Genomic DNA, 144,179 nt, shown 5'->3' on the forward strand with positions numbered 1-144,179 from the left:
TGCATGGGACAGTGGATAACAGCTGACCATACGGTTGGTGCAGTAGAGGAGTGAGTTTGCGTCGCAGCTGTTAAAGGTGTATTTTAAATCCAAGGTCATTAAAATGGAAGCGGGGCGCGCCAAGAAAAAATTCCTTTGATAACCGGCGGCAGAGTAGTGGCATGGCTATAATTAGATGTTCGGTGCTATTTCCGCATGGCGCCGTCCCCTTGCATGGGCAGGAAATACGATCAGTTTGTTCTAAAGTGCTACCGCTCTCTCTGGAGATCTACGTGCGGAGCCAGTTAATAGCGGTGTTGACTGTTTGCAAATTGCTTGCTTCGCAAAAGCTATCGCGCACCTCCCTCCTCCGCCCCCCCCCCCCCCCCCCCCCACACACACAGTAAAACGGGATCTTCACTATTTCCAATATCGAATGCTATCATAAATGTGTCAGAACCAACAGGGATTAGGTACCACATTTATATCCCGGACAGTAACAAAATATCTTAACACTTTCCTACGATAGTGCTCTTCCGATGAGAGGAATATATGTTTTTTAAATTGTTATTGGAATATAGCGTACATACTAGCTAGATAGTTATACAGTAACCTATTACATAAGTGGTACATATATTTACAATTTGTGTCGAGGCATACAGATTATACAACAGGAGATAACAGATGGCAATAACATCATGGTAACTGGCAACAGTAGTTCTTTTAGATCACTCACTCACACACACACACACACACACACACACACACACACACACACACACACAACACACACACACACACACACACACACAGACAGAGAGAGAGAGAGAGAGAGAGAGAGAGAGAGAAGGGGCAAACATTACTAGAAATACACGGATTTCTCCTGAAGTCGGTACAAAATTTTCCATTTAGACCGTGGGTTTCGAAGGTAAACATCAAACATTACATACACATGGCATGTCATCTGACATTCCACGAAATTGTAAGTTCGACAAGTGCGGTTAAACGTGAACATTATGCTCATTGTGTCCTTCGATTTTGACGGCACAATGCACCATCAGTTCTTGCCAGAACGTTGAACCATCAATAACGTGTAGTATTAGGGGGACCGAAGAGTACTGTATCTTTTTTCCATTAAATTAAAAAATATAACTTGTTAACAAGTTTTCATTTTCAAGCGAAGCTGTAATAACCGTTGTTATCAACAACCTTTTGCCCTATGGAGTGCAAGTTTTCAATGCCTAATCGATAAAAATCAATAGGTTTTTGAGCAAAACATCCGGCGACGGCATTGTGGACATAAACAATTTCAAATTTTTTGCTACTTAGAAAGTGTTGTAGCGCTCGGGGTAATTGGAAATCAGGTGGCGCAATATCGAGCGAGAATGGTGGGAGAGCCAACACCTCCCACCGCGCTTGATTAATTTTTTCCAGGGTCCGTCTTGCGCAGTACGGTCTTCATTTCTGTGTTGCAGACTAACGCCTTTTCTGTTGAAAATCGCTGGACACTTTTCAACTGAAGAGTGATTTACTCGGCTCAGCTGTTCACAATGAAGACCGCCATTCACTGCTCGTCCAGGTTTCATTACTTCAAAATGAACGTTCCCATGAGTACTCCACCAAACGCACAAAAGCGCCTCCTATTGTGTGTAGACCTGGCTTAGCTGTACTTCGTGGCTATTCATTCTGACTGAGCCACTACCTTTCGCTTTTTGCATTCTTTTTAGATGACCCATTTTTCATCTCCAGTGATGAAGCGACCGGTACTGTGCTACTGAAGCAATACGTTGCATGTGGTGGATCTGTTAACTTACTTTGTCTCTATCAATCTGCCGCAAATGTTACTGGATGGTCAAACAAGGTTGGTTAAGAGTGTCTTACAGTTCGTCGATTGTCTGAGACGGATTTGCTTCCACTGCCGCCCTTAGCGTGTCAGTGAAGTTGGTCTTCCTGATCGACGCGAATCTAACAGATCAAAGTTACCAGATCTGAACTTATTACGGTCGTCTAATGCAGTTGGATAAACATAAATGTTTTTGGTAGCAACTGTTGCGTTACCACCGTTGCGAAGTACAATAGGATGCCGGATATGTACCTCTCCTGGTATTTGGCAGGGCATTTCACGATAAAAAGCTAAAAAAAACGATTTAATTATTTATAAGTGAACAAGTCACTGTAAACTTAAAATGTTTAGGCGCGACTTTGAAGTACAGAATGAGCCGATATATGACCAACGAATATCGCCATGGCAGAGACTACATTACTTTGATGCTCCTGTAATACTTATAAGTTCAACTTTCGGAAAACAATGTGGGATAAAAGTGGAAATTTGTGCTGAAAAAATTCATGCCTTTTTCATCACTATTGCACATCTGCTGACACTTCATTGCTTGTTCGTAACTTTATGGCCAAAATCAATAATGTAACGGTGTCCTAGCTTCATATTAGCTACAAGACAATGTCGCATCTCACTTTTTCTTATCCCAAAAATAAAGGAGCTCTAAAAGCACCAACGTTTCACAAGCACAGATGAGGTAAAACTCATCACAGAGAGCTAAAAGCTATCCGAAAGATCGAGTTCCAGAAGTATATCGGGGAACTGGAAAAAGCGCTGGGATACGGTATACCATCTACCGAGTACTGTTTTGTAGAGGATAACACTGATGTAAACGGATAAATAAAATTATTATTAAAAAATTCCTATTATTTTCGAACAATCCTGGTATATGCTTATTTAGCATTATTTAGTCGTTGTGTTGTGCTTTCATATTTAAAATTCTTAATTCGGTATGTATCATACATTCCCTATGCATGAACACGATTTCCGATGCACATTGTTTTTATCTTTCACCAAAGTTTCAAGTGTTTGGTTCAAGGCTCTTTTGTGGGACTGACACACTGGTTTCACAACGTGTGTGTCCGCACAAAGGGTGCGCACTTGGGCGCCCGCCATTAGCTCGGTGACAATTTCAGACAATGAGGTTACCCGAAAATGAGGCAAACTGGAGATTAAAAGAGAAAGATTCAACCTTTGCCGATCATCCTTTAACAGATAACGACTCATGTGATATGCGATGTGAAGTTTCACGTTCTCTTAAGAAAACCAGTAAGATGGCCCGACTGGAAATACTGGAAATCAACAAACGTATGACACAGAATGCCGGCTTAGTATTGAACGATAAAACTCAACTTCCTTATTCCCCTGTGCTAAATTAAGTTTTAGTTACAAATACTAGATTGAAATTGTAAATTCAACTTTACTTTTCTATCAGTAGTTAAAAGTCTCCACGTAGTAAACTGTTTCCCTTTTTAGTTAATGGAACTATTTTCCCATGACACTCCGTATCTCATCATTTTTGTATATTCTGCGTAAATAATATGTGCGCGTAAGTCGCACGTCATTTTATCTTCGTTTGCGACATTCAATTGTCACCTCTATAGAAGTCGAGAGCCGGTTCGTGACTTAATAAATATAATTTTGCAAAAACATTAGCAAGACTTGCCTATTATGATATTCTGGCAAACACCGACCGATGATTCAGTTAAGGAATATTTGAGTTTAACAGCTCTGAGACAACAGTAGTGTTTGTTTACATTTTGGTCTTTTATTTTACCAGTGTTTCCGGATCGATATGAACTCTTTGAGCCATTTCAACACCAGTGGCTAACTTTTGCGTAAATTCTAAAAGCACTTCGATTTCCTTTTCCTAGTTACATTTTTTCATTTATTTACGACTGGAATCAAGGCATTCTATAAAGATTCCTGTAACACTGAATCAGGCTTTTACGTTTTGCAAATGACTGACTTGATTGTGCAGTGTCGTACATATCTAAATTGGTGTCGTACACAGGTAGTTTTGCCATATATTAGAGTGTGCCAAGTAGAATATTAACACACATTAATTTATTTTCACAAAGCCCCTCAACCCTGTCAGTATCACGCGGCTGCCAGTGCAGTTTACTCGCAGCATGTAAGATGCGGGTTGTTGAACCAGAGCAGGCAGGGTGAGTAGGGAAGAGCCACACAGCCACCGGCTAGAGGTCACAGAGTACCGCTTGACCTGCTTCAAGGCTAACGTTGAAGGAACTTTCCAGGCATTAGCGAGTCCTTAGAATGCTCACATCATACTTAAAGAGCGAAGTACCATGTCATCCGAAAAATACGAAAGGGTCTTCCCCTAATTAAGAGAGATTTCCTTAGTTCAGTATTGATTACGGTTATTGGGATTATTCGTCGGTTGTATGCTCTACGAAAGTCGGGCTGAGTTAGAGGTGAGAGCAGATGATAGCGTTAGAAAACTGCCGACCAAGGATGAGAATCTATAGAAGTGGGTAAACGATGAGATGTGCTGACTAGCTGCTGAATTCCTACGCGATGGTCTCTACGGCTTTGGACTGTGAATAGTGAATCCTAATTATTTCGTACGGCAGCTGGGACAAACTGCGATTCAACGCCTTTTTCTTCGGACGGTACAATCTGTACGCCTGAACAGCTCTGTGCGAAGTTCTATTCGATACATTTTATATATTGTACGCATGTACATCTTCAATACTCGGTAAACTGATCCCAAGAGAGCAAACGCTCTTCCTTGTATCTTCAGACTTCCTGCTAGTAGTCGGGTCGTCATTATAAATAATCACTCCCTCTCATATTCGTCTGATATCCGACAGGGTACGAACTATCTGCTTTTCAAGTCCCTTATGTTAATAACGGGGCATTTCAACGTTCGTCCACTGGACAGTGGACCACGGCAGGCAAAACCTTATGCACTTTCAGTTGAGCACAAGAATAACGCCCCCAGGATATGACAGCAATTTGATTTCTTAAATTTTTGTTAGACAGTAAAACTTCGACATAACTGTAAAGAGACCGGAGTCCATTACATTTCCTGTGTCAGACACACCATTACCCTCATAACTGTCAGAGCTGTATTTACGAGGATTATTCGGAAAGTATGTTCAGATCGGTCACGAAATGGAAACTACTGTGAAAACTAAAAATGTTTTATTTGCAACAGCTAGCTACACCTTCGTTCAAATGGCTCTGAGCACTATGGGACTTAACTTCTGAGGTCATCAGTCTCCTAGAACTTACAACTACTGAAACCTAACTAACCTGAGGACATCACATACATCCATGCCCGAGGCAGGATTCGAACCTGCGACCGTTGCAGCAGTGCGGTTCCGGACTGAAGCGAGTAGAACGGCTCGGCCACAGCGGCCGGCTAGCTACACCTTCCAGCTGTCTCTCTTTATAGTCTGCGCACCGCTTAGACATTTGTCGTAGCGCTGAACCAACATTCCAATATCCTCGTCATAGAAGACAGCCGCCTGTGCTTTCCGCCATTTATCTATGCTGGTGTACTGCTCTTAGTCCGTGCCATAATGTCGTCTTCATAACCAGCGGTTCATGCGAATAGAGATGAAACTCAGGGGGAACCAATTACGGCCTGTATTGTGGGTGATCAAACAGTTCCCATCAAAAATGCTATAGAAGCATCTTCGTTGCCCGTGCAGAACGCAGCCGAGAATTATCATAAACAAAGAAACGCATGGCAGTTATGTTACGTGCTACGTGTGCGCTCGTAACGGAAAAGAGACACGTGGCGCGAAGGACGGACACACTAGGGACGCAGCCCAACACATTTGTGCGAAGCTTCAACGTATTTTCACTGTGGTTTCTATTTTGCGCCTAATCCGACCTTACTTTCTGAATAGCCCTCGTGGAAATTCAGGTAGACGGAGGAGGAGCGATTTTTCTATCGTCACAAGCGCTAATGGCAGCGGCCAAGTGAGAGGCAGTGAGTACTGCGTTTCAACGCGGCGCTGTCATTACGTGGTGCGTGACTGCAGCGGCGGAAGGAATCTGCGTGCGCCGCGGAGAGCGCGAGGGAAAACAGCGGAGGGTGCGGCCGTAATTCCACGCCAGAGGCAACCTGTTGGCGGCGACAGAGGGGGCGGTGGAGCCCGCGGTCGATGCGGCTGGAGGCGGGCACGTGCCGCCCCCGCCCCCGCCCCCGCCCCCGCCCCCGCTCCACGTGTCACGCACAGCTCCCTGCACCCCGGGGGCGGCGCGCGCTTACAATCGGTACGCACGCTGGTTTACATCACGACCACTAGCTGCTCGACATCCTCTGCTAGCTAAGCTCTTGAAGGAGTTGAAGTCTTCAGCGACATTAACGGAAATGAAAATGTTACCCCATATGTTTCCAACTTTGTGCGAATGTTCGCCACACAACGTAAATTAAATCATTAAACTCGCACTCCATTCGGAACTGTCGTCCATAATCACCATTATCATATGAAGTATGACCCCCACAGGCACGTACACAAACGTCTGTTCATCGTGGCGTAGTATCAACAGCTCCCAAATGTCATCATCTTGAGGAATTGCTTGCCATGCCTCATCGTGTACGGAAATAGAGGGGATCGGGTCGGAACGACCCGCTTAACGTTTGCACCAATATTAGAGGTCTCGGTGATGAAAAACGCTTTTACAAAATTTAGAAACCGTTAATTCAGACTTTTTTGTAATAAAATTTGCAAATGAATTTTGTTTGTTATGTCAATAAAGTAAATAACCACGGGGCGGAACGGACTCCTTTTTACTTTCTTCGATGACACGTCTTACAAGTAAGCTAGCCTTCATCGTCCTCGCCCTCTATGTCTGCACACGAGATATGAGCTCACTGTTTGCACCACTACCTTAAACTTAAATCGTGATGGCGATCCAGAAATCTAAGGACCCAATTTCTCCAGCCATTTTTGTTTCATTGTGGAATGGTTGTTGGCAACTGTTCCGTTCTGCAAGGTGATACGTTCATCTGCTCAGTTCCTTCGTAGTCATACCGAGACATCTCTTTTGCAGACAATTAAGTTATCTCACAAGTTCTATCTCTTGCTAGTCACTGAAAGCACACCGATATTCTGTCAGTTGTTGAACGGCAATTGTCCTTTTCCTCTGTTACGTATCGGCTTGAAGTTGTCAAAGGCTCCACAAATTGTTTCGATGCTTTTTCGTGGATCATCGTTTTATTAATTACCGATTCAACAGCTTTTCCCGCGTTTTTTGTGGACCAATTTCGTCTCTCCGTTTTCTGTACACAATGACGTACCATCTGCAAACGAGAAAGGCAAACCGTGCGGTAGAATTCGTCAAATGAAAAATAAAAGGCGATCGGGGAGGAACGAACTGTACCAGTAGACCATTCCGCCACAACGCCTATCTATTGAGAAAATATTCAGTAACCACCATAAACATCTTTGCCAACTGCATTGTACGCAAAGATAGCTAAGAACATGGGGATTTAGGTGGATTAAGCGTTGAGTGTGAAGAAAAAAAAAAAATTAGAGACTTCCTTTAGTTGAAAGTAGCCCTGGAAAGTTGTAACAGCGAATTCTCTCACTTTCATAGGCAGACTGCGCAGCTCGCGCGCGACTACAGATAAACCTTACTAAACTGTAACAGACATTGCTTCGCTACACGACAGTCTGAGCGCCCCCCAGCGCCTCTACACGAAATTAGACGACAGAGACCGTTCCGCGCCGCTCTCCCCTAAGCGTCAACCCATCGCATTTATCGGACGTGACGTATAGCTGACGAATCAGGGGATGGGCAAGCCAGCAGGGATCCGCACACTTTGCTCAAGGTGTTGGTGTTGTAAACTCTGCTGTGTTGTCTGCCTGCTGAAATATATGCCATTTGGTACCGTTGTATCGGTTATAACACATTGGCCCCTGGCGAGATGTAGCGATGTGCGGTGTGTGTCACGCCTTTCCGTCGGCTAGCGTATTGCATCGTTTTTGCACAGTGGTCGTGAATTACGGCGCGCCGGTTCAATTCGAGGCAGCGTCTCCATTTCTGTTTGGTAGCAGCGTGGCCTTGTACGGTAGCGTTGCTTTTCCTGGCCTATGACTGCTGAAAGCTGCGAGACAGACTCCACTACCCCTGAGGAAGACTTCGGTCGTGTCCACCAATGCCAGCGATCCTGAGTGCAGCATTACGGATCACGGTAATTTGTATTTTGAGGAGAAGCGTCTCCATTGCTCAGAACGGTTATTAATTGTCGTTTTTATTCAGTATTATTTAACTGTGACCTCCGTTACAGTTAACGAGTGTAACTTCGTGGCTTACGAAGCAGTCACTCACGTGGAATGTTGGATTATATTTCGTGCTTGTATTTTCAAAAATGTTGTTGTACGAACTCTAACGCTGAATAAATTAATGGCCTTCCTCGAAAAGGAATTTGCGTTTTTTATCGGAAAGAAAAACCTAAATGTTTCCCGTAACAGTTTCAGCGCTTATTCATAAACGGGACCACAACCGCGCGTGAGCTTCTGCGCGGGGAATATCAAGGTGTGCAAACAGAGTTTCGGGGTGTGTGCCCGACGCTGAAGAGAGCTGACAGCACCCCTCACGTGTACTGCCTGGCTGTCACCATCAGCCACACTGTCACGGATTTTAGAGTAAAAGTGTTACACCCGTTACCCGTTCTGTTGCAATAAGGAATAGCGCCCCATACCATGTTTCCAGGAGCTCTAGAATGGCTGCTTGCTGTAGCCTTTCATGAGGCGCCTACGGACACGTTGGCGGCGATTTGAGAACCACAAAGAGAAGCAGCACTGACCGTTGAACACCGCAGAATGCAACTAAGTGTCCCCGGTGATTCTAGCTGTATATCACTGAAATGTCTCGTCCACGGTATGGTGTCAGCGGGGAACGGCATACGGCAACTCGACATGTCGATCCGGCTTTCAGCAATCTGCTGCGAATGGTTCGTGATGACCCTGAGCCTGTAACCTCTGCACACATTTTAACTGTTGTCAACTTTCTGTCTGAGGTAGTCGAATAATCCTACGATTTTCTCGTACAGCCTTTCTGGAAGGATCTCCGCCTGTTGTTTTTGCCATAATCTTGCCCCGAAGCTGTTCTGTCACCGCTCGTTCTACAGCCAATGCACGAGAACCAATTGTCTGTACGCGATTTGTCGGTGTGGTACTGCTACGCCCTCTGGAAAGTTTCAGTAGTGTTAGAAGGACTCGATAGCCGTCACGTACTCACACCATCCTTCACAGGCAGGAATACTTATTTTTGCTGTGCTGAAAATGAGTTCGCATAAGCTTGAAATTTAATTAATTCAACACACTGGCACGCAGCTACTGGAGGAGTAGTTAGGAAGCATTCGGTCAAGGCGTTCACTCTCGTGACCCCGCTGCCCGTAACTGCCTTTTTACACGGTACTGTCGCTTTTTCCGTATTTAATATACACTACTGACCATTAAAATTGGTACACGAAGAAGAAATGCAGATGATAAACGGGTATTCATTGGACAAGTATATTATACTAGAACTGACATGGGATTACATTTTCACGCAAGTTGGCTGCATAGATCCTGAGAAATCAAGTACCCAGAACAACCACCTCTGGCCGTAATAACGGCCTTGATACGCCAGGGCATTGAGTCAAACAGAGCTTGGATGGCGTGTGCAGGTACAGCTGCCCATGCAGCTTCAACACGATACCACAGTTCATCGAGAATAGTGACTGGCGTATTGTGATGAGCCAGTTGCTCGGCCACCATTGACCAGACGTTTTCAGTTGGTGAGAGATCTGGTGAATGTGTTGGCCAGGGCAGCACTCGAACATTTTCTGTATCCAGAAAGGCCCGTACAGGACCTGCAACACGCGGTCGTGCATTATCCTGCTGAAATGTAGGGTTTCGCAGGGATCAAATTAAGGGTAGAGCCACGGGTCGTAACACATCTGAAATGTAACGTCCACTGTTCAATGTGCCGTCAATGCAAACAGGAGACCGCGACGTGTAACCAATGGCAACCCCTACCATCACGCCGAGTGATACGCCAGTACGGCGATGACGAATACACGCTTCCAATGTGCGTTCACGGCGATGTCGCCAAACACGGATGCGGCCATCATGATGCTGTAAACAGAACCTGGATTCATCCGAAAAAAATGACGTTTTGCCATTTGTGCACCCAGGTTCGTCGTTGAGTACACCATCGCAGACGCTCCTGTCTGTGATGCAGCGTCAAGAGTAACTGCAGCCGTGGTCTTCGAGCTGATAGTCCATGCTGCTGTAAACGTCGTCGAACTGTTCGTGCAGACGGTTGTTGTCTTGCAAACGTCCCCATCTGTTGACTCAGGGATCGAGACGTGGCTGCACGATCCGTTACAGCCATGCGGATAAGACGCCTGTCATCTCGACTGCTAGTGATACGAGGCCGTTGGTATCCAGCACGGCGTTCCCTATTACCCTCCTGAACCCACCGATTCCACATTCTGCTAATAGTCATTGGATCTCGACCAAGGCGAGCAGCAATGTCGCGATACGATAAACCACAATCGCGATAGGCTACAATCCGACCTTTATCAAAGTCGTAAACGTGATGGTACGCATTTCTCCTCCTTACACGAGGCGTCACAACAACGTTTCACCACGCAACGCAAATCAACTGCTGTTTGTGTATGAGAAATCGGTTGGAAACTTTCCTCATGTCAGCACGTTGTGAATGCTCTGAAAACCTAATCATTTGCAAATCACAGCATCTTCTTCCTGTCGGTTAAATTTCGCGTCTGTAGCACGTCATCTTCGTGGTGTAGCAATTTTAATGGCCAGTAGTGTAGTTGGCGTTCAGTTTTGGCCGGTGGAGCTGCGGCACGGAGGCTGACGAGGCACGGAAGCGACTCGAGCGAGTACTGTACACAGTCTACCGGCAGCGCACGCAAGCAGACGGAACGTCAGCTAGCGCCCTGGTAGTGAGCGGCAAGTGGCCGGCAGAGAGGAGAGGCGCCGTATTTACGGAGGCAGCCGCACACCGCCACCGACACTCGCAGCCGTCTGCAAATAGCCGGCCTGGCCTCCCACTACACAGGCGGGCCGCGGTCGGTCCGCTACTCTCAACACGCCCGCTGTCCACTCGGCCCTCGCCAAACCAAGAATCAATACCAACATATATATATATATATATATTATATATCCACTGCGGCACCCTTCCGATTTAGAAGTGGGTGTTGTACGGACCACTCTCTACATCTGCATCTACATCGATACTCTGCAAGTCACATTTAAGTGCCTGGCAGAGGGTTCATCGAACCACCTTCACAATTCCCTATTATTCCAACGTCGTATATCGCGCAGAAAGAACGAACATATGTATCTTTCCGTACGGGCTCTGATTTCCCTTATTTTACCGTGGTGATCGTTTCTTCCTATGTAGGTCGATGTCAACAACATATTTTCGCATTGGGAGGAGAAAGTTGGTGATTGGAATTTCGTGAGAAGATTCCGTCGGAACGAGAAACGCCTTTCTTTTAATGACGTCCATCCCAAATCCTGTATCATTTCTGTGACACTCTCTCCCATATTTCGCAATAATACAAAACGTGCTGGCTTCCTTTGAACTTTTTGGATGTACTCCGTCAGTCCTATCTGGTAAGCATCCCACACCGTGCAGCAGTATTCTAAAAGAGGACGGACAAGCGTAGTGTAGGCAATCTCCTTAGTATGTCTGTTATATTTTCTGAGTGTCCTGCCAATAAAACGCCGTCTTTCGTCAGCCTTCACCACAACATTATCTATGTGTTCCTTCTAATTTAAATTGTTGGTAATCGTAATTCCTAAGTATTTAGTTGAATTTACGTCTTTTAGATTAGACTGATTTATCGTGTAACCGAAGTTTAACGAGTTCCTTTTCGCACTCGTGTGGATGACCTCACACTTTTCGTTATTCAGGGTCAACTGCCACTTTTCGCACCACTCAGATACCTTTTATAAATAGTTTTGCAGTTTGTTTTGATCTTCTGATGACTTTATTAGTCGATAAACGACAGCGTCATCTGCAAACAACCGAAGACGGCTGCTCGCACTTTGGTGTGGCTTACCCCTACATGAACACACGCTTTCCATGTACTGTGTCATCTGCCGTACGCGGTACTTCTGCAGAGCATTACAATTGATGTTTGGATAGCGTACATGGCGTCCCGATGAATAATTGCAACCATTTTCTTATCCCAAACGATTGCACGTTGCTAGTGAGTTTACTGCAGCGTCACTGCAGAAGTTTTCTGTACTGTGTTTCACTTGTCTTGAGCGGCATTTTCTGTTTACACATCTGACCCAAACTTGGGTGTCTCATGAGAACTCTCTGTTCTGCAGTTCGGCAAATGAACAATGAAAATGACGTTACGAGAAACCACCCTCCTAACAAAAAAAATCTAACTACAGTAACAAAATTCAGTAACTTGCAATGATAATAGCATCGGTTCACTAACTAAACAAAAAATTCATAGTAGAAGTCCTTGTCTAATTCCCTGTGGTAAATACTACTGAGAACAAACAAAACGACGTGTCATGCAAAGATCTGAAAGTATCGGCATTTATTTTCTCCATAAAACGCATATAAACATTTTCAACAATATTGCGAAGTCGAAGCTCCGCGTTGTGCCCCAGATGGGCCAATCGGAATCGACCCACCGCCGTTCATGTCGATGCTGGTCCGGGGTAACCACAGGCGCCGGCACGAAGGCGAACAACTCGAGAGCAGGGAAGGCTGTGAGACGTCGTCAGCCAGCAGCCCGCTGACAGGGGCGGCCTCTGCAAGGAGAGAATGTGGGCTCCGCCCCTGCCAGCCTCGCCGCACAGCACCAGACCCCGCCTAGGGAGAGCCCTACGATAGCAGTGGCGTGTGACCCGTATCAGCTGCTTGCGTCAACCTTCTATACAGCAAAGGACTTTGATTGTTTGCATGTCCCCCGTAGCTTGCGACACCTTCTTGCAATTCCAAAGTTAAGAATTGTCAGTCTTCTTTATGGTAATAAGAACTATTAACGCGATTTCCTTGAATTGTCGTTTAGCTATCCGAGGACGCAGCATCCTTTAGGCACCCTATAATCGACGAGTGGCCAGGACCCCAGACATGCTGTATGGAGGGGCACGTTGTCGGCTATCTCGACCTTGGAGCCGCTACCCCTCAATATAGTAGCTTCTAAATCTGGAGCCGGGACGGAAGTGGCCGAGCGGTTCTAGGCGCTGCAGTCTGGAACCGCATGTCCGCTACGGTCGCAGGTTCGAATCCTGCCTCGGGCATGGATGTGTATGATGTCCTTAGGTTAGTTAGGTTTAAGTAGTTCTAAGTTCTAGGGGACTGATGACCTCAGAAGTTATGTCCCATAGTGCTCAGAGCCATTTGAACCTAAATCTGGAATCCCGACGCTGAGTGCAGCCCGTCCCACTTGCGGTATCGGACTGCACGCGGTCGGCACGAATGCCGCCGCACCCCGACCACCCACTCAGGAGTGGACGCCCTGCGCCACACGCGGCCACTGGCTCTCACCACCACGCCCGTGGCACAAAGACACCCCGGCGCCGGCGCCGCCACCCTGCTCCTTTCACCATCCTGGAGGAATCAGATTCGGACCACGGCAAACGATAGCCCTGATACGGCCATTAATGAAGAGTCGCGAGAACCCCCTTAGGAAGCTCCAAAAACCATCCTTCGCAGCAGGTACTATGACTATTCTTCAGACCCCTTCTGTGTTTATGGCGCAGAGATCACGCACACAACAGGTTTTAAACAGAGGTGCTTACAGTCATTTTTCCCATGCTCTATCGGAGATGGAACGAAAAGAATACCCGACAGAAGGCAAAATAAACAGCATTCTCCACCAATCGTGCAGCAGTTAGCCGCAGAGTTAGACATAGACACAATTTTTTTTCTTTTTGCCTTAGTGTCGACATGAGAACTCATTCTTACATCAGCATCTGAAGTTTATATTTCATTATTAGTGTCTTCGTTTCGTATCGTATTTGTGTGTGTGTGGTGTGGGTGGGGGTGGGGGGGGGGGGGGGAAGAAACATTTCGTCAAAAAGTTTCTGGATATAAAAATTATCTATGTTAGACATGTTCTGTTGCAATAAGAACAAAGATAACAAGCGAGGTGATCAAGTTACTTTGAAGGACACGCTTACAAAACCGAGCTTAACGAGCACGAGAAGTGTGTTCCTTTTGTAGAAAGCACGTGACGTTAGGTTAACAAGAGTGGTGGTTCAACTACGTTCAAGGATATGGCAATGAGACGAGCTAATAACGGTTTTCTAGTGACAACTAGCTACCCGTAAGTTCGAAGAGACGGGGGTTAGATTCAAAATTGATAACTGACATGAACACACAACTGTAAGGAAAAAAAAATATTACAGTTAATAACACAACAAAACTATTTTGAATTCAATCAAGAACACTTCATACGAGAAGGTGTTTTACTCACGGGCTCACCTATTTCAGGAACAACACTAGCGTAGATTTCCATTGATCTTACAGAAAAATTAGTATGTGAAGACGTAATAGCAAAGAGTAGCTGCATAATTATCTACCGCTACACTTAAATGGGTGACATAAGAGGCATGGTAGATGAAACAAAAACAAAATACAACTACACATAGACATAAATAATATACAAGAAGAACAAGAAAACACACTCGACTTTGTAGACATAACCATAAGAAAAGGCAGTCACAATCGCACGTTTGACATATACAAAAAACTCACAAGAAGTGACACTATATTAAATGCAACCTCAAACCTCCCGCAAAATCGGAAACAGGCTGCAACCACACATATGTTAGCCAGTCTGAAAATGGATCCCCATAAACACATTTGATTACCAAAAACATCTGGCCATTATAACAAACAGCATTAAAAATGGACACAAAACACTTGTAGACAAACTAAACAGAAAAATGAAGACATAAATAATGAAAAAACTAACCAAACCACATCAACACATACAACTTACCCACCCACATAGGATGGCACACAGTGACTTACAGTGAGAAATTCGCACATAAAATAGGTAACATTTTTTTTAAAAAAAAGGAGCCATTAACACTGCTTACAAAACAAAGAACAAATACACATCCCAAAACGGAAATCAAAACTAGACAGATACCAACAATCTTGTATCATCAGCTCAGTTGCAAAGACTGTGAAAAAAGATACATGGGTGACCGGCGGGACATTTGACACAAGATATAAAGAACACATCGGACCATGTAAATACAGTAAAAGCCATTCAACACCTACAGATCGTCTTAAACAGGAGTACCACACACCAAGCACTACTGAAAAAGATATGAATCTCATAAGAATCAGTGAGGACACACAAGTATTCCCCCGTACTCCCTTTCCAAGAAAACGTCCATATAAAAAGTATTAACACAAAATAAACAGTTGTTCAATGACCAAATAAATATTGGAAACCAGATATTGTATAAAATAATTGAAGAAATCACTTTTCCATCCTTCACCCTCTTTCTCTAACTCCCCCCCCCCCCCCCCCCCCCATTTCATTTCACTTCTTGCCTCTCACCTTTTTCCATCAACTCACTCTCCATCACACCATTATGCACTTACTCTCTACTCATCTTTGCTTCCCTCACGCGCCCTCCCTCTCTACATGTTGTTGTTGTTGTGGTCTTCAGTACTGAGACTGGTTTGATGCAGCTCTCCATGCTATTCTATCCTGTGCAAGCTTCTTCATCTCCCAGTAGTTACTGCAACCTACATCCTTCTGAATCTGCTTAGTGTATTCATCTCTTGGTCTCCCCCTACGATTTTTACCCTCCACGCTGCCCTCCAATACTAAATTGGTGATCCCTTGATGCCTCAGAACATGTCCTACCAACCGATCCCTTCTTCTGGTCAAGTTGTGCCACAAACTGCTCTTCTCCCCAATCCTATTCAATACTTCCTCATTAGTTATGTGATCTACCCATCTAATCTTCAGCATTCTTCTGTAGCACCACATTTCGAAAGCTTCTATTCTCTTCTTGTCTAAACTATTTACCGTCCATGTTTCACTTCCATACATGGCTACACTCCATATAAATACTTTCAGAAATGACTTCCTCACACTTAAATCTATACTCGAAGTTAACAAATTTCTCTTCTTCAGAAACGCTTTCCTTGCCATTGCCAGTCTACATTTTACATCCTCTCTACTTCGACCATCATCAGTTATTTTGCTCCCCAAATAGCAAAACTCCTTTACTACTTTAAGTGTCTCATTTCCTAATCTAATACCCTCAACATCACCCGATTTAATTTCACTACATTCCATTATCCTCGTTTTGCCTTTGTTGATGTTCATCTTATATCCTCCCTTCAAGAGACCATCCATTCCGTTCAACTGCTCTTCCAAGTCCTTTGCTGTCTCTGACAGAATTACAATGTCATCGGCGAACCTCAAAGTTTTTATTTCTTCTCCATGGATTTTAATACCTACTCCAAATTTTTCTTTTGTTTCCTTTACTGCTTGCTCAATATACAGATTGAATAACATCGGCGAGAGGCTACAACCCTGTCTTACTCCCTTCCCAACCACTGCTTCCCTTTCATACCCCTCGACTCTTATAACTGCCACCTGGTTTCTGTACAAATTGTAAATAGCCTTTCGCTCCCTGTATTTTACCCCTGCCACCTTCAGAATTTGAAAGAGAGTATTCCAGTCAACATTGTCAAAAGCTTTCTCTAAGTCTACAAATGCTAGAAATGTAGGTTTGCCTTTCCTTAATCTTTCTTCTAAGATAAGTCGTAAGGTCAGTATTGCCTCACGTGTTCCAGTATTTCTACGGAATCCAAACTGATCTTCCCCGAGGTCGGCTTCTACTAGTTTTTCCATTCGTCTGTAAAGAATTCGTGTTAGTATTTTGCAGCTGTGGCTTATTAAACTGATGGTTCGGTAATTCTCACATCTGTCAACACCTGCTTTCTTTGGGATTGGAATTATTATATTCTTCTTGAAGTCTGAGGGTATTTCGCCTGTTTCATACATCTTGCTCACCAGATGGTAGAGTTTTGTCAGGACTGGCTCTCCCAAGGCCGTCAGTAGTTCCAATGGAATGTTGTCTACTCCCGGGGGCCTTGTTTCGACTCAGGTCTTTCAGTGCTCTGTCAAACTCTTCACGCAGTATCGTATCTCCCATTTCATCTTCATCTACATCCTCTTCCATTTCCATAATATTGTCCTCGAGTACATCGCCCTTGTATAGACCCTCTATATACTCCTTCCACCTTTCTGCTTTCCCTTCTTTGCTTAGAACTGGGTTTCCATCAGAGCTCTTGATGTTCATACAAGTGGTTCTCTTATCTCCAAAGGTCTCTTTAATTTTCCTGTAGGCAGTATCTATCTTACCCTTAGTGAGATAAGCCTCTACATCCTTACATTTGTCCTCTAGCCATCCCTGCTTAGCCATTTTGCACTTCCTGTCGATCTCATTTTTGAGACGTTTGTATTCCTTTTTGCCTGCTTCATTTACTGCATTTTTATATTTTCTCCTTTCATCAATTAAATTCAATATTTCTTCTGTTACCCAAGGATTTCTACTAGCCCTCGTCTTTTTACCTACTTGATCCTCTGCTGCCTTCACTACTTCATCCCTCAAAGCTACCCATTCTTCTTCTACTGTATTTCTTTCCCCCATTCCTGTCAATTGTTCCCTTATGCTCTCCCTGAAACTCTGTACAACCTCTGGTTCTTTCAGTTTATCCAGGTCCCATCTCCTTAAATTACCACCTTTTTGCAGTTTCTTCAGTTTTAATCTACAGGTCATAACCAATAGATTGTGGTCAGAGTCCGCATCTGCCCCTGGAAATGTCTTACAATTTAAAACCTGGTTCCTAAGTCTCTGTCTTACCATTATATAATCTATCTGATACCTTTTAGTATCTCCAGGGTTCTTCCATGTATACAACCTTCTATCATGATTCTTAAACCAAGTGTTAGCTATGATTAAGTTGTGCTCTGTGCAAAATTCTACCAGGCGGCTTCCTCTTTCATTTCTTAGCCCCAATCCATATTCACCTACTACATTTCCTTCTCTCCCTTTTCCTACACTCGAATTCCAGTCACCCATGACTATTAAATTTTCGTCTCCCTTCACTATCTGAATAATTTCTTTTATTTCATCATACATTTCTTCAATTTCTTCGTCATCTGCAGAGCTAGTTGGCATATAAACTTGTACTACTGTAGTAGGTGTGGGCTTCGTGTCTATCTTGGCCACAATAATGCGTTCACTATGCTGTTTGTAGTAGCTTACCCGCATTCCTATTTTCCTATTCATTATTAAACCTACTCCTGCATTACCCCTATTTGACTTTGTGTTTATAACCCTGTAGTCACCTGACCAGAAGTCTTGTTCCTCCTGCCACCGAACTTCACTAATTCCCACTATATCTAACTTTAACCTATCCATTTCCCTTTTCAAATTTTCTAACCTACCTGCCCGATTAAGGGACCTGACATTCCACGCTCCGATCCGTAGAACGCCAGTTTTCTTTCTCCTGATAACGACATCCTCTTGAGTAGTCCCCGCCCGGAGATCCGAATGGGGGACTATTTTACCTCCGGAATATTTTACCCAAGAGGACGCCATCATCATTTAATCATACAGTAAAGCTGCATGCCCTCGGGAAAAATTACGGCCGTAGTTTCCCCTTGCTTTCAGCCGTTCGCAGTATCAGCACAGCAAGGCCGTTTTGGTTATTGTTACAAGGCCAGATCAGTCAATCATCCAGACTGTTGCCCTTGCAACTACTGAAAAGGCTGCTGCCCCTCTTCAGGAACCACACGTTTGTCTGGCCTCTCAACAGATACCCCTCCGTTGTGGTTGTACCTACGGTACGGCTATCTGTATCGCTGAGGCACACAAGCCTCCCCACCAACGGCAAGGTCCATGGTTCATGGGGAGGCCTCTCTACATAGAGAGAGAAAAATATAGATCTAAGAAAAACTTATGGCAATGTTGGCAACAATATAAACATGATGCACACTTAGAAGTATACATATAAGCAGTTAACAGTGTTGTACGAGATTGTGCTGTGTTAGAAATCAAACTGCATAGTTCTGAAGAGCAGCCTAAAGTTAGACCACAATTATCAGTGCCTAACGAAGAAAGGAACGAAAAATGTGAAAGGAGACGGCATTTCGTGATGTAGGAAAAAAAAAATTACAGTAAGTAAAAATCAAAAATTTGCTAACGAACATTTTTTTCGATATACAAGACAAACTACATTGTAAATATATTTACGGGCCACTAATGATACTTTACTTCAATAAAGCAAAACACGTCTACTGAGAAAAACATTTCCCTGTAGTTGTAACGACAAACAAAATTACCATCAAAAATTTTCTATTAGTTTCACGTCTCTAATTCTGGCAATGTTTTGCGTATCTACACGGGTCCGGTATGTTAATTTATAGATTTGACAATATTCTTGTCGCCACGTACCGGAATCTGATCACGAAAATTTATAAAACCAAGGAAAAATGAAAAGTCCTTTAATATACTCCAACAGTTCTGTGGAGAACTACTGGCGCATCTGCTCGGCAGTACCACTTCGTCTCCTCATCCCCATATGTAGTCACCCGCTCACGATTAAATTCTGATTTCATTTATTATTGATTGATTAAATTTCAGTTCTGCGCTCAGGCGCCTTCCCTGTCACTACAACCCTCTGTTACCATAAGGGACGAGAGAGCGCAAATCTTACTATATTTGTTTGGCCTGCATTCGTTTTTCAAGGTTGTGTGTTTTCTTCTGAAGCAGAGATGGGAAATCAATCCACTATGTGACTCCAAAAAAGACCTTCAGACCTGCCTGCACACTATTATACTAGCCGTCATCACTGTTATGCTGCCACGATACGGCCGTAACTAAGAGCCCTTTCGCCTCACCCTGGCGCGCTAATCTGTATTACTTCTCTTTGCTATCTCCTTTTTTTTTCTGCCAAAGCTATCTGCTTTTCAAGATTTGCCTTTCATGTGTTATGTTAGACTAGTACTTTAATGACGTGTTACTATTTTGTGACCCAAGGAAATGTGTTCCGTTAGTCAGTGACGCTCAGAACCCCGGCTTCAATGTGAGCTGACCAAGCAGAGTGGACAGCGACGACGCGAGGCAACTGCGCGCTGTTGGGTCTGGGGGCTGCCTACGAGCCAGACAGCCTGTTTCCGCCGTGGCCTGGAATTCGCGCCCCGCCTCTGACCTGCTTTTTTTTTTTTTTAACTGCAGGGGAGGGCAGGCGCCCCCAACAGGTGGCGGCAACAGGTGTCCCGCCGCAGAAGCCGACACAACTTGTTGAAACCGGAGGTTTCACTCCGCTTACTCGTCTGGTGTTCGCCAGATCGACATTGTCCGAAACGAGAAACATAGATTGACAATCAAATACAGGCTTTGTCGGGCTAATATTTCACTGTAAGAAATTTCAGTCTACCATGTGAGAGTCACCGAAATTTACTACTGCTCGATATGAGGGACGCAGACAAACACAGAAATTAAAGGGGGAAGAATGGGTTATCGGTTCTCATTGTTAGCATCGGAAAGAAACGATAACTATTACAAAAAAATTAGTAGCAGGTTGTGAATTAACCAGCTATTCTCCGTCTTCTAGCTGCACTAAGTACCTCGAATCCTACGAGATGTATTATCGAAGTGAGTACGCGGAGGACGGTATGCTAAAGTGTTGAATCTTTTCGACGTGCTTTACTAATTGAGAATATTTCAGAGGGGATATTCAGCTGTGGCACTTGCCTCAGGACCAGGACAACCTCATAGGCCAATCCCGACCCGTAGCTTGGACAATACAGCTTTAGCCAAAAATTTTACAGTGCAACAGGCTTCCCTTGTATATCTGCATGTTCAACAGCAACATCAACAAGTTGTTGGGCACGTAACGGAATGTAACCCAGTGCCCGCTGACCAGCTTGAAACACTAGAGGTATATGCTTTTTATTTTAGTGATAGAACCATCACCAACGCACTAAGTTGTAAACGTACAACAGGACCACTGGAGACTAGATGTACAAACAATAACAATATAATTACGTCGTTTATTTGAAGACTAGCTTTCTCGCCTCGAAATGCATCGTGCATTTCAATAAAAAGCTTGATTTTGTGACTGTAGGCCTTTTCGGTCTGTATTTTACCAGTATAACTCTCAGCTAGAATACAGACCAAAAACGCTAAACACTAGATTTTCCTGAACTTTCTGTAAGAAGACAACGATCATTCCTTCGAAGACTTACATTTACCGTCTCCCAAACTGATTAATGTTATTACATTTATCAGCTACAAAAAAACTGCTCGTAAGCCGAACTCTCACACAACGTAAAAACGCGCGTGGACGAGAAGCTGGTGACGTCACAGCGTGGAATTCGACCCCACGTACCACAGCACTGCGGAAAGTGAAATAAAGAAGGAGTCCTGTCAGATTTCTGTGTCGTGGAGGGGAATGTGGCCAATAAGATGCGACGTCGCTTTACGTCTCAAGCATAAGGGCCGCCATATTGTATGGCGCTAAACATACATTTGTTGGGTTTTCTTTGTCATAGAGTAAGTGGTACGAATATAAGCCGTTTCAAACCATGAGCAAACTGGGCGTCTCTCGAAAGCACATCGTTTTAGCTACGATTTGTTATAATAAAATGACAGGAATCTACATTTCGGTTTGTAAAGGCTTCATCTAGTATATTTTTTTATGTGTTTTAAGTTACGCGCTACGAAAGTATACCGTTTCAGTGATACGGTTCAATGATTTCTGAAAATCGCGTCATTGTGGTACAGTTTGCATATTATATATATATTTCGTATACATAGTCTTTTCATGGTGTATGCCCTATACCGAGGCATAGTTGCAATGCTGAAGCTGTAGCACAGTTGACAGCATCGTGAGGTTTCGACGCATGTGCAGTAAGGTAACAGGATCCCGACCACCTCCTTCCTCATTTTTTCACCTTTTGTTCCCTAAAAGATTCTGGGTCTTTCCTTTTCAAATATTACCTCAAAAGTAGATGTTATTTACTGTAAATAATGTATTTGGTGTAATTTTTTTATGAACGCCAACGACTTAAATGTTTCCCCATTGGCCACAAATCTGAACATGACCGCCTGTCTATGAAAATAAACTTAAATTACAGAATGGAAGTTTATACTATTATGAAACTGTATATACACTTATCTCTGGGTTCCCGGAGTGGCTCACATTTGTACACTATGTTATCAAAACTATCCGCATCTACATCTACATCCATACTCCGCAAGCCACCTGACGGTGTGAGGCGGAGGGTACCTTGAGTACCTCTATCGGTTCTCCCTTCTATTCCAGTCTCGTATTGTTCGTGGAAAAAAGGATTGTCGGTATGCCTCTGTGTGGGCTGTAATCTCTCTGATTTTATCATCATGGTCTCTTCGCGAGATATACGTAGGAGGGAGCAATATACTGCTTGACTCCTCGGTGAAGGTATGTTCTCGAAACTTCAACAAAAGCCCGTACCGAGCTACTGAGCGTCTCCCCTGCAGAGTCTTCCACTGGAGTTTATCTATCATCTCCGTCACGCTTTCGCGATTACTAAATGATCCTGTAACGAAGCGCTCTGCTCTCCGTTGGATCTTCTCGATCTCTTCTATCAACCCTATCTGGTACGGATCCCACACTGCTGAGCAGTATTCAAGCAGTAGGCGAACAACCGTACTGTAACCTACTTCCTTTGCTTTCGTATTGCATTTCCTTAGGATTCTTCCAATGAATCTCAGTCTGGCATGTGCTTTACCGACGATCAACTTTATATGACCATTCCATTTTAAATCGCTCCTAATGCCTACTCCCAGATAATTTACGGAATTAACTGCTTCCAGTTGCTGACCTGCTATTTTGTAGCTAAATGATAAATGATCTTTCTTTCTATGTATTCGCAGCACATTACACTTGTATACATTGAGATTCAATTGCCATTCCCTGCACCATGCATCAAGTCGCTGCAGATCCTCTTGCATTTCAGTACAGTTTTCCACCGTCACAACCTCTCGATATACCACAGCATCATCCGCATAAAGCATCAGTGAACTTCCGATGTCATCCACAAGGTCATTCTGAATAGCAACGGTCCTACGACACTCCCCTGTGGCACACCTGAATCACTCTTACTTCGGAAGACCTCTCCATTGAGAATGACGTGCTACGTTCTGTTATCTAGGAAGTCTTCAATCCAATCACACAATTGTCCGTATGCTCTTACTTTGTTCATTAAACGACTGTGGGGAACTGTATCGAACTCCTTGCGGAAGTCAAGAAACACGGCATCTACCTGGGAACCCGTGTCTGTGGCCCTCTGAGTCTCGTGGACGAATAGCGCGAGCTGGGTTTCACACGGCCGTCTTTTTCGAAACACATGCTGATTCCTACAGAGTAGATTTCTAGTTTCCAGAAAAGTCATTATACTCTAACATAATACGTGTTCCAAAATTCTACAACTGATCGACGTTAGAGATATAGGTCTATAGTTCTGCACATCTGTTCGACGTCCCTTCTTGAAAACGGGGATGACCTGTGCCCTTTTCGAATCCTTTGGAACGCTACGCTCTTCTAGAGACCTACGGTACACCGCTGCAAGAAGGGGGGCAAGTTCTTTCGCGTACTCTATTTAAAATCGGACTGGTATCCCATCAGGTCCAGCGGCCTTTCCTCTTTTGAGCGATTTTAATTGTTTCTCTATCCCTCTGTCGTCTATTTCGATATCTACCATTTTGTCATCTGTGCGACAATCTAGAGAAGGAACTACAGTGCAGTCTTCCTCTGTGAAACAGCTTTGGAAAAAGACATTTAGTATTTCGGCCTTTAGTCTGTCATCCTCTGTTTCAGTACCATTCTGGTCACAGAGAGTCTGGACATTTTGTTTTGAGCCACCTACTGCTTTGACGTAAGACCATAATTTTTTAGGATTTTCTGCCAAGTCAGTACATAGAACTTTACTTTCGAATTCATTGAACGCCTCTCGCATAGCCGTCCTCACACTACATTTGGCGTCGCGTAATTTTTGTTTGTCTGCAAGGCTTTGGCTATGTTTATGTTTGCTGTGAAGTTCCCTTTGCTTCCGCAGCAGTTTCCTAACTCGGTTGTTGTGCCACGGTGGCTCTTTTCCATCTCTTACAATCTTGCTTGGCACATACTCGTCTAACGCATATTGTACGATGGTTTTGAACTTTATCCACTAATCCTCAACACTATCTGTACTTGAGACAAAACTTTTGTGTTGAGCTGTCAAGTACTCTGAAATCTGCTTTTTGTCACTTTTGCTAAACAGAAAAATCTTCCTACCTTTTTTAATATTTCTATTTACGGCTGAAATCATCGATGCAGTAACCGCTTTATGATCGCTGATTCCCTGTTCTGCGTTAACTGTTTCAAATAGTTCGGGTCTGTTTGTCACCAGGAGGTCTAATAAGTTATCGCCACGAGTTGGTTCTCTGTTTAACTGCTCAAGATAGTTTGCAGATAAAGCACTTAAAAAAATTTCACTGGATTCTTTGTCCCTGCCACCCGTTATGAACGTTTTGAGTCTCCCAGTCTATATCCGGCAAATTAAAATCTCCACCCAGAACTATAACATGGTTGGGAAATCTACTCCTAATATTTTCAAAATTATCCTTCAGGTGCTCAGCCACAACAGCTGCTGAGCCAGGGGGCCTATAGAGACATCCAATTACCATGTCTGAGCCTGCTTTAACGATGACCTTCACCCAAATTATTTCACATTTCGGATCTCCGTCAATTTCCTTCGATACTATAGCACTTCTTATCACTATAAACACGCCTCCCCCTTCACTGTCCAGCCTGTCTCTGCGGTATACATTCCAATCTGAGTTTAGAATTTCATTACTGTTTACGTCTGGTTTCAGCCAACTTTCTGTCCCTAGTACTATGTGGGCATTGTGACCATTTATTAATGAGAGCAGTTCTGGGACCTTTCTATAGACGCTCCTGCAGTTTACTATTAGCACATTAATATTGTTATTCCCTGTTGCATTTTGCCTATTCCTACCTTGCCGCTTCTAAGGAGGCCTCTTGTCGGGCCTAGAGAGGGAATTCTCTAGCCTAAAAAACACACATGTGCACTCCACACGTACTCCGCTACACTTGTAGCCGCTTCCTGCGTGTAGTGCACGCCTGACCTAGTCAGGCGGACCCTACATTTCTCCACCCGATAGCGGAGGTCGAGAAATTTGCACCCTAGATCTCCGGAGAATCGTCTGAGCCTCTGGTTTAAGCCTTCTAATCGGCTCCAAACCAGAGGACCGCGATCGGTTCTGGGAACGATACTACAAATAGTTAGCTCAGATTCCACCCCGCGAGCGAGGCTTTCCGCCTTCACCAATTCCGCCAACCGCCTGTACGAACTGAGGATGACCTCTGAACCCAGACGGCAGGAGTCATCGGTGCCGACATGAGCAACAATTTGCAGTCGGGTGCACCCAGTGCTCTCTATCGCCGCCGGCAGGGCCTCCTCCACATCTCGGATGAGACCCCCCGGCAAGCAGACAGAGTGAACCCTGGCTTTCTTCCCCGACCTTTCCGCTATTTCCCTAAGGGGCTCCATCACCCGCCTAACGTTGGAGCTCCCAATAACTAATAAAACCCTCCCCCCGTGTGCCTGCTCGAACCTTGCCGAAGGAGCGGCCACATGACCACTCACAGGCAGAGCGGGCGATGCCACACTGACCCTCCGCCTCGTGCGCCGCGAACGCCGCTCAACCCGCCACTCCCCTTGGGGAGAGGGTGGCCCAACCGCGCCCGGTACACGCGAAGATGTCTCTGAGAGCAAGGACAGTGGGTGAAGCATGTAACACCTGGGGTGTACCATGCGACGCACCAGATTCCCCACTGCCGCTACACTCCGAGGCGCCGGCCGGTGTGGCCGTGCGGTTAAAGGCGCTTCAGTCTGGAACCGCGTGACCGCTACGGTCGCAGGTTCGAATCCTGCCTCGGGCATGGATGTGTGTGATGTCCTTAGGTTAGGTAGGTTTAAGTAGTTCTAAGTTCTAGGGGACTGATGACCACAGATGTTAAGTCCCATAGTGCTCAGAGCCAAATCACACTCCGAGGCAGCAGCATCCTATCCATTCTGAGAAATCAATTTACTGTAGAGAGTTAATCAACTTTTAACTAGACTGCTAATTCACTAAATGCGGCTGATAGTTGACTAAACTGTGGTTGCTAGACACTTCTTGTAGAAAACAATGAAAATAACACTACCTGTCTCTGGACTGTATTGAAAACAAACACTAGCACTACTGGCACTACAGCTGACTAAAGGGACTCTCTCTGACTGTATTCAAAACAAGCACGAAATCTATGGAACACTATTAGTAGCACTCGACAATTAAAGGTTCCTAAAAGCAAAAACACACGGAAGAAGTGACAAGTAAGAAAAATAGATAATACTTAAATTAACGTAGCTCGCTACACAGCGGACGTGACGCAGACGGCAGTTACGACCACCTAAAACATACGTTTTTCATATTAGGTGCATTTTGCTGGCACCTACTGCCAGGTACTCCATATCAGCGACCTTATTAGTCATGAGACATCGTAAGAGAGCAGAATGGTGCGTTCCGCGGAACTCACGAACTTCGAACGTGGTCAGGTGATTGGGTGTCACTTGTGTCATATGTCTGTACGCGAAAGCGAAACGACGCCTCGCTTGGTGTAAGGAACGTAAACATTGGACGATTGAACAGTGGAAAAACATAGTGTGGAGTGACGAATGACGGCACACAAAGAGGCGATCCGATGGCAGGGTGTGGGTATGGCGAATGCCCGGTGAGCGTCATCTGCCAGTGTGTGCAGTGCCAACAGTAAAATTCGGTGGCGTTGATGTTATGGTGTGGTCGTATTTTTCCTGGAGGGGGCTTGCAGCCCTTGTTGTTTTGCGTGGCACTATCACAGCACAGGCCTACATTGATGTTTTAAGCACCTTCTTGCTTCCCACTGTTGAAGAGCAGTTTGGGGATGGAGATTGCATCTTTCAACACGATCGAGCACCTGTTCATTATCCAGGGCGTGTGGCGGAATGGTTACCCGTCAGTGCGTCCCTGTAATGGACTGGCCTGCACAGAGTCCTGACCTGAAACCTATGTAACACCTTTGGGGTGTTTTGGAACTCCGACTTCGTGCCAGGCCTCGCCGACCGACATGAATATCTCTCCTGAGTGCAGTACTCCGTGAAGAATGGGCTGCCATTCCCCAATAAATCTTGGAGCACATGATTGAACGTATAATGCGAGGGTGGAAGCTGTCATTAAGGCTGAGGGTGGGCCAACAACGTACTGAATTCCACCATTACCGATGGAGGGTGCCACGAACTTATGAGTCATTTTCAGCCAGGTGTCCGGATACTTTTGATCGCATAGTGTATCTTGTCGGTAAATATATTTTTCTATTTTGGTGAGAAGCTACGAAAAAATGAGATTAGGAAACGAATCTCGATGCTGAAATCTAAGTGTCTGTTGGTAATCAATGGAATATCGGGAACATGGATATTATGCATGTCAAACTCACGTTACTCACAGTATCTTAACTATATTCATTTTAAAATCGAAAATGAGATGAAAATTCAAATGAGTTAACGTATAACTTCTACCAGTATGTATCTCATTTCGTTATGCAGTTTTCCTCTACCAGCAGTTCACTGTTCAAGCCATCACCGAGTCCAGAATCCTCTTCGGCACCACCTGCGTTCTTCTTCGACTGCCCATAACAGAGTTGAGGCAGATATTTTACGAGTGTTTATTTTCGTAAAGAACTTTTGTGGTCTGCGAGCCAAGTAAAGCCGACGGCGGCCGCTCGGGAGTGCTGAGGGTACAGGCGACGTTGAGCAGCTCGGCCCTGTCGTGGGGTCGGACGCCCCGTCCACGTTGAAATCCACCTGAACGGCAGCTGCCTCGTCACGTGTCTGGACGGCTTTAGGTTACCTCGACCACTGTGGAGTCAGGAAAGGCATCCGGCCACGGGATTTAAAATAAATTAGACGAGATAAGGGGAAGGGGAACGAACAGTTTATTAATTATGAAGTAACGAAACTGGACTGCATCGCTCGCTCCACCCGCAGGAATGTCACCCGAGTACATTGCATCACTTTTGTTTCCACAAAATTTTCACTTTTGGGCGACGGTTAATGTTTCGTTTATCTTTGGAAAAAACAGCTTTTAAACGATGTCTTCCCGTAACTACTATAAAAGTAAGAAAACAATATGTGAATACCACCATGTTTTTTCCTGGGCTTACGTTACTGTGCTGAGACGAAGGGATTGCGGCGCGGCACATTTCTTCCTACCGCCCTGCCAATATCTAGCAATGTTCATTTGTCTAGCTAAAAGCTGTAGTACAAAATATTAGACCACTACTGTCTATTGCAGGTCGCAACATACATAGAATTGTTCGGTAAACGGGATGTGGCTAGCTACTGAAATAAAAGTTTTAACTTGGCAATGTAAATTTTCAGGTGTATTTTTACTATAAAGATCACAGTTAACACTGCCAAGTCCGTACTAAGTGTCTACACAATGTAAAGTTCCCACGCACACCACAATCACACACGTAGCCAGTTTATGGTATTTACACCCGTTACCGGAGTTAATAGAGTTCACTGGATCGTTTAGTTATGAAAATGCTGGCTCAAATGTTGTGCACTCTGCTCTACACGTAATACCTGTTCCAGTCTTAGATCGCACAACACGCCACCCGGTTTTAACCAACAGTCAAAAGCAATAATTTTGATATTCCTTCCGAAATTCCACACGACTTCCACTATACCGTTCACTTAAATACACTTTGTACTACTTCGAGTGCTCTTAATTAGCATTTTTCCGCGATTTTACAGTACTTTCGTCGGAGCTGCTTTAAATGAGATCTTACTAGTTCGAACCCTCAGCCCCGACTAACTTAGAACACACCAAAGGCTTTGTTCCCAGCATAGATTGGAGCGAGCCTGCATTTTTCTGATTGGCTGATATCACAAACAGCGAATCAGGTTGCTGTATTATCCCGCGCTAACCCGCGATTTACTTCAATGACCAATCATAGTAAAACATTTCTTTCTATGGCAATTGCTAAATAAATAAATTTAGAAAAGTATCAAATATAAAATTACTCCTTCCGAAATTACCGATTAATTTGTGTTCTACTCACGATTTATTAGTACCATAAACTGACGGCACATTTAATTATAGCAAGTCCCCTGTATAGTTTGACTGGTACTTCGTGAATAAACAAAACAATGTTCATTTACTTCTGTTCTTCTTCACTCATACAACACTCACACTGCTAATTACTACACATATAAAACTATTATAATTATGCAAATACATTAAATATTAATCAAAACATAACTTTACAACATTGTTTTGACTACGACTGCTAGCACTGTCCGTCAACTGCTGACCTCTGCCGCCTACTAGTACAACTACGTGCAGCTCTGTAACTCAGGTCCATGTCAGCTGGTGACATCTGCCGATGACTCGTGCCTATAACGATATCGTCCCAACAAGTGAGAGGAGCGATGCGAAGGCGCTACGCCTCAGGATGTGTGACAGAAAATGATGGGAGTACTCGGGTGCAGCTCGGTCTACACACACCGTCAGCTGAGTGCGCACGCTGGTTGCCAGGCGTTCCCCTGTGGGCTGTGTGGAGGCAGTAAGCAGGTGACCCGCGCGCTGCAGCTTCGGTCAGAGCTGGGCGCAGCCACACCACTACTTGCTGTCATCTACTGCCAAGCACTGCACTCGGAAACAAGAGAAGGGTAGGGTAGGGTAGGGTACTTAGCGGCCTCCAAGTTGTAGTTCGCGTGACTTACGAGTACACTGGAACTATCAGCGGAGTGTCGATCACGGAACCTGACATTTAACTGTCACACAGGAACGTCGATGTGTTGTACACTGTGAGGTCCTTTCCGCTACAGCCGTCAAACAATGGCGGGTCCTCGTTCTGACTGAGCATCTCGGATTCGTCTTCTGTTGTTGTTGTTGTTGTTGTTGTCGTCTTCAGTCCTGAGACTGGTTTGATGCAGCCCTCCATGCTAATCTATCCTGTGCAAGCTTCTTCATCTCCCAGTACCTACTGCAACCTACATCCTTCTCAATCTGCTTAGTCTATTCATCTCTTGGTCTCCCTCTACGATTTTTACCCGCCACGCTGCCCTCCAGTACTAAATCTGTGATCCCTTGATGCCTCAGAACATCTCCTACCAATCGATCCCTTCTTCTGGTCAAGTTGTGCCACAAACTTCTGTTCTCCCCAATCCTATTCAATACTTCCTCATTAGTTACGTGATCTATCCACCTAATCTTCAACATTCTTCTGTAGCACCACATTTCGAAAGCTTCTATTCTCTTCTTGTCTAAACTATTTATCACCCACGTTTCACTTCCATACATGGTTACAGTCCATACAAATGCTTTCACAAATGAATTCTTGACACTTAAATCTATACTCGATGTTAACAAATTTCCCTTCTTCAGAAACGCTTTCCTTGTCATTGCCAGTCTACATTTTATATCCTCTCTACTTCGACCATCATCAGTTATTTTGCTCCCCAAATAGCAAAACTCCTTTCCTACTTTAAGTGTCTCATTTCCTAATCTAATTCCCTCAGCATCACCCGACTTAATTCGACTACATTCCATTATCCTCGTTTTGCTTTTGTTGATGTTCATAACCCTCCTTTCAAGACAGTGTCCATTCCGTTCAACTGCTCTTGCAAGTCCTTTGCTGTCTCTGACAGAATTACAATGTCATCGGCGAACCTCAACGTTTTTATTTCTTCTCCATGGATTTTAATACCTACTCCGAATTTTTCTTTTGTTTCCTTTACTGCTTGCTCAATATACAGATCGAGTAACATCGGGGAGAGGCTACAACCCTGTCTCACTCCCTTCCCAACCACTGCTTCCCTTTCATGCCCCTCGACTCTTATAACTGCCATCTGGTTTCTGTACAAATTATAAATAGATTATAAATAGATTCGTCTTCTAGCGAATCAAATTATTGCACAGCAGATATCGCAGTTGGTGCATAGCGCCCTATTTTCCCCTCGCTACAAAGACTAGCACTACCAAAAGAGTTCCTGTCCGACATCAATATCTCGGGTTAAATTCAGTTTCTCCCGTACCTGATAGCTCCGGGTCCGGTTGCCAACTTGTCACGTGTCTTCGACTAGCACCTTTACCGTACAAATGTCTGCGTCTCTGCCTCGAGCCAACAAGCAACCCTGGGACGGGTCTCTCGAACCTGCAGCGACAACGACCTACCGGAAGGTGCACGTAGCTTCACTGCCAGGCAAGGCGCGTATTTGACGCACTGTGTTACAGCTGTACCGATGTTGCAATCCTCTAAGTCCTAGCACATTCAACATCTACTATCAAGAGTTCTTAGTGAGTCGTGAAAGACTGGAGCAGCAGTGAACCCTAGAGTAACACGCACTCCTATACAGGGTGTTACAAAAAGGTACGGCCAAACTTTCAGGAAACATTCCTCACACACAAATAAAGAAAAGATGTTATGTGGACCTGTGTCCGGAAACACTTACTTTCCATGTTAGAGCTCATTTTATTACTTCTCTTCAAATCACATTAATCATGAAATGGAAACACACAGCAACAGAACGTACCAGCGTGACTTCAAACACTTTGTTACAGGAATTGTTCAAAATGTCCTCCGTTAGCGAGGATACATGCATCCACCCTCCGTCGCATGTAATCCCTGATGCGCTGATGCAGTCCTGGAGAATGGCGTATTGTATCACAGCCGTCCACAATACGAGCACGAAGAGTCTCTACATTTGGTGCCGGGGTTGCGTAGATAAGAGCTTTCAAATGCCCCCATAAATGAAAGTCAAGAGGGTTGAGGTCAGGAGAGCGTGGAGGCCATGGAATTGGTCCGCCTCTACCAATCCATCGGTCACCGAATCTGTTGTTGAGAAGCGTACGAACACTTCGACTGAAATGTGCAGGAGCTCCATCGTGCATGAACCACATGTTGTGTCGTACTTGTAGAGGCACGTGTTCTAGCAGCACAGGTAGAGTATCCCGTATGAAATCATGATAACGTGCTCCATTGAGCGTAGGTGGACGAAACTAAAATGAGCTCTAACATGGAAATTAAGCGTTTCCGGACACATGTCCACATAACATCTTTTCTTTATTTGTGTGTGAGGAATGTTTCGTGAAAGTTTGGCCGTACCTTTTTGTAACACCCTGTATAGCGCGTGTTAATGTCTAGACATGGGTCGCATTTTTCCAGAATCCTTCGAACAATTGCATTAACGTTTCGTACTACTGATTTTACATGTCTCATTCAGTGCTCCTTCGCAGTTTTATCTCGAAATATTCTACACTGATCAGCGAGGACATTATGACCACCGACCTACTATCGTTGTAAATCCGTGGAAGCCACAGCAGCCTCACCTGGTGACGGATGATTGTCAGTGTGACACGCGCACGACGCATGTAGGGCCGGTGAGCGTGCTGCCCGTGTGTGGAATGGCGAAGGCGCGCGATCTGTCTGAATTTGACCGAGGACAGATTGCGATGGCTCCGAACGAGCATTTCCAGAACTGCACGACTTGTCGGGTGTTGGAGGAATGCGGTGGAGAGTGTGTTCAACACGCGAGGCAACCACGGTGAAACCACGTCGAGACGTCGTGGGCTAGGGCGGCCGCCCCTCAATACAGGTGTCAGACGTCGTCGGCTGGTCAGACAGCTTAAAATAGGACAGGCGGCGAATTGGGGGAACTAACATTAGAGTATAATGCTGGAAAGGGTACAAATGTGTCAGAACACACAGTGCACGGAACACTCCTTACGATGGGCCTCTCCAGCCGACTAACCATGCATGTGCCAATATTAACACGACATCGCAACTACGACTGAAATGGGCACGTGACCATCGGCACTGCATGTTCCAGCTGTGGTAGAGAGCGTTGTATGGTCTGACGAATCCCGATACCTTCAACATCAGGCCGACGGGACGGCGCGGATCCGTCGTCTTCCAGTGGAACCGCTCCTTGACAGCTGTACTGCGGGACGGAGACAATCTGGCGGCGGCTCCTTTATGCTCTGGAGAACATTCACGTGGGCGTGCAGGGGTTCAGCGCAGCTCGTGCAAGGCACCATTACGGCCAAGTAGTATCGTACATTGGTTGCAGACCACCTACACCCCTCCATGACGATCATGTTTCCCGACGGCAGTGGCATTTTTCAACAAGATAAGGCGCCGTGTCACACGGCCAATAGCGTCATCGAGTGGTTCGAGGAACACCGTGGCGAGTTACAATTGACGTGCTGGCCCCCCAGCTCATCACATTTGAATCCAATCGCACACATCTGGGTATGATTAAACGTGACGTCAGGGCTACACCTCCCCTCCCCGAAATTTACGGTAATTAAATGACTGGTGTGTGCAGGCGAGGTGCCATCTACCTCCAGCAACCCACCGAGGGTCCGCAGCTCGTGGTCGTGCGGTAGCGTTCTCGCTTCCCGCGCCCGGGTTCGATTCCCGGCGGGGTCAGGGATTTTCTCTGCCTCGTGATGACTGGGTGTTGTGTGATGTCCTTAGGTTAGTTAGGTTTAAGTAGTTCTAAGTTCTGGGGGACTGATGACCATAGATGTTAAGTCCCATAGTGCTCAGAGCCATTTGATTTTGACCCACCGAGGCCTCATTGCTAGCAAGCCGTAACGCGCTGCCGCTGTTACTCGTCCCACAGGCGGACACAGCGGCTATGTCCACCTCAACAGCTCAGTGGTCAGTGAGGCGGAATGCTGAGCAAAAGGGCCCGGGTTCGATTCCCGGCTAGGTCGGAGATTTTCTCCGCTCAGGGACTGGGTGTTGTGTCGTCTTCATCATCATGATATCATCCCCATCGGCGCGCAAGTCGCCGAAGTGGCGTCAACTACAGAGGCTTGCACCTACCCGACGGGAGGTCATCGCCACACGGCATTTCATTTCATACCGGCTATTAGGCAGCTGGTCATGATGTTCTGGCTGATCGCTGTACATGGGATGCGGCAGAATTTTGCGTTCTTTCGCTGTTACGCATACTGACTCGCATTTTTCTATTTTCAAAAAAGCTGCTGCTTTAGAGCACGCTCAGTAGCAATGCTGTTAGAGTTCTTCGGGATATACTTACTACCTACCGACAACAGCACTTACCTGTATACACAGCCAGTGGCAAATTGACGCAAATACTCCTCGTATCTGAGCAATTATGTAAGATAAATGCTGAAAAAAAATATCATCACCTTCATGACTTGTCTCGTTTCTATTTTCTTCAAAGGAACTTCTTCCTGAGTACGCATTTGACAACAGAAGATCAGTACAACCATCTGTGAAATGGAAGTGAAACTAAACGTGCCTTCTCATTGCAGTTCATTAGTGTACGTTGTGTCCTTAATGGTAAGCTGGACAATGCGGCCTGTGTACAGTGCTCTGTCTGTCAACTTGTCTGTGAAGGTCGTACACGCCTGGAGCAAGGGCAAGCGAGAAGGGTTGTCAGCGCGGGGAGCTGGACGCCGAGGTGGCGCACGCTGCAGCCGTGTCACGCAGTCGTGAACGTGAGACAAAATGTTGCATACCCACTCGCAGGTGTCGCCGACAAATGATACATACCAATTGTAGCTCGCACATACACCGAGGAGAATGAACAAAACTACGCGTTGCGTTTATTGAGGCAACTACGCTGTCTCATAGAAGAGTGAAGCAACCAGAAGACATGGTTCGATGTCTGTGTAACTTCGTAAACGCAAATGATTAGAGTAGAGATTCTCTGTGACACATAGAAAAGCCACCAGACTGCATTACAGTTCCAAGAGGTATGGACGTGGTTGGGAAGTGGGAAGCCACTGAGACAACAAAATCAAGTACACTACAACTGTAATTTATTAACAAAATGATCAAACATTTTACACATATGGCTGGGTGTCGACAAGACGTTCTAGTGCGGTTGAAACGATGACACTGGTAGCAACCCGTCGGGTTCGGAATGTACGACCGGATGCTGGTAATTTCACAACCTGCTTTGATCTTTGACAGAAGCACCAAAGGTGGGGAAAAGGGTGCCGGTGGGCACTAAGGAGGAATCTACCTTTTTCATTACACAATGAACGGCAATGACACCCTGATCAGAGGGTAAGATTGGATTTCGGCCTCATTTATACCGTCGAGCAGCCTGGTGTTAACTATACCAAGGGAAGAATTCAAAGTTCTGTGAGCCTCGACACGAACAGGGTAGCCGTGGAGAAGTGAGGCAGCAAGCAGTTCTTGTGCTCGAGAATCAGAAGTAGTCTCCAAAAGCCCAGTGTCATTCTGTAAACGAGAGGAGGATTTCACAGGGCCTCCAATTGTTGAATAATAAACGGATTTACCGTGGCGAAGCACTGACCGTCTTCAGTACGTGAGACTACGAGGAACTGTGGTACACCGGCAAGGGTCTTCAAATCATTAGCCTCATTACGTTTACGTTTTTTAGACGTTGATTGGGAAGATGATTGACTCATTGCAACAAAATCCCCCACGATTGCAAGCGTCTCCGATGGCGCGCTCCTTCTAACTGGGGGCCCCCTTCACATGGGGGCGCACCCGCCTTAGCTGATTGTTCACACCTCACCTCACAACTTTCCAACATCTGACAGAGGGACCAATCGGCAATTTGGGAAGGTTACAGCTGAGGCGATCACCAGGGGGTACGTCCGAACCCTACCTGTACGTACGAATCCTACCTGTCGTCCCGGGGCTGGGAATTACGCATTACCCAGTCACCTGTTACGCATCAGACGCAAGGAGCCAACCTTCAGAAGTGCACGTGGAGGAAGAAGAGAAAAGAGGGTCCTCAGAAGCCGAAGAGAAGGAACGACAGGAGAAGGGAAACAAAGAAAGGAAAAGGAAGGGAAAAACAAAGGTGAGAAACTTCTTGGCAGATTAAAACTGTGTGCCGGACCTTTGCCTTACGCGGGCAAGTGCTCTACCACCTGAGATTCCCGAAGCACGACTCACGCGGAGTCCTCACAGCTTTACTTCTGCCAGTATCTCGTCTCCTACCTTCCAAACTTTACAGAAGCTCTCCTCATTCTGGAAACATCCCCTAGGCTGTGGCTAAGCCATGTCTCCGCAATATCCTTTCTTTCAGGAGTGCTAGTTCTGCAAGGTTCGCAGGAGAGCTCCTGTAAAGTTTTGAAGGTAGGAGACGAGGTACTGGCAGAAGTAGAGCTGTGAGGACGGGGCGTGAGTCGTGCTTGGGTAGCTCAGTTGGTAGAGCACTTGCCCGCGAAAGGCAAAGGTCCCGAGTTCGAGTCTCTGTGCGGCACACAGTTTTAATCTGCCAGGAAGTTTCATATCAGCGCACACTCCGCTGCAGAGTGAAATTCTCATTCTGGAACATAGGTGAGACTGTTCTTACGTACCGGTCGTGGTGGCCGAGCGGTTCTAGGTACTTCAGTCTGGAACCGCGCGACCGCTACGGTCGCAGGTTCGAATCCTGCCTCGGGCATGGCTGTGTGTGATGTCCTTAGGTTAGTTAGGTTTAAGTAGTTCTGAGTTCTAGGGGACTGATGACCTCAGATGTTAAGTCCCATAGTGCTGAGAGCCATTTTTTTTTTGTTTTTTGTTCTTACGTCAGCGACAGACAATGGAGAACATTCCAAATACTGTCCTAGACATGTTCTCCAAGGGAGGGGAAAAAAGAACAGCAAGAGCATAGACATGCAGCACGGAAGGGGAAAAAACGCTGCAAAGGTTGGGGCCCCATGGTAGCCAAGCACGAACCAGACAGAGACTGGCGAGACCCCTGGGGGGACATTACGAGACATTCCGCCTACGGTGCGTCAGCGTACAGTCACATTTGCTGTCGGAGGGATGGCCTAGTGGCGGCGCAAGCGACTGTAACTTCGGCGCTCTGTAGCGTCGTGGGATTAGGTCTCCAGACGCATATGTCTACCCTCTGTTTCTCAGGACGCCCTCTACAGCCCCTCGATGTTTGTCGCAATGTTTCTGGGTCACTGTGTACATATAATTGTTTTTCCCTCGCTACATTTGCGAGTGGAAGAGGAGAGGGAATGAGTATCAGTAGTGCAGGCTACTTTCCGCCACGCACTGTGTGGTAGCTTATCCAGTAGGAAGGTGTACTTCTGAATGTAGCGAGTGAAGTGAGAGCAGCCGGCACGGGAGTGAGCAGAGGCGGGCGGTGTGGTTGCAGGCGATGGCGGCGGCGGCGCTGCGGCTGGCGGTGTGCGCGCTGTGGGCGGCGGCGGGGGCGGACGGGCTGGCGCTGACGCTGCTGGAGGCGGTGTCGCGGCTGTACCGGCAGGGCCCGTCGGCCGCCACCGGCTACGTGGAGTGGCACGCGCCCGACCGGCCGGACGCGCTGCTGCTGCCCGAGTACGACTTCGTGGTGGTGGGCGGCGGCACCGCGGGCTCCGTCGTCGCCGCCAGGCTCTCGGAGGTCCCCGGCTGGACGGTGAGCGCCGGCGCTACCCTGCAGCCGCGGCCGCGGCACGAGCTTTACTTCTCAGCCTAGAGGTGTTTTCCACCCAAGTCTATTTGAGGCGGCGCGGTTCCTTCCGTCCCTTTACGATGGACCTGCACCTACCTGTTAACATTGTCTCAGCAGATCATCTGTAGGGAAGCCGAGCGAAACCTACTGTACTTCGACAAGAACCAGGCTGCAATTTAAGTCATTAATCTACGTTTCGGGAGAAAGTTTTCACACGAAATGAAAGACTGGAAATTTTGTGCTTAATTAATATATTCTGAAACTTAGGTGAACAATCGTCACTGCCAAGCCCGTGCTAGTCTTAACACAGTCACTCACAATCTCTTTCATTTGCGTTAGCAAGTTTATGGTGTTGCATTTCCCGAAAACGTAATAGCTACAAAAATTCGGATTGTTTTTGATTGAGAATGCTCGACAAATATGAAGTCTGTCGGTACCTAATGCAGTCACAGTTTTTAGCCACCGATCTGCTCAATACGCCACGCGTAATATATGCCTTTTCTCGTCACAAAATTCACTTAAAAATTCCGAAATTTCTACAAGCCCATCGGAATAATTATGCCGTCACTTTTCAACATATTTGATGTATGAAACACTGGTATATCCGGCAACTTATCATTTTCATCGGAACTACTACTGCACACGTCCGAACTGTTTCATGGCTAGGCTCCGACTCCTCTCTAGAATACTCCAAGTCTTCTCTACCTGCAGAGAAAGGCGCGCGAAGAATATTGCTCTACCACTGGTCAGTTTACTCGACAGCCAATAGCAAAACAACATTCTCCCGCGTCAGTCCGCGCTTTTCATCAACAACCAATCGCAAAATAGTAAACCTAACGACTGCACTTTTCACCAACGTAATTATCTAATATGCTGAAGTTTTGTTTATGCATGAAGTTATTTACTATTGTTATTTATACCTGAATTAACTTTCCCTTTACCATAAACTTACTTTACAAATCTATTCTACAAAAATCCCCTTTGTCCACATCCATACTTCTTCGAAATGTTCCCACACTCAATTCCACTACATAACTCGTTAAACAATTATCTTCATATTAACCTTAAACCACACTCACACATCATTCATAGTGCTAAAACAACATTTTACATACACAAAAAGAAATAATAACACTTTATGAAAATATTAGAACGGTTCATGAAAAACATTCTATTACTTTAGTGCACTCTAGTGGGAACAATCGAAACTAAATCACTGTCCCCTATACAATACTGTCCTCTATCGGCTGATACATAAACTACGTGCGCGTCCAGTCTCGCGTCACCATCTGTCACTATCCAGCTCTGAGACACATCTCCCACTTAACCGCCTCCAAGGCAGGATCGGTATAAGGCGCTACGCCTCATATTCTCAACAAGCGATCTGTCTAGTGCGATTGTATAATACGTGTACGGTAATGTAGGGCTGGCAGTTATGGTTCTAACAACCAGTTTTCAGTTACATCGGTTCTTTTAATCTCAAATTTAACCCGACTGTTAAAACTGAAATGACGGATTTTCGGTTTTGTACTCCTATTTTTCCTGTAATAAATATAGAAATCAAGTAAAGACTGAAAAATTTTGACACACTGAGTTTCAAGACACACAGAATCAAAATATTAAATTAAATAAACAAATTAAGGAAACTTCTTTTCCACATATCGCTGCTTTCCTCGAAAAGTGATGAATACCTGAATACTACAAAAAACGACCAGTATTCTTCTATTGATGCTAATTTTTTGAAACCGTGCTCAAAAATCATACTGCAATTGTGGATCGTAATACTATTTGGACATTACGAATAGTCAGTGCTGAGCAGTGAACACAGAAATTGAAGAATTGTTTCTCGTGTTAATTTGTCCGCTTTCAAGGGCTGCATTTACTGTTACTAATAATTTTCTTCCTCTTTTGGTATTTCACTGAAATAGTAGACAAATCTTTAATCTCCTACTTTATTGCTACATCACTTAGTATGAACATTTCCAGACTATGGTTGGTGCCTTTCTGCAATACAACAGATGTTCGGCGACGACAGCGAGAAAGTTCCGCACACAACAGCTAGAGGCAAGTCTTGCTCGGGGCCTACGATAAATATGGGCCCCGCAACCAGTGTATGACGTCACACTAGCTGCAGTGTCACGCACTGTGACGTGCGAGTCTCCGCCTGTCTTTCTCGCGGGCCTCGGTCTTGCACATTGCACGTTCCCGAGTACCTTAAGCCATAGAACACGTCAACAGGGCCTTTACTGTCTCAGCAATATTGTATCAATTCTTATTCCATGTCTGTGTTGCTCGTTTCTCTCGTCATTGTTATTGAGATAGCACTGATGGCTTTTCGCATTTTCTATAGTAACGCAACATTTCAGACCAATGCAAATTTTACAAATAAAAATTATTCTTTTTTAAAAAAAGATTTACAAACGAAAAATTTACCATTAGTACTATTTTACAAATAAAAATTATTCTTTTTTTTAAAAAAAGGTTTATTTACAAACGAAAAAATTTATCACTAGTACTATTGCCTAATCATAGCGTTCTTACTACGTGTAAGTACGCTGTTTGGGTTTTTATATTGGTATGTGAACAGGGCATAGCATTGCGCAGTTGGAGGTGAGCCGCCAGCAGTGGTGGATGTGGGGGGAGAGATTGCAGAATTTTGAGAGCGGACGATCTGGACATGTGTCCACCAGAGACGGTAAATTTCTTGACTGGATGTCATGAACTGATATATATACATATATATATGACTTTTGAATATTAAAGTAAATACATTGTTTGTTCTCTATCAAAATCTTTCATTTGCTAACTATGCCTATCAGTAGTTAGTGCCTTCAGTAGTTTGAATCTTTTATGTAGCTGGCAGTAGTGCCGCTCGCTGTATTGCAGTAGTTCGAGTAACGAAGATTTTAGGGAGGTAAGTGATTCATGAAAGGTATAGGTTACTGTTAGTCAGGGCCATTTATTGTAGCGATTTTTGAACGTCAGATTGCGTTGCGCTAAAACTATTGTGTGTCAGTTTAGTGTTGATCAGAATAGGTAAAGAGCGAAATGTCTGAGTACGTTCAGTTTTGCTCTAAGGGGACGTTTCATCGGTCACTAATAAAAACAAAAAATGACCTGTTACAATCGACACAAAACAACTACCGAAAAATACGGGTTCTTCAGAACTAGAACACCGTTATCGGTATCGAACGGTCGGTTTTTTCCGTCCCTACTTTCAAAATTCTCCTGTCGTATTGCGCTTAGGGTTGGAAACTCCTTAATTAACTATGCACAAGCACTACTTGTGCAGGGTGAGTCAGTAACTATTGCCACCAAGAACAACCCCAGAAGTATGATGCTAGCTGAGAAGATTGTGGGAGAAATGTTGCATGGGACAAGGGAGGCCATAATGTGACGCTGGTTTTTTGTTGCTAGGTGGGGTCGCCTCAGAGACATGAAGGTCAAATTTGCTTTTTTAAGTGGGACGCTATAGTTTGGTACTTATTTCCTGATAGCGGCAGCCGTGAAATGATTGGCAAGTCCTGCAACAAGATCTAAGATTGTTGCAGAACGTCACAGGGCTCTTGTGGAGATAGTGGGAAGCAATAGGATAAACCGAATGTGGGTCCCTGGCCACTCAGGGATCGGTGGCAATGAACAAGCCGACAGATTGGCCAGGATGCTGACAAAGACTCCATTCACTGCACCGGAAGGTGTCCTGACAATCACAAAGGGTACGATCAGACTAGACCTACGGAACTGGCTCACAAGGAAGCGCGTAGAATACTGGACCGAGGTCTACAAACAAAACCTCGGTAAGGTAATGATGCCAAAGCCGTGTTTTAAAAGAAGCCCTGTTCGAGGTGCATTGAAGTTCTAAGGCCTCCAATTTTTTTTTCTCCGGACTGGAAAGCGATAGAAACATGCGAATTGTTTTAAAATGAGGCCGCGTTCATTGTCAATACGTCCCAGAGATGGGAGCACCGTACGGCAGATGGAATTTTACCGCCAGCGGTAATCCTGGGCTTGAACAGACAAGAAATTAAACTCACGGTTGGACTGACGACCCGCGCGGTAGCGTTCTCGCTTCCCACGCCCGGGTTCGATTCCCGGCGGGGTCAGGGATTTTCTCTGCCTCGTGATGGCTGGGTGTTGTGTGATGTCCTTAGGTTAGTTAGGTTTAAGTAGTTCTAAGTTCTAGGGCACTGATGACCGTAGATGTTAAGTCCCATAGTGCTCAGAGCCATTTGAACCATTTTTTGGACTGATGACCGGCCATGGGAATTTCAAAAAACATCCACACACAATGGGTATAACGGAAGAAGACCCTAAATGTAGGATCTGTGATGAGAGAGAAGAAACTGCGTCACACCTAATCTTCGAATGCACGGCAATGGAGAGCAAGAGAGAGAATTTTTGGGGCAACTACACCAGAAGAAATTGTGTCCAACGAAGAACTGGTCCAGGGACTCCTTGCACTATTTAACGGTATCGGTTGGCTTTACCAGATATACCAGGGAGCGATACCGCACAATAAATACGGTTTCGGTGCGGGCAGTGGCGGGTTAGACCGAAGCTGTTTTAGCTTCCCTACTAAAATCAAATCAAAAGACATAGCATCGCATTGTGAATGGTTTCAGGACAACTGTACGTATGCTATTAAGTATTTCAGCGCGTCCTCGTGAAATATGACGATAGAAACTCGCGATAAGCCGACCGAAACGCCCTCACTGTCAGCTGCAGTGATACTGTGCTCGACTAGTAGAGGTGAAGGTGGGTAAATGGGCCCCCACTTTGTTTTTTTATATAACACCTTTTATTTTTAGTATAAGCACCTGAAGTTAACATAAAGCATTTCTCTAGTATGTCCTGCAAATAGTTACGACATGTTTTGGCTCAACTTTATGATAGTTAAAACAAAATTTTATTTTTCCTGATAGTCTGCATTTTGTTGCGTCAAGAATTTGTGCTGGTAATATGGGCCCCAAGGTAGTTTGAAATAAAAAGAATCAAAAATTTGAAAAAAATAATTTTATTTAATTTTTGTGTATAATGAAAGAAAGATTCACTCTGAACATTGTTAATTAGTCTACTTGTGGGATGATTTTCACAGCTTACGCCTAGTCTATTCACAATAGTCACACACATGAGCATCTTTTTACACGTTACAAGTGATCCTCTTTGAGCTGCAGATAATGCACCAACTTGCTTTTTCCCCTCAGGCCGATGACACAAGAAATTTTTCTTTGAACGACACTAAGACCTGACTCGTCTGCCGGCTGGGGTGGTCGAGCGGTTCTAGGCGCTACAGTCTGGAACCGCGCGACCGCTACGGTCGCAGGTTCGAATCCTGCCTCGGGAATGGATGTGTGTGATGTCCTTAGGTTAGTTAGGTTTAAGTAGTTCTAAGTTCTAGGGGACTGATGACCTCAGATGTTAAGTCCCATAGTGCTCAGAGCCATTTTTTGATTCGTCTACATTAAAAACTCTGTCTGCAGGATATTTGTAGTTACTGAACGCAGCTTCAAGGAAACTGAAGTAATTGTCGACAGCTTGTTTATTAAACTCATTAGCACGTGAAATCGAAGTTGCGGATGGCTTCAAAATAGACAGAATATTTTTGTGCCGTGACATAAAATGGTCAAACCAAGTTCGACCAGATGGATGAGGGATTTAATTTCTTGTGCAAAGCTGGTAGGCCATGCGCCTGACGTCATTTCTGGTATGGCTGTAGAATTTGGATTCCATAATGAGAGGATATTTAACCAGTTCGTCCTAAAGTCCCTGTGGTAAAACCGGTGGACGGCCCAGTTTAATATTAACTATTTCTTCGACCGGTTTATCGATTTGTGAAAGCCTTTGGAGCGTAGAACGAGGGACAGAGTACACTTTAACCGCTTTTTTCAACCCCATTTTTTTCTCTTTAATAGCTACAATAGCATTTGACATATTTGCTTTGTCCCACGATTGCCGTTTCGATTTTTTTGGTGGTACAAGATGTCTTCGAGGCATCTGAAACATAAAGAGTAGCAATATTTGTAAATGGTCCCATAAAATCTGATTGATTTTACGGGGCCCATAATACCAGCAGCAAAAAGGGCCCATATATCCACCCTCGCCACCTTGGGAAAAACGATTTTGCCTACGGTTAGTTTGGTTCGCAACCGACGTTAATTAATGTGAAACGGCATCCCAACAACAAGCCAAATACGTACCTTACCTTAGTTTTAGTAATAAGATGTTAGAAATTTGAGTTTTACTCAAACACTAACCTTTCAAACTTTTGATGACAGCGCAAAAATTCACAGCACAACTACTCACAAAGCTTGACAGCTACTACGTCTGCACATTCTACAGTGAAGTTTGGCAACTAGTTCTGGTAGCTCATGTGGTCTCCGCTAGAATTCATGGCCTGTACTTCCAAATATGTAGGGGCCCATTTTTCCACCTTTGGCTCTACTGTTGCCGCCGGTCTCTACTGGACCCCAGCGTGTGTCTGTGTGCCCGCGGCAGGTGCTGCTGCTGGAGGCCGGCATGGACGAGTCTGTGCTGACGGACATCCCCATCTTCGTGGGCTACTTCCAGCTGACCAACTACAACTGGGGCTACCGCGTGCAGCCGCAGCATGGCGCCTGCCTCGCCATGAGAGACCGCCGCTGCGAGTGGCCGCGCGGCAAGGCGCTGGGCGGCACCTCCGTCATCAACTACATGATCTACACCAGGGGCCACCCCGGCGACTACGACTCGTGGCGCGACATGGGCAACCCCGGCTGGGGCTACCGCGACGTGCTGCCCTACTTCAAGAAGTCCGAGAACGCCCGCCGGCTGCGCACCAAGGTGGGACCACCTACACTGCCCTTCCAAACAGTTCTCACACTTTTTACCAGAGGAAAAATGATCCTAACGGAGCACCAAAACGTGCGACTGTGTTCGTGTTTGTTTAAAAGAAAAGTGCTGTACGAGCTGCCGAATTCTATCTCCCGCAGCAACTTTAAAAATATCCCAAAAATTTTGCTTTGCCAACATATTCGCGCTTTTTTTAACACGCAACTCACCTCAAACTCCCCCACGTTCGTCTAACTGTAACTCACTCACACCCACTAGTCCATCGCTGTAAGTCGCTCATACCCGTCCACCTAGCTGTCCTTTCTCACTCACTCACTCAGCCCAACTCATTGTCATTATCCCCATGTGTGTCTTTGTCATAGTCCCGTGTGTGACACACCCACGGTGCCCTTCCTTCTGTCCTACTACTACAGCCAGCCTCCTCTCGCCGCCACTGCCTCCCTCTTGCTTTCTCTTACTGCTACTCTCTCACACCTTCCTTCGTACTGCTGTTGTCTCTTCTCACCGTCACTATCTCTCTATTCCTCGTTGCCACTGTCACCTGTTCAGTCTTTCATTATCACTGGCTCTCACCCACTTCCAATTTCTCCTTCTCGTAATTTCTCTCCCAGTGTCACTATTCCTTCTCTCTTTTCGTAGCACTGTTCTGTCACTGTCATCTGTGTTCCACTGCCACTCTGTTCCTCTGTTTCTCTCATAGTGCCATTGTGTTCTTCACTCTTTCTGTAACGCAGCTACTGTCTAGCATCTTCCAGTATTTATTACTTTTCCATCCCTTTGCCAGTGCCACTGTGTTCTTCCCTCTCAGCATAATAAGGCGCGAATACGTTTGCTGCCAAAATTTGTGGGAAAAATTTTAAGCTGAGGAAGCTAGAATAAGATAGCCAGTACCCTACTTTACAGACAGAGTCTTTTACATAATCAGGAACATATCTGCCTTTTTGTGGTCGTATAGGAGAGTTTTTCCGCTCGTTCCCTTCTTTTCGCTGCTGCAGGTCGGCATGTAAGTATATGAAAAGTAATGTATTTGTAGATAGTTTACTTGTGTGAAACTGAAGTAACGCAAAACTAATTTAACACAACAGACCAGATTTTACGTGCAAAACAAAATTTACATGAGGTCGAGCACCCCAACATGGGGTTCTCATATGATAATGGAAACACTTTACTGCATGTTTCTCCGTGCTGTGACGCTTTGTTAACTATGTTTCCGCCTCACACAGTATTTCACGCGCGTATTTTACGTGTACAAGTAGCGTAAAGTCTACCTCTTGGAAACGGATTAAGTTATGAAGAATATTTTCAAGGTTGTTAGAGATTGGGATTTTAGGTACGTATCTTCAAAATTTCAGCCATTTGCTGTGCATAGCCATCTTGGAACCCTCGGCTGCGTTTTGTTCCGTTGGTGACGGCGGAAAATGTAGTAAAAAGAAACTTTCTGAGAAGTTTTTCGAGGTATGGCCCGTGACGTAATGGTGCTCCATAAGTCGCATCAAGCCCACTGTATACCGCATAAAATGTTAAAAGAATCGAGTGATTTGCTCCATTTGCGTAAGTGTGTAATATACTTTATCGTGTAGGATAACGACAGTAACACGATCTTTCTGTTTGGTATAACAATGGTCTCTAGTCCAGGGGCTATCCTAAACACTTGACCGTAGCTTTCAATCTCCAACAGAACGCGAGGTATGAGCATCGGAAAATCTTGTTTTTATGCGCGGCGTTTTGGAACATATGTCGCTTGCATACCGATTCCTGGCGTATAAGTGGCGTCAGCGGAGTAATTACGTTCGAGCTTGAACTAACAACTGTAAACAAAAGATGCGCATTCGACCAGGCAAGCGTGAGCACACAGTGTTATAGTCGCCGTGTCACGGACCGCGACGCGGCAGCGCACTGAACACTTGTCGATGCGCGCGCAGGACGCGGGCTTCCACGGCGAGGACGGCCCGCTGGACGTGGAGACGCCGACGTTCCGCACGCCGCTGGTGGAGGCCTTCCTGGACGCGGCGGCCGAGGCGGGCTACCCGTCGCGCCGCGACTACAACGGCGCGCGCCACGACGTCTTCGGCTACGTGCAGTCCAACACGCGGCGCGGGTCGCGCTGCTCCGCCAACAAGGCGTTCGTGCGGCCGGCCGCGCAGCGCCCCAACCTGCACGTCGCGCTGCACGCGCACGTCGCCGGCGTCGACGTGGAGGCCGGCCGCGCCGCCGCCGTGCGCTTCCTGCGCGGGGGCCGCATGCTGCGCGTGCGCGCCAGGAAGGAGGTAACGCTCAACTCTGCTCTGCAGCTCCTCGTCCCTCACAGACGCTCCAGTCGCTTCCTGCCTCGAGTTCGACTGCCGAGCGCACATCCTCGGCGTGAGGCTTTGCTCTTTCGTGTCCTCCTCGCCCATACTTTCTTGGGACGGCCTCCGAATACACTTCCTACTGAATCGTAACAGAGGGAGTTTTTTTTAAAGTAGTTGTCGCTTCTCCTATGTGTCTATACCATCTATTGCGTTTGTGTGTAAATTTCTTGGTGATTAGTGTTCCTTCCATCCTACAGATTTCACAACCACGGATAGCAACAGTAAAACTCTGATAACGAGATTTCGACGAACTTACTAGGGTAAGAAGAAAAGACCAAGGTATATTCGCAGAGGCCGGCCGCTGTAGTCCAGCGGTTCTAGGCGCTTCAGTCGGGAACCACGCGGCTGCTACGGTCGCAGGTTCGAATCCTGCCTCGGGCATGGATGTGTGTGATGTCCTTAGGTTAGTTAGGTTTAAGTAGTTCTAAGGGTAGTGGACTCATGACCTCAAATGTTAAGTCCCATAGTCCTTAGAGCCATTTGAACCATTTCTATATTCGCAGATATCGCAAAACAACTATAACCGAATCAAGTTTAACAGAAGTTTAACTTATCAACGGTGCTTTGTATGTCCATCTACGTACAGGATGGTTGAAGGACTTTGGCTGTTAAGTATAAAATGTGAAATCAAAACCACCTTCAGCCGTCTATATTCCCAGTTTCGTTTTACTTATGCGACCAATTTCGGCGTTTCACTACGCTACCTACACGCCCCCTGACTCAAATCTACGAAGAATCCAACCTCATGTGCCATCGAAATAGGGCCAGCATTCAGTAACTGTTACACGGAGATTTCTTTCTTAACAACGCGATCCCCTCGTTCATCAATTGGTGAGTGCAGATTCCTTCATGAACAAAGGGGTACCGTTGTTAACGAACAAGTCTACGGATACCAGTTTCTAAATGCTGACCCCTATTCCGAATGCACACGAGGTTGCATTCCTGCTGTACATCGGTCAGGGAGCCTGAAGATGGCGTAGCGAAACTCCGAAACTGGTCGTATAAATAAAACAAAATTAGAAATATATACGGCTGAAGGCGTTCCTGATTTGACATTTTATTAACGGTGGTGGTCCCTTCCTGCACCATTTGTTTAAAATTGGGATACGGGGCCCTGAAATATCTGATCTGCACAAGACCATTCCCGATCACATAGTTTTAGTTCGGCGAGTTACTGCAAGGCCATGCCAATACTACACTTGAAGGGCCAAATAAACTAGTGCAGGCATCCGTATTCAAATACAGAGATATGCAAACAGGCGGAGTACGCCGCTGCGGTCGCAACGCCTATATACTGCTGCTACAATGTCAAGTTATCAAGATTTAAGTGAGTTTGAACATGGTGCTATAGTCGGCGCACGAGCGACGGGACATACCATCTCCGAGGTAGTGATGAAGTGGGGATTTTCCCGTACGTCCATTTCACGACTGTACCGTGTACCGGTAAAACATCAACCCGCCGACATCGCTCCGGCCGGAAAATGGTCCTGCATGAACGGGACCAACGACAACTGAAGAGAATCGTTCAACGTGACAGAAGTGCAACCCTTCCGCCTATTGCAGCAGATTTCAACGCTGCGTCATTAACAAGTGTCAGCGTGCGAACCATTCAACAAAACATCATCGATATGGGCTTTCGGAGACGAGGGCCCACTCATGCACCCTTGATGAATGCACGAAACAAAGCTTTACGCCTCGCCTGGACCCGTCAGCACCGACATTGGACTGTTGATGACTGGAAACATGTTGCCTGGTCGGACGAGTCTCGTTTCAAATTGTATCGAGCGTATGGACATGTGCGGGTATGGAGTCAACCTCATGAATCCATGGACCGTGCCTGTCAGCAGGGGACTGTTCAAGCTGCCGGAGGCTCTGTAATAGTGTGGGGCGCGTGCAGTTGGAGTGATATGGGAGCCCTGATACGTTTAGATACGACTGTGACAGGTGACATGTACTTAAGCTGACTGACTGATCAGTTGGTTCCATTCATGTACGTTGCGCATTCCGACGGACTTGAACAATTCCAGCAGGACAATGCGACACCCCACACGTCCATAATTGCTACAGAGTGGCTCCAGGAACCGTCTTCTGAGTTTAAATACTTCTGCTGGCCATCAAACTTCCCAGACATGAACATTATTTAGCATACCTGGGATGCCCTGCAACGTGCTGTTCATAAAAAATCTCCACCCGCTCGTACTCTTAAGGATTTATGGACAGCCGTGAAGGATTCATGGTGTCAGTTCCCTTCAGCACTACTTCAGACATAGTCGAGTGGAAGCTACGTCGTGCTGCGGCACTTCTGCGTGCTCGCTGCGACCCTGCACGATATTAGGCAGGTGTACCAGTTTCTTTGACTCTTCAGTGCATAATAACAGAATACTTAACCGGCAAGGAGCTACTCTTTTGTATTACTTCTCTACATAATCAAGGATCAGATTTTAGGTGTTTATTATGCCGGAAATGGTTGACTAATTTCCTCTGCTTCAAATTCTATCACCTGACGCGGCAGCCAGTCTGTGAGAGCATCTTCAAGTTCTTTGGCAGCATGAGGCTACGGGGCGTAGCTGAACTGCTTAGTCGACGAGTAGCTCACAACAGTGCAAGCAGAGCAATGGCAACAATAAACAAAGCAAATGTTGTATCTACAACAGCAATTGCCGAAGTTGACATTTGCATTTCCGCAAGATGAAGCAGTAGAATGTGTGGTGTCGTACACGGTCGTTGTACGGACAATGTTAATGAGGAGTACAATGATGGTACGTGCTTAAGAAGTGAAAGTTATACTGAAACAGATGTCGAGCCATGTAGTTCATCACACTTGTCGGACAGCGAGCCACAAATCCCGTCTCCAGTGAAACGTATTAAACGACAATCGTGCAAGGATCGACTACTAAATATAACATAGAAGATCATCTGCAGCATAATAAAAAAAATTATGAAGAGATTTCGAATAAGCACGCAGCGATATGATCGTAGCGCATAAGAAAAACTGCAGATATTCAAGTGAGGACAAGGCGTTTGCGCGCGCTTCAAGGAGGCTCCATACAATTTGCAGGATGTGCGTGATAGCGACCTACTACGTTATGCACATGAAATTGTCCGCGGCATAGATTACAGTGATTTCAAGCGAAGCAGTGGATGATTGCATAACTTCAAGCTGTGCTACAGAACTGGAAGACGGAAAGTACCGAAATTCCAAACAAAGCTGAAACTTGAAGATGCACAGCGAACGGCAGACTCGGCCCGAAAATTTATAGATGAGATAAACTTATCCCATCGTTGAGTAAGGAATTTGTTGTCAACTCCGACCAATCGGTTTTTGAAGAGGAAGTGGATACAAAAGGAACCCTGGAATTTAGAGGTACCAATAGAGGTGTATTAAGGTCAGATAACATCAATCCCTAACACAGTCGTATACAATTATGCCGACTGTTAATCTAGATGGTAAATTGGCTGGAAGGTTATTTATTGTGCTGCGAGAATTTAGAGGTGCTCTGCCCCCCTACGATTCTTTCTCGTGCACGTGATCTTGCAAGGCCAATAGGGAATATTTACGTCACAGGAAGCAAAAGCGGGGAAAATGGGCGTAAGAGAACTACAGCCATGGTATAAGCACCGCTTTTGACTAATAGCTGGGCGAGGTAACTTGCTTTTCCTTGATTTCTGGTCGTTGTATAAGAATCATACTCTTTTAGAGCAAACGATCCCTGCTGGAAAGTTTGTGACATTGCTGTTCATACTACCTGGAACCACTTGACACATTTAGCCTCTAGATGTTCGTTTTTTCCCGTGCCTATAAAACATATTATCGGACTATCCGCAGGTACGACTTGGAAGATACCCGTTTATACTGTCTGGCATTTGGTTGCACGCCATCACATTCCATCAGCTCTCCTCATTACGTTACACCGATAGGATTCTGTATGCGTTCTCTGACAGTGGACACATAGCTGAAACCCCTGGCACGGTTTGTAACTCCCAGGGAGTTCGCTTTCGATTTTGATGGTGATCAGTTTGGCGCGTCATTTTTCATTCGTTGTTCATGGTGCAAGTTAATGGTTGTTTTGAACATTTCTTAAATGTCAACGATGTCCATTTTGTGAAGTGTAGTACATTCGTCCTACAGAAGGTTAATGTCTGCACCTGCCGGACACTCATTTTCTGTCGCCCTCCTGAGGCGCCTGCTGAGTCATTAACAGCTGATGTTTTTCCTGTCATAGTCGTTAAGACAACACTTTCAAATGATCCTTACTAAAGACTAAACTTGCGACCTCGCACTCAAGAGGTCCCTTGTTAGTGTAAAAGTAGAGGGAGTTTCAAATGTGAGGCAGCTTGCTGCGACTCTAGGGGTCTTTGAGGGGGAGGAGCGGCGACGCATTACCTAATGCTGATTGGCGCTAAGCATCTCCAAATATACATCCGTCACTTTGTAAGAGGTCGGAAATATGTATTGTAATACACTGGACGCAAAATAAAAATGTATCAAGCAAATGTTATGTAGCTACAAGGGGGACATTTATCACGATTGCCATTCTTGAACACCATTATGTCTCTTTTAAATAGCACCCTATATTCTTTATTCGGCAAGCCACTTCCTCTGCACGAGAGCTGTTCAGTACCTGTCACTACGTATCATTCACGCAATCATGGCGTTATTAAACACGTGGAACAAAACTGATTATGGAATCTTCACGGGTTATCAGCCGAGTGACATCGTCTTCTAGTCGCAAAGTTTCAATGGATTGCGTATACATCATCTTCAGGCCTTCCATCTGCATGTGCACTTTAGCGTACCTCAAAATATGCTAAAATACACTCTTAACACTTCGTAAGACAGAGCGCAATTTATTACGGAGCCATCAAACGCGCCCTCTGTGTTAACGCACGTCACTGTGGTGCAAAGAGCGGTCTCACTGTTGTCTATAAGTATTCGTTACGTACTCTTAATTCCTGTACTACATTTTAAGTAGAGGTCCTGCATTCAAATTAATCAATTAAAATTTTGACGATGCGTAATATACGGCTTTCGTTGTGAAACCCAAGCGAAATTAATTAAGCTTTTTTTTACCAAATAGTTCTAAAAGTTGTCTTTGTAACGTCGGGGCGAAGGCATTCACTACCATTATTCCCCGAACGCTAGTTTAAGGTGAAATTCGTATTCCTTTGCCACCTGACAAAAACAGGCCAGTATCTTGTTCAGCTGAAACGTTCTTTACTAATTTGATTTGATGGAAGTGGGATTACTATTCAGATATTTCGTCTCGTTGGGTGCACGCCAGGACATCATGCACGTCCTAATTAACGTGACTTCCTCTGCAACGCATTACTCACAATTCCTTAAGCGACAATAAGGTAGCTCACACAAGCAAAGTTTATATCGTAATAGAAAACAACAACCAACGGAAATCCAAAGTTCGATCGAAATTGTAAAGGGCGGCACACGACAAAACATTAACGCCGTCCACAAGAAAAATAAATTTTTGTAAATAGATAATTTAGTCGTTAATGTTCCAGCGAAGAGTTTTTTTTTTATTTTGGCACTACAGCTTGCATTTCTTTGTCACACCCTGTCCAACGCAGAACAAAGGTGACCTTCCCGTCTAGCAGACAGAAAGAAATCCAGTGGCACTAGGTCCACGTCGTGTGAGGCTGTGCCATCAGTCCACGACATTTGGCCAGTTTCCTGACACGTTTTGTATTTAGCATGCGGCCTTGTGTTGTAATGTTTATTCACGTCTTTAGCCTGCAGAAGTGTTGAACGACAGACAATATCGTTCTTTGGCACCGGTCGCCCCACATTCAAGAGATGATACGAAACAGAAAAAAAACTCTTCAATTTCATAAGAATTCTGTGTAAAATGTAAATATTGCGGATTCTTTCGACATGGAAATCCTGTGTGGCTCCATTTTCATGGCTTCTCTTTTGTTCTAAGTATCTAAATTTGACGGTACAGTTTAATCACACGTAACATTCCAGCAGAGCACACAGGACGATACCGTCAAACTTTGCATAAAGCAGCAAATGTGTTCTTCCAGATGTGAATCGTCCGCCTGGTCGAAAGCCGTGAAACAAAGTCTTCTTTTCAACAACCGCCCCCCCCCCCCCTCCCCTCAGTAGTTCCATTCGCATTAACCAAGTCCCTTTACCTTCTTTTTTTGTTGCATGACCTCTCTCACGCGGAGATTCAACGTCGTTCCGAATTCACCAGCAATCGACGCGTTGCCATCGATTACGCCGGTTGGCACAGTACCTGCACGTGGCTACTTTGAGGTAATCTGTTTCAGTGGATTCACAGACCGGCAACAGCTTACAGTCAGTCGCTGCAGCTGGATTATCCCCGCATTCGAAGGGCTTTGCCATCATTTGACAATAGCTCAGTGTGTTGTACGGTCATCGTCGAATGTGGCTTACCTGAAACCAAAGGAAACAGTATGTTAGATACAGCTTCAGTGGTGAACGGTCAGTCTTATCTACAACATGTACCGCACTAGTGCTTACTGCTAAGGAGCAACTGTGGACTGTTGATTACTTTGCAGCGTACGGGGGTTTATTGTGCAATTATCGATATGTTGAAAAAATATCTATTGGTAGTCTTAGTCGACCATGAGTTGCTATCTGACTTAAGTTGGCTCTGTTTAAACGTGCGGTTATGCCCCCAGAATCATTTGCATCGAAATTACCATTACACTCTAATTATTAAACAAAAATATGGTGATTGCTAGCTACGAAATCAATAATGCGGTGATTAGCATATGATACCAAATTAGGATTTATTCAGAAAACAGGATGAGCAATATTTCTAGCCTAAGATGACAATACAATACACTCGCTAACCTAACTAGCCTATCATTGGCACAATGCATTCTCTTTTCCTAACTACTTAAGTCAACACTGAATCCGCAAGTGACTATTGCAGTTCTGCGTGAACGGACACAGACTCAGAGAGCGCCAGTCAAAGAGCTAGCGGAATATGAACTTATTTAGAATTACAGTGCCCTACTTTGTCTGATGATTGCTAATATCACCGTAAGTCTCCGTGATGATTACGACGGTCGGCCCAGCCAACATCGTGATGCCGTCTTTTCCGTGAGCGAGCTTGGCTTTAGTCTCCAACGTGGACGTGGTTTGCGCCCGTAAATTCCTGTACGTAAGTGTTCAATTCCGGAGTCCGTGACTAGTCAATACTCAAGTTACTTGCACATATGCCAAGAGTAGTTGGTCGACTCAAGTGCGCGGCAGCAAAGGTACACTTCAGATTGCATATGACCACCACAAGTTAGTACAAATCTGTTTCTCTCCTCAGAGGAACAGATAATGCTACGTGTGTGGAGTCGTATGTTCTAAACTATTCAGACTTGGAGAGTAACCACTGGACTCAATGCCGGTAACTTCTCCAACCTACTTCTCTCCACGCTCTCCAGGCAGGGCAGCCAGACACCGCGACTGCTCTCCTCCACAGCCGACCCCGGAGTCCTCCAGAGATTTTGCAAACCTGGCCGTTCTTCGCCGCATGGATCCGTGCGCGTTTGTACCCAACAATGACACACAATTCTCCCGCGGTTACTGTTGCCGCCAAACTTTTAACACGTATCTCTACGCGCTCTGCGCCAATCCCGTCACAGTCTTCCGTAAATTTTCCACTGTGGCGCGATATTGTCTTTCTCTCTTTCGCATATAGCTCCTTCTCGCTTCTTGTTGTGATGGCCCAGCCTCTCCGAACGTCTTTGGTGGTCTGCAGTGCCAGCCGACAAAGGGGTCCGGCCGCGGCCATCCCGTTAGTTCGACATGACACAAACACCTTCCTTAGGGGTTCCGGCCGTGTTCCAGCCTCTGGGCCCGTCCCGTTAGTCTGACATGACACACACAACTTCCTTTTCTGTGTCCATTCTCTCCTACCGGTGGCCCTATTATCAATTATTATTTGGTGTATTAGTACTGATTTAGCATTATGTAAGGTGCAAAATCTGCTACCTTACAACTTTAAGACCATTCTGTTTTATTTTCGCAAAACGCGTTATCTGTAGATTAAATCAAATAAAAAAAACTTTGTCGACAACCGTAACTTGTTTGTTTTAGAGATGGAACTTTACGTCGTCATCGCTTACTGGTTTCTGGTCAGATGTTTGAGTGCAACGAAATCAAGATTCCCTATAAATTACACAATGGGTTTTTGACCGAATTTTCATAGGCAAAGGATGAGTGGAAAATGGACAAAATAGTATCAAATTGAGCAGTATGGTGTCTGCTTTACATTAATCAAGATAATTAAGAAAAACTTGATTAGCGATTTCAGGAAAATTTGAAATATACTGACGGAAAAAAACCGCATAACCAAGAAGGACTTGTGCGTCGTAAACGGAAGTTGGTAAGCGTGTTTCTACATCTGAAAGACTGTGTCTACTCTATTCTGCGCCAGACGCTTAAGAGAGTGGCACTAGCACAGCACCACTGCGAGGATGAAAGTCAGGTTTGCTTCAAGTATACCCTGTAACGGCCGAGAGCGTTTGTTACCTATGAGACTGGATATGCTGAGTTGATGCTAGTCAAGAATGCTTTTAAGGCTACGAAGACGCCATTATCAGCACCTCACTAGTTTGAACGAGGTCGTGTAACAGGACTACGAGAAGCGGCTGTTCGTTCTCTGGTGTTGCACAAAGACTTGGCAAGAATGTAGCAGCCGTACACGACTTCTGGCACCGCTGGGCACGAAAATGTACGGTGGCAAGAAGACCGGGCTCCGGACGCCCATGTGGCACTACAGAGACGGAAGGCTGTCTGCTTCGGCCTATGGATTTGACGCGTCGTACTGCATCTGCAACAGCAGTTCGAGCACCACAGTGGCTCAAAGACTTGTTACAAATCAGTTATTTCAAGGACAGCTCAGTGCCAGACGCCCTCTAGCGTGGATTCACTGACCCCACACCGCCGCCATTTGCCACTTCGGTGATGTCACGCACAGAGTTCACTGGAGCGCAGGGAGGAGATCTGCTGTGTTTTCTGATGAAAGCTGGTTCTGCCTCGGTCCAGTGATGGCCATGTGTTGGTTAGTAGAAATACAGCTGAGGACCTGCAACCAACCTGTCTGTGTGCCAGACACCCTGGACTTCACCTGGAGCTATGGTCTGGGGTGCGATTCCGTATAACAGAAGAAGCACTCTCGTGAATATCCCATGCACCGTGACTGCAAATTTGTCCGTCAGTCTCATGGTTCGACCTATTGTGCTGCCATTCATGAACAAATTTCAGGGTTTTCTTTTCCATCAGGATAATGGTCGTCCGCATATCGCTGCTGTAACCCAACATGCTCTTCAGAGTGTCGGCGTGTTGCCTTGGCCTGCTCGATCACCAGATCTGCCTCGAATCGAGCACATACGGGACAACACCTGTCAACAACTCTAGCATCATCCACAAACAGCATTAACCGTCCCTGTATTGACCGACCGAGTGCAACAGGCGTGGAAGGCCATCCCACAAACTGACATCCGGCGCCCGTACAACACAATGCGTGCATGCTTGCATTGAATATTCTAGCGTCTACATCAGTTATTAATATACCAGCATTTCACATCTGCAATGACTTACCTCGCGCTTACAAATGGAAAGAACTGCCTGTGAACTGCAATGTCCAAAATGTGTGCGTGAGTTCTTAAGAGACCAAACTACAGAGGTCATCGGTCCCTAGACTTACACACTACTTAAACCAACTTAAACTAACCTATGCTAAGAACAGACACTTCCATGCCCGAGGGAGGACTCTAACATCCGGCGGGGGAAGCCGTCCAGACCATGACAAGACGCCTTAGACCGCGCGGCTGAACTGCATGTTAATCACTTAAATATATTACCTGGACAAACGTATTCCCGAAATTTCATTACTCTATATTAACTATTTTTTGGTGCTGCAATTTTTTTCTGTCGGTGTATTTCACGAACAACTGCTCCTACATATGCAAATGAAGTGTCGAGAAGTTCGTCTGTTCAAGGTCTAGCTGCTTCCCGCGTAAAAAAAAAATTCCATTGGTGTAATGTTTTAACTGACACAATGGCTTCCTTCGGACCACGTAATGAAGTCAGTACATTTCGAGGGAAGACGCTAGGAAGCAAATAACGTGGCAAGAAGTACATCTTTCAGGTGTAGGTGTTTTGCGTACAAAAAGGTGCATTGGTGCGACATTTCACTTTTAAAATCGCTTCCCTCGAATAAAGTACCAAATTTAGTGGATTTCAAGAACAGCTTTATGACCAAAACTTCAAACTAAATTAAAAATTGAAAAAAAAAGTTGAATGGTTTGTGAAAATGTCAAATGTGTGTGAAATCTTATGGGACTTAACTGCTAAGGTCACCAGTCCCTAAGCTTACACACCACTTAACCTAAATTATCCTAAGGACAAACACACACACACACACACACACACACACACACACACACACACACACCCGAGGGAGGACTCGAACCTCCACCGGGACAGGCCGCACAGTCCATGTCTGCAGCGCCCTAGACCGCTCGGCTAATCCCGCACGGCAAATGTTTTGTGAAATAATTTGTCCACAAGTATGAAATGAAAGATATCAGAGAAACATTTGATGCGCCATTGGAAGGTGCTCGAAACCATCTGCAGTAATTGAGATGTCGACTGAGAATGCGCATTTTCTTTCCTGATACTTTAATGATTTTGTACTGAAAAAATGTTTAAGACCGGAGATTTGTCGAAACTTCGGGGATAGATGATGGAAGTGTGTGTAGGGCACAGGACAGCCATCTGTACGGTCTACGTACTCCACCAGAGAAATATCCTCTAGCACTCTTTAGAATTTTAAGTTAAGCACTGATATTTAAGTTATCAATCAGCGCCTCGTTTGCTGTACATGATATCGAATATCGTTCAAAGGAGCGTTGAATCTTTCTCTAACATGTTTTATTTCTTACTTTTCGGCAAATCATTTTGCAAAACTGCATTTTTCAAAAAAATGGCTCTGAGCACTATGGGACTTAACATCTGAGGTCATCAGTCCCCTAGAACTTAGAACTACTTAAACCTAACTAACCTAAGGACATCAAACACATCCATGCTCGAGGCAGGATTCGAACCTGCGACTGCAGCGGTCGCGCGGTTCCAGACTGAAGCACCTTTAACCGCACGACCACACCGGCCGGTTGCATTTTTTTTTCAACTTTTCCTGTCTATTACGTTATTTCTATTGACACTGCAGCAACTGCTGTCATTGGACCCAGTTATTAAGAAGAAAACTGAAGTGAAAACGTGAAGTATGAAATATACATTATCAGTCCACAATCATCCATCAAACTCACAACTTCCGAAATGAAGTTCGGTGTGAATATACAGCAAATGCTGCAACTAAGCGTAGTGTCAGCCGCCACATTGGCTTCTATCTTTGTACAGGTAGAAGTTACAGCCAAAAGTCGGTGCTGGTGAGGACAACATATCTTTCCGTTTTTCTGGTCATGCACATACAAATATGACTTGGCGTCCGTTTTAAAGTGTGAACAATGTACATACCATATTCGCGTGGCACTTTTAACTGTGTAGGATTTCACACTCTCCCTTCAATTCATCCACAACAGCATAAGTTCAACACAACACGGTACACTCTCTCATCACAGTTCGAGCAGAATTGGGTTCGGCATAACATTTCATTTCATGTGTATCGACGAGGAAATTCATTTTCAGAATTTTAAGTTTTGCATTTCAAGTTTTAAGTTTGTTGTTTGGTTATGTTCACTTAGTAAAAAAAAGGCATACATAGTAAAGCCATTATTTGTAAAAGTTCATTATGATCACTGTCTACTACCAGGAATTTGTTTCCTTTATTAACAAGAGACTAAGAACAAGTTGTTTCCCTTTTTCGGACATTTTCGGTCTGCTGAAGCACTTTAGCTCCAAGTGTTCGAAGACAGCGAGTTAATATACGCACCCTGATGCTGACAGCGGATCAAAGCCTGCGATTACCCCGTGAGGTCATTGATTTTCTTGTTGTGTCAACGAGGCGAAGTGGACGCCGGAAATTAAAGCGCACTGCGCCATTCGGGAGCGTGACGGAAGTTCATTTAAATTCGCAGAGGAGGTAAAAAGTGAATGGAGTAAATAGGAGGAGGGAGGTAACTGTTAAGCGTTCTATCTCAAAGTTCCGCCCTTATAGGTACTGTCTGAAAGGAACACTGATATAGACTGTTGAAACAATAATGCAGCCGCGACAGTCTGGCAAGGAAGACTTCTATACGGGAGGAATCATAATTATGACTTACGCTCTCCTGTATGTATGAGTAACTATTTTCGGTAAAGGAAACAGCCCACTCTCAAGACAGTGCTGCTATTAACAATAATCCATTTCTAGTACAGAAACGCACCCTCTTTTCTGCTGAATTATTACTGATGTTAACCATGTGCTAGTGTGTTCGGCGGTGCGCATCACATCTGACAATCTCTAGTGCGGTTTCTGTAAGTCGGCAGTACCCAGTCCGGCCAACTTTTCTATCGCTGTTCGACCGTTCGTCCGTCCGTCCTTGTCTCCTTGGCGGGGTGTGGTGGTATGCAAAGGTCATCAAATACATACTACACTCGCAAGAATATTGTAGCGTCAAACCGATCTCCAACCAGGGAAAATATCTCCAAGTACTGTCTCGATCTAGTAAACATGCAGTCCATATCCCCTACCATACCATACCATACCAAATCATCCCCTTTACATCTGCGAACCGAAGTCACTCTCTCAGAACTGATGTGCAATAGAGGGTCGTTTACCCCTACGCAAACGCCTTACTATTTCCGCTTTCTTGCTCGCATTTCTACAGATATCTTGTAACCTGTGCGTGACACAGTACTCGTTAAAGCCTGTACTACGGTAAGTGAGCGGGGTTCACCTTATGAGACAGGATTTTCGTATAGATATCGACCGCGTGTACCTGAATGGTGGCAAATCAGACTTACACCCACTCTGTAATAACAATGGTCCGTCAAGCAAGTTCGAAATGCAATTACACGTCAGGATGGACCAAAAGCAACACTGAAGATGCTGTCCATTTGATAATAATACGGTCGCCAGCCTAATTAGGCATTAACTGAGTTACTTCCCTGTACAAGTTGGTAGATATTCATGCAAAACAACAAGTAGTAACACTGCATAATATAGTAGAATTTTAGAACCAGAAAATCTATTGAACTGACAGTTTCACGTTCTGTACTGATATGGAAAAACCATGAATACATAACACTACACTATAATGTATACTACAAAACTTTATACTGTCTATTTATCTGATTAAAATCGGGCATAGGTTACCCTAGAAATTGCACTTTCGTGCCACACACAAAATGTAAATTTTAATAAAGATAAAACACTGATAAATTTTGACTTTTATATTGACTAACTTTTGCTGGTCAAACCAATTTAAAACACTTCAGAATTCAAATGAATGAGGGGGGGATCCCGAAACTGCTATGATCGCTGTATTAAAAAAAATGATTACTGAATTTATTATGCGTTCAAGATTTCCAGTATATAAGTTACTACTCTTTTTCCTCTTATTTACTGCTCATTTAAATACCTTTATATCTGTCTCGAAATAATTAAACTTCATTACTGTATCAATATGAAAGTTATCTTTGAACTTCGTTAGACCGTTGTTATTCATTTACTGGTTCACTAACAAAACATTTCTTTAAACACCATTCTAACATAGCTAGGTCTGCAAATAATTATTATTAACACAAAATTTTATTTTTGATTTCGGGACACTCGGATTGCACAATATTTGGAAAGGATCCTGTCTAGGTTAGTTGTGAGGATAATTAAATGATGGGAAAGTTCTGGTAAAATTTAGGTTATTATTGCACAGTTCACTCTCTGATCCATACGAATAAAGTACTAAAAGTTTCAACCTGTTAGTATAGATGCGGCGGTTGTCGGGCGGCGAGATGGCGAGGCACAGAGCACACATACAACAACCACAGCTAAGGCTCTTGCCATATCGGCACTTTAAATCTTCTTAGCGTCGCAGTACTTTTCCATTTAGAGCCTATGGAATTTTGCCATGTTGCGTGGCCGTTGGAACGGCATACCCGAGGCTCAGTGAAGCTACGTCTTCCAGAAGAGCCTCCTCGCTCCAGAAGGTGTTGCTCAGACCAGTGCCAAACTGCAACTACTACTACTGCTGAGCCCGTTGTGCCGTGTAGTGCCCGCGCGCATTTTCCCGCGCTCGCCTGCCATCCACCTTTTACCGCTCCCTTACAGACAGGCCGGGTATTCACCCGAGGTTTTGCATTCTACATATCCTAACACATTGCCTACGTATGGACCAGACGCACAGTTAGGATTTTAAACATCTAACAACGGTTTCAACATTTGTTACATTTCAATTCTATCACAATCTTGCTTGACATTTGACATAAACATTAATATTCACATTTAAACTCATTTACAGTTTTCTTAACATAATGGCATGAAACAAAAAAATTGAAATCAGAACATCAATTACACAAGTTTATCGAAAAATCACATGGAAAAAAAATTACTTATATGTACAATAGCACAGCGTCGTCGTTGTTACAATCTCCAGACTCGTCTATTATAAGAATAACCATATTTTCTCCATAATATTATACAATTTTCGCCGTACTTCTCGGTATCAGGCACACAGCAGTAGCCCCCCGATCGCTAACACGACACAATGCATAAGATGTAGACTGGAAATTATTTCACCACAAACCCCAAACTTTAGCGAGGTGCAGCGTGCTGTAAACCATTGAATAACTAGAAACAAATACAGTAAAATGATATTTGCACTCTCGAATACCGAAGTCGGTGACGTAACAGATTCCAGATGATCAATATTGTTTACAAACCAACTAGGGTCTTCCCCACGTCTAGAGAACAGGCAAACGTGTGTCCAGCACACCACAATCGATATCCCCTCAACTAAATAAAATCACCAAATGTGCAGAAGCAATCGACCGAACAACTTACATTGGAGGGAATAACGCCCCACCACAAGCGCACCATCTTCTCAAAGTTACACTTGATAACGAAAGCCGCCCAGCACATACTATTCGGTCGTCTAGAAGATGGTAAAGTTAACACTCCAAGAGGCATCTGCATTAGGAAGACTGCTACCACTAACGTGGGAACGCGAATCAATACCACCACGGACTTTTCATACCCGGACTCATTCCGGAAAACCAGTCGTATATATCTTTATCATTATACTTAAAATTAAATCTTACAATCGACGTCGCAACTGATCGGTATTGCCGGCCGTTGTGGCCGAGCGGTTCTAGGCGCCTCAGTCCGGAACCGCGCGACTGCTACGGTCGCAGGTTCGAATCCTGCCTCGGGCATGGATGTGTGTGATGTCTTTAGGTTGGTTAGGTTTAAGTAGTTCTAAGTTCTAGGGGACTGATGACTTCAGATGTTAAGTCCCATAGTGGTCAGAGCCATTTGAACCATTTTTGAACGGTATTCGAGAATGAGCGAAGTATCGGAAATACACCCTCTTGTTGGCTGTGGCTCTGGAAATCGCTGTACCTTCCTTACAACTAGACATACTCTTTCTTTCGCTATTACAGTACTCCAAGTCAAATCCATACACTCCCTACAACAGCACACAGACATTTCCTTTACACAAACACATATACTTTATAAACCTGATGCTCAAATGCGAACATATCACACACCCAGCACTAATACTAAGTATAACATTGCCTCGTCAATAACTGTATGCATACCATACCAAATAATACAGATCGAAAATCAACCATATCTGTGCGTGTCTCTTAAGTTGTTCTTTCGAGTCCTACCACTGAGCCCTTGACGTAATCTAGCGGATGTTAAAGAAAAAATCCCCATCCCAACAACTACTCCATGTTACTCTCACAATCAGTCATGGTTCTACAGGTGCGCCCAAGTATCCATGTTAAAACCTATAAGCGCTTTACGAATCGAGGTACGACATTACCTCTGAATTAGGCGGTGTTTTCTGGAAAAACCGTCACACTGTATTAAGAGCCAACGATGCAACCTCGCGATAAACTCAATGAACTTTGAAAGTCATTGAGCTAAGGAACGTGGTATGCAATCGCTATTTGCAGCTCCATCACACCGCACGCAACTACATATTTTATTAGTTATAGCAACGCATTCTGTCTCGAGACCATACCAGGTGTTCCGCGATATATTCGCTGAGTTATAGGCGATGACAGACAGTAGTAGTACATGGTGTGCTGATTGAGGTCCTAAGAAGAAAAATATACACCGACTTCTCAGATCTCTAGCCGTACGCTAGATTTTAGAAATTACATCCATTCAAACACATACTTGCATAGGCTCACACCCACAAGTGAATCATATTTCACGCACTCTCGTATCTGTAAACGAGTCAAAAAAATGGTTCAAATGGCTCTGAGCACTATGGGACTTAACATCTGTGGTCATAAGTCCCCTAGAACTTAGAACTGCTTACACCTAACTAACTTAAGGACCTCACACACATCCATGCCCGAGGCAGGATTCGAACCTGCGACCGTAGCGGTCGCGCGCTTCCAGACTGTAGCGCCTAGAACCTATCGGCCACTCCGGGAGGCAGACAGTGCCTTAACACACATACGGAACACGTAGCTGTATACGAGTAGAACGCAGGCTATGTCACGTGACTTATGCATCTACAATGACTGGTGCCTCAATAGACATACAGTATAATCCTGCCTCAATGGGAAGAAATCGACTGCCCCCTTATTCGCTTCGTTTAAATGTCTACGTTTTCCCGGACTCCTCCTGTTACAGCATACCTGGTCCCATATTCAAATTGCTTGGCGCGAACCAAAAGGTAAAGTCTTTGACCAAATTCCGCTCTATATTCGGTCAATATACAGGGTGTTACAAAAAGTTACGGCCAAACTTTCAGGAAACATTCCTCATACACAAAGAAAAGATGTTATGTCGACATGTGTCCGGAAACGCTTAATTTCCATGTTAGAGCTCATTTTAATTTCGTCAGTATGTACTGTACTTCCTCGATTCACCGCCAGTTGGCCCAATTGAAGGAAGGTAATGTTGACTTCGGTGCTTGTGTTGACATGCGACTCATTGCTCTACAGAACTAGCATCAAGCACATCAGTACGTAACATCAACAGGTTAGTGTTAATCACGAACGTGGTTTTGCAGTCAGTGCAATGTTTACAAATGCGGAGTTGGCAGATGCCCATTTGATGTATGGATTAGTACGGGGCAATAGCCGTGGCGCGGTACGTTTGTATCGAGACAGATTTCCAGAACGAAGGTGTCCAGACAGGGAGACGTTCGAAGCAATTGATCGGCGTCTTAGGGAGCACGGAACATTCCAGCCTATGACTCGCGACTGCGGAAGACCTAGAACGACAAGGACACCTGCAATGGACGAGGCAATTCTTCGTGCAGTTGACGATAACCCTAATGTCAGCGTCAGAGAAGTTGTTGCTGTACAAGATAACGTCGACCACGTCACTGTATGGGGAGTGCTACGGGTTGTTTCCGTACCATGTACAGCGTGTGCAGGCACTATCAGCAGCTGATTGGCCTCCACGGGTACACTTCTGCGAATGGTTCATCCAACAACGTGTCAATCCTCATTTCAGTGCAAATGTTCTCTTTACAGATGAGGCTTCATTACAACGTGATCAAATTGTAAATTTTCACATTTAACATGTGTGGGCTGACGAGAATCCGCACGCAGTTGTGCAATCCTGTCATCAACACAGATTTTCTGTGAACGTTATGGCAGGCATTGTTGGTGATGTCTCGATTGGGCCCCATGTTCTTCCACCTACGCTCAATGGAGCACGTTATCATGATTTCATACGGGATACTCTACCTGTGCTGCTAGAACATGTGCCTTTACAAGTACGACACACATGTGGTTCATGCACGATGGAGCTCTCGCACATTTCAGTCGAAGTGTTCGTACGCTTCTCGATAACAGATTCGGTGACCGATGGATTGGTAGAGGCGGACCAATTCCATGGCCTCCACGCTCTCCTGACCTCAACCCTCTTGACTTTCATTTATGGGGGCATTTGAAAGCTCTTGTCTACGCAACCACGGTACCAAATGTAGAGACTCTTCGTGCTCGTATTGTGGACGGCTGTGATACAATACGCCATTTTCTAGGGCTGCATCAGCGCATCAGGGATTCCATGCGACGGAGGGTGGATGCATGCATCCTCGCTAACGGAGGACGTTTTGAACATTTCCTGTAACAAAGTGTTTGAAGTCACGCTGGTACATTCTGTTGCTGTGTGTCTCCATTTCATGATTAATGTGATTTGAAGAGAAGTAATAAAATGAGCTCTAACATGGAAAGTAAGTGTTTCCGGACACATGTCCACATAACATATTTTCTTTCTTAGTGTGTGAGGAATGTTTCCTGAAAGTTTGGCCGTAACTTTTTGGAACACCCTGTATATCTACTCCCTCGTCACTTTTCGGAATCCTTTCGATTTGAGGTCAGATCTATACATGCGATCATGACATAACATCTCATTGTGTGTTCTAAAATAGATTGTGAATGCAGCACCGATGCCACCGCCTAGCCCAAATGCACTGATCGGGACGTGTAGTATATATAGCACTGCACTCGACTGTACCCAGTGACCTCCACATTCGGAGAGGATTTGCTCTGCTTTGTGTATGTCTGTGTATGTGCGCGCCTCGTGGCTCCTTTGTTAGCGCGGCGGCTGAGCATCCGTAGCGCACATCTGGGACGCCCACACCCGCAGGTGATCCTGTCGGCGGGCGCGCTCAACACGCCGCAGCTGCTGATGCTGTCCGGCATCGGTCCCGCGGAGCACCTGCGCTCGCTCGGCATCCCCGTGGTGGTGGACGCGCCCGGCGTGGGCGAGAACCTGCAGGAGCACGTCACCTACCTGGGGCTCACCTTCCTCGTCAACGACAGCGTCGCCTTCGTGGAGAGCCGCATGCAGCAGCCGGCCGTCATCCTGCAGTACCTCTTCAACGGCACCGGCCCGCTCACCGTGCCCGGCGGCGTCGAGGCCGTCGGCTACGTCCACACGCCGCTCCACGACGACCCGTGAGTACACCGCCGTCCCGAGTCTGCACGCGTCTCTTATCTTACCACGCCGCGTGGCCACGTCTCAGCCAGCCTATTTCTCTGGAGATTGAACTACTCCTAAGTAGATATCGGCACACTTTCCACGAGCACCGAACTTCTTAAACCCAGCTTGTTTGCACGTTCGTGAGTTCACGAACGTAGTAAACAGCAGAATTCAGGTTCATGCTGGGTAGTGTGTCTTGACTTCCAAAAACCTTTCAATACAATTCGACGCCATCGCCTAGTAATATAATTATCTGTCTGTTCAATTTTCCAGCATGAGAGTAAAGGAAGACTTTCCACCAAACAAAACAGCATGCCATTCTCAGCTGAGTGTGTATTGTGTGTATTGTATGTTAACCGGGGGCCTAGAAACAACGGAGAGGCTCCATCCTCGCCGCAGCCGCAGTGGTCCACAACCCCACAACCACTACCACAGTCCACACTTCACCCCACCAGCGTTATTGTGCTGTTCGGCCCACGGTGGACACCCCCCCCCCCCTCCCTCTCCCTCAGGGAACGTCTCACACCAGACGAGTGTAACCCTTATGACTGCGTGGTAGAGTAATGGTGGTGTACGCGTACGAGGAGATCTTGTTTGCGCAGCATTCGCCGACATAGTGTAGCTGAGGCGGAGTAAGGGGAACCAGCCCACATTCGCCGAGGCAGATTGAAGACCGACTAAAACTCATCCACAGACTGGCCGGCACACCGGACCTCGACACAAGTCCGCCGGGCGGATTCGTGCCGGGGACTCTGGCTCTGAGCACTTTGCGAATTAACATCTGTGGTCATCAGTCCCCTAGAACTTAGAACTACTTATACCTAACTAACCTAAGGACAGCACACACATCCATGCCCGAGGCAGGATTCGAACCTGCGACCGTAGCGGTCGCGCGGTTCCGGACTGTAGCACCTAGAACTGCTCGGCCACTCCAGCCGGCAGTGCGCCCTGTTATATGAACAGACGGAGCAAACAGAAACTCAGAGGAAGACAAGGGCATACATGTTTCCTCCATGAAGTGTTCCGCGCCGAACTAACCGTTCTCTAGCGTATGCTGAAATAAATCACTTTAAGCTAGCCGTTTATGGCCGCAACCAGCGCATAACATTATCAATTCTTATTTGCTTACCACCACGGGTCTTGAACTTTCGTCCATCATCTGCTGCCTTATTGTTCGTAACTCTAAGATAAATCACGTCTATACGCTGCAAAAAAAAAAAAAAAAAAAAAAAAAAAAAAAAAAAAAAAAAAAAAAAAAAAAAAAAGAGCACCCTAACTTGATTTATTGTAGCAGTCTGTCTGCTTTTGCAGATGTAGCTGGGTATATTATCCGGTGCTGCAATTTCAGGGTAACGATACTGAAGTCACAAATGTCCCAGTTAAAGTGCAACTCACCACTGAAGGCGAGGAAGTAGCGCAGAGCGCTGTAAGGACCCACTGTTTTAGTTGTAATACAATATCAAACAAAAAAATTAACTCATCCTTTTAAGGGGATCCGAACGTCAACAGGTAGAATTTTCACTCCATACACTGAAAACCCATTACTGATCTCTAAAACACATAACATTGTAGTTTTATGTCAACTCTGCATGACATGAAGTAAAACAGTATGTAGAAATTATATTCTTCTATGATAGTTTTATATTCTTCTATGATACTTTAATTATTACAACAATTTGCCAACAAGATCAATTTTGAATGCGCATTAATTTTTCGCTACTATTACCTGAGGCATAATTGTCTAATATCAAACTGACAGGCTTCTCTCAACATCCATAGAAATGTTTTATGCCTCCCATCTTATACTCTGGAGTGTAACTGTGGAAATAATTTGTGTCATTTAATCACTATATGACGCACGATGTCCCACATCAAGGTGCCGAAAGCAAAGTGCATTAAGAATTCATCTTTTACACAAAAAATAATAAAACTATGACCCATAAGTAATTTTTACTACACCTTCACCTAATGTTATGCAATGTTGACATAAAACGGCAACGACCTACGTCTTACACATCAAAAGTAATGTGTTCTCAAAGCTGTTGTTGCAGTCTTCACTCCGGACGATGATTCAGTGCCGCTACTCTATCCGGAGCGCAAGCCTGTTTATCATTTTCAAAGAATGGGGTGAAAACGCTATCTATTGACGATCACGCCCCTCAATTACAGATTAGAGATGTATGTATAACTGGATCAGAATCTGAGCCACGTATGTCTGAAAAGGGTGTACATGTGAAACCAAGAAGTGTTTACTAAATGTGAGCTTCACTGGCTAAGGCTCGGGAACACTGAAAATTATTTGTAATCTTATTGTTGGGCTACGGCATGGCTTTAAAGGACGGTAGACAAAGCGTCCTTGTAACACCAGCCGCGCCGCTTCATATTGATCTGTGGTCTGACTATGTTTTACGTCAGATTTAAACACAAAGAGGCACCAGATGATGGAAAGAAGTCCGGAACGCTTGGAGCGACTCTCATATAATAAAAACAAATAATACACAAAAATATCATTACACGACTGCCTGCGGCTGAAAACACAGAATCAAAATAGTTCACAGTGTTTCTGAAACACCTGCAATTTATTTGTGAGGAAATTAGTACTGTAATCTCAGCTCAAGTGTTCGCCCCGATAGCTGAGTGGTGAGCGTGACGGATTGCCGTCCTACGCGCCCGGCTTCGATTCCCGGCTGGGTCGCGGATTTTCTCCTCTCAGGGACTGGGTGTCGTGTTGTTTTCATCATCATTTCATCCCCATCCGGCGCGCAGGTCGCCCAATATGTGGCGTCGAATGTAATAAGACCTGCACCAAGGCGGCCGGATCTGCCCCGCAAGGGGCCTCCCGGCCAAACGCTCACTTCCATTTCCATCTCAGCTCAAGTGCAGTGTATTATTGTTTCTGGTTGTAATTGGCAACCCGTCATAAATTTCTAATGGAGCCCCCGGCTGGAGGCTATCACCAGTACCTCCTATAGAGAGGTGGTGCTGCTATCACCCATTACGTATGACGTAAGGAACATAGGTCTTAGTCACCGATAATGGCTGTTTGCACCAACAAGACACATCACAGTACGTCCTGCAATTAAATTATTTATTGTGAAAAAAATTGAAGCCGTGTTTTGCGATATCAGTACAAACTACACCGAAGCGCCAAACAAACTTGTAGAGGCATGCGTATTCAAATTCAGAGATATTTAAACAGACAGAATACTGCGCTGCGGTCGGCAACGCCTATGTAAGACAAGTGTCTGGCGCAGTTGTGAGATCGGTTACTGCTGTTACAATGGCAGGTTATCGAGATTTAAGTGAGTCTGAACGCGGTGTTATAGTCTGTTCACGAGCGATGGAACATCTCCGAGGTAGCGATGAAGTGGGGATTTTCCCGTATGACCATTTCATGAGTGTACTGTGAATATCGGGAATCCGATAAAACATATCCCACATCGCTGCGGCCGGAAAAAGATACTGCAAGAACGGGACCAACGACGACTGAAGAGAATCGTTCAAAGTGAAAGAAGTGAAATTCTTCCGCAAATTGCTGCAGATTTCAATGCTGGGCCATCAACAAGTGACAGCGTGCGAGCCATTCAGCGAAACATCATCAATAGGGGCTTTCGGAGCCGAAGGCCCACTCGTGTACCCTTGATGACTGCACGACACAAAGCTTTACGCCCCGCCTGGGCCTGTCAACACCGACATCGGACTGTTGATGGTTGGAAACTTGCTGTCTGGTCGGACAAGTCTCGTTTCAAATTGTATCGAGCGGATGGACGTGTACGGGTGTGGAGACAACCTCATGAATTCATGATCTCTTCATGTCAGCAGGGGACTGTTCAAGCTCTGTAATGGTGTGAGAGATGTGCAGTTGGAATCATATGGGACCCCTGATACGTCTAGATACGACTGTGACACGTGACACGTATGTAAGCATCCTATCTGATTACCTGCATACGGTCATGTCCATTGTGCATTCAGACGGACTTGGGCAATTCCATCAGGACAATGCGACAACCCATACGTCCAGAATTGCTACAGAGTAGCTCCAGGGACACTCTTCTTAGTTTAAAACGTCCGCTTGAGCATATCTGGGATGCCTTCCAACGTGCTGTTCAGAAGAGATCTCCACGCCCTCGTACTCTTACGGATTTATGGACAGCCCAGCAGGATCCATGGTGTCAGTTCCCTCCATCAATAGTTCAGACATTAGTCGAGTCCATGTCACATCGTGTTGCGCGTGCTCGCGGTCGGGCTACACGATATTGGGCAGGTGTACCAGTTTCTTTGGCTCTTCAGTGTATTTAATTCTTAGCTTCTATCCAACAACTCACGTACGTGATGGTACGCGAGAACTTTGATCACTTCCGACTATTGAAGCTTTTTGTGCCCCTTTAAACATCGATTACACTGAGCAGCAGTGCTTTGGGAGTGCACACGCTCCTGTGTGATTGGCTGTCGTGAACATTTACGTGCATCGTACGGCCAAAACGATCCGAGACTGATTTCATTCCCGCCGTACAAGCGACATCAGCGCAGTAACAGGGTGTGCACAGATTTTCGGAGGATCAAATTCGTGTCGTTTTCGTGAGTTTTTCATTAACTCCTTAGTTATATTCATGACCTCTCGAAATGTGTGTGCTACAATGACAAAAAATTTTCTTATGAACCTGAGAGCTGGTTGAAATGAAAGCTGAATGTAATTATTCTTGCATCGCTCGAACTGTATTCGAGCATGAATAATGTAATTATGTATGACTGGTAGTATACTATCCGTCAGATGCTGTGAAACATTGAACTCTCACGTCACATCAATTAAAATACAGACTGTTAACATAGTAATGTCGTGAAAACTTACAATTTTCCTTCAGACAGTATAACAATTCTAAGGGTACTAAATTTGTGACAAATGTTAAACTTCACAATATAAGATTCAGTATTTAAGTCTCTCGGCTAAACTTCAGATTTCAACATCTAAAACTTCAGCTGCTACTTTTGCCTTTTCCATAATCTTTTTGTTAATTTTTAAGCTCTTTTATTATTTGAACCGTTCTTTTAAGATTGTCCCCTTCATTTTCATCAGATTTCTTCTCTTTTAAGGCTTCTACTATTTTTGATGTAGCATTCCTCACAGCTAATATCGTTGCATTTGTAATGTCCACATTCAGTAGCACCTCACTAGTAAATAAACCACCTAACGATTGTATTGCATTGTAAACACTTCGTCCTGCTATAATTTTATCTTCTTCTAACTTATCAACTAAGACTTACTTATTAACAGAAAAGCCTCTTTCTACTGCAGTATTTCCATGAAACATGCATATCAGTTTCCGTACGAACTTGATGAACTCATTGGTCGCACTTTGCAGTCAATTCATCAGCATGTGATCAAGTTTGTTGTTCTTCTTAGGATTGAATCATTTCAGTTGTTTTTCAGAATATTCACCAGATATAAGGTACGTCAACTATTGATGGAGTCATGTGGTTCTTTGACACAAATTTTTCCATTGCAATTGTCACTTCAGAATTTCTCAAAATGTAGCTCTTCGTAACTTCGGATGATAAACATCAGCCACCTTTGACTGTGTTTAATTCCACAGAGACGCTTCTCAGCAATTCTTAGATACAGCTTTTGCAAATACCTGTGCACTCATATCCGAAAAAGAGGACACGCTTTTCCGTGTAGTTCTTGCTAGCAGCCGTACTGATTTATCAATGTTGCTCGCCATGTGTGTAGCTTACTATTAACTGGCGCTGACTGCGTTGTTGTCTGCTTTGTCACAGAACTGTGCTGTTGGTATCTGTTTTGTTGCGCTATTTCCCTTGATTTCTTAATTTTACATTTCACTACAAATAGTGATCTCAGTTTCGCTACTACAAAATATTTTATTGACGATTACATCCATTGCGCGCAGTGCTGCTTTCGTGGAAACTCGAAGAGAAAGTTTGTGTTGCCTGCACCACGTGCTTACAATACATGGAGCCGGAGTGTGTCGTCCCTTCACAGCACTCTTCCCCCCCCCCCCCTCCCCACCCCCTTCCGCCACACATACACACACACACTACGCACTGCACCTCTTCCTGCTGCCGTCGCTCTACCAGCCACCCCGTCCCCCCACCAGATGGCAAGTAATAGTCTGCGAGTAGTACACTATTGGCCATTAAAATTGCTACACCACGAAGATGACGTGCTAAGCGAAATTTAACCGACAGGAAGAAGATTCTGTGCAATGCAAATGATTAGCTTTCCAGAGCATTCACACAAGGTTGGCGCCGGTGGCGACACCTACAACGCGCTGACACGAGGAAAGTTTCCAACCGATTTCTCATACACAGACAGCAGTTGACCGGCGTTGCCTGGTGAAACGTTGTTGTGATGCCTCGTGTAAGGAGAAGAAATGCGTACCATCACGTTTCCGACTTTGATAAAGGTCGGATTGTAGCCTATCTCGATTGCTGTTTATCGTATCGCGACATTGCTGCTCGCGTTCGTCGAGATCCATTGACTGTTAGCAAAATATGGAATCGGTGGGTTCAGGAGGGTAATACGGAATGCCGTGCTGGATCCCAACGGCCTCGTATCAGTAGCAGTCGAGATGACGAGCATCTTATCCGCATGGCTGTAACGGATCGTGCAGCCACGTCTCGATCCATGAGTCAAGAGATGGGGACGTTTGCAAGATAACAACCATCTGCACAGACAGTTCGACGACGTTTGCAGCAGCACGGACTATCAGCTCAGAGACCGTGGCTGCGGTTACCCTTGACGCTGCATCACAGACAGAGTGCCTGCGATGGTGTACTCGACGACGAACCTGGGTGCACGAATGGCAAAACGTCATTTTCTCGGATGAATCCAGGTTCTGTTTGCAGCATCATGATGTTCGCATCCGTGTTTGGCGACATCGCCGTAAACGCACATTGGAAGCGAGTATTAGTCATCGCCGTACTGGCGTATCACCCGGCGTGATGGTATGGGGTGCCAATGGTTACACGTCTCGGTCACCTCTTGCTCGCATTGACGGCACTTTCAACAGTGGACGGTACATTTCAGATGTGTTACGACCCGTGGCACTACCCTTCATTCGATCCCTGCGAAACCCTACATTTCAGCAGGATAATGCACGACCGCATGTTGCAGGTCCTGTACGGGCCTTTCTGGATACAGAAAATGTTCGACTGCTGCCCTCCCCAGCCCATTCTCCAGATCTCTCACCAATTGAAAACGTCTGGTCAATGGTGGCTAAGCAACTGGCTCGTCACAATACGCCAGTCACTACTCCTCATGAACTGCGGGATCGTGTTGAAGCTGCATGGGCAGCTGTACCTGTACACGCCATCCAAGCTGTGTTTGACTCAATGCCCAGGTGTATCAAGGCCGTTATTACGGCCAGAAGTGGTTGTTCTGGGTACTGATTTCTCAGGATCTATGTACCCAAATTGCGTGAAAATGTGATCACATGTCATTTCTAGTGTAATATATTTGTCCAATGAACACCCGTTTATTTTCTGCATTGCTTCTTGGTGTAGCAATTTTAACGGCCAGTAGCGTACTATCGTTCGCGTCATGTAAGAAGGCGGCCCAATTTTCGGCTGTTCTGCGCATCCCCCTTCACTAGTCACTGACAGCCAATAACATTCATTCTCTTTCCGAGCAGCTAGCGGCGAGTTACAGCTAGACAGTGAGAATCTGGTTCACACATGCTGCTCTGTTGCCGTACTTAACAACAACCGGATTACTTATTCAACTGTCAATTTTTCCCCCTTTTTTTCTTGCAGCAGTATAGCGGTGAATGTATATCTATAATTGTTTGAGTGCAATCAAGAAAAAGTCACGTGACGGCAATAAATGTGAAGTGCTTCACAAGCAGGCAAGGCGGATTATTTACCGCATTTATAAGTTTTTCAAGCGTGAATTTGAAAGCAGGTCTCCTACGGCAAACATTTGAAAACACAAGAACGGACTCCAGAATCATGTGGTGTCGCGAAGAGAACTGCGAAGAAAATTGTAAACTAAAGTGTCAGAGCTGTAGGAACTCTATAACCGTTGGTTTTGTGTCGCCTGACAAAAATCGAAATCTCATGCAACCTGCAACACAAATGGTTGGTTTTAACAACGATGTTTTGAAGTGCTCCATGAGAATGATGAATGCCCAAAATCATAAAAACGTGTTACAGTTATGCAGGCTTCAAGGGTTAAGAACTTCGTCAATGTAAAGAATTTTGAAAGACGGGATGGGAACTGTGCATGCGCCACAGCGCAGAGCGACCAAACAGTCCACGGCAACATTTGAAGTCCACGCTGCTGGACTGCGTTGCTGCGGACAACAGTCGGGCTCGTTTGCCTGCGGTACATTGTACTATACGTTCAAATCTACGAGGGGAATAATAAACACTAAAAGCAATTTCGATCAGTCGTCATGAGAGAAATATTCATTCACGTCTTGACGACGTTGCGTCCACTGCTCCACAGATTTACTCTGCGTGACGTCGGGAGGCGAGAACAGCTGACACAGCTCTGTGAAGACGTGAAGTAAATTTTTCCTCAAAATGACAATTGTCTAACGACAAGGTCATTGTAACTGCTTGCAATAATTACCATTTATTGCAATTTGAATTGCATTATAAATAAAAATTTAATACACAACAAAATTAACTTCAAGCAAAACCCGAAATCATTATATTTGCTTGACAAATGCTTCAACTCAATACAATTTTTCAAAATGTGTAGTGTGAGTGTGTGTGTGTGTGTGTGTGTGTGTGTGTGTGTGTGTGTGTGACTAAAGTGTAATCAGTGCGTGTAAAAAAGAATTAGTGGTAGGAAAGACTAATGTGAAAGACTGTTGTAAAAATGGTCCGTAAGTTGCCATATCTTTCGCTCTTAACCGGCCTTACGAGTGTTAAGTAACAAGCTCGATATTACAGTGAGAGACCGCATTTATAATATTGAACAAGCAAACAATTAACCATCATCTGCTAATAACTCGAGGGAATACTGACCGGTAACGTCGAAAACCGTCGATATCTCGACAAGTAACAGTTACTGTGCTTTTAGGGTCTTCTCCAGTTCGTGCCTTCAAAATGACAGATTTACATGCGGAATTATCGGACTGCTGACGAATTTATCCAGCTGCATTCTCGCGAGTTAATAGAGCATAGAACATGGTGGGAGAAGCTTAACTTCTCCTTGGGTAATGTGTTGAACAGGTGCGCGGGGTAGCCGTGCGATCTGAGGCGTCTTTCACGATTCGTGCGGCTTCCCCGGTCGGAGGTTCGAGTCCTCCCTCGGGCATGGGTGTGTGTATTGTCCTTAGTGTAAGTTCGTTTAGTTAGTGTGTATGCCTAGGGACCGACGACCTCAGCAATTTGGTCCCATAGTCCTTACCAGCAATTTCCATTTTGTGTTGAACATAATAGTCTGCATAATTTAAAGGATACAAAGTCCTAATGAAAAAGGCTAAGAAGTTGTCATTATTATGTATACAACTGATACGTTGGCAAACACATTTTTTCAACCACAAGTCTTTAAAACTAAGAAATATTATTACTTTGTTCCCAAGTCCACATCATACCACCATCGCCACATGCATTTGAGTGTTTCCGAACAATCTGATTGTAAATTTACGATGATAGGTTAATCGTAATTTTTTTTTTTTTTTTTTTTTTAAGAAGACTGTTGTAATCGAGACCAGACAAAAAAAGAACCGTTTATTCCGAGTCGAAATACGCGTATCAGTCTTTGCCATCCTTACTTCCTCGCACACACATCTCGCGGAATGACCACGACGGAAAAATCAGAGAAATTAAATCTCAACCGGAGGCTTGTCGGCTGTCTTTCCCGTGAATCATTCGCGAACGGGACGCCAAAGCGCGGAAATCGCAGTGGAACCGTCTGCCTCACGCAGCTAGGAGGCTTTTGCAGAATCGATACCGATGTCTGTGTTATATCTGAAGAATGTCGTCAAGCTTGTTTCGTAACGGAAGCTGTAGACAACGCTAGGACAGCGGCGAGCTTCAGCGCCAGTCTTCGTGCTGCTTGCGTACACTTGTTTACCACGGGAAACGCACCAGCCGCCGAGGGAAACTGGACAGACACAAAAACAGGGTCCGGTCCAAAGGCCGTTAACGAGCACCGCTACTGGGGGGGCAGGAGCGCCCGTCTTACTTCCACCCCGTCCCGTCCGCTGCGCGGGGAATACTGCGGCACTCTGCAGCCGCCAGGCAGTAACGTAGCTCCGCCAGCAGACTCTTCCCCTGGCCGTAAGGCGAGTACCGAAAATGTTTCCGGTAGTTGTAAGAGGAACACCCCCGCTCGCAGGAATCACACAACCGTTACCTTAGTCAGCGCCTGTATAGAGCAAACGAGACAACCTCTCGTGATAATGTTTACGCTTCCAAAAACAGACATGCGGGCAGAGTCTCAACCCTGACATTCTGATTCAGAATTGCTGTCGCTTCTCTGCATCGCTTAAGCGCAGTGATGGCGTGTTTCCCTCACTGAGATCACAAATTCCCGTGGCCACAACTGCGATTTTATGTACCGACTGCATCGTTTCGTGACGGACGAGACATTAAAATCCATCCGCTTCGTTACTTACCTCGTCCTAACAGGACCACTATTATATCAGGACATGTTCATAGCGAACATCGACATTTTCGTATTACTTTCTTCTAGTGTCCTCGAGCATTTGCTACCAAATCTATAGATTCCAAATTCGCATTTGGATCGGACTTCGCTGTACTCTTAACATTTCGAAGAACTCATTGCTCGGAGCAATTTCAACTATATTTAAGATTGTATGGTCTATTCTTATTTAACAACGTTTGTAGTCTCTTTTCATATTAACAACTAACAACTGTTCTCAAAGGCGACTACCTGAATCCTAACAAATTTCGTGAAGACACAATAAAATGACAAGGTATTCGTGATACGAGTACAACTTTAAGCGGAGAATTATCTTCAACAACCGTAAAATCATACGGCCCGAAAAATCTTCAAAGCTAAGATCTTTATTAAACGCATTACTACCAGGTCGTTGTAATTAAAGTGCAGCTGCTCACGGGGGTAGGATGTGGACTGTAATTATTGTACGGCAGCGAAACTTGGCAGATATGCTAAAGCACTGATGCAGAATCGATTGACGTTGCAAAAACATTATTTCCAATTTTGCAGTTCTGGCCACTAGGTGCAAATCTGGCGCTGTACAGCGTCTCGTCAACGTGTCCGTTGCTCATGTTGAACAAATTGTGTAAGCGGCGGTTCATAATAAAATCAACATTGCCCCTTCCTCACTTGTTTGACCTCTTATGCTCACGCCTCGTTCTTAATCCATTACATATGAAAAAATTTCTATACTCTTCCTTGCATTCACAGCACCAGATTTGCGCCTGGTGGCCACAATTGGAATTAATTTTTTTCCAGTGTAAATCGGTTCAGTATTGGTCCATTAGACTATCTACCAAGTTTCGCTGCCGTAAGGTAATTACATTCCACACTGGACCTATGTGAGTAGCTGCTCTTTAATTGCAAGTAGCCAGTACATCAAAATCTGCACTTGTGACTGTTGTACCTGGAAAGGTCGCATCAACACGGCCCATGTCGGTTTTTCACTGCTTATCACCTCTGTAAAAATTCAACCTAGCTTTTAGGCAGTTCTCAGTAAATATGAACGACCAACATTCCTTCATTCACGTGACTGCAGTGGTTTGACGCATATTTCTTTTAGCACCTTCTTTTATGCTTTCCGTAGTTCCTTAATTGTTTCTATACTGTTATTTATATTCTCTTAGAGACGGGATCTGCCTATGCAACTAAATAAGAGGCTGTTTGTTTTTATGCCAAACGCATTTCGCTTTTTTTACTTGCAAACCACCCTGTAATACATGTTTTATGTATATAATAAACGTGTTTTCAGCTACACTACAGTATTACTTTTTTTAGTGAGGTTAGGTTAAACTGTTGTTCGGTTCTGCTTATCTTCTTTTTTGGGGAGGGGGGGGGGGTGACGGAGGGGCTCTTGTTCTCACCTGTGTCGCCATGGAATTCTAGGAGCATATTTCACCGAAAACGTGTGTTGGAAGTTTGTGTGAACTTTGAACTGTTTGTAGTATTGTCGACTGTAGCTGTCTTTTTCGGTCGTCTTTTGTTTGCGTTGCGTTATCTGTGTGTATTTCGATATCCACTGGATTGTTTTGTAGGCGCGTGTGCCATTGTCTGTGGTGGGGAATGCTCTGGGGGAAAGGGGGGAAATGAGTGGAAGGAATGAAGTGGGACTGAAATGGATCGAGCAGGTGCAGTCGGTTGTAGGGAAAGTGAATTGTAGACTTTGGTTGATCGGGAGAATTTTAGGAAAGCGTGGCTCATGTACAGGTGAAAACGAGACCGCTTACCGAACACTTGCACGACACATTCTTGAGTACTGTTCGAATGCTCGGGTCCAGCAGAGGTCGGATTAATGGAAACATTGAAGCAATTCAGAGGCGTGCTGCTAGAAGCTTTACCGACTGGTTCGATCAACCCACAAGTATTACGGAGATGGGAATCCCTGGATGGAGAGAGTCTTTCTTTACGCGGAACGTTATTGGCAGCATTAAGAGAACCGAAAGATTCTGCAGCTGCCGACGTACATTTCGCGTAAGAACAGCGAAAACGAGATAAATCAGGACTGTTATGGAAGCATACAGACACTCGTTTTACCGTCACTCCTTTTGCGAGCAGAAGGACCCCCAAAGTGGTGGATGTAGGTGTAGACGTAGATATCTGTTTTGCTGTTTCCTATTCTCTGGAGACATAGGTTTCACATATACGACAAGCTTTATTAAAGTTGTGGTTCCACGCAAATGGCATGGTTGTGGCTGAAACACTACGATGTTTCCGGAGAGCCAATACTGATACGGCGCGCTGTGGGTGTTACGGAGATACGTGATTATTTGCTTCTTTAAAAAAATAACAATAGTTCTTTTAAAACATTAAACATAAATAAAAGGAGCAACAAGCTGTATCAACGAAGTCTTACCCCTGGTTTTGAATTTTTGAGAATTGACTAACGTTCATTGCTCTCACATACCTCTACAATTGATGAGATTCTGTGAGTAATCCCCACCAGTACTCAGTAAACGGTGACAGAAGGCACGTCTCGCTAACACTGTAGAGATGCGAGTACGCAGTGTCCGACAATGTATACGAATTTTTGGACATGACATCCGTTCGATGGTTGGCGCGTCTCCTGCCGAACGGCCGAAAACACCCCGTGAAAGGGCAGTTTCCTGAGATTGCCATTGTGTGGTGCACACAGATCAACTTCAGTGGGGTACGCAAATTAAAGAACCGTTCTCTGGAGTCACATTCAAATCTTAACAACAACAACAACAACAACAAAAAAGAAACCTTCACGCAGGATTGGGGTTGTTGCTGTTGGTCTTTATGACGCGTTCATAAGGACTGGTGTACCGCTCGTATCCACGTTACACGGCGAAGGAGAAGTAGTGGTAGAGGATACTAATCGGCACGAACCAAAGACGAGTGTTGCACCTCGAGCGGCTCCAAATCCGACAGGAACTACTGGTCTCAGTGCAGGCCCATCTCACACTGTTTCCGAGAGACACCCCGAAGCGAATTGCATGCAATGGGCATTTGGAGTCAGGTACTTCGTCAAAGGTGATCAGTCACTGTATCATACAAAGCTGTACATCTTAAACGGGCCAGACAATACAGGAAAAGAATAGGAGGTGACTGGAAGCATGTAGCGTGTTCAAAAGAGTCCTGATTTTGCTTCTGTCCAAATGATGTAAGACGTCGAATGCACCAACAGGTTCTTCTGTGATATTATGGAAGTGTTTTCGTACCACGATTTGGCCGTACTCATTCATGTTACCGAGATCATGAAACAGAATGTTAGCTTCAGCATTCGTGGGGACTAAGTGTTTCCTTTTCTTTTACACATTCATTCATGATGAGTGTCTTGTGAAGACTGGGCTGGACGAAAACGTTCCCGGTTTGAAAAACATTCAGGAATCCCATCGCATCTCGACTGGCCCGCTAAATCACTCTCTCTTAATTCGACATAAAAGGTACGGTGTGGGACTGTTCGAAATAACGAGTTAAACGTGGTGTTCAGCATTTGGGAGCTCTGTGGCATCACGTCGCGATCAGCGGCTCCCGCTGGATGAGCCATACCTGAAGGAACTTAGGGCTTTACTTCCTCGCCGAAGTAAAATAAGCGAAAAATATACCTGTTCAAAAAAGCACATAAAAATTCACTTGACGCCTTCCTGAGAGACAATCTCCATTCATTGCAAATTAATAATATAAGTGTAGACCAGATGTGGCTTAAATTCAAAGAAATAGTATCGGCAGCAATTGAGAGATTTATACCAAATAAATTAACAAACGACGGAACTGATCCTCCTGGGTACACAAAACGGGTTAGAACACTTTTGCAGAACGAACGAAACAAACATGCCAAATTTAAACAGACGCAAAATCCCCAAGATTGGCGATCCTTTACAGAAGCTCGAAACTTAGCGCAGAGTTCAATGCGAAACGCCTTTAACAGTTTCCACTACGAAACTTTGACCCGAAACCTGGAAGAAAATCCAAAGAATTTCTGGTCGTATGTGAAGTATGTTAGCGGCAAGAAACAATCAATGCCTTCTCTGCGCGATACCAATGGAAATAATATCGAAAACAACGCTGCCAAAGCAGAGTTACTAAACACAGTCTTCCGAAATGCCTTCAAAAAAGAAGACGAAGTAAATATTCCAGAATTCGAATCGAGAACAGCTGCCAACATGAGTAACGTAGAAGCAAAGATCTTCGGAATAGTGAAGCATCATAAACCACTTAATAAAACCAAGTCTTCTGGTCCAGACTATACCAATTAGGTTCCTTTCGGAGTATGCTGATGCATTAGCGATTTCAGGAAGGCTTTTGACATTGGATTTCTGGCGTTCCCCAAGATAGTGTTATAGGCCCCTCGCTGTTCCTTATCTACATAAAGGATTTGGGAGACAATCTGAACAGTCTTCGGTTGTTTGCAGATGAATCTGTCGTTTACCGACTAATAAAGTCATGAGAAGATCAAAACAAACTGCAAAACGATTTAGAAAAAATATCTGAATGGTGCGAAAAGTGGCAGTTGACCCTGAATAACGAAAAGTGTGAGGTCATCCACATGAGTGCTAAAAGGAACTCGAACTTCGGTTACACGATAACTCAGTCTCATCTAAAAGCCGTAAATTCAACTAAATACCTAGGAATTACAATTACGATCAACTTAAATTTGAAAGAACACATATAAAATGTGGTGGGGAAGGCTAACAAAAGGCTGTGTTTTATTGGCTGGACACTTAGAAAATGTAACAGATCTACTAAGGAGACTGCCTGAACTATGCTTATCCGTCCTCTTTTAGAATACTGCTGCGCGGTGTGGGATCCTTACCAGATCGGGCTAACGGAGTACATCGAAAAAGTTCAAAGAAAGGCAGCACATTTTGTATTATCGCGAAATATGGGAGAGAGTGTCACAGAAATGATACAGGATCTGGGCTGGAAATTATTAAAAGAAAGGCGTTTTTCGTTGCGACGGAATCTTCTCACGAAATTCGAATCACCAACTTTCTCCTCCGAATGCGAAAATATTTTGTTGACACGAACAACGAGCACCAAGATAAAATAAGGGAAACCACAGCTCGTACGGAAAGATATAGGTGTTCATTCTTCCCGCGCGCTATACGAGATTGGAATAACAGAGAATTGTGAAGGTGGTTCGATGAACCGTGTGCCAGGCACTTAATTGTGATTTGCAGAGTATCCATGTAGATGCAGATGTAGAAGGTCATTAACAGGAGCAGAGACGGAGTTACACGGTATCCGTGTAACTTCACCTGCGGATGATTAATCTGCTGTGCTTATTAACTATGTTGGGAAATCTTAAGTGGAAAAGACAAAGAAACAATTGAGTCAGAATTAGAGGTCTGCACTGGTAGGCTAATGATAGTGCGACTGAACGCGGGAATTGGAAAATCCGGTTCTGAGTTCCAGCCAGGCGCACATTTTGATTGGACACGACATATTTTATAGAAATAGTTCAGGGCCCGCTACTTCGCTCGTGTAGAGCGTATAGTCTGCACAGACCTTTTTATTTTTCTTTAATGGTGTTTTTATGGTGTTCACGAATTGCAACATCTTGTAAGCTATTGTTAATACTGCGTTTTGATTTCTTGTTGAGATATTTCCTCAGAAAGTTTCATCCGCTAGCATGCTTATTTCTTACCAAGAAATGGAATACCGATTCTCATGCAGTTAGTTACCTCTGATGTTTTAATATAAGGAAATGTTTTCTTAAATATTTTTATCCCGTACTTCACTCCCTTAGGGGTTGAACTTCCAAGAACACTGAAACTAGTATATTTTTAATTTGCAACAGAGAAGTAATATTGCAATTTTCATAGAAGTAGTTTTAAAATGCTTTAGTCGGCCTTTGATAATGATTTTTTTTCGAACAAATTGCCGATCTATAATAAGCCCTTAGTGGTTGAATTTCTGAAAATGCTGATACACGTCTTATTATTTCTACCTGAAAAAAAATTGTAGTTCTACCTTCAAAATTCCCGTAACATCGACATATTGTCAAACAGCTATTTCAACCCCTTATGAGTGAAACATAGAACAATCCCTTCTTAAATGAAGCCTACGGTATAAGATCAATACCCTCCCCAAATTTAAAAGTCTCTGTCCTTAGCGGCTTTGGCTTGGCGACATCGAGTCAGTCAGTCAGTCAGTCAGTCAGTCAGTGCATTGGCCTTTATATAGAGAGACTTTAAGCTCGTGAGTAATCATATTTTGAGATACATGCTGCCTGACAAAAATGGTGAAGCGCCCATAAAGCATGGTAAAACGCCCATGTAACTTTGTACACGCGCACAGCTTCGGTGGATACGTAAACTATTAGAGTTACAATCCTCTCTGACAGGTGGAGCGGCCAGCAGAGGGCATTCATCTTTTCCGCGTTTAATGTGGTTCCCAGTTCTGGTAGGTCGTACAAGGGACGTGAACAGTGTCAGACGTTGAGAACTGCTGTGAAGGACACGGAGATGCCGCGTACTCTTGTTGGACAGCGCTATCGGCACCTGAGACAGTTTGAAAGAACCTTCACACTAATTTTACAGCTGAACCTAAAAAATTCTTTGACCGAGTCATTAATAAGACAGAAATTGTATTTTCGCCCCAAGAGGAGTCTCTCCTCTTGAAAGGATTAAAATTTAATTTCGAGCCTAGCACCGCAAATCCGAAAGTTCTAGAAGACACAATAGTTGACTTGAAAATCGGTCTAGATTATGCCAAAATGCCTAACGAGAAACAAACCCGATTGGCGTATGAGGCCTGCAAAATTATGAGTAATGTCGCACACAGTGCACATAAAGACGATAAGACAAATAAGGTTTTAAAGAGTATTAACCGCAAACTAATACAAAAGGATGCTATTGTCACCAAAGCCGATAAGGGGAACTCTGTAGTTATATTCACAAAGCAAGAGTACATAGACAAAGACTGAAGGTTTTTTCAATGACAACGGGATAGTTATGCGTAACAAAGACCCATTATTACTCTCCAGAAAGAAATTAGAGCTGGGATCCAAAATACTAAAAATTTGATAGGAGAGTTCCGGAAGAAGGGGCTGATAAACATGAATCCCAAGACTCCTAAATTGAGAAATCAGTTTAAAGTTCATAAGTTAAATCATCCAATTCGCCCTATCGTTGACAGTACGGGAAGTGTCTATCATAAGCTGGCGAAATACTTGCATACTAAGATTAAAGAAAATTTCGTTTTTAGTAAAAACTATTCCGTTAAAAATTCCATTCATTTAGATACCAGTTTACGCGAGGTATCTTGTTCTGAAGATTCTAAACTAGTATCGTTTGACGTAACAAGTTTATACATTAATGTACCGGTCGACCACACACTGCAAATACTAGAGTGCAATTTGCGTCACCATAAAAAACTTTCGGATAAAGAGGTCAATGAGTTGATGATGTTGCTACGGATCGTTTTAAAACACAACTACTTTACATTTGATGAGAGATTTTACTTACAACCAGCAGGTTTGGCTATGGGGAGCCCCCTAGCTGGGATTTTATCAGAAATTTTTATGAACTACTGAGAGTCTGATTTTTTTGCCAGTGACAGAGAGATTCTTAGGAGAATAAAATTTTACAAAAGATATGTCGACGACATTCTATTAATCATTGATGGTTCTCAAAGTGATGTAGACCATATTTTTTCGATTTTTTAATGAGCTTCACCACAATATCAGTTTTACAATTGAGCGAGAATCCGATACTAGGTCATTAAATTTTTTGGACCTCACTTTAACTGTGGTTGACAACCGCATTAAATTTGATATTTTTCGGAAAAATACGTTTTCCGACAATATAATACCTGCAGACTCGGCCCATCCGTACACCCATAAGATGGCCTTTTTTAATTCTAACATTCACAGAGTTACAGCTATCCCTCTTGCACCAGATGCGGTAGAAACTGAACTGGTTACAATTGAGAATATTGCTATAAACAATGGCTATAGGCCTCGGTTGGTGAGACAGATGTATGACAAGAAAATGAATAAAAATAATATTACGTCTTCCACCCTAGGGGATGCGTTAGATGACAAACAAGTGGCAACGATATCTATCCCTTACATAGGCAATATAAGTTACAAATTGGGATGTTTACTCAGAGTCGATGTCGCAGTGGTCCGATGTTGGGCTGCGTTGGAACGTGAAGACGGGCCCACTCGCCGCCACAGTTCTGCTCGACCACGCCTGACCACCACAAGGGAGGGTCAGCGGGAACACCGCGACGCCTCCACATCCGCCAAGAAGCAGCGGGCTCCCTGCAACGTTGCGTCTCATCCCGCACCACTGCTCGCGGACTGGCAGCAGCCGGGCTACGGAATTACCGCCCCACGTGCAGCCTGCCGTCAACACCGCAAGCCGAACGGCTTTGTTCGGAGTGTTGACCTGCACAGCCTGCTGACGAATGGCGTCACTCTGTGTCCGGCGACGAATCGCGGCTCTGCCGGTACCTCGGATGACCACCGTCATCGTGTAGTACAGTGACCTGGGCAGAGGCACAGCGGTGTCACTGCTGGCGTAATGCTGTGGGGAGGCACCTGGTATGACTTCAGGCCACGCCTGGCCGTGACTGAGGGAGCTCTGATAGCACGACACCAGGTCACGGACATCCGGTGTCCCTGTGTGTTACCCGTCAGGCCACAGTATCGTCGGGCCATCGTTCAGCAGGACAAGGGAAAAATGGAAATGATCGTACGGCATTGTTGGCCGGGAGTCCCCATTCGGGGATGTTCGGCCGCCGTATCGGAAGTCCTTCGTAGGTGACGCCACGCCGGCGACTTGCGAGTCGATGATGATGAAATTGACGAAGGAGGACACACAACACCCAGTCCCTGCCGGGAATCGAACGCGGGCCCCGATAACTCTACCGCTACGCTACGGAGGCGGACAACAGGACAATGTTTGTCGACAAACAGTACGTGTCTCTGTGAAATGTGTTGTGCGGCAGCTCGGATGTCAGTTCCGTCTCCAGGATATCGAGAACCAGTTACAACACTTTTGTGAGACAGCGTGCCTCGGCAGACGGTACAACGGCTTTACGATACCCCCCCCCCCCCCCCCCCCCACCGACCCAGTCAGCGCATCGAGGCCAGGGATGATGCGACAACGTACTCACGAGTGCGCTTATACTGCCAAGCTGTTCGTAAATTTTACTTTTATTTTGTAATCACTGAATTAACATCAAGTGCGCTTTCAAAGCGTGAAATTTCATTTCGTTTCCTCCTCTCCTTCTGGGAGTTTCACTTTTTTTTTTTTTTCAGGCGGTGTAGTAACATTTGACCATTTTCAAAACTAGAAAAGCGAAACAAATATTAATCTTCATTGGTCAAGATGAAAGATGTTGTGAACTATCTGTAGTGACAGGTGAAAGCAGCGTGCCTCCGCTCTTGCCGGCAGGTACGGCCGGCCGGACGTGGAGCTGCTGTACGCGTCGGGGTCGCTCAACTCTGACGGCGGCGGCGCCCTGCGGAAGGGCTTCGGCATCAGCGACGACTTCTACGAGCGCATGTACCGCTCCGTCGACAACAGGGACTCCTGGACCATCTGGCCGCTGCTCATGCACCCGCGCAGCCGAGGACGGGTACGTGCACGGCGCGAGGTACAAGCCGTCTCGTGGCACACGAAACCCTATGTGACGTTTCCTTTCTACTTACACCATGCTGCGACGAAGGTGACGTAACAGGGAACACTGTATATATAACGATTGTTCCCCTTTAGGAGAGCGATTGAACTTGAATTCAAAATTTCATCTTCGGATGTTTTTCTTCTTTGCTTCCCAAAACCTCCTCATCCTCTCAGAATGCCCCTTCTTCCGTTGCTCTGTCCATTTTTTACCTGGCTGACGCGATGTCCTTTCCCCAAACTTCACACTTGATTTTATGCCGGCACTCGGTGCGATCTTCGAGATTTTTTATGTTGATCTGCTGTAGATCCCTCTGGACTTCTTTCAGCCATTCTGTGACACATTTACTCCTTGTTATAATATTGAATAATTTCTTTGCTGCTCTAGAGTCTTCCATCCTGTAGATGTGTGTATAAAATTTGCCTCGGCGCTTTCTGATTTCATCTGTTACTATGTTGATCTTTCTATAAAGTTCGTTTTGTGGTCTCTTCATCCAAATGCCATTTTTGTTAATTGGACCGTAAATCTTCCTGAGAATTTTTCTTTCCTGCTTTTCTATTTCCTTAATTTTTGAATGACCATCAATCACCATTGTTTCAGCTGCACAGATTGCTTCTGGCAGAATCACTGTTGTACAGTGCCTTAATTCTGCGTCTGTCGAAATCCACTTCTTGTTGTAATGCGCCCATGTTAGCTTGTAGGCCTTCTGGAGCCTGGTGATTCTTTGTTCACTGGCAATTTGGTTTAATCCTGAGGACTGTATAGTTTCACCGAGGTATTTAAAATGGCAGAATTGTGCTATTTTACCATATTTTGTTATTAAAGGGGATTTATTTTCTGGCTGCCTTTCCATACATTGGGTTTTTTTCATAAGATATCTGTAATCCGGTTTTTTGTGAAATTTCATGTAGTTTTTCCACCGCGTGAATCGCTTCTGTTCTGTTATTGGTGATAATTGCAATATCGTCAGCGAAAGCAAGGCACTTGACTTTAATTTGGTTCTCTTTCTTGATACCAATTAGGATACCCTATACGTGAGGCGTATATATATATATATATATATATATATATATATATATATATATATATATATATATATATATATATATATCCTAATTTGTATCAAGAAAGAGAACCGAATTGAAGTCTATATTTTATTATTATGTGCGATTGGACCCATACGGATCACGCAAAGCTTTTGCGATTCAATTTTTTAATTCTCCAAACTTCTCTCATTCTTTCCCCATGAATTCTCTTTCTTTCCTCTGTCCATTTTGTCCCCTGTCTCTTGCAAACTTCATTCTCGGGTTGTACTTTCCAACTATTGATTTTTTGCCTGTATACATTTCTGTTTATAACTTCTAGAGAATTTATTTGTGCATTTGCTAGATCTGTTTTGGTTTCTTGTATCCAGGGTATGGTTTTCAATTTTTCAATGTATATTAAAATTTTGTGGGAGAGTCTGGGTGTTGGGAGTCTGTGGATATGACTGTAAAATTTTAGTCTTCTTTTCCGGATGTCTGCGGCGAGGTTAGATAATTTTTCTGTAGTTTTCCGAGACTGTAACCTGTATCCATCTTCCGTTCTTTTTGGGCCAAGAATCTTTCTGATAATTTTGCGTTCCTCTTTCAGGATGCCTTCCAGGTCGCCTTTTCTATGGAGTGTGAGTGTTTCGCTGGCATATAGTGCTTCGGGCTTGATTACTGTATTGTAGTGTCGAATTTTTGAGTGAATGGAGAGACACTTTTTATTGTAGATGTTGTGGGTTTTCCAGTATGCTCTTTTGCTCTTTTCAATTTTTGCAGTCGAACTTTTTGTGCAGTTTTCTCTCCCCCTGTGGGTTCTAGGACCTCGCCTAAGTATTTAAAGAATGGAACTCTCTCAATTTGTCCATATTTTGTAGTCAGTTTTTGAGTTTCAAATTTTGAGAAGGTGAATTTGGTTTTTTGGAAGGAAATTTGTAGCCCAACTTTTTCGGCGCATTCTTTGAGAATGTCTATCTGTTTAATTGCTGTGGTCTCGTTTTCTGCTAGAATGGCCACGTCATCTGCAAATGCCAAGCATGAAATTTTAATACCATCTTCAGATCTTCCTAGTTGTATAAGCTTCCAGTAATTTTGATTCTTCAGTTCTTTTTCCCATTCTCGGATGACTTTGTCTAAGACAAGGTTGAAGAGGAGTGGAGACAAGCCGTCACCTTGTCTGACGCCGGTTTTGATCAGAAAGGGCTCTGATATTTCACCCAGGAATTTTATCTTAGAAGTTGTGTTTGTGAGCGTTTCTTTGATAAGGTTTAGGGTTTTCGGATCGAGTCCTAGCTCCTCAAGGATAATAAAGAGAGATTGCCTATCGATTGAATCATAGGCCTTTGCGAAATCAACAAAGGAACAAATGATCGGACTGTTTCTGACCGCTTTGTATTTTAGTGTTGTCTTCAAATTGAAAATTTGTTCTGCACAGGATCGGTGAGGGCGAAAGCCAGCTTGGTATTCACCAATACTGTGTTCGAGTTGTTCTTCTGAGAGGATTTTATAAGTGACTTGGAGAAGGGAGATTCCTCGATAGTTGTTTATATCTGCCATGTCTCCCTTTTTATGCAGTCGATGAATTAGGGCGCATTTCCAATCTTCTGGTAGTTTTTCTGTCTGCCAAATGTCTGTGATAATTTGAGTGAGTTCTTTGAGGGAATTTGGTCCAAGATTTTTAAGTAGTTCTGCAGTGATATTATCTTCTCCCGATGCCTTGTTGTTTTTCAGTCTATGAATATGTCTTTGGATCTCCTCTAGTGTAGGTGGTGGGGATTCTGGATTTGTGTAGATAGCAGTTTCTTGAGGGAATCTTGAAGAAGGTTCAGGGCAATTGAGGAGTCCGGAAAAGTATCTTGCCAGCTCCTCACAATTTTCCCGATTTGTGAGCGCTAGTTTTCCATCTGGTTTTCTGAAACATAGATTTCGTGAGCCGTATCCGTTGATTCTCCCAGCAAAGGTCTTATAGAAGTCTCGTACATTATAGTTACGGAAATTTTCTTCAATAGACTCACACTGTTCCTTGAGGTACTTCCTCTTGACTTGTCTGATTGTTTTTGCCACTTGTCTTCTGGTGTTGTGGAAGTGATCTAGATTTTCTGGGGATTTTTTACTGTTATACTTCAGAAAGGCTTTCTTTCTTTCTTCCAGCGCTTTTTCACATCCAGAGTCCCACCAGGGGTGTTTTGTGTTCTTTTTCAATGGGATCAGTTCTTTTGCCTTCTTTGTAATTTTTGTTCGAAATTTTTCCCAAGAGTCAGCTGGTTCCTTTTCCCACTCCTCCTCCAGATTGGTTTCTTTGATTGTTCGTGTGTCAAATTTCATCATGTGTGTTTTCTTCGGATAGAATTTTTTTGGGGTGAATTTCACTTTAATGCGTGTTAAGTAGTGGTCTGAGTCAATGTTCGCCCCTCTGCGGACTTGGACATCATGGATCTCTTTCTGTACGAAATAGGAGATGGCAATGTGGTCAATCTGATATTCGCCGATCTCTTGTATGGGGGACCTCCAGGTCTTTTGTTTTCTAGGTTTTTTTCTCAAAGATGTAGACATTATTTTTAGATTATTTTGTTGGCATAGTTCAATAAATCTCAGTCCGTTTCTGTTGGTGAATCTGTGTGCTGGATATTTTCCTACAGTTTTTTGGTGTCATTATATATATATATATATATATATATATATATATATATATATATATATATATATGTGTGTGTGTGTGTGTGTGTGTGTGTGTGTGTGTGTGTGTAAATTACCGAACTATCAGTTTAATAAGTCACGGCTGCAAAATACTAGCGCGAATTCTTTACAGACGAATGGAAAAACTGATAGAAGCCGACCTTGGGGAAGATCAGTTTGGATTCCGTTGAAATGTTGGAACACGTGAGGCAATACTGACCCTACCACTTATCTTAGAAAGTAGATTCAGGAAAGGCAAACCTACGTTTCCAGCATTAGTAGACTTAGAGAAAGCTTTTGACAATGTTGACTGGAATACTCTTTTTCAAACTCTGAAGGTGGCAGGGGTAAAATACAGGGAGCGAAAGGCTATTTACAATTTGTACAGAAACCAGATAGCAGTTATAAGAGTCGAGGGGCATGAAAGGGAAACAGTGGTTGGGAAGGGAGTGAGACAGGGTTGTAGCCTATCCCTGATGTTATTCAATCTGTATATTGTGCAAGCAATAAAGGAAACAAATTAAAAGTTCGGAGTAGGTATTAAAATCCATGGAGAAGAAATAAAAACTTTGAGGTTCGCCAATGACACTGTAATTCTGTCAGAGACAGCAAAGGACCTGGAAGAGCAGTTGAACGGAATGGACAGTGTCTTGAAAGGAGGATATAAGATGAACATCAACAAAAGCAAAATGAGGATAATGGAATGTAGTCGAATTAAGTCGGGTGATGCTGAGGGAAATAGATTAGGAAATGAGACACTTAAAGTAGTAAAGGAGTTTTGCTATTTGGGGAGCAAAATAACTGATGATGGTCGAAGTAGAGAGGATATAAAATGTAGACTGGCAATGGCAAGGAAAGCCTTTCTGAAGGAGAGAAATTTGTTAACATCGAGTATAGATTTAAATGTCAGGAAGTCGTTTCTGAAAGTATTTGTATGGAGTGTAGCCATGTATGGAAGTAAAACGTGGGCGATAAACAGTTTGGACAAGAAGAGAATAGAAGCTTTCGAAATGTGGTGCTACAGAAGAATGCTGAAGATAAGGTGGGTAGATCACATAACTAATCAGGAGGTATTGAATAGAATTGGGGAGAAGAGAAATTTGTGGCGCAACTTGACTACAAGAAGGGAGCTGTTCGTAGGACATGTTCGGAGCACCAAGCGATCACCAACTTCGTATTGGAGGGCAGCGTGGAGGGTAAAAATCGTAGAGGGAGACCAAGAGATCAATACAACAAGCAGATTCAGGATGATGTAGGTTGCAGTAGGTACTGGGAGATGAAGAAGCTTGCACAGGATAGAGTAGCATGAAGAGCTGCATCAAACCAGTCTCAGGACTGAAGACGACAACAACTCTTGTAACACTACTAGTTCTCGATTGCTGAAACTGTTCTTTGGATTAAGCAAGCAGCGTAAAATTAGTTGGTGGCGTTTCCCAACGGCTTCTTTTAGTCGCACAGTATAAGACAATCACCTCTTCGTCTTACGAATTACTCTCCAGTTTAGTTTCAGTTATGTCATGTTCCGTAGATCATTTTCACGATTATTTTATCGGTACGATATGGAACGTGTTAGATTACAAGAAACACACACACACACACACACACACACACACACGCGCGCGAATAGTGCTAACATTAATATTACTGAAATTTTTCTACACATGCAACTACATTTAGAAGTACAATTTTTTTACCACTTCTGAAACAGAAACTCGTCCATGGAATAGAAGGAGTTGTCCAAAACAAATGATTTTTAGATTTAAAACTTGATCTGCTACCTGCCATGCACTTAATGCTGTTGGGCAAATGATCAAAGATTTTTGTTGCTGGATAATGTACTCCTGTTTCAGCAACTGACAGCTTCAGTAGCGGATAGGAAAGGTCATTTTTTCCTCCACTGTTGTACGTATGAACATCACTGTTCTTCGCGAATTGATGTTGATTATTTATAACGAATTTCATTAGCGGATATATGTACTCTGATGGTGCAGTTAAAATACCTAACTCCTTGAAAAGGTGCCTACATGACGTCCCTGGGTGAATACCACTAGTTATTCTCACATAGCTCTTCTGTGCAATCGGTGCTGCATGTCTAAGTGATGAGTTACCCCAGAAAACTATTTCACAAGACATTGAGTGGAAATATGCAAAGTACGTTAGGAGGCTGATCTGTTTATTACCAAGACTAGCGATTATACGAAGAGCGGAAGAAACTGAACTTAATTATTTGAGAAGCTCAGTACTATGCTTCTTCTAGTTCAAGTTGTCATCAATGTGAACACCCAAAAATTTGGAGAAATCTACCCTGTTAACTGAGCCCTGTTCATATGCTACATCAATTGTCGGTATGGCTCCATTCTGTGCACAGATTTGGACATAGTGAGTTTTTTTTTTCAAAATTAAGGGAGAGTCCATTTTCTGAGAACCACTAAAACTGGACACAGTGACACAGTGACACAGTGAGACGCACCTCTCGTCTGTCCTCGGAACTTCAGTGGCGTCGCGCGACATCACACAGGCGGCGGGGACCAGAATCCACGCACTCGTGGCGATGTAACGCTCCGCCGATTAATCGGAAAACCTGGATGACTTCTTCACACTGCTGCACAAGTAGTATCAGTCTAAATAAGGGCTGCCAGCCACGGTTTGATCCACGAGGAAGGCGACAGAAAGGGCATCCCACCAACCTCTACTCCAACGCTACCAAATCCGACAATTAGCGTACCGACCAATTGAAGATACGGGATAAAAGCCAGCAAAGAGAAGAAGATGCTTTAGTTCCCCAACAGCCACATCGGCAGAAGATATTAAAGAAACACAACCAGGCACTGCAACACTTCGATGACAAACAGTTTACCTGAACTGAATACTATTACTTCGAATCAGCTAACTGCCTCATTCCGGGTTAGGCTTACTGCAGCCACGCGATAAAATTCGGGCGCAGTCTTATAAAATTAAACGAGCCGTGTGACAATACTACAAATTACTGAGTCGCCAAACGACCTCGGATGAATTTCAAAATTACCACCTACCCTTTAGGTTACCCAGCTTCATCGGAAGCGGTATGTTTTTCTGCAAATAAATCTTGTCAACCCCGGTAATTTCCTTGACGGCCTCAAAAGTTAAACAGTTTTTTGGGGTTTGCATTACCATCACGGCGAAGAACTATTGCCGCGAGACAATTATGGGCCAACACTAAGTCTTGAAATAAAATGATTTTCAGTATTTTGCTTCTATTGTAGATCTTTGCTTGTAGCATAAGAGTCACCGACGAAGCCAAAGTAGAATTTTCACGTCCAAATCAAAGTGATAAACATATTGTGAGCACACGAAAGGAGGAGCCTTGAATCTCCTTTGGATTTAGTGCCTCTCATCCGACTGCTTGATGCCATTAGTTCCTGCAGGATCCCAAATTCTTCTTCTTCTTTTTGTTCTTCTTCGCACTGTAGCAACATCTACTATCTTCTGTAACCGACGAATATACACTATTTTGGCCTCCCCTTTATACTTGTATCGTGTCCAGCACTGAAAAAATTTTTATTCCTTGTTGATTCTGTATATTACCCCTCCCGTCCCCTCAGTCTCTGCAATTGTTTTTACTACATTTCTCGTTCATTTTCTCTGTACATGGTTCGCATATCTACTCATCTTATGTTTGAAATATATTCTGACCACTAAGGAGGAACAGGAGAATTCAGTATTCTTCGCGGACCTGGAATCCTGACAAGTGTTATCAGCACCAAAACAGGGAGATGGGGTGGGAAGGAGAGAGAAAGAGAGAAAGTGAGAAAGAAATAAAGAAAGGAAGAAAGAAAGAGGGAACGTCAAAAAGCAGTTGCGAGAACTGTGATCCGTTTGTAGACGGAGCGTGAGCAGTCGCGAAATTCTGTAAGCTAAGTGCCACTGCGAGTCAAGAAATTTTGATGTCTACCGTACGTACGTCTCGTGATGACAGCGGGTCTGGAGTGCTCAATGCTCGACAGCACGGTCATCAGCACCCTTGCTGGGTGGCAGCGTGCAGATGTCGTGGGAGGCTGTTTGTACTGTCTCTGTCCCCAGTTGCTTACCAGCTGTATGAAACCGGAATTTGGTTGCAATAATTAAAACTGTGTTGTTTGAAACTGATAAACAATATTTTATTCAAAATAATCTCCATTGCTATTTATACATTTCACCCACCTCTCCTTCAGGCTATGAATGCCACGGCAAAAAAACAGTTCTTTTGAAGCGAACCAGTCAGGGAGCCATTTTCGTACATTTTCATAAGAATTGAAGCTTTGTTCAACGAGAGCGTGTCGCAGTGACGCAAATAGATGATACTCGGACTGAGCCAAGTCTGGAGAATAATCCGCATGCCCTAGCATTTCCCAGCTGAACGCCTCGACCGTTTTGCTGTGTGTGATGGGGCTTTATCAAGGAGCAATATGATTGTGTGGGTGGTTTGCCTGGATTCACCCACGATTTACGACGCTTAGGATTCTCAAAACATAACCATTTCTCATCACCTTTCACTATTCGATTGAAAAATGACTTCCTTTTGTATCTGGCGAGCACCATTTCACAAGTGGTCTTTCGATTTGCTTGCTGTCTTTCATTCAGTTCATGCGGAACCCATTCTCCCACTTTCTGTACCTTTGCCATAACTTCCAACCGTCACATTCAATTGCTCCGCGAGTTTCTGTTGAGTTTGAGTATCATCTACATCCAATAAGGCTTTCAGTTCGTTCTCTTTGAACTTTTTCGGTAATTTTCCCGCGCTCGTCGTTTCTCACGCCAAAATCATCGATTTTGAATTTTTTTAACCACTCCAAACACTCTGTTTTCGCGAGAGCATGTCCGCCGAGAGCTTCGACAAGCATTCGATGCGATTCTGCAGCAGTTTTCTTCAAATGGTTACAGAAAACCAAAGCTGCCCGCAGATCTTCGTTCGTAGGCACAAAAGTCGACACGTTTACGGGTTTGAAACAGATACCGATGTACGGAACGTGTGTTACTGTGCGTCCGCCGTTACAGGAAGCAGGTGGCGCTGCAGACGCGCTCTCACGGGCCTTACACTGACGGCCAGCACCGTCTATACGGAAATTCCGGTTTCATACTTCTACATCCGGTGTAATGTATTAAAACCCATACAGCAATTGCGAAAAACACCTTTACGATACACTAAACCATGGCATATAAGGTGGATGAATAACAATTCTGAACTGCTCGGTCGACCCATGACCTATGCACCCCGAAGTCGTAGAGCACCTTTACTCATTACTTTAGGGGTGAGGCCAGACATTTCACAGACTTTTGAAACTCTTGTTACGCTGGAGTCGGCGTCGGTGAGGATGGTGGACACGCCGCTAGTCAAACAGAGTTGCCGTTATATCAGCATATAAGACAAAATACATCTCGCGTAATGACTAGTAGACTAGAAGTAAAGAATTTGGGCGAACATAGTGCAGTAGCGACAAACTTCTTACCCACATAGTACTGCCCTATGTTACAGGAATACGACGGAGGCTTGTGGAGCACGGTTATTACGAGACCGAGAGTTTTACTGCGGCATCCATAAAATTATGCCAGTATTGCAGCAGGGCCTCGACGCGCTCGTACTCAGATGCAGCGCCAGACGTGACCAGAGGACGGTGTTGTGACGTGGACGCGTGCCGGCAGGTGCGGCTGCGCACGGCGAACCCGCTGCACTGGCCGCTGTTCGAGGCGAACTTCTTCTCGGACGAGCGCGACCTGCGCGTGCTGGTGGCGGGCATCAGGGAGGCGCTGCGCATCGCCGGCCGGCCGCCGCTGCAGAGGTTCGCGTCGCGGCTGCACGCCACGCCGGTGCCCGGCTGCGAGCACCTCGGGGGCGGCGGCGGCGGCGGCGGCGGCGGCGGCGAGGAGCCGGACGAGTACTGGGAGTGCGCGGCGCGCCGGCTGTCGGGCACGCTGCACCACCAGTCGGGCACCTGCAAGATGGGCCCCGCCAGCGACGCCGCCGCCGTCGTCGACGCGCGCCTGCGCGTGCGCGGCGTCGCGGCGCTGCGCGTCGCCGACGCCTCCATCATGCCCACCGTGCCCACGGCGCACACCAACGCGCCCACCTACATGATCGGCGAGAAGGCCGCCGACATGGTCAAGCAGGACTGGGGCGCCATCCCGGCCCCGGAGACCACGTCTGCCCAGCCGGTGACGGCGGCGCGGGCTCAGCAGCCCTAGGCGACCCGCCTCCCGTACTACACCCGTCACCACTCGATCTTTGTCATTCTCGGCACTTCAGAAATATAGCATAAGATAGCCGTGAAGAGAGATCGAAACTGCATTAAAGGACGAGACTCAAACTTACACTGATGAGAGGCGACACAGAATTCGATATTTTTATGTAAGGAATCAGTGTCGAAAATTAATACTTAGATCCATTATCAAATGTAAGCGCTAGCCACGCAAAGTGTAAATATATACACGATCTCTTTCGGCCCCTAGCTGTTCAGTTCCAAATGTAGAAACATACAAGTACCTAAAATACTGACAGATCTTCATTGGTCGGCAGGATACAAGTCCAATTTTGGCACTTTAACACGACTCACTTACATCCCTCAACATGAAGGCTATTTACATTTGTGCATCTTCAGGCCAAACACAAAAAGATAATCCCCCTTAAAATAATCAAAATAGACTTATATGCTTTTTATTAATAAAGGAAATGAATTTCCTCTATTTAGTCCGTGATCACTGTGAATATTTTATAGTTGTAAATCTGTCTAGATCGCGTATTAAAATTTTTTTAATTACGACTTTTCGGTTACTTCCATCATCATCAAATATCTGCAATTAAGATGAAAGGAAAATGAAAGGAGACACGCGTTTGTGACCCAACAACGAGCTAACAACAGATAAATTAAAACGGCAGAAATATTTTTAAAGTACACTCCTCAAAAAGCTTAGAACTTAAAAAGTAAGGTTCTGCGTCAGTACTGCAAATTATACCTAATTGGGGCGAGCCGGCCGCGGTGGTCTAGCGGTTCTAGGCGCGCAGTCCGGAACCGCGCGACTGCTACTGTCGCAGGTTCGAATCCTGCCTCGGGCATGGATGTGTGTGATGTCCTTAGGTTAGTTAGGTTTAAGTAGTTCTAAGTTCTAGGGGACTGATGACCACAGTAGTTAAGTCCCATAGCGCTCAGAGCCATTTGAACCATTTTTAATTGCGGCGACAACTAGCAACTTGCTTCAAAAAATTTTGCACAGAGGTAAGTTTCAGTCGACAGGTGGCGCTAGTCTTGCTGACGTGCTCCTCAAATTTTGTCTCATTTTATTCTTTATACATATTTTTGTCTCTTCATACATATAAAAATGAAGATATCTTTAAAATATAAACATTCAAAGTGAAATTATAAAACGAGTGTAACAACATACTCGTCAAATTACCTATTAGATGCCACTAATTAGCCAATGTGGAGTTTTCCAAACTAACAGCAAGTATTCGTTAAATTTCCTACCTAGCAACATCTATGTAACAGTAGCATGAACTTTACTGTTAAATATAATTATTACAAAAATATGATGTAGCGATTACAAAAGTGGTAGGCCTACTTGCTGTTATAATTACGCGCGCCCGATAAACAGAAAACTGTGGCATGTGAATTAAAATGTAGTCAAACAGTACATTACATACGTAAACTTATAAAACAAATTATAATGAATAGAACAATCTACTTTATGTAATACATATATGAGTGTTGGAACTTAAATAGTGCCAACTATTTATTCACAACCGATACAAAAGAGTTGCATGTTTGCACCTGTTGCTGTCCTTCAGCCAGCAGCGTTGTGTAGATCCCGTTGCCAGCGATGTGGAAGGCGTAGTATACCGTTAGCAGAGCCTGTTCTGTTGATGGTGCGAATGGAGTGGTCTACTGCCTCTCCAATCTCTGGAACAGTTCTGAAGCGAATGCCACAAAGTGGTGCGTTCGTCTTCGGAATCAAATCAAAGTCACAAGGACTCACGTCCGGGGAGTATGGTGGATGGTACAGTACTTCCCAGTCCCATCGTCAAAACAGAGCAGCCACAGCTTGTGCTGTATGCGCCCGCGCATTGTCGTCCAAAATGGGTGGAGGGTTGTGCAGAAAGTGTCGCCGCTTCTTTCGCAAAGCTGGTCGCAGGTGATGCTCCAAAGACCAACAGTAATACTGTGCACTGACGGTGGCATTCGCTTCAGAACTGTTTCAGAGATTCGACAGGCAGTAGACCGCTCCATTCGCACCATCAACGGAACAGGTTCTCCTAACGGTATATTACGCCCCTTCCAGATCGCTGGAAACAGGTTCTGCACAACGCTGGTGACTACTCTGAAGGACAGTAACAGGTGCAAACATGTAATATTTTGTATCGGTTGTGAATAAATAGCTGCCACTATGTAAGTTCCAACCCCAGTATTTCATCATCGCCGATTGCATGGGAATGGTTGTGCACAACGGCCGTGATGAAACACGGGACAGAAAGGAGGTCACCATCTGTCGTAATATCTGCCTTTTTTTTTTTACGGCGTTGCGGATCTAGGCTTCAACTGACAGTGCAGCTAACGCCACTGCTATAAACATGAATAATACAAAAATCAGACATAGAAACAGCACATCGATCAAACGCAATGTCACAGTTGTGCACAATTAGAATTCCACAATTACATACCATTATAAGTAGTCATGCAGACTGAATGTGATTATAACGACACGCACTCCAATTTATCTCAGGCACGTACAAGCGTTATTCCATACGTAATACTGAAGCTCATGCTGCTGTTATACTGGTATTACTGTGTACCACACTTCGTGAATACTTTTCGCTAGCTCGCTTTGCAAATCTGCTTATTGGGTTGCCTGTCTGTAGGTGCGAACTCGCTCCATGCGGCAACCCGGAGCAGTGGATTAATAGTGAAATGCGAAGACAGCACACCCTACATATGGAATCTGTAAATATGAGAATTCTGCAAACTATTAGCAGGCTACTACCAGTGCGTCATCGATACGTAGCAACAACATACAGCGAATTTTCATTGGTTCTTCAATAACCTATCGTGGAACACACACGCCCCAATGTTGCTGAAAGGGCTACTGTGCTGTATTGGGTTCACTTAGCAGGGCGGTATTAATCTTATCAGTTATCACTATTTCAAATACTTTCGGAACTATTGTGCGGCATTCTGTCGCAAGACAAACACGCCATGCAAAGAACTAATGCAGTTGTTAAAGAAACGAATCAAAACTGTTTGTAACGATGAACAGGACAGAAGGCATGAGCAAACTCATTTCCGATTCGTTGTTGCTGTGGCAGCTCTCTTATGAACAACTAGCTGTGAATCACTTTCTTATTCTGACAGAGGAATAGTACTGTGGTTTGAAGGCCAAACGTTACATGTCTCACTGCCAAGTGCTGTAAGTGGGCCAGTATCTATAGCGTCCGCGCCAGCTGATAACCCGACCAGCCGCTACGACTTCCAGTGCGTGCGTAGTATACGACACCATAGTAATTGCCACACAGTTTGTAAGCAGTCGCACACCGTGCTCGATGTCAGATTTTGCGAACAGCAACTACCAGGACTCTCGCTCGATGCGGGTCCTATGCGCACACGGCTCTCTCCTGTTTGCTGAGAAAACGTTCAAGCTTCCAGGAGGCGCCATTCTTTCCACTGTGGAAGTCCTTTCAGAGAAGCCCCCTGCCATCCTGCTCGTAGATCGGACGTCATCCTTATCGACAATGTTTCTCCTCAGTCATGGATTAATAGCGCATCACAAATGGAAAGAAAAATATACTGCTCATTCGGAAATTGCTCCACAAATACGAGTGTCAATATGAGCGTATACAATCACTTTGGTTCAAAGGCCAATCAAATGTCACACGAATGAAGTAAGACTCTTACCGGCGAAACAGAGAGTGGCACAAGGTCGCGCTTATTATACGACATAACCCCAAAATGAGCTTGTCTCTATCTCCAAGAAGAACACTGTACAGGAATGGTAAGAAACCTGGCGACACTTTGCAAAAATACAACTTCATATCCCTCGAAACCATGGCTCTCTCGGGCCATATTATCTAAACGCGATACGTTTACAGTAGCTCCTATCAGGGTGGGACACACATGCTGCCCGCCACAACTGCACGTGACGAAATAATTGGCATCTAAATTCTGTGAAACTCGCCCAGATGAACTTTCGAACATTAACCATGTGATACTGGGGTGTTCAAGACACTGAAGTCAACAAAGCATACTTTGACAAAGTAGGAATGTCTCTACTCACGTTCAACGTTTTCCTAGGTGGTTTTTTCTAGGATGGAGGTATCCAGTTCTCAGTTGTATGAAGATCACCGACGGAAGAAGAAACATCCGCAGTTTCATTCCAATCAGCGTGTTACTTACAAGGACCCCTTGTTTCACGTTGCCTCTCCATCTCGATTACGGACATAAGAAGAGTCAATATCTCTATTTTAAAACAGCTATGTAAACTATATTATCCAAAGCAAAACTGTTTAAATACATTGTCATGGCTGAATTACGTCACAATAAAACCAAATAAACAAAAAGTTTGTTTTTTAAACCCTATATACACTCCTGGAAATGGAAAAAAGAACACATTGACACCGGTGTGTCAGACCCACCATACTTGCTCCGGACACTGCGAGAGGGCTGTACAAGCAATGATCACACGCACGGCACAGCGGACACACCAGGAACCGCGGTGTTGGCCGTCGAATGGCGCTAGCTGCGCAGCATTTGTGCACCGCCGCCGTCAGTGTCAGCCAGTTTGCCGTGGCATACGGAGCTCCATCGCAGTCTTTAACACTGGTAGCATGCCGCGACAGCGTGGACGTGAACCGTATGTGCAGTTGACGGACTTTGAGCGAGGGCGTATAGTGGGCATGCGGGAGGCCGGGTGGACGTACCGCCGAATTGCTCAACACGTGGGGCGTGAGGTCTCCACAGTACATCGATGTTGTCGCCAGTGGTCGGCGGAAGGTGCACGTGCCCGTCGACCTGGGACCGGACCGCAGCGACGCACGGATGCACGCCAAGACCGTAGGATCCTACGCAGTGCCGTAGGGGACCGCACCGCCACTTCCCAGCAAATTAGGGACACTGTTGCTCCTGGGGTATCGGCGAGGACCATTCGCAACCGTCTCCATGAAGCTGGGCTACGGTCCCGCACACCGTTAGGCCGTCGTCCGCTCACGCCCCAACATCGTGCAGCCCGCCTCCAGTGGTGTCGCGACAGGCGTGAATGGAGGGACGAATGGAGACGTGTCGTCTTCAGCGGTGAGAGTCGCTTCTGCCTTGGTGCCAATGATGGTCGTATGCGTGTTTGGCGCCGTGCAGGTGAGCGCCACAATCAGGACTGCATACGACCGAGGCACACAGGGCCAACACCCGGCATCATGGTGTGGGGAGCGATCTCCTACACTGGCCGTACACCACTGGTGATCGTCGAGGGGACACTGAATAGTGCACGGTACATCCAAACCGTCATCGAACCCATCGTTCTACCATTCCTAGACCGGCAAGGGAACTTGCTGTTCCAACAGGACAATGCACGTCCGCATGTATCCCGTGCCACCCAACGTGCTCTAGAAGGTGTAAGTCAACTACCCTGGCCAGCAAGATCTCCGGATCTGTCCCCCATTGAGCATGTTTGGGACTGGATGAAGCGTCGTCTCACGCGGTCTGCACGTCCAGCACGAACGCTGGTCCAACTGAGGCGCCAGGTGGAAATGGCATGGCAAGCCGTTCCACAGGACTACATCCAGCATCTCTACGATCGTCTCCATGGGAGAATAGCAGCCTGCATTGCTGCGAAAGGTGGATATACACTGTACTAGTGCCGACATTGTGCATGCTCTGTTGCCTGTGTCTATGTGCCTGTGGTTCTGCCAGTGTGATCATGTGATGTATCTGACCCCAGGAATGTGTCAATAAAGTTTCCCCTTCCTGGGACAATGAATTCATGGTGTTCTTATTTCAATTTCCAGGAGTGTATGTATCAATTGAGAATAATACTAGATATCGTCCTCAATAACGTGAATAAACAATTCAATAGCGAGGAACAAACCCACGTCCATCACGTGAAGGTAACAGGAGCCAATTTCTTGTTTAAATTCTTTCTAATTACTCGTAATATTTTATTCTTTTATTAATGATGAGCAAAGTAAGGCATCTACATCTGCGCACATATAATTTAACTGCACATTTTTATTCTTAAAATTTTAACTGAAATTCATTCTGCAATGGAAGTGGTGTCCTTATTCTGATAGCCCACTGGTCATTACAACATAAAGTCATACAACGTTTAGCATTACGACAGTAGAGGTCTCAATTTTTACGCTTTAACAAATACACTAACAGGATATGTAGGAACGAAGAACGCTAGCGGTAAAGACAAGGTAAACCTGAGCTCAACGCAAGTCTTACTCCAATATATAAATTTACTTACCCAGTCTGTTATAAGAAGGATCTACAAATCTGAGGAAGATCAAACACCGAAGCTGTAGATTTTAATAACCAGTCACCTTTTTTGCTTCAACAGTCCTCATGAGTATTAAGTGATCACAAATTTTGTCGACCCTTTTTTTTTCTTCAACACATTTTACCGGAAGCTGTAGCTGATATTTATTTATGGTCCACTTTTGATCTTATGCGTCTAGCATGAAGCGACGAGTTAAAATTTGTACCAAGGCCGGGAATCAAACCCGGGTCTCCTGCTTACCAGACACGTACGTTAGCCACTAAGATACCTCGGCAGAGTTGTTCGCACAACTGCACGGACTACCCTGGCACGCCTCTCCCGTCTAACCAAATCCTCACTGCCGCCCCAGTCTACTTTTAAATCCCTCCTTAGACACGAACAGGATAGCCAAAGCTCTCCATGTTCTGGAATAGCGCCTCAGCATCGAATGTAAATGGGGGATGAAGCCTAAAACCCAGGTGCAAGCACTTACATAAATGAAACGATAATTTCTGAGAGTTTACTGATGTCATATAGATACGATTTTATGAGTATAGAGGGAAGCGGCGAGTGAAAATTTGCACCAAGACGAAGTCGAAGGGGGAATTTAAAAGTAGACTGAGGCGGCAGCGAGGATTTGAATCGATGAGGGAGGCATTCCAGAGTGATCAGTGGAGTTGTGTGAACTGCTGTGCTGAGGTAGCTTAGTGGCTAACATACCTACCTAGTAAGCAGGAGGCCCGGGTTCGATTCACGCCCTTGGTACAAATTTTCATTCGCCGCTTCAGTCTGTATACATAAAACCACATCTGTATGAGACCACTAACCTCTGAGATTGTGTCGTTTCACTTTTCATCTTATTTTATCCGAAGATGACTAGCTTACTGCCGTAGTCAGTCATTAAATGACTAAATCTGTCACCTGGATGAACCAGATGAGAAGAGAATTTTTATACGAAGCACGCAGTTCTCCGATACGACAAATACGTTGCAGTTCGCAAGTTCTATAAAATTTGGGAAATTGTAGGAAGGAATGTTTTTGAAACCAGGAACATTGGCACAAAACGCCGTAAGTGACGTTTAACATTAACGTTACTTACGATTCCACCTGCATTACAAACAAAAGCAATCGTTTCAAAGATTAAGAATGCTCACCACGCCTGAATTAATAAAAATGCGTAACTCACTATGTCTCGCTTTTAAAAGCAACGTAACCAAACGATTCTGAAGCGAAGCTTTCGCACGAGTCAGTTCTTTTTTTGCTGTAAAAAAATCATTTGACTGAACTGATCAAAATGCTTAAGGAAAGAGTACTATAATGTCCTTAATAGCCTAGGAAACTAACATACGCGCACAACTAATCGCTCCTTATTTCATGTTATTGACAAATCCTTACTTCACAGCCGAATGGAACAACACACAAGACGGTTGTGATTATCGCGTGGGGGGGGGGGGGGGGGGGGGAGTTGAACGGGGTTGACAGCGTCATATATATCGCGGCTCGGCAGCGTAGAAAAAATAGAGAACAGTACGGAAAATGAACAAAAATGAAGTTTCCCTTGAGTAGTGCTGCTGCCACTACTTCACCTACATATTGTGTTTGGCGGAGGGTACGTTGTGCACCGACGTCGTTTCCAGCCTTTCCTGTTCCTGCCACGAATGGTGCGCATGAGCAAGCTCACCGTGTGAGCTCGGATCTCTGTCACTTTGCCTTCACAGTCTTTTCGCGAGACAGACGTACAAGGAAGCTACAAGTTGATTGGTCCTTCTCCGAAAATACGGCCACGGAGTTTCAACAGCAGGCTTCATAGTGACCCACAACTAGGCTTCGGTGGACAATGAAGAAAAATAACTTTGGTGATTTCTTTTTACGGGCGCAGCTGAGTGTAACACACAGGAAGTTAAACTCACCTCTAAGAAATGGCGCACAAAAATTCAATCTGCTACGCCGCAAACCAACTCTACTGAACGCAGACAGGTTGCTACTTACTGTTGGATCCTCGTCGCTACGACTGTCTTTTGCCATTCAAGCCGACTGACACCAGACCATCAAAACGCCTGATGACAACTCATTCTACTGCCGAAACATGCAGCGTGACAAACACGACGATACGGCCGTTCTCATAAGAACACCTTTTTATACTTCATTTGTAATTACTGACTTTTAATTACCTTTATTTATGGTACGCAAAACGATAGGAAACTGGAAAATTACGAAGAGACTTACTTTGTCCACATCCCGCATTCACATAGGATGTCCTGCGTCTACAGAAGCTTCCCAGATACCTTTACTAAGTGAAATGCAACTGTAACCACGAGAGATAACTAAGAAATATTGCCCTACAATACACATTCTCAATAGAAAAGATCGTGATAGAAAACTATTTTTTAAAGTGACCGAGAGATATTGAATGCCCCTTTGTGAAGTGCTTTTCATTTTCATTTCCTTCTGCAAGCTGTATGACACTCACATATACAACTTCATTTTCGACTTGCACCTCATCTATCAGCAATGTACAGTAATTTTCGTAATGATATTATACGTCTGAGGAATAGCTTACTAAACTGCAATATTGTGTTTGGAATTCATTTATTTTTCTCTCTTCTTCAAATTTTATCTGTTTAACGTGGTACACCGTGTCTCCAGTTGAGAGTGTGAAGCAAGGAGTAAGCAGCTCCTTTATATACCCGTTACATTCTGTCCATGTTCAATATTTACAGGTTGCAGTACTTGAGTACATTTCTAACTTCCCTGCACAGTTTTTTTTGGTAAGACCAACGAGCTATTTCAGCTACACCAAACATAAAACTTGTACAAGCAGTTTTATTGAATGACGCCAACCAGCGCACCCGCTGTAATTCGTCTATTTTTAGTTCAAAGCACAAGACGTGCATCAAACTTTGCGTCAATGCGTAAGTTTCAACTATATTTAACTCAGTTACCTGCAGCTGCAATGCACGAATTCAAGTGGTGATGGTTTACTCCCCCATGTACATCTGTGAGTATGTTCTCTGCGTAAGTACGTGTCAGTGCAAAAGACTATATATAACTGCGCCTGCCCATATGTATTGGCTCAATATGTAACCGATATAGAAAGAGTCACATTTTTAGTTTAGGATGCGAAACGATTGAAAATGAGCGTTAAGTCTGAAACATCTCCTGTATTTTGACGTAAAAATAAGGAAATTTTAGGAGGAGGTACAAGGATGCTGTCATTCGATGTATATTTCGTTGTTGCAAGAGATGGACTATACAAGACATTTTACTTAAGTGGTTTGTTTCTGACGAATTCTTTGCATTTCGAAGACACCTCTGGGTTTTTCTATATTTACTCTTTTATATCAAGTGGATGCAATTTCTAGTGCAAAGGACAACAGAATTTTCCAGCGTGCTGCAGAATTTCTTGGAAAAGTGGACACTTGCAAAGAATTTTTTAAATACATATTTTCAGGGACGCATGTGATATTAGCGTAATCTCTCTCAAGTCCATGGCTCTACTGAAGGTTGTATGCCTTAACGCTTCGACTTGACAACCCAATATCATAATCGTTATTTGGGGATTAAAATATAACAAAGAATGAAGTATGATGGAATTCAGCAGATCTCAAATACAGAAAATGATCAAGAGTTAAAATCACGTTTGGTGCCGAAAAAACATTTGAACAATAAGGGAACCAACACTTAACTAATGGATGAGAAAGTGGACACTGAAGAAACTGGTAAAGTTCCAGTAACTACACAACATTTATTAATACAGGCACAAACTAAGACAGAGTCGCTCACAATAAAACGGCAACACTGTAGGAAGGTAAGTTTCTGGACGAAGTGTTGCCTTCCGCTCGATATGTTTTAGTTATGTATCTGCTCGTGGTCTAGTGGTAAACGTTGCGCACGGTAGATGCAAAGCTGAGAGTTCATGTCCACTTATCACTTAATTAAAAAAATCTCGTTACTTCTGCCTGCTAGAAGTATCAGTAACACGGAAGATGATTAACTTCACTTGCTAACCCAATGATAACAGCAAACCTTCCAGAAATATTTCCGCGAATGACATCTTGCCTGCGTCAAAAACAGTACAGTTGATGTCAGCTTAGAATTTCCTCACCTGATGCCAGCCGGAGTCAAAATGGTTCATATGGCTCTGAGCACTATGGGACTTAACTTCTGAGGTCATCAGTCCCCTAGAACTTAGAACTAATTAAACTTAACTAACCTAAGGACATCACACACATCCATGCCCGAGGCAGGATTCGAACCTGCGACCATAGCAGCAGCGCGGTTCCGGACTGAAGGGCCAAAAACCGCTCGGTCACAGCGGCCGGCCAGCCGGACTCCGCCCATGTGATAGCGACTACGCTCGCCTTGGCCACGTTTCTGCGGTGATAGCAACGCGGCGGACTCGCATTGGAGGCATAAAATTGTTTCCTACTGTAGTCTGACGTTCCGTGATAAGGACTTCCGTAAACCGAGTATGACAACGCTGCAGACGTTGCTCTTGCAGATAGGTCTCGAGGAATACTGAAATGTGAGACAAGACGAGTCTAACATTGTTTAAGCGTTATAAAATAGAATTTCAATTGGTATTAGGTCTAACACTTACAACAAGTTGTTCGCTTCAGGAATAACAGAGAGGTCACGGCAACGGAGGCATCTCCAAACATTTATACTACCTCTGAGGCTAGTGTTACCGGTGAAATCACGTTAGAAAATAGTTTTCTTGATTCAAGATTGATCGTTCTGTCATAAACGATTTTCCCCATTTAGGAAGTCTCAATACTCGGCAACTGAAATAAACGTCACCATTTAATTTTTGTGATAAATCTTCATTCAATAGACAAAGTTCAGAAGTTGGGTGCAGGAGTACTGCAAGCTGTAAGTCGAAAAATATCAGCATTTTTAGTTGAAAATAATTATAACCGCCAAGATCGCAAGGAACATTTACTGTATATTTCAATACATGTGCCTAGCGATATAGACTGTTATAATTATCTTCGAATAATATATTTTGATCGCCGATACCTCCAACAATGTTTTCAAAAATAATTTTTCCTTGAACATCATCAGTTTGCTCATCAAGCATTCCTAAGGAATATTATTACTGCTGACTATGGTGGATGGATATGGTGTTATGGGCGCTCAACAGTGTAGTCTTTAGCGCCCGAACGGAAACAACAACGGACGAGTTTCACTAAAATGCAGCAAGTGCAAAAATAGGACTAAAATTATAGGTGAAAGTCTACATAGGCAGTTTGCACGTCAACTGTAGCAAAGTGGAAAGCAGCACATAAAGAGGAGAACTGCAAGAGAACGTAGGGGAAGGGGTTAAAATGAAACACATAGCACATGTTTGGAACTGGCCTATTACAAGAATAAAAAGGAGTGGTAGGCCACTCGGCAACACACTAAAAATTCCAACCTAAAATTTTTGGCTGAAGCCCAGAAACATCACAGTACCTTAAAACTTTCTTGACACTCGCCTCGTCATCTGCTTAAATCGAGGGCAGATCCCCACTAATATTAACTTCCGCCCTGACAAAACGATATAAATCACACTCAACTAAAATGTGGCGCACAGTGGTTCGTACGCCACAGGCATCACACAGAGGGGGTTCCTCTCGTCGTAGTCAGAAGGCATGCGTAAGAGGACAGTGCCCTATGCGAAGACGTTTAAGGGTCGCTTCGTCACGCCTAGGTGACCGGCAGGAGGAACACCACGGCTGGATGGTGGGTTTCACCAACCGCAGCTTATTTTCCCTCACCGCCAGTCATTCCTCCTCCCACAATTGCATACACTTCCGCCGCAGCACAGAAACGACACCTTGCAAAGGAATAGAACATTGTGTCACCTCCGGTAATCTGCAGGCGTCCTTGGCAGCTCTATCAGCTTGTTCATTTCCCCGTATGCCCACATGCCCTGGCACCCAGCAAAAGGACACTTGCTTGCCCTGTCGTTGGAGGATGTACAGTTGGTCGTAAATCAGTTGTGCCAACTTCTCCGCTGGGTACACGTTCTGCAGTGACTGTAATGCGCTCAGTGAGTCAGAGCAAATTAGGAAGTGTTTGCCCTGAGTACACCGCATCTGCTCCAGTGCCTTCAGGATCGCGTGAAGTTCTGCGGAAGAAACAGCGCATTCCTGGGGAAGGCGAATCCTGATGACACGGTCGGGGAACACGACTCAGCAGCCAAGAAAATCCCCCTGTTGGGATTATCAGTGTAGACTACTGTAAAATCATGATGCCTGTATAAAATGTTAAAAATAAAAAATTTGGAAGTAAAATCTGATGTACTGTCTTTCTTAAAATTTGCCAAGTCTAAAATCAGTGTGGGCCTCTGGAGGAGCCAAGGTGGATATCTGCTCCAACCTCGACGTGAAACATTAAAACCAGCCACACCCATCTCTAAAATGCAATCCTTTGCGCGAATGCCATAGGGCCTTGTTGCTCGTGAGTCAGAGCAAAAGACTTTCCAGTGGAGGCCGAGCAACAGTGTGGTATGCAGGTGTGTATGGTGTGGATAATGTTTGATAGGCCTGGCGCACCATTAGTAGACGCCGCCGGAGGTAAAGTGGCGGTTCACCTGCCTCTGCCTGCACAGAGGCTCGGTATGGGGCTCGTTCTGAGCGCCCCAGTGGCCAACCGAATCCTCTCATGGTGCACCACATCCAACAGCTTCAAAGAAGTGGGTCTTGCAGACCCGTACACCGTGCATCCATAATCAAGCCGGGACCGCACGAAAGCTCTGTAAAACCGGAGCAGACAAGTCCTGTCTACTCCCCATGTGTGGTGACTAAGACATTTTAAAATAGACAGCGCCTTAAGAGACCGTTTTTTCAGTTCCTTAATGTGTGGCAGCCACGTAAGGTTAGAATCAAAAGTGAGGCCCAGAAACTTCACCGTGTCTTTAAAATTCAGAACGGTGTCCCTCATCCTCAACTCAGGCAAGTCAAAAATGGAACGAGAACGGTTAAAAAGAACACACACCGTATAACACTCCCGTCTGCTACTACTATACCATAACCTTAAAGCTGGAAACAGGTTGTGAAATAAAACTATTTTGTTAAAGCAATTATGGTATAAAGCAACAGAGCAGTGTTACCCTCTGAGAGGAATTTTGTTATGTTGACCGTGTTGTACCTAACGGAGGTGGCTTATCGGAAATGAAAGTCAGAATTACGTAAATATTTGAACAGTAACAAACGAAATTTTGCCTATCTGCACTGTTTAATGGATAAAGTAAACGGTCGCCAGCCTAACTAGGCAAGAGAATGATTAATATTCTCGTTCAAGAAATTAGTTATTAGTAATTTTAGTGGATAAACACAACCTATACTTTGTCACATGGGAGTGCAGTGACCTCTGACACATACATTTGTTTGCGTTAAGATTAAAGCTAGCAGCTAGAGCAGCACAAACTATTTGCAAAATTATAACAGATACCGAAACAAACTATTACTTTCATGGCTTACACAAACTGAGTGGTCATTATAACATTACTATTAATATGCACTTCTAATACACCAGAGAGACAAACACTTAGTAAACACGAGTATATAAGGTTTCACAACTGCAGCTTTCTCACTTTTACTACTTCGAAACACACTGTTGACAAAATTGCAAGAAACTGCCTCACCTTTTATAATTTACTACAGACAACTATGTGATCATTTACTTTATAAGCCTCAGTCTTAAGAAATTTTAATTTGAAGTTGGCATCAGCACATTAATAAGCAGTTTTACTAGGAAAATTATTTTCAGCAAGCTACATTAACTTTAACTTTCTCTTTACTATGTTCAAGAGGCATTAATGAGCAAAATATTGGGCTTTTAATGTACTTTCAGTAAGGACGCTCGGTAATCACTTTAGTTCAAACGGAGAGGAACCTGAGAGGTGTTATGATGAGGAGAAAAATCAAGGTAGGTACATAAAGTCAGATATAAATTACCTTATATTTGTGCACACTGAAACATCCATTAAGCTGATCCTTCACTGTACATCATTATAGTATTACGTTGCAATGATTGCGCAATGTGGTAGCAACTGCGTGTTGGTAGGTAGAATTGCTGGACTCTGTCGTTTCTTGGTGGCGATGATAGAGACAAATTCCAGAAAAATTCCAGCTATTTATCCATCCATCCGAGGCCTTAGAAAGAAGCAGGAAGAGCCTCTCTCGAAGCCAGCACAATGTGCATCTTTTACATGGCAGTGCAGGGACTCGTAGCTCGTCCCCGACTGACTATCAGTTCCACCTTTTCTACAGAGGCCAACCACAATCTGCGCGCGCTACACAGTTCCGTTCCCGAGGGGAGCCACTACACCGTTTACATACAAACTAACTAAGAACCCTAAGTGAGGATCAGCAGTTTACATAACAGCAACCAAATACATTAAATAAAACAGAACACTTGCACATATTGACATTTCTACCAAAAATTATTCGCACAAAATTACAATCATATACAGTAAGTTTTGTTTCCTCCAAATGGGACAAAGCATTTAAACGACAATATACTACACCGCATAGAATCACACCATGACTCAAAGTTTGTACAAAGAAAGGAGTAAACACAGAATTGTAATCTATTCAATCAAACACATTTACAGAAGCTCAATGATGGAACATTAAATGAAACAAAAGCAAAATAAATCCGTACAGCTTAAGAGCTATGGTGTTACAACCGACCTATCAGTTGAAAACTTAAAACCACTCTTGTGTGCCCATTCATCCAAACGTCGCAGAGTGAGTTGCAACTGGCGAGTCGTCGTTGCAAGGCTCGAAGAAGAGCAAAATACAGAGAAATCGTCCACAAACAAGGAACACTGCACAGGACTTTTCACAACAGACGTAATACTATTAATAGCAATAGCACAGACCGTCACACTTAAAACACTGCCTTGAGGGACACCGTTCTGTTGTTCAAAGCGACTAGACACTACGTCTCCGACTCGGTACCGAAAATAACGTGGCGACAGGAAAGACCGAATAAAAGTGGGAAGACATCCACGAAAACCCCATTCGTGGAGCTGCCTGACGATAAGATGCCTCCAAGTAGTGTCGTATGCCTTTTCAATGTCAAAAAATATTCCCAACAGGTGATGCTGGCGCAGGAAAGCCTGTTGTATAGCCGCCTCCAGGAGGGCCAGGTTATCAAAGGTGGAGCGATACCTCCTGAAACCACACTGAAAGCGACTAAGGAGTTGTCTGGATTCTAACATCCAGACAAGGCGGCGGTTGACCATCCGCTCCAAGGTCTTTCCCACGCAGCTAGTGAGGGCAACACTACGGTAGCTACCCGGGCACGTGCGGTCTTTCCCAGGTTTTAAAAGAGGAATTAAAATTGCTTCACGCCACGAGTCGGGGAAGTGACCGGACATCCAAACAAGATTAAGAAGTCGGAGGAGGATTTCTTTATTTCTCCCTGTGAGGTGCCGCAGCATGCTATAGTAGATTCTATCCTGACCAGGGGATGTATCACGAGCCCCACACAATGCAGAATCCAGTTCCCACATGGAAAATGGGCGGCTGTACTCTTCTGTATTGGGTGAGCGGAAGTCAAAACTGCTCCTCTCAGCAGCCACTCTGTGGGGCTGGAAAGCTGGAGTCTGACCGGCGGTTGTAGTAATAGCTGCAAAATGAGCCACCATAGACTGGGCAATATCTTTTGGGGTCGTTTGGAGGGTACCACTCTACATTATAGCAGCCATAGGGCACCTCCCACCTCTCCCAGAAACCCTCCTGATCGTCTCCCATACAATGGAACTTCGTGTAGAACGATTAATGGTGTTCAGGAACTGCTACCACGACCTCTTCTTGCTCTCTCGTATAATCCGACGACACTTCGCCCTCGCCACCCGAAAGGCTGCAAGATTCTCTACAGTTGGCCGGCATTTGAACCTACGCAGAGCTGCCCGCCTAGCCCTGATTGCAGAGCGGCATTCGTCGCTCCACCAAGGGACAGGCTGCCGCGTCGGTTGTCCCGTAGACTGTGGGACGGACGCTTCACTGGCGCGGTGGATCACCTCAGTAATATGACCCACCCATTCCTGGACACTAACCCGATGTTCAAACTGGGCTAGTTGACTATACAGTTCCCAGTTGGCTCTACCGAGCACCCATCGAGGCGGTTTCCTTTCCGGTTCCACTGCATGTGGCAAGTGAATCCAGATGGGGAAGTGATCGCTGCCGTGTAAGTCATCAACCACTTCCCATGCAGCTCAAATGGCTCTGAGCACTATGCGACTTAACTTCTGAGGTCATCAGTCGCCTAGAACTTAGAACTAATTAAACCTAAATAACCTAAGGACATCACACACGTCCATGCCCGAGGCAGGATTCGAACCTGCGACCGTAGCAGTCGCTCGGCTCCAGACTGTAGCGCCTAGAACAGCACGGCCACTCCGGCCGGCTCCCATGCAGCAGTGTGGGTGATGGCTGGAGAGCAAAGCGATACATCAATGGCAGAGAACGACCCAGCTGCAATGCAAAAATGCGCGCTTTGACCTGTATTTAGCAAATAGGCACTGGAAGACAGAAGAAGCCTCTCGATAGCTCTACCCCTGGGGCAAGTACTCACAGAGCCCCAAAGCATATTGTGTGCATTAAAATCACCACAGAGGATGAAGGGGTGGGGGAGCTGTGTAAGAAGATCACTGAGAGCCTCTTCGTCGAGCACATCATGTGGGGGCAGGTAAAGCGAACATACTGTTAGCATATGACGCACATGTACTAATATTGCAACTGCCTGTAAATACGTCGCGAGGGAGAGAGGCGAGGAGTGGTAGTCGGTGTTGACGAAGATACCTACTCCTCCTCGAGCTCTCTGTCCACTCAGAACGTCCTTCTTGTGGAGGACATAACCACGTACCTCAGGGGTGTATGTTTCACTGAAAATTGTCTCTTGTACACACACAGGTCTATCCTGAATCAATAGACATAGTTCCTCCACATGTGTCCTGAACCCTTGCAGGTTCCATTGTAATATGGGAGCCATCACGGTGGTTGTATTTTCTGCCTCTCTTTCCGCCGAGGTAGGGAGACTGCAGCGGGTGGAGGTTCAGTCTTGGGGCGAGATGATTGCCCCATATTCTCAGACTCCATCAGCTCCGGGGAAGAGTCGGATGAAGCGTCTAGTGGTACCACATTAACATGATCCGAGGGTTTACCACCCGATGTAATCTGTTGGTGCTGCTTCACATGTGCTTTCCTTTGTTTACAGGGCTTTGCTGGAACTGGAGCTGGGGTGTTTATGACCATGCTCGGCTTTGGAACAGCCTCAGTAATCGGAGATGCCTGGGGCTCTTCAATGTTAGCTACTGTACCTTTCTCTGCTGTTCTAGGAGGGGCATCAGGCTCTGACACACTTGCTGCCTTGCAAGTGCACTGACATGTGCAGGTGTTCGTGCCAACACTAACCACCTCCGTCTGTGTAGATGCATCGACTTGTGCAGGCGGCTTCTGAACAGTGGAAGCAAAAGACTTAACGAATGTGGGGGGCTGCATGGCCTTAAAGATCTTTTTGGCTTCACTGTAGGGGATACGCTTAGTTGTTTTTATTTCTTGTATTTTACATTCCTCTAGGAAGATTCTACAGTCCCTAATCCAAACAGGGTGACTTTCAGAACAGTTTATACATCTGACAGGCGACGAACAGTCAATTCCGTCATGGGCAGCCTTACTACAGTTGCCACACATCGCTTCTCCTTTACACTCTAGAGTTGTGTGTCCAAAACGCTGGCACTTAAAACAGCGCATTGGGTTTGGGACATACGACCGGACGTTTAGTCGAAGAAATCCTGCCTTGAAGTGTTCTGGGAGTTTGGGGGTACTGAAAGTAAGAATGAAGGAGTCAGATTTCACCAGCTTCCCATCCACCCTCTTCATGATCTTCTGAACGTCAACAATGCCCTCCTGAGCCCACTCACTCTTTAGTTCTTCTACAGGAATGTCAACGAGATCCCGACACGTAATAACACCCTTACTGGAGTTCAGTGTGCTGTGAAGCTCTGTATCGATAGTGTATTCTACATCTACATCTATACTCCGCAAGCCACCCGACGGTGTGTGGCGGAGGGCACTTTGCGTGCCACTGTCATTACCTCCCTTTCCTGTTCCAGTCGCGTATGGTTCGCGGGAAGAACGACTGTCTGAAAGCCTCCGTGCGCGCTCTAATCTCTCTAATTTTACATTCGTGATCTCCTCGGGAGGTATAAGTAGGGGGAAGCAATATATTCGATACCTCATCCAGAAACGCACCCTTTCGAAACCTGGCGAGCAAGCTACACCGCGATTCAGAGCGCCTCTCTTGCAGAGTCTGCCACTTGAGTTTGCTAAACATCTCCGTAACGCTATCACGCTTACCAAATAACCCTGTGACGAAACGCGCCGCTCTTCTTTGGATCTTCTCTATCTCCTCCGTCAACCCGATCTGGTACGGATCCCACACTGATGAGCAATACTCAAGTATAGGTCGAACGAGTGTTTTGTAAGCCACCTCCTTTGTTGATGGACTACATTTTCTAAGCACTCTCCCAATGAATCTCAACCTGGTACCCGCCGACCAACAATTAATTTTATATGATCATTCCACTTCAAATCGTTCCGCACGCATACTCCCAGATATTTTACAGAAGTAACTGCTACCAGTGTTTGTTCCGCTATCATATAATCATACAATAAAGGATCCTTCTTTCTATGTATTCGCAATACATTACATTTATCTATGTTAAGGGTCAGTTGCCACTCCCTGCACCAAGTGCCTATCCGCTGCAGATCTTCCTGCATTTCGCTACAATTTCCTAATGCTGCAACTTCTCTGTATACTACAGCATCATCCGCGAAAAGTCGCATGGGACTTCCGACACTATCTACTAGGTCATTTATATATATTGTGAAAAGGAATGGTCCCATAACACTCCCCTGTGGCACGCCAGAGGTTACTTTAACGTCTGTAGACGTCTCTCCATTGATAACAACATGCTGTGTTCTGTTTGCTAAAAACTCTTCAATCCAGCCACACAGCTGATATGATATTCCGTAGGCTCTTACTTTGTTTATCAGGCGACAGTGCGGAACTGTATCGAACGCCTTCCGGAAGTCAAGAAAAATAGCATCTACCTGGGAGCATGTATCTAATATTTTCTGGGTCTCATGAACAAATAAAGCGAGTTGGGTCTCACACGATCGCTGTTTCCGGAATCAATGTTGATTCCTACATAATAGATTCTGGGTTTCCAAAAACGACATGATACTCGAGCAAAAAACATGTTCTAAAATTCTACAACAGATCGACGTCAGAGATATAGGTCTATACTTTTGCGCATCTGCTCGACGACCCTTCTTGAAGACTGGGACTACCTGTGCTCTTTTCCAATCATTTGGAAGCCTCCGTTCCTCTGGAGACTTGCGGTACACGGCTGTTAGAAGGGGGGGGGGGGGGGGGTTCTTTCACGTACTCTGTGTAGAATCGAATTGGTATCCCGTCAGGTCCAGCAGACTTTCCTCCGTTGAGTGATTCCAGTTGCTTTTCTAATCCCTGGACACTTATTTCGATGTCAGCCATTTTTTCGTTTGAGCGAGGAATTAGAGAAGGAACTGCAGTGCGGTCTTCCTCTGTGAAACAGCTTTGGAAAAAGGTGTTTAGTATTTCAGCTTTACGCGTGTCATCCTCTGTTTCAATGCCATCATCATCCCGGAGTGTCTGGATATGCTGTTTCGAGCCACTTACTGATTTAACGTAAGACCAGAACTTCCTAGGATTTTCTGTCAAGTCGGTACATAGAATTTTACTTTCGAATTCACTGAACGCTTCACGCATAGCCCTCCTTACGCTAACTTTGACATCGTTTAGCTTCTGTTTGTCTGAGAGGTTTTGGCTGCGTTTAAACTTGGAGTGAAGGTCTCTTTGCTTTCGCAGTAGTTTCCTAACTTTGTTGTTGTACCACGGTGGGTTTTTCCCGTCCCTCACAGTTTTACTCGGCACGTACCTGTCTAAAACGCATTTTACGATTGCCTTGAACTTTTTCCATAAACACTCAACATTGTCAGTGTCGGAACAGAAATTTTCGTTTTGATCTGTTAGGTAGTCTGAAATCTGCCTTCTATTACTCTTGCTAAACAGATAAACCTTCCTCCCTTTTTTAATATTCCTATTAAGTTCCATATTCAGGGATGCTGGAACGGCCTTATGATCACTGATTCCCTGTTCTGCACATACAGAGTCGAAAAGTTCGGGCCTGTTTGTTATCAGTAGGTCCAAGATGTTATCTCCACGAGTCGGTTCTGTGTTTAATTGCTCGAGGTAATTTGCGGATAGTGCACTCAGTATAATGTCACTCGATGCTCTGTCCCTACCACCCGTCCTGAACATCTGAGTGTCCCAGTCTATATCTGGTAAATTGAAATCTCCACCTAAGACTATAACATGCTGAGAAAATTTATGTGAAATGTATTCCAAATTTTCTCTCAGTTGTTCTGCCACTAATGCTGCTGAGTCGGGAGGTCGCGAAAAGGAGCCAATTATTAACCTAGCTCGGTTGTTGAGTGTAACCTCCACCCATAATAATTCACAGGAACTATCGACTTCTACTTCACTACAGGGTAAACCACCACTAACAGCGACGAACACGCCACCACCGGTTGCATGCAATCTATCCTTTCTAAACAACGACCGTACCTTTGTAAAAATTTCGGCAGAATTTATCTCTGGCTTCAGCCAGCTTTCTGTACCTATAACGATTTCAGCTTCGGTGCTTTCTATCAGCGCTTGAAGTTTCGGTACTTTACCCACGCAGCTTCGACAGTTTACAATTAGAATACCGATTGCTGCTTGGTTCCCGCATGTCCTGACTTTGCCCCGCACCCGTTGAGGCTGTTGCCCTTTCTGTACTTGCCCAAGGCCATCTAACCTAAAAAACCGCCCAGCCCACGCCACAAAACCCCTGCTACCCGTGTAGCCGCTTGTTGCGTGTAGTGGACTCCTGACCTATCCAGCGGAACCCGAAACCCCACCACCCTATGGCGCAAGTCGAGGAATCTGCAGCCCACACGGTCGCAGAACCGTCTCAGCCTCTGATTCAGACCCTCCACTCCGCTCTGTACCAAAAGACCCCAGTCAGTCCTGTCGACGATGCTGCAGATGGTGAGCTCTGCTTTCATTCCGCTAGTGAGACTGGCAGTCTTCACCAAATCAGATAGCCCCCAAGCTTTTAGCTATTTGAAGGTTAACTGCTTGCTGAACACCTGATGTTTTAACAAGCAGTGTCCCATTCCGTAAACGCTTCACTGATTTTAAAGTAACAGCTATTCCTTCTAGACCCTTTTGGATACAGAATGGCGAAACCTTTTCAAAGGAACCCTCTTTCCTTTTTATTATTAAAAACACATTCTGGCTGTCATTATGTGCTGTTACTCTGAACTGCTGTACGTTTGCTGACGCCTGAGTCAGGGGGACTGGCTAACCTAGCCCTCTTGTTGGATTGGGCGGTAGTGCCTACCATCGGTCCACCCATCCCACAGGAAAAGATGAAGAATTCGTGGTATCCATGGTCGTCCCACGAGCAGCTAGGGAAACTTACGTCCATCCAGACAGAGCCCCGCATGCCTGGATAAGCCTTGTACAACTGAGGTGCGGCAGGTTGCCCGCTAGCGACTGTTCCACCTCAACAGCCATGCATCTGATCGGCGCGCAGCACACCGTAAGATTAAAGGGTTTTTTATAGAGGTATGTACCGTCCTCGCGATCCAGGCAATCGAGCCAAGATCCCCGGTCCCTACGACACACAACGTTCCACCGTTGCGCTACACGGTGGTCGCTGAACCATGTCCAGAGCTTACGGTGTCAGAGGACTGGCGGCGCACACCAGTCCACAGCTCGGGAACCTCGGGTTCGCCAAGCCCGTACCCAGCAAACGAATGCTGAGCCCCCTGAGGGATACTGCTGACGAGTTATGATTCCTTCATGTTATCTTCGGAAGACGAAATTAACGGCTAAGCCCTAACAAAAGACACCTCTTCAATCAAAGAGCAGCGTGAACGGGTAGTGTTTCGCATCTGGTGGCACACAAACGGCGCTGTGTACTGATAACAGTTTGCCAAGCGCGTGTTCACCACAGCTGAAATTTGTTGCAAACAGTTAAGAAATTCTTTGGTCATAGTCTACAAAAACCGTCAACAAAACTGCATCAAATGCAGAACAGAAGAACACGAATCAAGATACAACGCAGCGTTGATTGCAAAACACGAACAGCCACATAGAAGTTCCTTAAGTTACGAATAAAGTTTCAAATCAAGAAAGTGTAGTTTGCAAAGAAACAATGCTTAATGGCCAAAATTCCTGCTGAAAAGGTATAAAGAAATGAAAATAAGGAAAATCTACACAAACATTGCTTTAAGTCTTTAATATGTACCTCTTAAGGAAACTGTCATTCAGTACATAATAATTACATGGAAAAAAGTAGGTTCTACCCATACAGATTACAAACTTTTCGTTGTTGATACTTTCAATTTGCGATGTATTTATGACAGAGAGAAACCGAAACAGCACTTACACGTCCGCCTAGATTTTCAACGCATTCGTTGCAGTGGTTACGGGCCCGTACGAAAGAGTTTCAGGTATGCTCAGCGAAATTAAATGGGAATCCGTGGGAGAAACACGACGTAGTTCTCGCGAAATACTATTGTCTACATGCAGAGAACTTTTACTCTAAGAAGACTGTACGGCCGCTATGCTGCCACCGTCGTATCGTGTACTTCCCGCTGGGATGGTGAAACTGAGACCTTCTGATTACACAGATTCGGCATATGATTATTAAGACTGAACAGTTCAGATTTCTAGGTATTAAGGTAGATAACAAACTGCCGTGGAAAGCCCATGTTCAGGATCCTGTTCGAAAACTTCATGCTGGCATTTTTACTATTAGAACAGTATCTAATGTAAGTGACAGTTCGACACGAAAAATAGTCTACTTTGTTTATTTTCATTCGCTTATGACATATCGTATTATATTTTTTGGCAACTCTTCCCATTCTCAAAGGGTATTTTTGGCTCAGAAACGGGCGATTCGGGCAATAAGGGGTGTAAATTCGCGAACCTCTTGTCGACCCACGTTCATTAGTCTGGGTATTCTGTCATTGGCCTCTCAAAAAATTATATGTATATATTGTTATTAGTATCAGCTTATTCCAAAAAGTTAGAAGCTTTCACTCAATTAATACTGGACACGAATCCAATTTGCATTTGGAGCGCACCACCTTGACTCTTGTGCAAAGAGATGTGCAGTATTCAGCTGCATCCATTTCCAATGAGTCACCACAGGAACTCAACAATCTTAGAAGCAATCCACGCGCTTTCAAGTCTAAATTGAAGAGTTCCCTTTTAAGCCTCTCCTATTCTGTCGAGGAATTCCTTGAAAAATTAAGGCATTCCTGCGTGACATTGTTGATTGTGTTTATATAAACTTATAGCTTGTCGTCTTTTTAGAATTTATAAACGTTTTATTTTATCTATTACAACTTTTCTGTTGTAATTTTATGTTCTGACAGGCTCCATGACCACGGAGATCTGCTCCTAAATTTGGTTCTACGGAACTAGAAGTGTAAAATAAAATAAAGATTTGAATGATTAGGACAAACCGACAGTCATTTTTCCGTGACTCAAGGTGCTAACGGAATAGGAAAGACAATTGATAATATTCGTACCATGTACTTTCCGCCGTGCATTGTATATCGATTTTTGCTATACAGATTGTCGGGTTTATGTTACGACTCTCTGTAACATTTTGTCCAGAAGCAAAATAAAGAATCTATTAAGCAAATGATGTTTGGGTACCAGAGGTACATTAAACAGCATCAGTGCCTCTCTTAATTTTGTTAGTTACGAAGATATAAACAGCAGTACGTCTTTTTTAAATAGGACCGTATATTTTTTATTCGGTAATCCACTTCCTCTCCTTAAGACCTGTTCAAAAACGTATCACAGTGTACCATTCACGTAAACTAGATATTAGTAGGAGCGTAACACAACACTGACTAACTCCTCTGCCCTGCACACAATGCAGGTATCTGGGTAACTTAACTCGTCCACTTGTTGGAGAAGACCGGAGCAAGTGTGAACGTAAGGCTGATGAACACTATTTGTTTAATCAAACGTCTTCATTTTTTTTTTTGTGCTACTACAATCAACACCAACTAACAGAAGGTACAAATGCTGCTTACCTATGAAGAACAGAATTGCAATAATGTTTTCGAATACAGTTACATGTTCTAAACGATATGTTGTGGGTAGCAAATGCAGTCCTTGATGAAAAACTGCATCATTACCATTACATTTACTGTGGTTGAATTTAACTGAAACGTTACTCACGCAGAAATAGCTCCATAGAGAATTATATCCTGCCACGAACTGCCTTCTTGACGGATGTCTTTTCGTCTTCATGACGCGCTTCAAGTAACGCGCAATTTAAACTCAGGGCAACGCAATCTTCGTAGGCTTCGAACGAAATAAGACGCTGAAGTCACTGCTCTTGCTTCTTTTGCAATGAATCCCCAGGTGAGCACACGACAGCTTGGACAGGAGACTGGCATTCCCTAGACCAGTGTACATCGCTTTCTAGCACATCACCAGTTCCATCCTTAACATGTGAATTTACACAAAAAATTGAAAATGAAAACTGAAAATGAAAGAACCAGATGTTGAGAGTTTCAGAGGGAGCCTTAGGGAACGATTGACAAGAACAAGATAAAGGAATATAGTGAAAGAATGGGTAGCTTTGCGAGATGAAATAGTGAAGGCAACAGAGGATAAAGTAGGTAAAAAGAAGAGGCCTATCACAAATCCTTGGGTAACACAAGAGATACAGTATTTAACTGATGAAAGAAAATACATAAAAGCAGTAAATGAATCAGGCGATAGAGAATACGAACGTCTAAAAAATGAGACTGACAGGAAGTGCAAAATGGCTAAGCAGGAATGGCTAGACGACAAATGTAAGGATTTAGAAGCATCTCACTAGGGGAAAGATTGAAACCGCCTACAGGAAAAATAAGAGAGCTTTGGAGAAAACAGAACCATCTATATGAATATGAAGAGCTCAGATGCAAAACCAGTCCTAAGCAAAGAAGAGAAAGCAGGAAAGTGGAAGGAGTATATAGAGGGTCCATACAGGGGAGGTGTACTTGAGTGCTATATTATAGAAATGAAAGGAGTAGATGAATATGATATGGGAGGTATGATATTGGGTGAAGAATTTGACAGAGCACTGAAAGATCTCTGTCGAAACAAGGCCCCGGAAGTAGATAAAATTCCGTTAGAACTACTGATAGCCTTTGGAGGGCTATCCATGACCAAACTCTTCCATCTGATGGGCAAGATGCATGAGACAGGCGAAATACCTTCATACTTCAGCAAGAACATAACAGTTCCAATTCCAAAGAAAGCAGGTACTGACAAGTGTGAAAATAACCGAACTATCAGTTTAATAAGTCACAGTTGCAAAGTACTAACACGAATTCTTTACAGACGAATGGAAAAACTAGTAGAAGCCGACCTCGAGGAAGGTAAGTTTGGTTTCCATAGAAATATAGTAATATGCGAGGCATTAACGACCCTACGACTTCTCACAGAAGATAGGTTAAGGAAGGGCAAACCCACCTTTATAGCCTTTGTAGACTTACCAGGAAAGTACTTGGGCTCGAACAAACAGATCTGTATGAACGGTTGGTTACAGGACCATTATGCACCTCTGAATGTGCTGGTGGGTGTCGTTTTTCTGCAAAACTCTGCAGTCATGCTCTAGATATCACTGTAGATGTAATTGTAGACGCCATACGCAATGCAGCAATCTTAACTATAAATGTAAATGCGGAAGGAATGTCAATAAAATGCTCCGGGCAATACGAATGACTGCAAAACGCACAGTGAAGAAATGCAAGTTGATCGCATGGCGTATTTGCACATTCTATAATATCAGTGTTGAACGCCACGTCAATGACACTTTTGAAGTTGTTCACTGGTTCACCAATATCGTAGCCAACGTTCTGCCACGCGTAACGAAGCACTGGTCTGCATACTCCCGCGAATAACTGATTGTAAGTGACAGAATGCATATTCATGATGAAGAATCTGTCGTGAAATTTCGGCTGCACATTACTGGAACGTAGTTTAATGAAGGCTGCTATCCTCTTGGCATATATTTTATATTGCCTGAAGAAATGCACATCCAGAGGTTGTGCATATTTTGTAGTTTTAGGCGGAATGATTTTTAAATCTACATGTTTTCCGCCAGATGCTTCCAGTAGTACTCGTTCATCCCTACGTCCAGGCCAGGAGTCACAAAGTACTAATGACTTTCTCGACTAATGTGGATTCAAAACTGACAGAAAAAACGTCTTCAGATGTTGTTTCGTCATCATGCATCGACGACGACATTTGTAGGGCACCGCGTTTCTATTTCCCTCGTCACGCGGGGTCCAAACTTTCCACTGGATTGTTGGAAGCAAATATGGAGTTTGTCTGCCAATCGTCCGTCCACTGATATAGCAACATCGATCCTGTCACTGTGTGTTGCACAGTTAAATGAGTGCAACATCGCGACAGTGTTTCTCTCCCCTTTCATGGATAGTGTTCTGTCACAAGAAAGTTCATAGTTGAACTGACTCTGATCACACTTCAATACAGAACTAATATCGATGTTTTCTCTCGTGATATGCTCACTGACGTCAGCAACAAACGTTTGAGCTCTTTCAATCAGCTCTTCTTCGTCATCCTTATCGTTTCGTGCTTGGAGTATAGTGATACGGTGTGATGTTATCCTAAACTCCTTTTTCAAATTAGTAATAAATCCTAGTGAAGCTGTAAAGTTTGTACACCCGAGATTTCTGGCTACGTCCAATGCCCAATGTTGTAAATGCCAATAATGAACGGCGGAACCGCATTCCCGCGCTTCATCGAATTTCGCCATTACACGCTCCTTGGGGTCTTTAACAGCAGCGTACGATTTCCTTTGAAAACTGTATTTCCTTCTCTTTTCTTTGCCACGTAATCCAGTATGTTTTTAATATTGCTTTTAGACTTCAGTTTAGGGTATCTTTTCAGAAGCTTGTCGTATGTGTCGAAACCTCTTACGTAATAATCATCGTGCATGTTCTCCAGTGTGTTGTCATCAAACGCCGTGATGATACTTGCAACTTTAACCTTCTTCTTGGGAGACTGTTGGTGTTCACTGTCACTGCTTCCATCGCCTCTTCCTGCACTTGCCGTAGCACTACCGATTGCGATAAGTTGTTCGTCATTATCATCCCTATCATCATCATCATCATTATGTGTTAGTGTTACAACAGTATCTGTTTTTAACTCATGCTCATATTTCTGCACTATAATAGATACCAGAAAACACGCGAATGATTCGTCTTCTACACAGATACCATCTTCACGAAGAAGGGTTCTTCGTAACTTCATCGCAACCAATCGCAATACATTAGCAGGATTGATTACCAATCGCCGAGCCATCTGACGCTTCAATACACAAATAATGTCACAAAACGCAACTTCAGAGGCACACTGCACCGTCCCTACTGGTCCCGACTGGCGTACCGGCAGTTCAGTGTGCAATGCGGCAGAGGCCTCTAACGGACGACTGTAGAGTTTTGCAGATGCGGGAGTATCACTAGTGCAATAAGAGACCTTTACATTATTTCTCACACGATTTTGGTGTATTTGTTCGAGCCCAAGTACTTTCCTGGTTAGAGAAAGTATTTAACAATGTTGACTGAAATACATTCCTTACAATTCTGATAATATCAGGGGTGGATTACGTGGAGCGAATGGTTATTTACAACTTGTACATAAACGAGATGGCAGTTATAAGAGTCGAGGAGCATGAAAATGAGGCATTGGTTGAGAAGGGAATCAGACAGGGTTGTAGCCTCTCCCCAATGTTATTCAATCTGTATATTGAGCAAGCAGTAAAGGAAACCGAAGAAAAATTTGGAGCAGGAAAAGTAAATAAAAACTGAGGTTTGCTGATGACATTGTAATTCTGTCAGCGACAGCAATGGACCTGGAAGAGCAGTTGAACGGAATGGACAGTGTCTGGAAAGGAGGATATAAGATGAACATCAACAAAATACAAACAAGGATAATGGAATGTAGTCGAATTAAATCAAGTGATGCTGAGGGAATTAGATTAGGAAATGAGACAAAGTAGTAAAGGATTTTTGCTATTTGGGGAGCAAAATAACTGATGATGGTCGAAGTAGAGAGGATATAAATTGTAGACTGGCAATGGCAAGGAAAGCATTTCTGAAGAAGAAAAATTTGTTAACATCGAGTATAGATTTAAGTGTCAGTAAGTTGTTTCTGAAAGTATTTGTATGGAGTGTAGCCATGTATGGATGTGAAACATGGACGATAAATAGTTTAGACAAGAAGAGAATAGAAGCTTTCGAAATGTGGTGCTACAGAAGAATGCTGAAAATTATAGGGGTAGATCATATAACTAATGAGGTACTGAACAGAATTGGGGAGAAGAGGAATTTGTGGCACAACTTGACTAGAAGAAGGGATCGGTTGGCAGGACACATTCTAAGGGGAAAAAAAAAAAAAAAAAAAAAAAAAAAAAAAAAAAAAAAAAAAACAGATCACCAGTTTAGTACTGGAGGAAGAGCGGGGAGGGGGTGGAGGGAAAAATCGTAGAGGGAGACCAAGAGATGAGTACAGTAATCAGATTCAGAAGGCTGTAAATTGCAGTAGTTACTACTCGGGGATGAAGAGGGCTGCACAAGATAGAGTAGCATGGTTGCATCAAACCAGTCTTTGGACTGAAGACCACAACAATATCAAAATCTTAATGGCGGGGTAAACGCCAACTTTCTCACATTTATTCTTTTTCGTCTTCCAGATGAAGTGTCACTAAGAACGAGAATGCCTATGTGGTACCATCATGATGCATGTCGAGCAAATAATGCCTTGTGTGCACGTTGTGTTGTGAACCGAAGGTATCCTCTCAGATGGTTTGGTAGCGGGGGAACAATAGAATGGCCTACTCGATGTCTTGATTTAACTCCTCCGGCCTCTCTTCTTTGGGGACGCGTAAAAGACGTGTATCGCGATATTCCCACGCCTGCAGAGAACATACCGGAACATATGATGCTTGCTTATAATCCACTTCAGCAGGCAACGTTGGAAGCAGTGATGAATTCTTTCAACCAACGCGTGCATCAGTGCATCACTGTCCATGCTCGCCACTACGAGCACCTTTCGAAGTTCTACCTCTTTCTATTCCGACAATGGAAACATTATTGAAGGCTCCTGGTTCTGTTCTACATTTACATATATATCCCGCAAGCCACCGTATCATGCGTGGCGGAGGTTACCTTGTATCACTACTATTCCGTTCCTTGTTCCACTCGCAAATAGAGCGAGGGAGAAACGACTCTCTGTATGCCTCGGTATGAGCCCTAATTTCTCTAATCGTAGCACAACCTTTTGCGGCTCCCAAGCACTTTGGGTTGGGTCGGGTTGTTTGGGGGAAGAGACCAAACAGCGAGGTCATCGGTCTCATCGGTTTAGGGAAGGACGGGGAAAGAAGTCGGCCGTCCCCTTTCAGAGGAACCATCCCGACATTTGCCTGGAGCGATTTAGGGAAATCACGGAAAACCTGCATCAGGAAGGCCGGACTCGGGATTGAACCGTCGTCCTCCCGAATGCGAGTCCAGTGTGCTCCCAAGCACTTCAGCTATACTCAAGAACTATATGCGATCCTTGCCTACCACAGTCCTTAAAAGATTGTTCCATTTGATATCGGTTTGCAGCGTTACACTCAGATGTTTTATTGAAGTTACTTTGTTAATCAGTATATTAACAATACTGCTATCTATTATTACGGAATATTTTTTCCTACTCATCTGCAATAACTTCCATTTTCTACATTTTTAGCTAAGTGCGATTCATCACACGAACTAGAAATTTTCTCTTGGTTACCTTATGTTCTCCTGCAGTCACTCAACAACGAAACTTTCCTGTACACCACAGCATCATCAGCAAACAGCCACAGACTGCTGCTCACCTTGTCCGCCAGATGATTTATGTAAATAAACAATAACAGCGGTCCTACCACACTTCCACGCTTGGGGACTTACACAGTATGCTCCCACCTTCGTTAAGAGTCTCCGGTGGGGTACCGTGCCAAACGCTTATCGAAAAACTAGGAAAATGCAATCTACCTCTTTCTATTCATCCATGGTTCGCAGGATGTCATGTGGGTCCTAACTGATTTTCGCGGGGCTATGCTTTCTAAATCCGCGCTGGTTTGTAGTCAAAAACTTCTGCATTTGAAGGAAGTTTATTATACTCTAAGTTAGTGTAAGTTGAATTCTGCAGCAGACCGATGTTAGGTTGTTGATCTGTAATTTTCCGGATCAGTTTTTTTACTCTTCTTGTGTACGAAAGATACTTGCGATTTTTTTTCGATTCACTTAGGACTTTTCGAGCCGGCCGCAGTGGCCGAGCGGTTCTAGGCGCTACAGTCTGGAACTGCGCGACCGCTACGGTCGCAGGTTCGAATCCTGCCTCGGGCATGGATGTGTGTGATGTCCTTAGGTTAGTTAGGTTTAAGTAGTTCGAAGTTCTAGGGGACTGGTGACCTCAGCAGTTAAGTTCCATAATGCTCAGAGCCATTTGAACCATTTTGAAGGACTTTTCGCTGGGCGAGAGATTCGCGATAAATCGAAGATAAGCAAGGGGCCAATGCCGTAGAGCACTCTTTCTAAAACCGAATCGGGATTCCATCAGCACTTGGCGACTTGCTTATTTTGAAGTCTTTCAGTTGCTTCTATACGCCAGAGACGCGTATTACGATGTCCTCCACACGGGAGTCTGTGCGATGGGCAAAAGACGATATATTTGTACGATCCTCCTGCGTGAATGGTTTCTTAAACACAAAATTTAACTCTTCAGCATTCCTTCTGCCGTCTTCTATTGCCACACCAGACTGGTCAACGAGTGACGGGATACAAAGCTTAAGCTCGCTTAGTGATTTTAAGTAAGACCAAAATTTCCTCCAGTTCTCGGCAGGATCCTCTGCCGAAGTACAGTGGTGGTAGGTGTTGTATGCCTCGCCCACCGGCCTCTTTACAGAAGCACGAATGTTGACTACCTTTTGCCTCTCGTCATTTGTGTGTCCTCTTTTGAACCGAGGAGGCAACAGACTGATTCCTGAGCGTTTTCTGAATTTTGTTTTTAATTTGGATGTTATATTCAAGTGAATTATACCTGTACATCTGGTACACACTGTGTATTTACAGTTAGTTCTGCAAGAAAGTGTACGCCGTTATCTGTATAAAATGGAAGACATTATTATAAGTATATGTTTACATGAAAATACATGTTATTACTAATTGTGCAATTACCTAGTAGTTCTCGAATCGCCGCCATTATCGATTATAGCTTGGCACCTTTTTGGCATGCTTTTCACGACATTTTCTGCATATTCTCTCGCTAACGATCTTCATAACATCCTGACTTTATATGGCAGCTGCTTCAAAGTATATATTGGTTTTTCTTTAAGCTTGATCTTAATATACAACCAAAAATTTACGATCGGATTGCATCCGGAGACATTGCAGGCCAATCCATCATTGTCTTATTTCCACGCTGTACAGGGACGGCTGCGATATTTTGGATCGTTATCCTCTTGAAACAGCCAGTCTGCCTCGTTCGAACCAAATAGCTTCTTAACGGACCTCAGAAGGCATTTCTGATAACTATTTTGCTGTCACGCACGTTAGCCCTGTCACCGGCAAATCATCCATGTTTCCAGCCTCTAAATATCATTTGATCCACTTCGCAAAGAATACATTTGACTTCCTAAGAATTTTAGCATCTGCTGCGTATGAAAGCTTACAGCCATAAGGATGATTTACAACGAACACTCCGGTCGAGCTGTTCTAGGCGCTACAGTCTGGAACCGCGCGACTGCTACGGTCGCAGGTTCGAATCCTGCCTCGGGCATGGATGTGTGTGGTGTCCTTAGGTTAGTTAGGTTTAAGTAGTTCGAAGTTCTAGGGGACTGGTGACCTCAGCAGTTAAGTTCCATAGTGCTCAGAGCCATTTGAACAACGAACACTCCCTCGTGGCGTTTCAGATATTTTGCACTATTTTAAACTGTAACCGACAAAACAAAACATTCGACTCTCTCGCTGTTTATCTATACACTGTACAAAAGCGCCTTGATTACAGATTTGAGACCATAACTAGAGACGTTGCTGCGGACGTTACATTTAAAATTATGGCGTACACCTTGCTTCTGGAACTGACTGTAGATGTAAAACTTCCCGTGAAGATGAAACAATGTAACTGGAGTGATTCAGTATCTAGACTTACGAACCAAAGAAACTGGTAAACCTGCCTAATATCGTGTAGGGCCCCTGCGTGCACGCCGAAGTTCCGCAACACGGCATGGACTCGACTAATGTCTGAAGTAGTACTGGAGAGAACTGACACCATGAATGCTGCAGGGCTGCTCATAAATCCGTAAGAGTGTGAGGGGGTGAAGATCTCTTCTGAACAGCACGTTGGAAGGCATCCCAGATATGGCCAATATTTTTCATCTCTGGTGAGTTTGGTGGCCAGTGGAAGTGTTTAAACTCAAAAGAGTGTTCTTGGAGCGACTCTGTACCAATTCTGGACGTGTGGGGGTGTCGCATTGTCCTACTGAAATCGTCCAAGTCCGTCGGAATGCACAATGGACATGAATGGATGCAGGTGATCAGAAAGAACGCTTACGTACGTGTTACCCGTCAGTCGTGTGTAGATGTATCACTCCAACTGCACTCCAGCAATTTGAACAGTCACCTGTTGACATGCAGGGACCGTGGATTCATGAGGTTGTCTCCATACCCGTACACGTGCATCCGCTTGGTGAAATTTGAAACGAGACTCGCCCAAGCAGGCAGTATCTTTCCAGTCACCAAAGTCCAATGTCGGTGTTGATGGTCTCAGGTGAGGCGTAAAGCTTTTTTTGTCGTGCAGTAATCGAGGGTAGATGAGTGGGCCTTCAGCACTGAAAGCCCGTATTGATGATGTTTCGTTGAATGGTTCACACGGTGACTCTTTTTGATGGACCAGCATTGAAATCTGCAGCAATGTGGAGAAGGGTTGCACTTCTGTCACGCTGAACCATTCTTTTCAGTCGTCGTTGGTCCCACTCTTGCAGGATCTTTTTCCGGCCGCAGCGATGTCAGATTTGTTGTTTTACTGGATTCCTGATATTCATGTCTTTTGTAGCAGCAGTAACCGATCTAACAACTGAGCCAGATACTTGTTGCCTTATATAGGCGTTGCTGACCGCAGCGCCGTATTCTACATGTTTCCGTATCTCTGAATATGAATGCGCACCAGTTTCTTCGGCGCTTCAGTGTATTAGTGACGTGGGTATCGTCTACGGTGTGAACATTAGTGGGTGTGTGGAGACGCACAATCTCAGTGAGCAGGTGTAATGCCACAACGAAGCATAGCGAAGGCGCAGCAGTTGAGTAAGTGAACATTCATTTCATCTGTCGGATAGTTGCGCAAACAAAAGCACAGGTGCTTCTGCGACAGTATCTGAATAGTGCTGTGCTCGGAGGAAGAAATAACGAAGCATTAAACTAGGACAATATTATTACACATAATAAAAATATTAATTTAATATTAGTTTAAAATATGTATATATATATATATATATATAATGACTGTAATTGAATATGGTAAAGTTATGGTATGTCCATTTGTAAATAGAGAACTTGGTATAGTGTAAATTAATGTTTAAATGTGAGGGAAATCCCCGAAAACGAGGACAATGCAGGTTGGCGCGTGAATTTGGCAGTAGAGAGAGATGTGTGCTGGAACTGTTCAGATGCAGAACAGAGATTACGCGGCGCGAAAGTGACGGTTTAAGTACGGTAATGTAACGTTGCTTATAGACAGTTAAAAGTGAGCTTACAACAAGCATGAACTGGATTTATGGTGTGTCAGCAAGTCAAATGGACAATAAAGCTTGCAGGATGCAACATTTCGACGGAGACGGCTTGTGAGCGATATAGTTGCTTCAGATGGATCTGAGCACTATGGGACTTAACATCTATGGTCATCAGTCGATATAGTTGCTGTTCCCGCTCAAAAAGCACATGGCACGCCTTGTGGAAGTCTGCCTAATTTACGACGGACTGCAGCGACCAGCAGCAAGGTATGAAGTGACCAGTGTCTGCAGCTAATGTTGCAATGTGATCTTACAACCATATGAGATCCATTGACGAGCTCACGCCAGCACAAGCAACGAACCAGTAGTTATCGTACGACCGTGTTTTTATGAACAGTGCATTTTATACCGCCGCCATAACAAGTACATTTATCCGTAGCGAAACAGTTTATGTTTTTATCAAGTCAAGTTCTCTACAGTGTAATGTCCGAGTGAAATAATAAGTTTGTGATTCAATGTGTATTCCACGAGTGTCATCAATTATTTACAGAAAATAGTTCATTATTATCCATAATCCATCACTGTGTGTGCAGCAATGCCAGTAAAAAGGCTATATTACGTGAGTATCGGAGTATTAATGCAACAAGAGGATATAATCGGAGCTAACGCCGAAAATTTCCAACAAACGCCACATTATACAACTGAGAGAAGACGCCAGGTACTGTGCCACATTAATTACAGTTCAACTCGATGTGGTGGCTTTTCAGTACATTATGAATGTAAAAACTCATTCAGTTTCATTAGAACAATATGATTCTAAAGTAATGTTTTTAACATCTCTAGTAACCATCAGTTCTATAGTGTTCACTGATTATTCAATTAAAGAATTTATTGCCACCACAGTACTCATTGTACATTCAGTACAATACAAATTCAGTAACACTAAAATCATTACTGACAGTTGGTGTGGATCAATCCAACTTACAGCAAGTTCAAGTGTTTATCGTATGTGTGTGTATATTGTGTTACGTACATGTTGTTCGCCTGCTAGGTGTGATTAACGTACACTAATTAGTGCATTCTGTTCAGTCACTTCAAAGAGGTTATTTTTGTTAATGAAAGTCAGAATTCATTTAACATTCGATTTCTTGTACGCCATCGCCAATATTTATTCAGTAATAGTCTGAACTACATAGCAAAGCTATTCAGGCTTATTACACGCGATAGCCGCTATCCAGACGTCCGATGCCGCATGGTCTAGAAATATTGCAGTACATTTGGATAGTGAGGCATCGCACAGGTCACAGTGGTGCAGTTTTGCTCGCGACGAGTCGGCCGCGTGACGGCGCGGCGCGCTGCTGCCGACAGCTCGGAAGGTCGCGGGGGCCGTAGTCACAGAGGCGCAGTTAGGATGCCGTCACGAAGCGGCTGCGGCGCGTCGGCGCGCATCCCACGCCCGCTGCGCACTCCCCGTCTCGCTACGCACTCTCCCCGAGACCAGGCACCGTAGTGTCACCAGGCAGCCGTGATAGTGCGGTGCGGGAAGGAAGGTGTGTATCGTGCACAAAACTGCATCAAGGTTCCCACCGGGGGCGATGCCCGCTAACGGTGGCCGTTGAAGACATCCAAGGGAGCGTTCCTGGTCCATGGTAAAGCTGATGAAGCGGGGAAATGGAATCAGCATCCCACACCGCACCATCAGCCCCAGCTGCGGGCTTACGTAAGCGGATCTAAAGCTTCCATTCAGTCCCTTGTTGACCAGTCTGGTGTGGCAGTTGAAGATCGCAAAAACCAAAGGTGAAGTTTTAAATTTCGCGTTCAAGAAATCGTTCACACAGGAGAATCCTACGAACATACCGTCATTTGACCATGGGACAGACTCCCGTATGGACGACACAGTAATAAGCATTCCTGGCGTACGGAAACAAATGAAAGATTTTAAAGCAAATAAATCACCAGGTCCGGATGGAATCCTAGTTCGACGTTATAAAGAGTACTCTGTGGCATTGGCCCCTTACCTAGCTCGCATTCATCGTGAACCTCTCGCCCAGCACTAAGTCCCACACGATCGGAAAAAAGCCCAGGTGTCTCCAGTATATAAGAAGAATAAAAGAACAGATCCCGCAAAATTGCAGACCGATATCCCTAACTTCTCTTTGCTGCAGATTACTTGAACATATTCTCAGTTCCAATATAATAAGTTTTCTTTACACTGAGAAGCTTATGTGCACGAATCAGCATGCTTTTAGAAAGCATTGCTCGTGCGAAACTCAGCGTGCCCTTTTCTCCCATGATATGCTGTGAAATATTGATGAAGGCCAACAGGCGGACTCCATATTTCTAGATTTCCGGAAAGTATTTGACACGGGGCATCATTGCATGGAATAAGATCGCAGATTATGTGAGAGGCTCGATGACTTCTTAAATAATAGACCCCAGTCTGCTGTCCTCGACGGCGAGTTTTCATCAGAGAGAAGGATAGGAGCGCTGTTGTTCTCTATACACAGAAATATTTTCGCGGACAGTGTGGTGTCACCGCCAGACACCACACTTGCTAGATGGTAGCCTTTAAGTCGGCCGCGGTCCGTTAGTATACGTCGGGCCCGCGTGTCGCCACTGTCAGTGATTGCAGACCGAGCGCCACCACACTGCAGGTCTAGAGAGACTTCCTAGCACTCGCCCCAGTTGTACAGCCGACTTTGCTAGCGATGGTTCACTGACAAATTACGCTCTCATTTGCCGAGACGATAGTTAGCATAGCCTTCAGCTACGTCATTTGCTACGACCTAGCAAGGCGCCATTATCAATTTCTATTTATCTTGTGATGCATGTACCATCAGACCGATGTTCACCAATTATGAATTAAAGTTAAGTATTCCACAGCTATGTCCTTTTTTGCTAGTCTAATTTCCTTGACCTTTTCCAGACCTCACGCCAGCCTGCATGAGCTTAAACGCGTGCCTTTCGGCTACCCGTCACTGTGGATTGGCTGTCTTGTCAGTCCACAACAGACAGGTAGACAGCGATCTGCAGTTGTTTACTCCTGATGTCGTGGTGTACCGTAAAGTGTCGAAGTTGATTGACTGCAGGAAGATACAACACAACTTAGACAAAATTTCCTGTTGCTGTGATGAATGGCAGCTAGCCGTAATCGAGCAAAAATTTAAGTTAATGGGGATGAGTAGGAAGATCAAACCTGTTGTAACACCCCACCCGTCACTTAGCTGGTTTTGGCGTGTGTTCACCCCAGGTAATTGACTAACAGATCAACAGAGAGTGCAAAACTGCCGCAATATCGGATAACGCAAAAAAGTAATATGGCCCTGTGACTCCTGATTGGACTGCGGTGGCAGTGTTGACATTAATTTATTCAGAATTGATCACTTTTAATTAAAAAGGGGTGCACATCGATCTTATATTCAGCTATTGAACACCAGATGCAAATGTTGAACATAAAATTAATTAAGAAAGTGACTTGGGATTTCAACTACTTGATTGAAAACAGATGCAGTAGATTAGCACAATTTATTTTAACTCCCAACCTTCAATCATCACATTATAAGACTATCAGGCAGTGGTAATAAATTGCGTTTGCGTGCAGTAAAGCACGATAACTCAAAACTAATTCCTATCCACTGACCCAGGCGTAATACGAAGTGCGAGAAAAATTAACCAAAACTTCCTATCTCCAAGCTCAATCGTTCCGTTTGCTAAGTCCTAAACTGCAGAGATGCTCACTCTTTCTCAGGCAAGCTGAACAAAGAACGCCACATCCGCACTCTGGGCAAGCTGGAAATGGAAGACCTCTACAGAGACTTCTGCCCATCCGCTCTTCGCCTCTGTTTCCCCTCCAGCAAAATCACTTACGCCAATTGCAGCGCAAGTCACGTTAATTATGCGTCGCTTCCCAGCGCCGACCAATGCCTGCTCTGGGAAGTGAACAAATTCCCACAAAATTTCCCTTCCTCTCAACTTCTTCTATTTAGCTCCCCCCAGGCCACTCATCAAGGTTAGCGTCTGCACAGACACCAAGTTTTCCGGAATTCTGACTCCCAGGAGAGTACTTCAAATTCCTCGGTCCTACGTTCCCATTGGAGGCCGGCGTATTTCATTCTGTCGCTCTTCGCCAGATTTACTTCAGGCTCTGTGGACCGTGAATTCAGCGTGAAGTTGCTATAGTCACGAACACGCATATTTTGACCTCTGTTGACAGCTCCACCATAGCTTTGTGTGGCTTTGTCATATGTTTCACTGAAAATGGGACGACGGACATTTATAATTTTACCGCTTTCTCAGAGCTTGTGCCGCCCTAAGCTGCCTATTGTCGCTTCCCTTAGCCGCTCCCCCGGCGGGCCACGGTCAAATACTTCCCTTGGGTAAACTAGCGTCCAGTAAAGTGACTCGTTTCCACAAAGTTTTCATGTCATATGAATTACTTTAAAACCATCACCCGACATTAATTATTCCAATACGTCCACACTACACCCACTACAAGATGCATTGAGCCTTTTCAGTCATTTTTTTCAGCCCTACTGTTCGCTCAACGTGGGGGGGGGGGGTGATCTTTAATAACTTCATGTAAGGGGCATAGTTCTTGCCATCTTACACTGTAGTCTTCGGATACACCATTAGTAGTGCCCTGCTTGACACAGTCACGTAATTTAAATATCTAGGCGTAACGTTGCAAAGTGATATGAGGTGGAACGAGCATTTGAGAACTGTTGTACGAATGCTAGACTTCAGTTTATTCGGGGAATTTTAGGGAAGAGTGGTTCACTTGTAAAGGAGACTGCATATAGGACGCTGATGTGACCTATTCTAGAGTACTCGTCAAGTGTTTGGGATCCGTACCAGGTCGGATTGAAGGATGACATCGAAGCAGTTGAGAGGTAGGCTGTCACATTTGTTACCAGTGGGTTCGAACAACACGTAAGTGTTACGGAGATGTTTCACAAATTCACATAGGAATCCCTGAAGGGAAGGCGACGTTCTTTTCGAAACATACTATCGAGAAAATTTGGAGAATCGGCATCTGAAACTGATTACAGAACGATTCTACTGCCGCCACCAAACAGAGCGCGTAAGGACCGAGAAGATAGGAAACGACGAGTTACGGCTCATACGGAGGGAAACAGGCAGTCGTTTAACCCGCGCTGTGGAACAGGAAACGAAATGACTAGCAGTGGTACAGGGTACCCTCCACCACGCAGATATAAATGTAGATTACTCGCAAGAACGCGGTGAAATGCTCCAGCAATATTAAGAACAATTTTATGCATGTTTCAAAACATAGTTCTAAATGTGCTTTACAATCAAAAGTATCCAGACACCTATTAGTAGACATTAATACGGGGTGTGCTCACCATTCGGCTTTATGACGGTTTGAACCCTGCTGGGGACACCTCCAACGAGGTGACTCAGTATCTGGAGTAGTGGCTGCCCATGCTCCCTGAAGACCCGAAACTGGAGAAGGTAGTAATGTTGGACGCTGGGGTTGACACTGTAACTCACCCCAGAGGCGTTCCACTGGGTTGAGGTTTGGACTGCGAGGATGTCAGTCCATTTCAATGATGTTATTGTTCACACTCCACTGCTTCACAGATGCAGCCTTCTGACAGGGTGCACTGTCATGATGACAGAAACAGTCTTCGTCTCCAAACTGTTCCTCTACTGTCCTCCTTCTTATCTTTCCGCATTTACAGTTTTCTTAAGTGCAGTACGAGGAGCACACCCCAACCACGGAAAACACTCCCACACTGTACCACCACCACCACCACCACCTCCGCACTTCAGTGTTGACACTACACAGGATGGCAGGTAGCGTTCTGCAGGCATTCGCCGAACTGAAACCCGTCCCTGAGTCTGCCACGGGCTATTGCGTGATTGGTCACTCCAGATCACTGACTTCCAGTCATCGACTGCCCAGCAGCGTCGCACTTCACGCACCTCAAGCGTCGCCTAACACTGACTGCAGAAGTGGGTGTGTGTCTTGTGAGCAGCTGCTCGGCGCTTGGGCCTCATTCTATGGTGGCTGGTCTCCTGGTAGCACTTTGTAACTCACCAGTTACTGCTTCCGCACATTCCGTGCGATTCACTACAAGTACCTTCCGCGCGCAGCCTCTGTCCGCCAGTGCAAGATGTCTGTCTTGTCTCGCTTTGGCTGTGGTTGTTCCCTCGCTCTCCCACATCAGCAGCTCTACCACATCAGCAGCAGTCGACTTGGTCAGCTTTAGAAGGGGTGGAACGCCCCTAATGGATTTGTTAGTCGCGTGAAACCCAAACACTGTTCCACGGTCCAAGTCTCTGTCTGAGCTCTCCTTATCGACCATTTCTGGTGCTACGGCTGCGCTACTGACGACAGTATCCGCTGCCTCCTTTTGTACTGGCGCAGTCGCCTCTCGTGACGGGTTCAGACGTTCCTAATGAATCTGTTAGCCCGGTGACATCCAAAGACTAATATAACTGCTTAGGCTTCCACGGCCGGAGTCAGTCGACATAAAAGTTTTCTGGGTATTGTACAGCGTCATATTGTATAAAACTACTGCTAGAGAAAACCAAAGTTTCGGCCACAGTTCCAGCGGCCTCCTTCTGGATCTACTGGTGCGTTCTAGCTATACAGTGTCCCTTATATTTTGTTATTACTGTTCACTGCGCATGCAATTGCGTCATAATTTCAAAAAGATAGTTCATTTCATTCCCCATTTCAATCCTCAAGACTGGCGATCTTTTACAGAAGCTAGATATTTAGCGCGGACTTCAATGCGAGATGCTTATAACAGTTTTCACAACGAAACTTTGTCTCTAAACCTGGCAGAAAATCCAAAGAGAGTCTGGTCGTATGTGAAGTATGTTAGCGGAAAGAAACAATCAATGTCTTCTCTGCACGATAGCAATGGACATACTACCGAAGACAGTGCTGCAAAAGCAGAGTTACTGAACAAACCCTTCCGAAATGCCTTCACAAAAGAAGACGAAGTAAATATTCCAGAATTCGAATCGAGAACAGCTTCCAACATGAGTAACGTAGAAGTAAATATCCTCGGAGTAGTGAAGCAACTCAAATCACTTAATAAAAGCATGTCTTCTCGTTCAGACTGTATACCAATTAGGTTCGTTTCGGAGTATGCTGATTCGTTGCCTCCATACAGAAATCATATACAACCGTTCGCTCGACGAAAGATCCACACCGAAAGATTAGAAAGTTGTACAGGTCACACCGATATTCAAGAAAGGTAGTAGGAGTAATTCACTAAATTACAGGCCCATATCGTTAACGTCGATATGCAGCAGGATTTTAGAAGTTGTATTGTGGTCTAACATTATGAATTACCTCGAAGGAAACGGTCTATTGACACACAGTCAACATGGGTTTAGAAAACATCGTTCCTGTGAAACACAACTAGCTCTTTATTCACATGAAGTGCTGAGTGTTACTGACAAGGGATTTCAGATCGATACCGTATTTCTGGATTTCCGGAAGCCTTCTGACATCGTACCATACAAGCGGCTCGTAGTGAAATTGGGTGCTTATGGAATATCGTCTCAGTTATGTGACTGGATTTGTTATTTCCTGTCAGAGAGGTCACAGTTCGTAGTAACTGACGGAAGGTCATCGAGTAAAACAGAAGTGATTTCTGGCGCTTCTCAAGGATAAGTGTATTAGGCCCTTTGCTGTTCTTTATATATAAACGATTTGGGAGACAATCTGAGCAGCCGTCTTCGGTTGTTTATCGACTAATAAAGTCATCAGAAGATCAAAACAAACTGCAAAACGATTTAGAAAAGATATCTGAATGGTACGAAAATTTGCAGTTGACCCTAATTACCGAAAAGTGTGAGGTCACTCACATGAGTGCTAAAAGGAATCCGTTAAACTTCGGTTACACGATAAATCAGTCTAATCTAAAAGCCGTAAATTCAACTAAGTTCCTAGGTATTACAATTACGAACAACTTAAATTGGAAGGAACACTTAGAAAATGTTGTGGGGAAGGCTAACCAAAGACTGCGTTTTATTGGCAGGACACTTAGAAAATGTAACAGGTCTAGTAAAGAGACTGCCTACACTACACTTGTCCGTCCTCTTTTAGAATACTGCTACGCTGTGGGGGACCCTTACTAGATAGGACTGACTGAGTACAGCGAAAAAGTTCAAAGAAAGGCAGCACGTTTTGTATTATCGCGAAATATGGGAGAGTGTGCCACAGAAATGATACAGAATTTGGGCTGGAAATTATTAAAAGAAAGGCGTTTTTCGTTGCGACGGAATCTTCTCACGAAATTCCAAACACCATCTTTCTCCTCCGAATGCGAAAATATTTTGTTGACACCAACCTACATAGGAACGAACTACCACCACGATAAAATAAGGAAAATCAGATCTCATACGGAAAGATATGGGTGTTCGTTCTTTCTGGATTGGAATAATAGAGAATTGTGAAGGCGGTTCGATGAACCCTCTGCCAGGCACTTAAAAGTGACTTGCGGAGTATCCATGAAGATGTAGATGTAGATGCCATTGAAGGAAAATGAGAAGGTGGCCGCTGTTTACCAACTGCTGGACGTCGGCCGCGGGACGGCAGTTACTCGCCCGTAGCGCTCGCGCCTCGTGTGGACAGAGCGGTCTGTTGGGCTCTGATTGCTGGCAGCCAAGAAGGGGCAAGCCTGAGCCCATCCCCTCTATTCATGTTGTTAGGGTGTTTAAGTATTTCTATGGCCTCTCTGATTTTGCGTTTCGTCATAACCGGCTGCTTGGCCAACACACACGCTTCGCTGAATTTTATTTCTTTTCCGCAATCTTGCTCATGTTCTGCCACTGCAGATTTGTTCTGTTGCCCTAGACGAATACAACACTCGTGTTCCCGAATGCGCGTTGCTACTGGCCTGCCTGTCTCGCCGATGTATGCCTCTCCAAATTCGCATCCCACCTTGTACACGCCTGCAGTGTGTAATGCATCCACCTTGCCCTTAGTGGAGTCTAGCATGTCCTGGATCCTGCGACTACTATAGAAGACAGACTCTACCCCAACCCGGCGAAGGTGTTTGCCTAGTCGGTCAGTAACATTTTTCACTTAAGGTAAGCGCACTGCTTTCCTGCTGACTTGTATCCGTCGACAAGGCTGTGTGGGCCGATTTACGGCAGTAGCCACTGGCTAGAAACGTTGTGCGTAGCCTTTTAAGCTCAGGTGTTACGTTTTGAGCATCACTTAGGCGCTGCGCATGGATTGCCAAAGAACGGATGGCAGAGTTCTTTTGCGCCGGGTGGTGGTAGGACTGAATGTGCAGATACCTGTCTGTATGGGTAAGCTTGCGATATACTCTGTGCCCCAGCGTGCTCTCCGTCGTCCTGTATACTTCGATGTCTAGACATGGAATTGCACAACCCTTCTCTGCTTGGTGCGTAAACTGAATCTTCCCGTGCATGTTGTTCAAATATTCGTGAGCAAACGTGCCGTCCATGTATCTGAACCAGCAACCTGGTCGTAAAGGAGCTGAACCGAGGACCGTTGCTTCAAAGGCATCCATCAATATATCGGCTGCCAGCGGAGATAGGGGAGACCACATTGTTACGTCGTCTGTCTACTCGTAGTATTTTCCTTGCCATTTGAAGTACGTTGAAGTCAGGCACAACTCAACCAGGTCGCTTATGATGGTTCTCTCCAGCAGTAGTTTTATACAATATGACGCGGTACCATACCCAGACAACTTTTGTCATCCAATGCCTAGTCCGAGATCCTAGTCAAAGAGCTTTCTCACCAACCCACTCTGCTCTTACTGCTTCTCTACTGACGACAAAACAGCCCTGCCTCCTTTTGTACTGGCGGATCCGCCTCTCGTGGCATCTAGTGGTCAATTCCACATTACACACTGCTGTCTGGGCACTTCTAATCAGGTAGTGCATCTTTTAAGTGAGATGAGTTCTTATTAAAAGCAGGTAACTGGCGTATTACGACGGTTGTGTGATAAGTTCTGGGAACGGAATAGAAAAGAATTACTTACATCACCGAAACTCTTTATTTTTCAATGTAGTCTCCTCGTACATTAACGCACTTGGTCCAACTATGTTCCAGTGAATTTACCCAAATCGAGTTTCCTCCAGGTCTGCAAAATAGTTATCAACTCCGGCTATCAATTCTTCGTTTGAAGTGAATTTTCGTCCACCAAGAAAAATTTTCATTTTGGGAAGAGATGGAAGTCTGACGGAGCCATATCGGATTAATAAGGCGGGTGTGGCACAAGTCATCTCTCAGTTCGTGTTATTTTGCCATGGCGACGGCACATGTGTGCGGGCGCGCATTTTCTTGACAGAAAATGACTTTCTTCCTTACGAAACCTGGTCTTTTTTTCCCGCATCTTTTGTTTCTATTTGTCCAGGAGATTAGCATAGTACTCCCCAGTAATTGTTTGCCCAGTGGGGACATAATCTACAAACAGAATCCCCTTCGCATCCCAGAACACTGATGCCATGACCTTTCTTGTCTTTGCTTTCTTTGGTGGCGGGGAATCAGCATGTTTCCACTGCTTTGACTACTGTTTTGTCTCTGGGGTATAGTAGTGCACCCAAGTTTCATCTGTGGTCACAAACCGGTGCAAAAAATATTGTTCGTTTCTCCTAAAACGGGCCAAACATTGATCCGATATGTCCATTCTCGTGCGTTTTTGATCCAGCGTCAAGAGTCGCGGCATTCACCTAGCAGGTTTTTCTTTTTCATTCCTAGTTCTTCATTTAAAATGTGATATACCCTTTCAGATGACATCTGGCAAGCATGAGCAATATCACGCACTTTTAGTGGGCGATCCTCCTTGACTATTTTGTGAACTTTGCAATGATTTCTGGAGTAGTGACACATCCTGACCGACCACTGCGCGCATCATCTAAGCTCTCCCGACCAAATTTAAATTAATTCGTCCACTTGGCATCAGTTGAATTTGAAGGAGCAGAGTCCCTCAGTGTATTCTGGGTATCGGCATGAATGTCCTTTGCTTTCTTACTTTTGTTTACGAAGTACTTAATCACAGCTCAAATCTCGATTTTTTCCATCTTCGCAAATCACTACGCGGGAGCAACTACAGAGCCACGTCACCGCCACAGCTCTCTTCCAGGAACACTGATGTGGCACGTGTTTACAGGCAACAGTCCAATGAACATCACGTGAACAACTCGTTGTGTTAGCGCTGACCTCTCGTGGTGATTCCGAGAACTTTTCAAACCACCCTCATATATTAGCTCGAAAAATAGTCACTGCATCAAGCTTAGGCCTATGATCAATAATCCATTTTTTAAAAAAAATACAGTATACATTCGTTACTCATTTTTAGCAATGTATCAATATTAACAGCACCTTTTAGTATAGTTATTTTCAAAACTCGACCTTTTGTTCCAGTATATACTTATAATACCGTTCACCAAAGAAGAACGTCATCGGATCACTGCAGGACAACGTGTGCCAGGATCCGAAAAAGGTGGATAACTGTGTTACCTTATTTGTTTCAAGATTGAGAGTCTATGGTGTTTTCTTTTTTCTTTTCGAGAGAAAAGGTTGGGGACGTACGAATTACATGTGCTGCTATCAGACACTGACAACAGTAACGTCCCCATTTTCAAGCGGAAAATGGCAATCGGAATGCTGCACAAACTGCAGAGTTATTAAACATGGTTTTCCGAAACTCCTTCCCCAAAGAAGACGAAGTAAATATTCCTGAATTCCAATCAATAACAACTGCCAAGATGAGAAACATAGAAGCATATATCCTCGGAATAACGAAGCAGCTTGAATCACTTAAAGGCAAGGCCGTCCAAATTGTATACCAGTCAGGTTCCTCTCAGAGTATGCTGATAAAATAGCTCCATATTTAGCAATTATGTACAACCACTCGCTCACAGAAGGATCCGTACCTAAAGACTAGGAAATTGCTCAAGTCACACCAATACCCAAAAAGGGAAGTAGGAGTAATCTGCTGAATTACAGGCCCGTATCACGAACGTCGTTTTGCAGTAGGGTTTTGGAACATATACTGTATTCGAACATTATGAAGTACCTTGAAGAAAAACGATTTATTGACACATAGTAAGCACGGATTCAGAAAATATCGTCCTTGTGAAACAACTAGCTCGTCATACTCATCAAGTAATGAGTGCTATCAACAGCGGATGTCAGATTGACGCCATATTTTTAGATTTCCAGAAGGCTTTCGACACCGTTCCTCACAAGCGTCTTCTAACCAGACTGCGTGCCTACGGAGTATCGCCTCAGTTGTGCGACTGGATTCGTGATTTCCTGTCAGAAAGGTCACAGTTCGTAGTAATAGACGGAAAGTCATCGAGTAAAACAGAAGTAATATCTGGCGTTCCCCAAGGAAGTGTTATAGGCCCTCTATTGTTCTTGATCTATATTTACGACATAGGCGACAATCTGAGTAGCCGTCTTAGATTGTTTGCAGATGATGCTGTCATTTACCGTCTTGTAAAGTCATCAGATGATCGAAACGACTTGCAAAATGATTTAGATAAGATATCTGTATGGTGCGAAAAGTGGCAATTGACACTGAATAAGGAAAAGTGTGAAGTTATTCACATGAGTACTAAAAGAAATCAGCTAAACTTCGATTACGCTATAAGTCACACAGATCTGAAGGTTGTATATTCAACTAAATACTTAGGGATTAGCATTACAAATAGCCTAAACTGGAACGATCACATAGATAATATTGTGGGTAGAGCAAACCAAAGACAGCGATTCATTGGCAGAACACTCAGAAGGTGGAACAGGTTTACTAAAGAGACTGCTTACACCGCGTTTGTCCGCCCTATTCTGGAGTATTGCTGTGTGGAGTGATATCCGCATCAGGCGACACTGACGGATGACATCGAAAAAGCACAAAGAAGGGCAGCTCGTTTTGTGTTACCGCGAAATAGGGGAGATGGTGTCACAGACATGATACGTGAATTGGAGTGGCAATCATTAAAACAAAGGCGTTTTTCGACGGGATCATCTCATAAAATTTCAATCACCTGTTTTCTCCTCCGATTGCGGAAACATTCTGTTGGCACCCACCTTCATAGGGAGAAATGATCACCACGATGAAACAAGAGAAGTTAGGGCTCGCACAGAAAAATTTAAGTGTTCGTTTTTCCCGCGTGCTGTTCGAGTGGAACGGTAGAGAGACAGCTTGTATCTGGGTTTCTCGAGGTCCTTTCTAACTTATTAGTCATGGTATGCTTCTTAATTTTCCGATGCATGTTATAATCTAGCCCGTAAGCTTCATTGCTGGGAGTCTGAATATGTCCATGAAACTTTAAGATTTGTATTCCCATATCTGCTGCCAGATTTGAAAATTTCTGTTCCTTTACGGGATTTCAGTCAGTATTCGTCTTTCACTTTCTCTGCGCCAAAATGTTTCCCTATAATCCTTCGTTTTTTTCCTTGAGGGCGTTTGCCAGATCGCCTATTCCGTCGACAATTAAAATCTCACCCCTGTACAGAATTTCAGGTCTGATCACCGCGATGTAACGTGTAATCTCTGTTTGCGTGGCCATGCATGCCCTTTTTTTTAGTTGTCGTGCATTCTATATTCTAACGAGCTTCTATAATCGAATAGTGTGTTCTTTTCCTAGCCTCGCTGGTTTTAGGATTCCATCAAGACGTTTCAGGTGTCTAACAGTTTTCATCTCTTCATACTTCGAGTTTAGTTTCTGAACGTTAAATTTAGTTGTTCATCTTCTTGTGTATAGATATAAAGTTTTTGTTTTTGTTTTGTTTTTGGTTTTAGGGCGCAAAACTTCTATGGTCATTAGCGCCCAGCCCGTGACGTAGGAAACAGTAAAAAACCGAAATTGAAAACCAGCAGCAATGGCAACAAAGTCATAAAATTTGAGAAACTAAAAGCAGAAGGAATGCTTAAAAATCCACTACAGAAAGGGGTTGGTTGTCCCCAAAAAAAGCTTCAAATGACTGACGTCATTTCACTGTCACTAATAAACTGGAGAACGCGGTCGGCTGAGCGCGTGTCATCTGCTAAAATCGACGATAGATCAGGCGATAGCTGTAGACGGGAGCGTAACGGATTAAAATAGGGGCATTCAATTAAAAGGTGTCTTACCGTCCACAGCTGAGAGCAGTGGGGACAGAGTGGGGGAGGATCGCCGCTTAAAAGAT

The 144,179-nt window shown here is 44.5% G+C and overlaps 1 protein-coding gene across 1 annotated transcript; it reads left to right on the plus strand.

Annotated features, from left to right (window-relative positions):
• Positions 1–3,955: 3,955 nt before the first annotated feature.
• Positions 3,956–96,335, plus strand: LOC124711479 (glucose dehydrogenase [FAD, quinone]-like). Its single transcript, XM_047241587.1, has 8 exons — positions 3,956–3,984; positions 5,833–6,067; positions 37,185–37,334; positions 43,866–44,189; positions 46,121–46,465; positions 65,320–65,630; positions 85,681–85,864; positions 95,266–96,335. Exons 1-8 carry the CDS (start codon positions 3,956–3,958, stop codon positions 95,803–95,805), a joined length of 2,118 nt encoding a protein of 705 aa, XP_047097543.1. The 3' UTR covers positions 95,806–96,335.
• The last annotated feature ends 47,844 nt before the right edge of the window (positions 96,336–144,179 follow it).

Source organism: Schistocerca piceifrons, chromosome 8 (genome assembly GCF_021461385.2).
Source record: "Schistocerca piceifrons isolate TAMUIC-IGC-003096 chromosome 8, iqSchPice1.1, whole genome shotgun sequence".
Lineage (NCBI taxonomy): Eukaryota > Metazoa > Arthropoda > Insecta > Orthoptera > Acrididae > Schistocerca > Schistocerca piceifrons.

Coding starts and splice junctions, on each gene's coding strand:
- LOC124711479 (XM_047241587.1), top strand. CDS start 3,956: ATGCGGGTTGTTGAACCAGAGCAGGCAGG. Junction 44,190..46,120: donor CCCGCCGGCTGCGCACCAAG/GTGGGACCACCT, acceptor ATGCGCGCGCAG/GACGCGGGCTTCCACGGCGA. Junction 46,466..65,319: donor GCGTGCGCGCCAGGAAGGAG/GTAACGCTCAAC, acceptor CCACACCCGCAG/GTGATCCTGTCGGCGGGCGC.